Source organism: Falco biarmicus, chromosome Z, assembly GCF_023638135.1.
Source record: "Falco biarmicus isolate bFalBia1 chromosome Z, bFalBia1.pri, whole genome shotgun sequence".
Taxonomy (NCBI): domain Eukaryota; kingdom Metazoa; phylum Chordata; class Aves; order Falconiformes; family Falconidae; genus Falco; species Falco biarmicus.
The window spans coordinates 4,221,051-4,365,229 of record NC_079311.1 but is presented as its reverse complement, the minus strand read 5'-3'; the positions used below and the strand labels follow the sequence as shown (position 1 = coordinate 4,365,229).

The window sequence follows — 144,179 nt, the reverse complement described above, 5'->3', positions numbered from 1 at the left end:
ACATCCATTTTTTTTCCTAATGAAAAGCCCGCTGCTCCAGATTCTGGAGAGAAGCTTGCAGATATGAAGTCAGTGCAAACACAGAGCCTCTGCACAAAGACTTCAAAACCAGAAGGCAAACACAAATAACCCCAAATAGTTACATATATTTTCCAGCCACTCCTGTGATTATGGGACTCAGATCCTGGATGTCCTGGGATCAGCAGTATTGCTGTTGCAGGCTAGGTCTGAACCCCACACCTCGGACCCACTCCCATATGACTAACCCTATTTGTTCTTTTACCTGAACTATGTATTTTCCCTCTGATTTCCAGCATTTAAAGATGTGCTGCAGCGAGGACAAAACTCAAAGGTAGAATTATGTTCACTATGACTCTTCTGCCATGCAATTACCCACGCGATTAACAAAGTAACTCACATCAGGGGTAGCTGGAGTGGATGCTGCAGGGCTTGTGAGATGAGGAAAGAGAGTATGAGAATAACTGTTAAAATAATTTGAGAAAGAGCAAAAATAGGGAGCCTCATTTTACATCCCTGCATTAAACTACGAGAAACTCAAAAGGCTGAAAGGAGAAGTGGCACGGCCAAAGGGGATCACAAGCAGCAAGAGACACCAAAGCTCTGGCAGGCACTTCTGCTAATTCTGCCAAAGCTACAAAATGGTCAGCGAGTTAACTCTCCTCCTTTTGCTGACTACACATGGGGACAGAGTGCCTTGAGAGGAGCAACAGCAACAGAAGCACATCAAAACCAGATTACCTTTGATTTTTTCAGGATTTGTGTCTATGATTCAGCCTATCTAAGCAAGGTAGAGAATCACTTCTGTACAGTGGGTTATTCAGGTTCAGTTTATTGTGTCCACACAACCTCCCTGTGCAGTCAGTGGTAACTGCAGGTGCTCATCACCCTGCATGATCCATTCAAAATTAGTGACCCTTCTCCTGAGAGGAGATATCCTCACAGGAGCCAAGACTAAGATATTACTTGATAAGGAGGAAGAGATTTTCACATTTTCCTTTTTAGGTTCTTTATGAAGAAGGGTTTCCCTCCTAAGACCACTGAATCTTTGTTATCACTCGTCCCTCCAAGAAGTAACTTATTTTAAAGTGTCGCAATGTTTTTAATGATCCTATGAGAAAACAGTATATTGGCCAGAAATATTGAAATATATACTCTCACCATCAAAAAACCCACATTTACCTCTGCCAAAGCTGACTCCACACTTAAGGTGATATGGGCATAGATCACCACAGTCCTGGCAAGCCCTAAAATCAAAGTGCAGGGTGGAAGCATGGACAGATGAGACCTCCTGACACAACCAGCATGGGAATAAACTGAAATAAATTTGTTACCTTGGGCTGCTGAAATGGAGCCATAGCAGACGTCTCGGGGACCAGGACATGCCGGCTGTCTGGGTCAATCTTCTTGGCAAAATTCAGCAGTGAATAGCCCAGCAACACTAAGGCCACCCAGCTGAGAACGTTTCTATCCAATCACCAAACCTCAATTTTTATTTTTTTTTTCACATTGCTGTTGTTATTAGTTGCACTATGGTAGCAGTGACGGTCACAGTGACAGATCTTGGCTTTGTGCTGAGCAAAGAACACCACCACCAAGGGAAAAATCTCTGCCTCAGAAGCGTGTACTGTAAGTCAGTGCAGGTCAGGGATACCACTTGGGCACGGAAAGGTAGTATTTATTTATACAAGGTCATTCTTTCTGTAGATACTGCCACAGTCATCTCAGCAGGCTATAGCTTGCGTATTGGGCCCATCAACTCCACCATTTCAGGGGGAACAGGGGCTGTAGCCACCAAGAAGCTGCTGAGATGAATTGCCAGTGCTGGCAATTTTATTTTTCCTTTGTTGATTTTGCACTGAGTGGTTGTCTTTTTCATGTCATCTCTTCGCCTGATGGGAAAACATGTCAGCTGGCAAACCTGCCCCTCCTCATCCTTTATCTTTCCACATATTTTGATAGCTTCACCACCTGCCACAATTTCTGACCTTGCACTAGCTCATTACTTCTACTAGAAGAGGATCTTTGCTCTGTTACCTTCACGTGGCATCCTTCACAAAGTCCTCACTCTGCGTTTGCATACTAGTATACTAACACTCCTTGGTTTTCCATAATCCCTATGAAATAATTTGTGTTGTGCAGCTCTTTGGCCTGCAAACTCTTCTTAACTTCTTGTCTAACATGAAACATAAGGAGGATGTTGAGCCTGCTTAGAGCTTCACACATCATTGCAGTAGCTGAGCAATGTACCATTCAAGCTCTTTTTATGTGCTCCGAGTGCTGAGGCTCTTCCACTCCTCGTATTCCACATTACAAAGTCAGACAGCGCTAGCACCGATTTGGTTAGTTTCACGTAGCTTCAGCAATTTGTTCAATGTTATTGCATGAAGCAAACAAAAAACTGAACAATATAATGAAGCTCATGTGCTATAAACAAGATGCGAATTTAGAATGGCCAAAAGGAAAATTTAATTTGGACAGCTAAATATCTGAGCTCGAACTCTGCTCTTTCTGCATATCCTCACTACTGAAGTTTGCGTGTTCAAATGTTATGCGAAGATGAAAGAATACAGAACTGAACAAAATCAAGGTTGATTTTCAAAGTCAAACAAATATTTGTGAAACAGTTGCCTACTATTTGTTCATCTCTATTAGCTGGCCAGTGATCAGTGATTCAAATCCTGAAAATGTTATTTTATCCCTTGGTTCTGATTCAGACTAGAGAACAAGCCACCTGTACATTTTTACATTACGTCTGTGTTGTGGCCAGGGTGAGAGCAGAAACTCAATAACCTGTTTCAAACGCCTTGATTTTTTTGGAAGGCTTTCAAGCCCTTCACAGAAGAACTGGTTTCCTGCTTCCACTTCACATGTGTCACATTGCTCAGCATCCTCAGATTTATGGAGACAGGAAAACATTGCTGCAAAGCTCATGTTCTGCTCTACTCTTCCGACCATCGCATTCTTTCCCACAGCCTCCTGCTCTTAGCTCCCCTTTTCAAACATCAGTTTTGCCTCCCCCTTTCAAAGCCCTGCGCAGGCTTGGGAAGTTGGAGCTCTCTGTCAGGTCATAAAGCTGCTTCCCTGTGTATCACAGAAACAAATTATTGTGCATTTTCTCCCATACTAGTCCTTAAGGCTTGCAAGGAGCTCCCAGCAGGATTTATATTCCCCCTTTCAGCAATGAGGTGGGTCGGGGGAATGGAACCCTTTGTACTGGGTGCCATTTAAAACAGCTGGGGATCCGCAGGCTGTAACTCATTGTTATGAAATGTAAAACAATCGGTTCCATAACTTTTTCATCCTTTTAAGAAAAAAGGTGCAACAGAGTCATTTGAAGCCATCTGAGATTTCCAGAGCAGGAGGCACTGGATGAGACCAAGGCTGTGAAGAGATCCTCCTGCCTTACTGAAACAGACCAGGTTCATGTTCTGCTTGTTAGGTGGGGTCCCCTTCCCATGCATCTACTGCAGATAGCAACCTTGGCTGAAAAGGGGAGAGGGATGCACCCCCATAACTACATATGCTATATCTATTTGGTTCAGGGATGTTAGGGTAAGATCCAAAGGATCCTTTGGGACTGATGAGCTTACGTATGTTCCTCATTACTCTTTAAGATTAGACATCTGATACTAAAGCCGTATAACGCTCATGCATGCAGCTTAGCTTTGACGGCTATTAGCTTCTGTGGTAGTTTACGGCTAGCTTCTTCAGATGTTTCTGAAAACCCCACAGACACCCACATCTACAGCCTGTAGGCACCTGAACACATTTGACAGTCTGGCTGAGTTTAACCAGCTCAGTGGCAGCTTTTGATGCCTGCATCTGGTATTTTACCACTTCTTATACATTGAAGAGCTGAGTAATTACTGCCAAGCATTCTTTTTTTAACAAGACAGCTCTTGCATCACAGGGCAGTATTAATCCTTCTGTCTCTTCTTCCCTTGACATACTTTACTATCTACAATTGAAAAGTCCAGTAAATAGTCAGACTTTGCTGAGGAAAATAAAAAAAAAAAAGTCTTGTTAAAGCAGAAGTGTTAAAAAAGGGGCAAATAAAACTGTGAGGATAATTACCTTGAACTGTTTTAACCCATTTTAAAAGGTAATAAATAGGGCTATTTACATGTATCCCCCAAGGATAGTCTTAATCTGCAGTGATGAAAGTTAGAACATAAACCAGTGCTGACAATATTATTATGATCATCTTAGGTACTTCGCTGCTTGCACTTAACTGCTTGTGGCATAACACATTTTTGGCATAAAACATCAAGTTCTTTGTTAGTGTCTTTCTTTCTTTTAGGATTTTTTTTTAATATAGTTTAAAGCTCAACTAAACATTTCTATAGATGAACTGTATCAGTGTACATCCACATAGCAATTTTCCCCAAAAAATCTCTTCCATGCAGAAGCTCTGCCTCCAGCACATACCTATTATCAACCTCAGCGAGCTGTCACATCAGTGCGGGTTTTCTTTCTCAGAATCCATCTGCTTTTTAGATGTCCCCCATTAAAAGAAAAAGCCTTTGCAGGCAAAACCATAATTCACCTTGGTCCACTTTGCAGATGCTTGGCACACAACAACACTGTTCTCAGGCAGCTAATCTACAAATAGTCTAATGGAGCACTTTTACGGGGCTGCTTCTAAAGAGCTGACAGTACTCTGGTGCTGCCAGCTGTTAAAGTGATGGATAAGACACATTATTTTAGCGCTCAAATATACTCATCGCAAAGGAGCCATGCACACGAGCGTGCCTGTGTTGACCCTGCTGTGCCAAAGCCAATGCTGAGCCAACACCCTGCGGCTCTCCAGCTGCGTCTCCCACTGTGACCCCTTGCCTTGGGAGAGGAAGGAAAAGCCTGCCTCTGCTCCACTCCTGCCTGTCCCCAGCATCGCCCCAAAGAGAAGGGCAGTGCCGTCACCCGCCGCACACGGGGAGGAGATGGACGCTGCCAGCCACGCCGCGGTTCAGAGGCTCAGAGCCCGCAGAACCAGGGGCAGCACGCACTCTCACTGCACGGACAGCGCTGACCTGCTCGGAGCCTGGGCCCTGACACATCAGCGTTACTCACGTTTTAAAGTCAACTGTAACATTTTAGTCTGGGCTAGGTGACAGTGGTCCTGGGAATAATTAAATTAGTTGCAGAGACTGTGGTCCCAACATGTAATTTCAAATGTGTCTCTGTGCAAACTACCTGCGGGCCACGATTTTAGGTACCACTGGGGATCCTCTGGGTGCAGTACCATTGGCTGTGTTTAGCGATCCTATAGTTATGTTCATCTAATTTTTGGTTCACCTACTCTGTGACTGAGCTGACAGTATTCTATCATGCATCAGCACTGAAGCATGACACCATTAATCTCACAGATGTGCCAGCATCACTCAGCCTATTTTCATAGCAAGTACTGTAAAAAAAATATTTCCACATAGTGTTTTAACCCACTCATTACCTGCAAAACCGACTGGGCAGCTGGGGCCACAGGGCTGCATTTTGCTGTGGCAGAGCACAGACCAGGCTCTCCATGCCACTTGCTGCACCACCAAAGGAGCTAAACCCAGACAATTGTGAAGTTTTTTTCCAAGAAACCTGAGGAATGTCACATACTGAATTTCTCCAAAAAAATGCTTTGAAAGGTGTCAGCCTCCCTGTTTCCGTTTTGTGTTTTGGGTCATGTCCCTGATGATAATATACATTGAAGTAATATAAGGGAACTTGGATGGATATATTCAAATGTTTATTGTGACATTTGGCATCTTTCAGTCAAAAGCAAGTTGAAATGGACAAACGATTAACATTAAAATGTAGTCAAGCAAGTTCAAGATAAACATAATAGCATGAAAAGCAGCAAGTAACAGCACAAAGCATTGTCTGTTCATGGGGATGAAATAGCACAGAAAGCAGGGAGAGAATAAATGAGATGCATATTAAATTAGTGTTACAATTATACTGTTAACAACGATGCACAGAGACACTTGCCTAATATCTGTCTAAATTTATTCTGTAGGCAAAAGTAGTCCTTCTCCCACAACACAAATGTAGACTAATTTGTGATACAAATGGTTGATTTTAATTTCTTACACACACAAATGTAAATCAATAGTGACTTCCTATAAATAAACAGTTATGTTAATGCAAACTGATAAAAGAACAGAAGCAAGATCTAGATTTTTTTAAATGTTTCACTATTTCACTATCACTATTATTTTTATCTATTTATCTGTTTATTACAAATGAACAGGAAGAAACTTGGATTGGGGACCTTGATTTTTTTACTCAAAACAAAGCAGAAGGCAAGTTTGCATATATGAAAGGTACAGAGTGGTGAAGGAGGTCTGCGACTGGACATGAGTGATATGACAACTCCAAAGTTCTCATAAATAGCATTGGGTCTTTTCTGTTATTTTTACCAGTGCTGGAGTTGCTGTACAAAAAAGCTGGGAATTCAGGCTTGATTGTCTATCTGCTGGATAGCCTGAGAAAGATGAGAAATAGGCACAACCCTCACAAAGTCAGATACCGGATCTCAGACTGCATCTTAGACAAGGATGGACTGATGGAGTAGTTCTGTTCTGGTACTGGAAGGCTGATCCCAACCCAGAATCCACATTTGTGCCAGTGAAGCTACATCTTGTGGACCCCTTGCCAACATGGTATCCCAATAAACTGTGAGCCCTGGCATTTCTCAGCAACCCCAGGCCAGCAAGGGCACACATGGGCAATCACAACCAGCTCAAGCATAGGCCAGTAATGACCAAAGATGTTACTGACCTATTCCTCTGCCCAGCATCACAACTGTGCAGGTCATTTCTGGAAGGTGCTTGTTGAATTTCTTCGTATCTCCATTGATGCTGAATTCACAGCCTCCTCATGCAGGCAGACCCAGCGCTTCAGTACTACCAGAATTTATTTTTTCTTAATGCCCAGTCTCATCTCTTCACTGCTGCAGCTTGAGATTACACTTTCCTATTCTTCCTCCCATAGACATGCAGAGGATGTTCCCTGCCACTCTGTAGCAGCTTTCACAAACCTGAAAACTGCTATATCCTCCTTCAGCCTTCCTGTGCAGATAATCCCACTTTGTTTCACCCTTTCCACAGGAGCCATGGTCTTGTAGACTTTGCTCATTTTCATTTTTCCCTTGAAACTCTCTGCAACTGGTCCTTATTTTTCCTGATGTATAGTGGTGAAGACTATGTTACTGCAGCTGAGACCTTAGTCATGAGCAGAAAAATAACTTCAGGGCTTTCCAGGCTGTGTTTCTGTTTATGCCTTCCACCAGCATTATCATTATGGCATGGGACCGTTGGCACGTTCAGCATGTGAAATAGAGCCAGCCCCTATAGCTTTTCTCCCATCGTATCTTGTACGTAATGAATTATGCCCACATGTAGTACCTAGTACATCTCCCCGTGAAGAGTATAAGGTCATGTCTATGATTTCCCAAGAGCTGCTGAAAGGTGCATATTGTTTCTGTACAGAATGCAGAAAGGCTCCTTTTTTTTTTTTTTTATAAGTCTCACATGTGATACCTTTTCCAGTGATGTCATATAGCTGTTCTTACAGAAGCTTGTGTCATAACTAGGTGGTGTTATCAAGAGTTTTATTTTACCTTGACTAGTTTTTCTTAACTATAAAAAATAGTTAAAATCTTCTTTACAAAGATTTTCATTACTGGGATAGCTAAGAAATGCTGAATTTACTGAATTGAATGATATAACTAAGCAGAAGTTCCTTAAAATGTATTATAGTGCTATAAAGAAAAGTGTATACCAAAAAATGTATACCTAAACATCCAGAACAAAGATTATATTATTCTTACATATTTTATTTATGTGCATTCCATTTATTTTATGGTATATTATAGAAATTGCAAAAATGAAAATTAAATTAACATTCTGAGTAACTTGACATAACTGAGTTTCAGTCGGTTCTTGCCATAACCCCAGCTGTAGTTATTTTAGATCCAAAAATCATCTGTTGTACTCAAGGCTTCCACATGCAATAAATTTTCTGTACTGGTAGCTAAAGAAAAAAAAGGTAAAAAAAAAAATATCTGAGGAAGAAAGTGTTTTATACCCTGGAAAATAAAACATGGCAGGTGCATGTGTGTGAACCCAGACTGGTGAGAGGGCAGTCTATTTTTATGGCAATCCTCTTTTTTTATGGCAATCCTGTGCTAAGGGCAATGTAGAATTTTAGTTGCTCCAAGAGAAGAAATAAGACTTCTATAATCCCTTATGGTTTGAAAAGTGCACCATACTCACATCTTTATGTCCAACAAGATGAAAGATGCTTCATTCACCTACGTGATCCACGCTTCCAACTATGCTGTTGTCACAGTGGTGTGAGATACCAGTACATGAAAAAACAGGTTTGGGTGCAAGGGACAAGAGTCCTAAGAAAATGACCTGGTGTATGCAGAGCCCATAACATCTGCAAAGGGAGATGTGGAGGTGGTGATCCTGATCTGAGCAGCTCCCACGGGGGTTTGAAGGGGTAAAAATTTTGCACAGTTGTACGTTGTCAATAGGATGTCTGTACAGTGTGCTTTTAAAAACGTGCTCTGTAAAAGTACAAACACAACACAAGCCACAGAGAAGAGACCACAGAAAGTGTTTGCACTATGATACTACACAGTTTCCAAAACCTCACCCCAAGTCTTTTCCAAAACACATTGCCACATGAGTGAGTATATTTTGCAACATACCTTCAGGCTACAAAACACAGACCTGGATTGGTGGGCCTTGAGGTGGGGCAAGACCTAAAGCCCAGGGGTCTGGATGGAGCCTAATTGGCTCATGGATTAATTTGAGCACCACTGTAAGTGTAATTGGCTGCTCATCTTAAGGAAGAGATGGTGGCTTAATGCTGTGCTGGAACTCTATGAAAACACTGGGTCTAAAAAATACTTGGAACTTACCAAGTTTTGCCACATTCCCTGGCAAAAGTAGGCAGGTAGGAAAGAAAAACGATATTCAAATAATGTGACTTTGTAAAAACTAATACAACCAGAACCCATCAAAGCAGAGGTGGGACCAGAAATGGACTTTTGTGCAGATACTTTCGTTGCTGGTGGACTTACTGTGAATGCTTCCCCACTACCATGCTACTGCACATTATGAAGTGAAAAGTGATCCTCTGGCAGATACCCAGAAGCTTCAAGGTATTGGGTCTTCTGATGTAGGAGAGACATCCATCTCCAGGTTCTGGCACTGAGGACTTCCCTCAGCTCATTCCCCTGAGGGAAAGGGACTCTGTGTCTGGTGTGACCAGGTGGGCTATGATGGGATGGAGCTATACCTGTACTGCTTCTTAAAGCAAAATGAATGCAGAGGGACAACTCTACTCTCTAAGAGTTTTTCAAAAGTTCAGTAACTTGTCCATTTTGTCTTGTGATCCAGGAATAACAGAAAAATATTCTGCCAATTGGCTAAGATACCAACCTCTGCAAAGCCCAGGACAGTGTTCCCAGTGAGGGTGACCAACACGTAGCTGATGCAAGGATGAGACCTCAGCTTGCAGGAGCAGTGGTAGAGGCAGCTCAGAGGTCTTCAAAATGGGACTAAATTTCTTTAAAATTTTATTAACTATTCTACCTATTTTTATTCATAATCTTCAGTGTTTGAGGACCTGCTGTTACTGCTGTTAGAGCTGGTTTTGCTCTCCTTGGGGCTGTCACAAACGTTTGCACCGAATTTGTGTAAGTGAAGTCCTACTGAAAGAACTCAACTTCTAAAAGTCAGATCTTTAAAAAGATCTTTGTTCTCTTTATAGTTTTAAAGAAAATTTGTTCTTCTCCCACACCGAAATGTATTCTTGAATCCTTTAGTAACAGCTGGAATACATGTGGTTGTTATATATATAGAGCACCGGCAGAACATTATCTTTAAGGGAATGGAAAACATGTTCCTTCCAAAAACTTTTGACACAAAAATATCTGCACAATTACCATTCTTTCCTGCATCAGCTGATTTAACGTTTAACAACGTTTAAACCTAACCATTCACACCATACTATTAAGTTTCTTAAAACACTGATCGAAAAAGACTTCAATAGCCCAGCAACATCCTTCAGGGGATATTGTAGGAACTTATGCTAAAACCATTTAGAGCATATCAAACTAATAGATACTCATAGGGCACATATCAAGCAAAACAAGGCATTTTTCTTACAAAACCCATCATTTTTGGCAATCGGAAACTCCCCTAGCAGAACGTAGCACATTGACCATGACGCAGTCGTTTAATACTTTGTAATCTTTGACATGGGGCATGGGGCAAATGTCCACCACTGAATTCCTAAGTGTAACGTTTCTGCTAGTCCGTACCATTCATCTCGTACTACTTTGCTGCACACACTGAATCTACCTCCAAAGTCTTAACTTAAACAAGTATCATAGAGCTGCTAGGTCAGCCCTGGGAGAATTTACACAGAATGTGTAACTAATACAGGCTTCAAAATAATGGGAAAAAAGTGTTACTGAGATGCAAGCTGTCTGCCCCTTTCTGACTCTAATTCTGGAGGGATGTTGTTGCAGGCAGTGTGGCTGCTCCAAATTTACATCATCATAAGAAAAATCAGAACAGAGCCCAAGATGCTTTGCAATAGCAGGTCCCAGTTTGAAAGACTGCAAACAGTATTCCATCTTCCAGACACGAAGATGACCAGAGGGCTGGAGCACCTCTCCTGTGCAGACAGGCTGAGAGAGCTGGGGTGGTTCAGCCTGGAGAAGAGAAGGCTCCAGGGAGACCTTACAGCACCTGCCAGCACCTAAAGGTGAAGCACCTAAAGGGAAGCTGGAGAGGGACTTTTTACCAGGGCATGTAGCGATAGGACAAGGGGGGGTGGCTTTACAATGAAAAAGTGTAGGTGTAGATGAGATATTAGGAAGAAATTCTTCCCTGTGAGGGTGGTGAGAGCAGCTGTGGGTGCCCCATCCCTGGCAGTGATCAAGGCCAGGCTGGATGGGGCTTGGAGCAACCTGGTCCAGTGGAAGGTGTCCCTGACCACAGCAGGGGGGTGGGAGCTAGGTGATTTTTAAGGTCCCTTCCAACCCAAACCATTCTATGATTCTATGATTTTGCTTTTACATGGCTTCAGCACTGAAGGAAACAATGCTTTTTACTTTTTTTTCATCCAGCTGAATCTTAGTGTGAAACTCAGAAGCTGATCTGATACTCTTCATAATTTGATTGGAGCACATTTTTTCCTACTTTAGCTTTTTTATCTATACTACAAATCAGTAATGAAAAAGAGATGACAATTACAACTGGTTTTGCCTATCAGTGGTCAGCAGCGTCTTCTGCACTGAATGAAAGACAATTATTCTCTATTAGAAAGAATATACCATTTAAACTGGGGCTGCAAGGTTCACATATGCTATTACACTAGAAAGCCAGGAACATTTTAAAATAAGTTCTTATTAAACATGGGGGTTATTATGCAAAGCACTGTTTTTCACAGTTTTAAGATGGGATATTCATGCAATTCACAGAACTGCACTTCTCCAGTGCAGTTTACAGATTGCCTTTTGCTCAATACTTTCTACAAAGAATTAAATGTGAAGAGCAGGTTGCAGCACCGCAAGTTCCCAAGCTCTCCCACACCCCAGGAATACCTCCCGGCTAAAATGTGATAAAGGATCCGCATTTCTTGCCTGAAGAACAGGTGCTGACAGAGGTGCTCAAGGAGGGCTTGTTGTGTCCCCTTCCTCATTAAACCCGTCACTCTTTGAATCTGCTGTGAAACCAGATGATATTTCACCAGATCTGTGTGAAACCTCACCCCTTTCCAGAGTGTGACCCAGGTGGTCCTTGTAGTACAACACCAGCTGCAGCCTGGCTCTCCAGGTGGATGAACACCCAGACCTTCAGACAGGGTTAGGCACTCAGAGCTCTTCAGTTGCAAACTTCCGAACTCTTTAAAGTCTGTTTTTTCCAAGGCTCAGTATTTTCTAAATGTGGGGTTCCTTCAGCGATGACTTTGTCTAGCCCTTTTGAGATGAGTAATTTTGAAAATCTTGTCTGGAGCATCCAGAGATCTGAATGTGTTGAACACCCTGCATGCCTACAATGGGAATGGGAAATGAGAGATCATTATTTTTTTGCTCCTCTCTTTAAATGAAATGGAGATGATATTTTCCATAGACACTGTCATAATCACTTGTGCTCAACAGATATTATTATGTATAATTAGAATAAAGCTGGTTCCTAATGACATCATGATGAATTCACTCCAAGATGCAGCTGTGTGGTATCTGAAGAAGTTAATAAAATGTGGCTAGAGGAAATAAATCCCACAGTAATTAAACAGTTCACCTCCATTCATTCATTCCCTCTTAGTGTGGCTAACAAGCATCTATTGAGGTTGATGAGAAAGTAAAGTACCAGTTAATTTAGCCATGTTTCACAATTCTATGCATTGCAATCTTTAAAAAAAATTGCATGGAAGTACCTGGCTGTGCAAGTCCCCCATAAATGACAGTCTGTCATGGAAAACTCCGTAGTTGAAATTTCTCCCTAAGCTGTTGCATCTGACCATTGTGTGGTTTCATCCCCATTAAAATAGGGCTGACATTTCACCACAAAACAAACTGTGCCTGAAACTGAGACTACTAAATTCTACAGTGCTATCAAGAAATCTACAGTGGCAATACCAAAGATGTGTAAAGAACAAAAAATAAAATCACGTTAAATGTGAGATGCATTCATTGTGGCATAGCTAACATTTTTAGGCTCCAAGAAGTACCTGACACATTGCTTTGTCAGGCTACAGCTTACCAGCCCGGGTTGGAATGTATTTGCAGCACCATACTGACAAATAGTTCTTACAAATTTTACTTTTTCAATGCCAAAATTTGCAGTATTCTTTTTCAACCTTAGGGGCATTTGCAAAACGAGTTGACTAGATCAAAGTCAGCAAAAATTCCTGTTCTTCAAAACTTCTCCTCGTTTTGGTAAAAGTGATCTGCAGCAGGCAGGTATTTTTCAACACACAGATTTCGTGTCAATCACTGATCTAAAACAGGGGGAATACTGCTAACCTGTCTTCGGGTAATAAAGGAAAAAGGAATGTCATGTCATTGCAGATTCTCAAAGAAAATGAAAAGAAGGTTGGGGCTTTCTGCCTTCTTAAATCATCCTCCTCTCATGGTAGCTCAGTGTGCAGTTTTTATTAATAATGTTCTCTAACAAGAAAGCCATATAAAATTTCATGGGATTCACAGTCTAGCGCAGACACCCTTCGTAACACATTGCTCTCAAAGATGCGTGCACAGCTCTCTATTTTAAAAAAGAGCTCAGCACATCACAATTGAGTGCAAACATTCAAAAAGATTCAGTTCCAATTTAATCCTCTAAAAGAGTGTCAGATTTTCAGAAGAGCTCAGTACCTACCAGCTCAGCTCCCATCGTCATATACACGGCTCACAGTTTCAAGAGACTTTAAAACATGCTGATCTCTTATGAAAATGTGGTTACTAATTTTGGCCCCTCACTGGGACAAGTTCTTCTGACAGTTGATACCCACCTGTTGGTGCTAAACTTTTTCTGAAAATATGGCCTTTTGTGGCTGAGTGGATATTAATTGAATAGAATCAAGAGAAAAAAAAAGAGGTTAAAAAAAAAAAAAGGTAAAAAACCCCACCCTCTTCTTAAAGAAAAATTAAACAAACCAACCAACTTCCATTGGCATTCCTGTTTTGAAGTATTTTCATTCAGAAGTGTTCTGAAGTCCTGAATTTAGGAAGAGAAGGACTTACCTCAGTAGCTACGGTCTTTTATTTGGGCTATGAGGATGCCAGGTCCCTGGCTGAAATGGTACCCTGCTTTCTGGTCAGCTCTGTTTTGGGGCTTCCTCAGGAGCTAAGAAGAAAATGTGCCATTTAATCTGACAGGTTTCACCTTCCCCATGCCAGACAGAACATCATGCAGGGCAAGAGGGAACTGAGGATTGTAACAGCCATTTTAAGTCAACAATATTTTTGAAAGCTTTTTGTTGAAATAATCTGAAAAATTTCCAAAGGGTAGAGTTACCTAGCAGATATTGAACTGGAGGTCTTTGTCCCATATTGAAGTCCCATCCATCACTGGCCTTTCAGCTTATCTTGAAGAAATAACTTGGTGAATCCATTTTCTATATTTTTTAAAAAAATATTACAGATAGTATACAGTATATAGTAAATTGTATATTATATATAGATAGCATATAAAGAGCTTCTAAAAAAGATTTCATCTACTGACAAGGTGATTTAGCTTTATTATACTTTCAAACCTTATTTAAAATCCAAGAGAAAATTTACAATCACTATTATGGGCATACATTACTAGTATCAATTTTCTTTTGCTCAAAGAGTGAAAGCACAAATATGGCACATGGAATCATAGAATGGCTTGGGTTGGAAGGGACCTTCAAAATCACCATGTTCCAACCCCCTGCCATGGGCAGGGACACCTTCCACTGGACCAGGTTGCTCCAAGCCCCATCCAGCCTGGCCTTGGACACTCTGGTAGAGGAATTGTAGAGGAATGAGGGCAGGCTAATTAACATCGGTAATATCCAGCTGTGGGCTGGCTTCAGGGGCGGTGGGTTGGCTGACCTGGGTAATGTGCAGCTGTGGCTGGTCCCTGCTAAGGAGTTAAATAGCTCTAAGGGGTGTGGAAGGGGAGGACTGGAGGAGAGAGAGGACTGGGTGAAGAGAGACCTGGAAGAAGCAGAGGGAGGAGAGCACCCCAGATGTAGGAGAGACAAGGAGAGGCCCTGGGAGAAGCAGGGGGCCTGGGTGAGGAGAGGCTGGCTGGAAGAGGAGCCCAGAGAAGGAAGAATCCAGATGCAGCAGAGGCAAGAAGCAGGTGGGCTGGCCTGAAGGGGATGAAGAAACAGCCCGGACAGTAGATGAACCTTTGAAACCTCGTGGGGGACGGGTGGCTGTGCCAGGGCAAGGTGTGGGAACTGCTTATTGGGGTGGTAAAGGCCTTGTTGCAGCTGGCTAGTTTGATAGTGCTGCAACATGCTCCTGGGGATGGGGCACTCACAGCTGCTCTGGGCTCCCAGTGTCTCACCACCCTTACTGGGAAGAATTTCTTCCTAATATCTAATGTACACCTACACTCTTTCAGGTTAAAGTTATTCCCCCTTGTCCTGTCACTATGCATCCTTGTAAAAAGTCCCTCTCCATCTTCCCTGTCAGACTGCTGACAGGTGCTGCAAGGTCACAGTTTGGACTTCTGTGGACTTGGGAATTTCTCTCCTTGGCCAAACAAGCTAGCTGTGCTGGGAGAGCAGCACACCACAGTGAGTCAGGAATTTTAAGTGGAAGGGTGGGATGTTTGGGTAGCATCCCTATCAGCAGGTACTGCCACATGATGCTCTGGAAAGCTTCATTTTAGGTAGCCAGTTAACATGGGGGAAGGGAGGTGGATAAGCAGTACATACTTGAAAAGTGATTTTCTTTTTTCTAATAAAACAAGCTTCTTTGATTATCACAAGTTGAGGACAAGAAAAGTACTTGTGCTAAGGAAATACTATAATAGCAAATTGTAAAAGTTACAAGACTGAACTGTACTTAATATGGGAAACATTTTACAAAGTTGAAAAAAACTAAAGGCTACCAGAGATGATTACAAGTGTATATTCTTACTGTAGTTACTTGCATTTTACAGATTTCTAAGTCTGACATGCATGCACATAGGTGTGAACATTGATGCACCCATGCACACACAAACACAAATGCACCACACAGAACTCACACAATCACTTCTACCATGCCAGACTGTTCTGATTCCTTGCCAGGCATCCCTGAATTAATACATTACAGATGTTCTTCCCTGTATTGCAAATTTTATTACTGTCGTGTTCATCAGCCATCACAACTCTGAACTCTTGAAATCTGTGAAAATAAGATCCTGATAATATATTTATGGGTTTTATACTCATCCTCTAATAAGCGTACTGCCCAATTACAAGAGCAACAGTATTGCAATTGCTAGAAACGGGAGAAGATTTGACTTTGTAATAAAGATTTGCTAGTCTATGTAATCAAATATAACTCCTAGTAAATAAAATTCATTTAACATGTATACATATATACATACATATTCCTGGATGTGTCTGTAACAGAAAAAAAAAATTGAAACAATTTTCTATTCAGTTATTCTTTTTAAGCTCAAGGATACTTAGAGTATGGTTATTTTAGGTAGGGAATAAGGAAAAAGGCATTTCCCCCCACTATGTTATATAGTTAATTCAACAAAAAGACCAGTAAAACACTATTGTTTTGAAATGTGACCTGGTGATGCTGAAGTGTTACCTATTTTATGCTATCAGCTTCCTTTAAAAGCCCATAATTTTGAAAGTAGCATGTTTTTATATTATGTCTAAAAATCAGTGTTAATAGATGTACACGTTTTAAGTCTTGACAGATCTACTGTGATTACCAAACCTGACTTCCTCTGTGTAACAGGTCACACAAACTCGACTATTACTTACTACATTGACCCATAATTTCTAGTAGAATGATAGCATGTATTTTAGAAAGATAAACAGTCTTATTTTCATTATTTCCAAAGGTGGAGAACCCATCTCATCCCTAGAGAAGCTGTTTCATTGATCATGAAGTGATAAATATTTTTGCCTTATAATTGAACGTTTTTTACTTTCGGCTTCTGACTACTGTATTGTGCTATCATGGTGCAATTAATCTGTGTATGGTGAATAATTGTACCTACTTCCAGGTGCAATTAGCTCCTGGAATTACCTAAATTATGTAAAAACTACATGAGAATGTTGTTTCCAGGTTCAGTTAATAGTGCATATTTCTGTTTCTCTCAAATCATTTTGAATAATGACTTCTCCAACTCTTTTAATAACATAGTAGCCAAATGGGGGATCCCTCAAGTTTTACGCTACTGAAACCTCTTCCCCCCCCCCCCCCCCCCCCCCCCCCCCCGGTTTAGAGTGATGACACTGTCTGAATTGATTGCTGTCTGATATTCCTGAAATACGTTGCTGAAATCAAACCTAAAGTTTTCTACTAGAATGCAAATGAATCTGATGGCACCTTTCATATAACAATCTGAAGCCGAAGACCTCTCCTTTATTAGAAAATTGGATCAGGTTAGGACATGAATTCTAGGAGTTACATTTACTAAGAGGTTGCTAAAATAATTTTGTCATTCACATAGAAATAGACTGTCCCTTAATATCATAGCAGGTTTTGGGTAAACCCCATAGGGAGAACCTTACTAAAGCCAGATTTGCAGCTAACTGACACAGTGTCCCCAGTGCATGTTCTATCCTGACCTAATTTTCTAGAAGAGACAAACCTTGAAAGGGGTTAATTTGAAGTATCGATTAGAGAAGCATCTTCATCTGCAATTTCCCTGGCTTATTAGGTTGTGTGGTTGAATTTGAAAAGCACTGAGTATTTTTTTCAAAGCATATTGTTGATGGCAAACAGGTGTAGTAGGCTTTTCATTGTTGCAGCTTTTTGCTTTTATTTCACAGTTATGCTCTCCATAGGCCTTATCCCTATGTTAAAGTTACAGACTAAAAGGTCTGAGAACCAGCAAAGACTAAAGGCTGTGAAGCACCGCCAAGATCTTTCAAAGGTGATTCAAAATGATGGGGACGTTTACAGTGCAAAAAGAAGCTTAGCCCGGGCAGAAGCATCCCTGGATTGCACAGTCAGGGACCCCCATCCTGCAGGGTCTCCCAGCTGTGCCCTTTTATATCCAGAAATTGGACTATAGTTCATATGCATGCATGTGTGTATATATATATATTTACATGTATCTATCATAGTACAAGTGTAAAGGCCCTGTAAGCATGGATATGCAAACACTTCTATATGGAGCACAGCATAGTCTAAGAGAGATGGCTTTCAAAGCAAACGCCTCCTCCAAGATGTAATGAACCACCCCCCACCACACCACCTGACATTAACAGTGTTACTGGCTTAAGGGATACGGTATTTACTCCAAAACCAAGAGTGGCTGAGTTGGTAATCTTGCTCTGGTTTACGTCTTTGCAACTGTTCTTCCAAATCCTCGTTTTTAAAGCAGGAATCCACTCTAATATGTTGGCAATTAAATGCAAGCTTCCTGGTTTGGAGTACTTGGAAAAGTTCCACAGGCTAAATGTAAAAGTTTGGCTTATTTTTTAAATTATCTTTGGGATTATTGTGATAATAAGGGAAACCAGGAAAGGAAAATTTTTAACCAGGACTAGACCTGGATAACGTGTCTTCAAATAGTAAGTTCCCTGTTTTTACTAGACAAAACATCACTGGAAATGTATATGATTCAAATATGCTCCAAGAAAATGTTATCACAATATCAAAAAAATTCTCTTTCCAAGAATTTCACACATTAAGTCATGTTATTATCAACATAATCTAAAAGTGTAGTGCCTGATCCAAACCTATTGAACTGTACAGTACCAAATCCACACTGCTGCATTTGGGTTTTTGTGAAGTGTAACATTATGAAAGAACATCCAAACAATTTCTATTATGAAATGAAATTTGACAAAAATAATTGCTCTCGATCCCTGAAAAATCACCCATAAGTGAGTAAGATTCAGAAACAAGTGCAAACAACGTTTTCTCATCAAGATATATTTGCATGTGCTTTATTTCATAAGATCTCATTTATTTTTCCCTAAGAATAAAGTAAATACAAATCTATATTTCATGCTTTGAAACTCTTCTGGAATAAGGATGACTGAGTTGCTCAAAATAGTGGGATCTATCCAATTAAGAATAAATTTCACGACGCTAGAAAAACTCCTTCCCTTACCCTTCTAAATCATAGCTGTTGAGAAGCAGAGAAAAGTAGTAATACCATTTTATAGAAATCCTTTTTTTTACAATGTGATTTTTTTTTTCTCATTACTGTTGGAACATGTTCATAGTACTACTGGGCGATAATTTCATATTTAAACTTTACTGTCAAACAGCTTTTTAAAAAAAGTTAGAAATACTTGCAAAAGTCTAATGCCAACCCTGCAGTGACTCCATGGAGCTGCAGTAGAAATGCATCCAAATTACTGTGTTTATTTAAGTCCACAATATGTACAAGACTTTCAGCTTTTTCACATTGATCACCTCTTAACTGTTCACTAAGTTAGGAGTGAACATATCTGTTCTAGTCATTTGAACTAGTTTAAGGTTTTGACTTTCAAAATCAGTTGTAATGCATAGTAACAGATCACAATCACCTTACGAGAATAGTTTGCAACAGGGCATGCATGAAACACAGAATATGTGCCCTCCTAACTCTGAAATGCTTGAAGAAAAGATAAAAAAAATCCAGAATATTTTTAAAGAAAGAAAAATTGTTGGAACTCCAAAGCAGTTTTCTTGTGTTTGCTGAATACATGGACATAATTCCTTGATAGCAGATGACAGTACTCTTTCATGGTTTCAGTCATGAATGGTTTTGCTGTTTCGGTGGTATATGTCCCTGTCTATGTGTGTGGCAGAACGCATGCTGTGGAAGAAGGGATGGAGAGCACTTGACTTTCTCAGAGGGAAAGACTACAGTCAAGCAACTCCCTGTGAGAGACAGCAGGGCAAAATCCCTGGACATGTGCTCTTTCTGTTCTCAGTTACACTAGCAATTACCCATCCTACAAAATTTTGTTATTAGAAACATAATATTATCTGCATTTTTAATTTTTTTTATTATATTCACCCCATAGCAATATAGCATGGACATCACAGCAGGCGTTAGAGAAGTTCTGTTGCTCCCTTGCCATCATCACACGCTGAGAGCCTAAATTTCTAACCAGTTTGATTGATATAAACCAGGAGTAATTCCAAAACAATAAATGGAATAACATGGATGTAAATCCAGCTCAAATGTAAGAAAAATCCAGCTCTGATGCCTGAGAGGCACTTACAGATATGTGGAAAATTCATCACTGAATGGAGGCACACACAGGACCAAAAATGAGTTGTGGGAATGTGATGAGTTACCAGGTGCTGGTTGAACTACCATCACTAATCAGGCGTGTGTCCTTTGCCCACTCTAATTATGAGGTAATTAAGCCACAGCACAAGAGATTCAGTTGTATTTAATGTGCATCGTAATGCTTTTTTAATGAACGTATCTGTTTCTCAGAAATAAGTGCAAAGAAGATATTTTCATACAAGATGAGGGATTTAAGAGTTTTTTCAACATTGTATTTCATCAATTTGACTATGAAATTCTTTCCACCTTACTGCATGACTGGCACAACAACTATTCACATTAATGTTCTTGTAAGCGAGTAGGGATGGAGTGCAGCTACAATGAAGGTGGTTTTGGATGGGCAAAGAATTATATTCAGCAAATAGCTACCCATGTATTCCTGTCAAAGTAGGAATATGAAACCAGTGAGATCCTGCAAATTGCTGCCCAGGGTTGGATAGCATTTGATTTTTAATGTTCATTAAGGACTTGGTGGACAGAATACAAGGTATACCTAATTAATCTTCAGACAATGGCTAACTGAGAGGTACGGCTAGTTCATTGCAGACAGGGTTAGAATGCAACATTACCTTAATGAATTGGACACATGGCAGGAAAGCACAGGATGTTCTTCAACATATGCAAGTGCAAGTTATTGTCCTCAGGAGGGAGCAACCAGGCACATGCTGCACCAAGAAGGGAGAACAGACCAGGTGAAGGATGCAGTAATGTACAGGGGCAAGGCTCAACAGCCATGCAGGGCACAGCACCAACCCCTCATCAATATGTGCTCCACTTGGTGCTGACAGCATCACCAGCAGGAAAACAACCAATGGGGAGCCTGAGCAGGACCTAAGAAAATTGGTATCATTACTACGAAAAAAGAAAGTGCAGCTGAGGAGGAACCACCTGCAACACTACAGAGGATACCCAAGGTATGATGCTCGTCTGGGGACCCCTGTGGCTTTTTTTTTTAGCTGGCCACCAGGAAGTTTTCCCTTTTCCCCCTCTCTTTCCCTCTTAATATTTCTTTTTCTTCTATTTCTCCCAAAATAACTTCAACTATTATTCAACATATGCCTCCAGCTAGGGACCCTCCTAATAAATCTTCATGAGTGAACTTACCTCCGTACTTTTCATGCAACATGGGACGTGGCTGCTGGACGCTACCAGCTGAATGTGAGTCAGCACAGGCAATACAGGCAAAAGCAACAGGGTGACAGGTAAACAGAGGTATGGCCTATACTGTACAAATCGATGAACTTAAGGGCTTTTGGCAGTACTGGTGTGACCTCACTTGCAGGTGGTTTTTGATTTTACACTCTGATCCCAAAGGAAGATGTGGACCAATCTGAGGAAATTCATGCAAAGCAATAAGCAGTAATGTCAAAACACAAGAGGAAAGGATGGCAAAACCCCAGGTTTTTTTGGTACAGAAGTGATTCCTTCATCGGTTTAAGCTGAAGTAATTCACCACTGCTGCCAAAACTGTCCTTGTTCCCAAGTCTGGCCCCTCAGCTGCGGCACCAGAATTTGTGTGGATCTTCAGCCTACTAGCTGCATTTTATTCCTTAAACTTAGTTTTGGTTAAAGCATTCAGCCCCTGAGTTTGAGAGAGGATAGGGAGATGTGGCTTTTGGTGGTAGAAAGCTGGAGGCAGCTCTTTCAGCAGAAGAGCAGAGGAGATCACCCTCAATCACTTGTGAGATCTCATCCTAGGAAAAGGCAACAAAGAAGAACATGATAAAGGACTTCAAATATGCAAGAGCTGTTAAAGAAAGGCTGGGAACAGTACCTCTATGTCTGAACAAGGATAATTCAGTGTTAGAAAAAAACTCTTAAACAGCAAGAGCGATGAAACCCTGAAACAGGTTTATTTGGGATGTTTTGGAGTTTTGATCTTTAGAGACTTTTATGAATGCTTAAGATGAGCTTGTATCATAATCAGCATAGGTATAGTCATTCCTGCTCACGGAAAAGGGATAGACTTCTGGCAGTCCCTTTCAGCCTTTGGTTTTGCAGATTAACTGAGATAAACCAACAGGAATTTCTCACCACATATGGTTCCTCCCTCCCTTGGTCACATGAGTCCTCAAATGCCTCCTCCCGGGCCGTGTGATGTGCTATGCCATGTGTCCTGGTTTCAGCTGGGATGGAGTTAATTATCTTCCTGGGAGCTTGTGGGGAGCTGTGTTTTGGCCTTGGTGTGAGACTTTTCCTCAGCAAAAAGGCTGGGGGGGCACAAGGGACTGGGAAGGGGCACAGCCAGGACAGCTGACCCCAACTAGCCAGAGCGGTGTTCCATACCGTGGGACGTCATGCCCCCCATATGTACCTGGGGGCGGCCGGGGCGGGCAGGGCGCTGCTCGGGGACCGGCCGGGCATCGTCGCGGGGGGTGGTGAGCAACTGCCTTGTGCACCGCGCGCTCCTTTCCTCCTTTCCCGCGGGATGTTATTCTTTCCCTTCCCCTTTTCTCTCTGTTATCATCATCATTGTTATTATTGTTCTTTCACGTTTATTCTGTTTCAACTATTAAATTGTTCTTATCTCAACCCTCGAGTTTTACATTCCTTTCCAACTCCCCTCCCCATCCCTTGGGGTGAGGGGGGGGGTGGTGAGCGAGTGATCCGTGGCACTTAATGACCGACCAGGGTTAAACCACAACACCACGCCTTACAAATTCCCATCCAGGTAAACTGCAAGGTCTTAAAAAGGGCAGCCCCTGTACCCAAACGCTAGTTGCTCCTTGTACATACAAAGAAAGAGGAGAACCACCCTCTATGTACCCCAGTCAGCACATCTGGTAGCAGGCGGCTACTCTGAGAAAAAGTACTTGAAAGGATGTTTGCTCAACATTGTACCGATGAGATACCTACTCCAGAGGCAGAAGGACCTTTATAAACTGCTTCAAGTTTATAAACTTATGCTTGAAGTATAAATTTCTTCAAGGAGCAGGGAATAATTCAGGCAGTAAAACAAGCAGTGGAGCACCTCTTTCCTCGTTCTATTTTTAAACAAAATACTAGTGGTGTCAGATCCTGCCTTTGTTTTGTTTCTGTCCAAAGCAACTCTTGAAACTTCAATAAAGTGACAGTCTTAAGTACCTTGCTGAAATATGAATGCAGATGGATCAGAGGTCTATGTCTTGATTCATGTTTTCTGTTCTTACAGAAGGGAAATGAGACAGCCAAAGATGTTGGCTAACCGTCTCACAAAAAGAATAATCCTAAAAATAAGACTTTACTGAATATTTTGCAAAATGTGGCTACCAACACAAAGCATATTATTAAAATCATGGGATTTACTGGCCCTCAGTGGTTACTGCTGAAGGCAAAGAATAAAAGAATAATCTTCCACTGAATTTGAGGAAGATCTGCACTCTATAATTTTTATGATAATTACATGTTTCAAATGCAGAAAATCCACCTGGCAAACAAGGCTGATCTTTTTTTAAAGGTCACCAAAGTCATTAGACATATAAGCCTGGAAAAGTCTGATTAAAGCTAATAATGAATATTAAAGTGCAGATTTAGCCATATTCTAACAAACTCATGGGGTCTTCTAGAGTCATCACTGGCTTTTTGTTACATTTCTTTCAGCCTGACAACCTCAAATCCTACCAAAAAACTCAACCATGATTTTTGACTGTTGTATAGAGCTGATTGTTATAGATAACTAGCTGCTGACAGGAGAAGCAGTGACAGGCCTATCAGGGCTGCATGCTGAAGAGCATCTCATCCTTCAAATATTCCTTCCCATGCTGCTGGCCAGTGTCTCCAGGCTGGACACATGGTGACAGTGGAGAAAAAAAAGTTGCGCTTTTTTTCACTGTGTAGTAAATGAACTAAGAAGGACTGTTTTCCTAAGGACATGTGCCCTGTCTCTCCTAATTTTTTCCTGCTGCTTATCCACCTCCCACTCCTATCCCCTATTTGCCATGCTTGATGGCATATGCTGTGATTATGTGTGTGCTTGGTGGATCAGCCAGCGTGCGCATGCTGATTGACTAGCTGGCTGTTGCCTCTTGGAAAGGACAAGGATCAGAGTTATAACTGCCTTTGCATCACCAGGGAGCACTAATTTAGGCTTGATTTTTCCACCCTGCCTCGGTTTGTTGGCTACCGCCAGCAAAAGGATGGCCAAGTTCTTCAGGTCTCCACTTTTCTCACGACTGTATACAGGTCCCTTTCCATGACTAGCTGCCAGCTCTTCACAGCATTCACAAGAAATTAATATCTCTGAGCCTTCTGGATGGCTGTCAAAAGTGGCTAAAATTTTAAGAATTATTTAGTGAAAACAAACAAACAGGTAGTGCGATGAGATATGTATAACTTTCCCAAAGGTCAGGATGGTAGTATGTGTACAACAGCACTTACGTGCAAAATCAATGCTCAAAATACAGGATAAAACATGATTTTTGGTGACTTCATACATTACCATCTGTCAAATGAGTCACAGAAACCAGCCGGGTGCACCCTGTCCCAACTGTGAAAATAAAGCTTGGTAACTAAAACCTCAGCACGGTTCTGCAAACCTGTACCTTTGCAAATTTGGGTCTGAGTTCTCCACCGTCTTCATTCAAGCACATACAGGTTTCTTCCATTTTGACATGCAGAATTGTTTCAATGCAAAGTGATTTTTGGAGAATAACCTAGCTTTTCAGACCTGCCATATGATTTTGCACTCTTGAATTGATGTTTGATATGTGGCACAGTGAGCCTCATCCAACTTTCAGAGGCAATGAGAGACTTTAGCCTTACCTAAAGGAAATTAAAAAAATCCCCAAATTACCTTGATGCACAAAAGAAACACAATAAATATGTTAATTTCCTTAAAGCATTGCTTTGAAAGGTTTATCCTTTACTCCCTTCCAACAGGTAATTTATTTAACTGCAAGTCTCCTAATAGTAAACCATCACATCTTTTGGAACATTCGCCAACGCAACTCCTCTGGACTGCTAACAGCATGGGAGCACACAACGGTAGGATAACAGCAACAAGATCTGAAATACGTAAATGCCGCAGGCTAGCAAAAGTACAATAACAAGGACTGAAATAAGATTATAATAAGCACAGTGAAATATAGCCTAGCTTATGGGCTGGTGGTTTTATTCCCATAATGCTAATCTGAGACTCTGAAGTCTAGAAAAACTCTAATGGTCCTTTAATGCCCATCATGCAAAGTTTGAGATGGAATATGTTGTGTTTATTGCAATTAAACCACCCTTCATTCTCCACTACCTTACACCTCACCTAATCACTTCCAGTGTGGTGTGAGATGATGGTGGAGCAGACTGCCAGAATTCTCCTTCGCCATATACCTTGCACAACTGGTGGTGATTACACAAGGTGCTCAGAAGGAAAGTACTAGGCTGTCAGCTTCTCAGATACCTCTTCTTTCTTGTTTCTTAATGTCCATCATCACCCCAATATTGTCAAATTCCCCTTAACACAAGATGGTAGCCCCAAAAGTACCATGCTGCTTCGGTCCTCACTCGGCAGCAGCCAGGACCTCCCACTGCCTTGCAGAAACCTGCTGCATACTTGGCTTGTTTGAACTTCTACCAAACAAACCTGACCTTAGTGCTCCACCAAAAAAGCTGGTGATTCTACAGATTCCCAGGTGACCAGCAAAAACCCTACCATTGCCATAATCCTAATGGTCAGAAATGATAGATTTTAATGTTTTAATCAGGAAACTGATGTAAGAGGGAAAGAAGTTCTTTTGTTCGCATAAGCTGGTAAGATTTTGTTGGCTTAGTTAATAAGCTTTATTTTCTATCAGGATAGCTTTACCTGCATTGTTATGCCCACAAAATGCTTTTGACTGAAGACTTGTTCAGATAAACGAATTTTATTCTAGCTTCTGAAGAATTTAGGAGCTACCTTCTTGAAATATTGTCCACCTCACACCCACTGAGGAAAGGAATTGCATTTTTGTAGAAGGCGAGTCAGTAATCAGGTGGAAATGTCTTTTAGAATGGGAGGGCTGGCAGTCAGTATGGTGCAAGTATTGGCAAAGCAGGTGGAGCCACCAGCCAATGGCCCGACACAACAGCTTCTGGCCTAGCAACATGCCTGGAAAGTACCATTCATTTTTTGATAACATTTTACATGTGATGCATAAAATGCTTCATGACTGCATTCACCAACTTAATTTTTTCAAGCAAAGGGCAAGAAGCTGCCAGCACTGAGTCCTGGTAGTCTGTCTAGAAATGGAATGTCAGAAGAAACACGTGCATTTTCAGCCCAAGTCCTCTTTCAATTAATTTACATGGAAATGGGCTGGAGGAAAGGATGCAGAAAAACGAGCAAGTAAGAAAAGGCATTAATAGTAAGAGCAGGCAGAGAAACACCTTTATCTTCAAAAGCTGGGGCTAAATTTGTAGGCAGGAAGAAAGTTTAAAGTATTTGGCAGCACAAGGAGAGGTTTCAGAGAAGGGACAGCTCATTGGTCTTGCATGGTGAACACCAAGAGCATCTTAGATGTCCAGGACATCTGCCACAAAAAGATAAAACGTAAAGAAAATGCATTTCTCTTCCCATTCTTGCATAAAGTGTGGGGAAATAGGATAGAAATATTGGAAAACATAGTACACAGATTTAACATATACCTTTGCAGCTTTCTGCTTGGATGATGATATTAAAGGCCTTCATAATCAACGAATTTCACTTCTGCTGAGGAAAAGAGGGAGCCTGAGCACACCAGCAGCTTTTTAAGGATGTGCAAACAGCAGACAAATTAGTGAGTCATTAAGGAGATGATCCTGATGTTTTGAAAGGGTACTTCCCAAGCTGTGCTACCTGTCTGCCCGAATGATGACGGCTTCTGCTTCACATTTTCTATCAGGATCAGATGTAGTTTGTTTATAACCTAAAGTTCTGGTATTACATTGGGCAGGACCTGCAGGAACGAAGCAGGTTACAAACCTCCCATGTCTTAGTCCCACTTCATGCTCTTTGCTAATCTCTGGCTGGAGACCCTAAACTATCAGATTTATGTGCTGAGATTTCCAATGGCCCAGAACAACTGTAAAACTTCATTTCAAACTCTATCTTTTCTGCAGATTAGCTGCTGTCTTTTTTTTTTTTTTTTTTTTAATGTAAAACCTGCAATTGCTTTTGTGTAATGAGGCTTCTTTTTCCCACAGCAGTCCTAGACAACAAGGGCACCACCTGAAAACTAATAGGCTAAATAATAATGTGAAGTGGTTGCAGCTTTCTCTTTATCATATGAATAGAAGCAGCACTGGTCACAGTAGGCAGGGCCTTAACAGGAGGACATAAAGGACATACATTCATATACTGCTTTGTGTCAGTGTGCTACAAGCTATGCAGAGAAAGAATGTGAATAATTGCATCAGATGTGTCAAAACAACAGCAAGCGCGGGAATGGTGCAGATTAGTCAGAGCTTCTCTGCCATAGCTCCCAGGCAAACAGGGGAAATGAGCATGTTTTTAAGGGAATGGTCTTCTGTAGCTGAATAAATTTTAAAGCCAAAAGGAACTCCCTTATCATCATCTCTTTATGGGAAATTACATTCAGATCAAGAACATGTTTATGCAGTAGAACACAGCCAGCAGAGAGAATGCTAACTTAATCTGTTGATTCAGATTACAGCAGTCACGAAAATGGGTCAAAGTGGGCTTCAGCCAATGTAGCTGGGAAATAAAATCTTGGGAATTGTGGATCAATATTCTCCTGGTTATCACTATGTTATGCCTTTGTTACCGTGTGTGCCTTCATTTTTTAACTTAAAGTAGTACAACTGAACTACCACTGGCTACATTTTCAGCTTTGTTTTGCTGCATTGCATTAATTTTTCAAATTAATACTGACAAGGTCAGGCTCCATCAAGGAAAGTGCTTGTCATCTCCTCACATTGGCACAAGGACAGATGGAATCCATGGAGGTGTCTGGAACAAATACATCCCATCCACAACAAGAGGTAAAAAAGGTATAAGCTTTCTCCTGTGATGTAGCCCAAAGGCTGTCACAAGCCCGCTCCAGACCTAAAGACCTAAAGAAGCACTTTGGCTTGTCTACGAGTACAATGAAACCCCTATGTCTATTTGGCCATACAGGTATTCTGACAATAGATGGAAATCTGATGTACAGATGACATGCAAGATTCAGACATTCTAAACAAAATAAATAGTTCTCCAAATCAATTTACATTTGCATATTGTGAACACTGGAAGGGAGCCCAGTCTTCTGTTGGATCTCTGTTTCTTAAATTACACAAATGGATTTATGTTTCAGATCTAAATGCTAATCCCCACCCCCCCACCCCCCCCAAAAAAAAAAAAAAAAAAAAAAAAAGCAGAGAGAGAGAAATAATGCAAATCCAAATTGTACTTTCCTGGACATGTGGGTTCTGGGATAGTTCTGTTAAGTTTAATGCTTCTGAGGATTTTTCTTGTACCTTCACCTCCACCCTTGTCAGTGTTTTCTCAGGGTAACTGATCTCCTAGGATTGCAATGGGTTTTAGCTACTTTCCTCATAAGGTTCTTAAGATATTGTGTGCATCTTTCAACCTAAAAAAAAGTTTTTTGGGATTTGGAAACCCATCCACAATTTCTTTCTAAAGCAGCAGTAGCAAGTGTCAGGAAATCAAACTGATATTTGATATCCATCCCTAGGCATACACATGGCAACGATGAACCAACCAAGATATACTGGCTCCCACATTTGGGCTCTGAAAGGCTTTACAAAATACAGTTTATTTACAGAGAAACATCCAAAGAAATATCCCCAGGAATGACAGCTTTTTCCACTAAAGTTTCCTTGACAACTAATCAAGATGTTATGAAATCAAAAACTATGAAAGAAGAGAAAAACTTGGAACCTCAGAAAGCTGAGGCAACTAGGGGTTAGTTGAATTAATTTTTGGAATTGTAATTGCATGTTTAATGGATAAACCTGTAAGGATATCCCCTCTTGGATGCAGACCTAACTCCTCAAGTACTTAGGTTTTGGTTAGGAAGACAAGGAGAGCAAAGGCGGGGTGTGTGTGTGTGTGTGTGTGTGTGTGTGTGTGTGTAAATTTGTAGGATGTCACATCATTTCAGACAAATACAACAGTGAATCAGCAGAAAAATTTTGTAGCTTTTCAATAAATCTAAGGGCATACAATCAGCAAAGATAAAAAGCATATAGCTCCATTAAAGTCAGCTTCACCAAGTGGATTCACAGCAGCTAAAAATCTGTCTCCCAGCATTGTGAAAAACAGATACAGAAGTTTGATGGCTATTATAGTATACTGTAATATGTAAACATGGGTGATTTTTTTTCCCCAATAGGAAAGAAATGCATTTTTTCTTATAGCACATGAGAACAGATAGCAGAGTCAACGTTGAAAATGACTGCGATACCATCCCTGCTGGTCAGGAAAATCTCCTAATCAGATTAGGCAAATGCTTGCCGTGAGAGTTTTGACTAAGGATTGCATCAGGACTTAAAGACAGCCCCAGAAGACCAAAATTTGACTTGATATGGATCAATTTCAAAATATTAATGTTTTGGTTCACTTCCAGTAAGAAAAGGAGTCTTATAAAGATAATAATAATCAAGATCCAGTTCTGCCCAAGCTGCAACAGAGTAAAAGGCCTAGGTGGCTGTAGCAGCTACTGCTCTATAACTAAACACATTTTATCTCCTACTACTTACCTCAAAAATAAATTTAAAAAAAATACAAGGAAAAAATGGCAGGGAGATAGATTAAGGAGCATCAGGGTGGCCAAACATCTTGATTTCTTCAGACATCACAGAATCTTTCATTAAGATTTACATCATGATGCTGACTTAAAGCATCATGCTTTGCTGGCAAAGCAGTTTTTTCATAGCAGAAGAAAGAGCTAGCACTCTCTGGCTGGGTCAGGTAACCTTTCTCACGCTGACAGCAGGTAATGGAGTCCTCCTCATGAGTGACCAAGGGATGTGTCTTCTTCGATAGCTTTGAAGTAGAGCGTTTTTCATGTGATCACTCTGTTGCTGCTTACCATCGAACAAGCAGTACATTGATTTTACCCCTTTTCCTTCACAAAACAGGCAACATAAAACAGCAACATAGTAAAAAACTGCTCATACTGACAGCAATGCTTTCAAGCTGAACTTCAAAAGACACCTCAGAAATTGTAATGTAGTACTTGAGCAGCTCATCTTCCAATTGAAAATGATAATGTTGAACAGTACCTGAAGCAAGACATCAGACCAGAATTTCTGGGATAAAGACTTCGCTGAATTTCATCCAGATAACCATTTGGCTTGATTTAAGGTGCATGAAAGGCATGCATGTGTGCATGCACGCCTATAAAACAGATGCCATCATTTCTCCTGATCTCAAAATTTTAGTAATTATAGGAAGTCAAACTATCTACAAGAAAAAGTGGAGAAAAACTGAAAAATGAAGACCATCACACGTCCCCCATGGTGAATTACCATGATGAAATGGCTGCATGTCAGCACTGAATCATTGGCAAAATTTACTGAGGACTTTATAGAAACTTCTTACATCTCTGGTGCCTTCATGGTATAAACCAGACTCAGGATTAGCATTCAACATTTGTGATTTAACTTTCCTTCTGTGTTAGTGATTAAAGAGTTCTACTGAGTGGGATTGTGACCAGTATCCTCATGAGAAGACCTTTCTGAGCAGAAGATTTTGCAACAGCACGGGTTTTCCCAGCCTCTGGAAGCTTGGATGCATCTTGTTCTGCTGCACAGAAACTGCTTCCATGCTGGCCCACTGTCCTGCACCCCAAGACACACAACAGAGAGCTGTTCAGCATTCAGGTCTGCTCCAGACCCAAGAGCCCCCCAGCCTTGGCACTACTCGTAATGGTGTGAAAACACTTTCCCACCAGAACAATGTGCCAACAGCGGAAATAATTGCACAGATGCTGAAATGACTGACTAGTCTACTGGATACTACTAGACTGTTGAATAGTCTACTCAAAAAGGAAGGGACCACAAGAACGGTAATTATAGAAGATGAGGGAAAACAGTTTCAGGTACTCAACATCAAAATGAGATGTTTTATTTTTTGTTCTATGACTGATCGTCTCTTGACAGGATGGAGTTGAGGCACAACAGACCAGTGTCAGGTGTACAAAAGGGTAGATGTGATGAGGATGATGTTATGACCCACTTCTGATGGGAATGAACTCTTTTTGTAGGATGTTGAGCACTTCTTAAGTCATCAGGGCTAAAAGTGTTTTGCACACTACAGTTGCTGAATAGTAGACAAGAAAAGATGTTTTTAAAGGAAAACTGTCTTGCTACTGTACTGTGCCATACATTTTGTATGACAGAGGGGTAAGTTTATATTAAAGTCTTATTCTCAGCAATCACTGAGAAAGGCAACTGCTCCCTACATCAGGGCTTGACCTAGTGACACAGCAGCATCTATAAATTTGTGGTGTCTCCATACTTCATCAGTTCCTTTTTCTGTTTTCTTGATGATCATTTTTATCCACCACCTAGTCTTCTTCAGTGCACTGTAAGTGCAACATTCGTTTCTGCATCTCAGCGGTTTGTTTCAGCTCTGATGCACATCACCAGTTTCCATGGCAGGTGTCTCACAGCCACCCTGGATAACCCAATTTGGTCACTTTTGATAACCATGATTTGGCCAGGCACTTGCAGTTCACTGCTTAACTAGGATCCAGGTGCCCTTTTAGGTGTTTCTTTTAGGATTGGAGTTGTGTTTGCACTTAGATATGCTGGTTTCCAACTTTGGGAAGCTTGTCCGCAGGCTCAGACATTTCTGCTGGCTCCAGCAGCGCCCTTCTCATTTGCTCCCACTGAGGAACTGCCTTGAGAACCTCTCAGTTGTTTGATGGGCACTACATCTTTCCAAATAAATTATTATTCAAGTAACGTCCTCAGTTAATCAAGTATTCTTCTTAATGGAGACAAAGGGCCATCTGCCAGGGCATCTTGATTAGGATTTCACTGTATTAAATTTACAGTAGTTGTGGGAAGATCAGAGCTACGCGAACCAAAACAAGTTTTCTTCTTTCTCTTTTTATGTTTAGAATTATTCAATGCACAGGAATTGCCCTCCCTTGCTCCTCAGCCAGGGAAAAAAAAACCCCAAAACCCAAACAAAATGAAATCCCCAGCACCCTCCAAATCCTCCAACTTAACAACTTAACTTTCCCTCTTTCCCCCAAGTTTATTCACAACCAAATCTCATCAAAAGCTGATCTAGTGCAGGGTTCACTAAAAAGAGGGCCTGAGTTTGTGAATGCAAGAGAAAATGATCTGAATTTTTGATTTCTAATGAACCATGCAATCTGGTAGCTTCACTGGCTTGGAATTTCTTTTGGGACATTTGCATGTTTCTGGAAAAAAGCTCCTCTTCTGTGGTGATTAGCAACATGAAAGGTACTTTAAATTTTAGCAGCTGTGTAAATAGTTTTTATGGTCATTTGTGTATGTGTTTATGGCAGAACTGATGGTATCAAAGAATCAAAACAAAACCCTGCACTAGAATTTTGCAGAGAAAAAAAAAGAAGCCCTTCCTTTTAAGTATCTTGAAGTGTTTATTAGCAACACTTTGGAATTGATTTTCAAAACAGCAAAACACGGGAGCACATACAGAAAACATACTTAAGCCAGCATTTGCCTTGCAGACTGGCAGTCCTTGGAGATAGGGGGGCCCTTCCCACCAGCCGCCCTTGTGCAGGGAGCTCACCGCCCCTTGCACAATTGGGCACCGTGCAGGTGGAAAACAGCCACGGCCACCCCCTTCTCATGCACCTCTGTGGCCCTGAGGACACATGGAAGAGCGGGGTCTGCAATTTGCCTTGCCTTAAAGTGGATTATTTTCTATGATTCTATAATTCATTCCTCAATAATTGTGCTGATTCATTAATTCATTTTTGTCTCGGTCAGGTCGGGAGTAAGAAAAATAAAGTTTTGCTCAGGTAACCTAGCAGAAACAAGCCGTCATGCACCTGAAATACTAACTGCTTGGCAAGGTCCAGCTGTTGTTAAAAAAAAAAAAAAGACACTTCAGCATTAAAAAAAAAAAAAAAAAAAAGACACCAGCATTGTGTTTTGGTTGCTTAGATGTGATGTACTATCGGCAGCTAAAACCAATTCGTTTGCAGAATGATTAATATAAGCAGCAGATGGTGAAATGACAGTATCCTCAGCTATTAAAAATACTAATCAAAGCTAACTGTGAGAACTTGTACATGACCTAATTATCTACAGCACCAGTTAAACACCTTGTCAAATTGTTTGCTATAGTAACCTCGGATACTTCCCTATAATATTGACAGAAATCAGAATAGTTCTTTTCATTTACAGATATAAAAAATTCTAAAAAAACCCTTTGTTGTTTGGATAACACTGAAGGATGACTACAGGTACATTGTCAGGCTGGCATACTGAACATTTTTTTTCAGGAAAAATACTATTTATTTTCATGAATGAGCTTAAAGAAATTGGAAAATTACTGGTCACCTCAGCAGCACCAGGACCCCCAGCCTTTTAATAAACAATAGTTGTTTTGTGGGGAGAGGAAAAGAAAAAAACTAATTTTTTTCCTGCATAAACATAATTACATGACTAAGACATTCCTAAAATAAAAGTAAATTCTTTGTGCATCTTGGTTAATCAACATTGTGTCTTTGTCCTCTATTAAGAATACATGTGACAAGGATAACCTATATGCTGTAACAGCATTAACTGACCCAGAAGAAAAAGATGAATTTACATTTTAGAAGCCATTTCATTCTCCTGAAAAAAAACCTAAAATACTATAAAGTAAAACCTCTTTATTTTAACTTCTGTGTGTCAAGATATTTCAACTTCTTCAGGTGTTCCTCAGCATTACCTTGTTAATTTAATTGGGAAACTTTAAGAAAACTGATGGTTTATTTATTTATAGCTAGTGCTCACGTTTATACAAACAGGGAAAAAATCCAGCAGTATCCTTTAAAAAAGAAATCACAGATCTGAATGAATCTACAAAAGAGCAATCACAGACCTTTTAATGTATTTTTCCCAGGGAAAAGAAAAAAAAATTAAAAAAAAAAAACCAAGGGACAATAATCACAGGCAAAACGATGCAGTACAATTGCCTTGAAAAGGCTACAAATATTTCTCACAAAATAAATATTGTCCATTCCTGTCAGCCTTTTCAACCTCTTTTGTGTTCCTAGAAATTGCCAGTAATGAAAACAGAGCAGAGCCAATCAAATTGTTGTATACACTACTGCACTGTGGGAGCTGGAAGCCCTGCATTTAAAATAAGTCTTATGCATTATTCATAGACTATGTATGTTTATGTAAATTACTGAAGGCGGAAGTGTATACTAAAGTAGAATAAGAGGGAAAACAGTGATGTTAAAAATACCCTTCTTAAACTGTACCTTAGCAGGATATATCTATATATATCTATCTATATCGATATCGATATCGATATATATGTCCCTTCTACCCCTCCTAGTTAAAAATAGAGTGCAATCAGATGCCATATTCTATATGAAAAGCAAATACACTTTCTTCTAGAACAGACATGTTTTTCAACATTTATATTGGAGCAAGTATGTAAATACAAAACAATGTGAGCCGTTCAGTCATTCAGAAAGGCACTGGGGAGATTTGGTAGTCCTACCTTTAGGGAAGCGACATATTTAAAACTATGGGAGAGAGATTTGCTGGAACAGTCACCTGAAAACTTACAAGAATAGAAAAAAAATCTTAAACTTACTCTTTCCAACAAAACCGGAGCATTTCTAGGTCAAGGCTTCTCTTTCCACCCATTTAACTAACTCTTACCAAGGCACATATACCATCTTCCGAATGGAAGAGTTTCAGAGAACATCACAATCATTACACACACACAGACAAGTGCTAAAATGCTGATTTCATTCAGGCATTATGAGTGACAAGAGGAGGAGGAAGAGGAGGAGGAGAAGAAGGAGGAGCAGCATTTATATAAAAGAAGTGTATACCTCTAGGTCGACTCTGCAGCCCTCTGCCGTTGAGCAGCACACATAGCTGGGTTCATAATCTGCATGCAGAATGTTAGTAACTTCCTTCTAATGTGTTTAAATTTTGCATTATATTATCTCAAAAGCATAAATCATACATATATGCTTATGTTATACATTTTATACAACATTAATTAATATAACACATAATATATGAATGGTGCATCATGTGTAATCATTCTACTTTTCATTCTTTATATAAAACTGCTGATTGACCTAAGCTTGGCGCATAACTTACTGCGTGACAACAGCTGCATAATTACCGATTTAGTGTGAGCAGGAAATTGTTTTCCTGATCTGTATTGAAATTTTTCCATAACGCATTATAACAAAAGCAACACCTTTTGGAATACTGCAGGTTTACAGCTTGCACCTCAAATAATCCATGTTCCTTTAAAAACATGGGTATTTTGAGTAAATTCTGAGGTATCCCACACAAACAAAAGGAAGAACCAGGGGAAACTTTGGGTTAAGGTGATTGACAGGAAAGAAGGGTTTTGAAACACGTTTTTCCACTCTACCACAGTGCTGAATTTTGAGCCATTAATACCAGGACTGTAACATAAAAATAGCTCAGAATAGCCATTGCTGTGCTGGTTTTAGGGTGTGAAACATACTGTGGGAGGCAGTTGAACCCATAATCCTGCAGGGACAAGCAACGCTCAGTGAATAACACTTCTGACACTAAATACCTCCCTCCAGAACACTGTTCCATACCTTATTTTTCTTACACATACAGATACAGAACTTCTCCATCACCATCTTCCTACATGTGTAGTACAGAGACCATTTGATAATGCCCATAATGAAACATGTAGGCAGATTTGGGTGGTTGTATCTGAGCAACCTTGCCATGAATGTCAAAAGTCCCTTAGGGCAAGGAGCTGAGTAGCTATATTACCATGTCAATTCTCATCTCTCAGAGCAGTAGTGAGAAACATTCAATGCCATGAAGTCTGAGAATACCACACTGTAATTAGTTTTTGCTGTTAATAAGCAGGATCCACTCAAAAGACTCTTGCAGAGAAGATCCTTCTGCCTTCAGACCTCCCTGAAAAGACTCTGAGTCTTCAAGGAATGCGTTGTATCAAACAAGCCTGGCAATCTCAGACACCAACTGTTTGACATGGGCATCACACAATATTTCAGTGATGTAGTACTCAACATCTCTGATGCTGTGGAGTGGAAGGGTTGGCTACAGACTTTGCTTGCTATTTCATGCACATATACACAGGCACCCGCACACATATATCAAATCTATCTATAGCCAATAAATCTGTATTGTCAGAAAGATTAACATATAAGCCTTTCTGATAATGTTGTGACTGTGAAAGGACCAAGAGAGATACTGTTGAGTAAAGACACAGAAACACACTGTGCCATTTTAGAAATCTACACACATATTTAATCCACTGCTAAGGCTGAACAAAGGAAAAGAAACACAGTAAAAGTTTTGTTTTGACTAGAGTGTGCATTGATATTCTTGGGAAAAAATTATCAGTATAACCCTTAAGAGGCTTAAAATCCAGGCTGATATCCTGGAGTCTTTCAGCATGTTCTTTTTTCTTACTCAGGCAATTTAGTTAGTGGTTGTGTTTTCTTGTATGTTTCTGAAAACAACTTCTTCAGCAGCAAGTTTAGCATACTCGTGGTTCAAGAAGGGCAACTCCCAGTCTTCAGGCATAAGACTGTCCCTAGCTCTGACTGTCATAGCTGAAAAGCACTATGACCAGCCAAATTAAAAAGACAATTTCTGTTCTTTGGGAAAGGTCTTGTTGGTATCCAACATGTAGCTCTGGAGGGCTGAAACAGCTGACGACAAAGCAGAGACTTTCAAAGTAATGGTATTTAGTACAGAAACACTTTAACATGCACTGTGTAATGGTCCTCTTTCAGTTTATGTTGATTATAGTTACAGTGAATACACTTCAGAGCCAGACACCCAACGGGATGGTTATTGGTGCAAGGCAGACTGCCTGGGGCTGTACGCAGCCCAACAATTCTACACTCAAATGACCTCCATACTCACTAGAGGATGATGGAAGCTGAAAGTATGTGGGCAGGTAATGTGTGCACTATTTCACACCCTCATTTTCAAAAAGTTTGTGGAAGTGCCAGTCTTGGGTGTTCTATTCAGACTCCTCTAAGATACGCCTTCAGTGCAGAATGACTGTGGAGTCTCCAGCGCTGCTCCTTCAGGTGCCCAGATAGGGAGGCAAAGCAATGTGCTGAAAAAATACAAGCACTAGTCAGTGGGGGAGCACTTGGCAGCTGTCACCCAAGACTCTCGATGACTCAGTGAGCTCAAACAAAAAGGATTCCACCTTTGACATCTTCTGTATATAGATATAATCCAAATTAAGCACTTGCATTATAACTTGAGATAAAGGTGTGGTCAGTGAACACTTGGTAAAACACCAGCTGACAAATGGATTTGGGCTCATATTCCAAGCCCTTCCACAAGACTTGGGAGGGTTAGATCCAGATACTGTAGCTTAGTCAAAATTGGAGGGTGTAGGTAGGTCAAACCACATGTGCAATGGCATTATAACAGTGTATTCCACTTGCTACACAGTCATTGAGTGAATGAGTAATAAATCAATGCAAAGGCATTTCTAACATGAAGATAAAAATGCCGAAAATCATCAAGGTGATTACAGAATGTTTGTGGGACTTTTGTTTATGAAAACCTATCTCTCAAATGTGTACTAAGCTGTAATGTAAAAATGGAATAAAAATTGGAATCACAAATGCCAGCAATTATTCTGCAAAGTGTGCTTCTCATTGGCATGAAGCTGCCGCTGATTTACAAACAGCGTGGTTGGAAACGAAGCAATGTGATGCACAGGACTTCACAAGCATCAGACAACCCTGCTACAAATTTTACTAGCTCAAATAAATACTGCCACTTGTAGATCAAAGGGAGCATTGCAACTCTTACGTGTTCACTGTAAAAATAAAAATACTTGGTTTTCTTTAATGGGATTAGGACTAGGAACATCAAGATCACAAGACAGTAGTTTCCTGAAGAAACTAAAGGAGCATCCTTTTAAGTTCATTACAGGAAGAAATCTATACTTTCAATCAGACTGCCAGGATTTTATGGAATGAGAAATGCAGTGAAAGGATAAAAGTCTTTAGGGACTTGATACTCTGCGCAAACAACATGTACATTAAGCCTATTTTGTTATTTAAACAACAGTAACACAATAACAGCCTCTGCCTGCACTGAAACACTGTGAATAAATTATTTCCATGTCTTTGAACAAAAATGTCCTCTTTGAAACCTGCTGATATGTTTATACAAAACACTGGCTATTTCAAATCATGGTTTAGAAAAGTGGTTAAGTATCCTTGGATGCTGTAACACCAGTCCTGTATCAACAATAAAAAGATATCAAATTTACCTCCCAAAATATCAAGAGTAGACTCATTATCACAGTAGACTCATTACTCTATGATTTCTAAGGTAATTTCCAGGGAGATGAATTAAACAGACAAAATGGCAGTGTGATCCTGGATTCCATGGGCACAGAAGTCTGAGATGTAACATGTTGCTTTGGCACTGGATGCTAGATGATATTTATTGCTCCATATGTGATAGCAAACAAGTGGTATCATGATTTGGTATTAGTATTAATATCTGTAACTGAGACGACAGAGATCCCTAATTCTGCTTCTAGCAGTAGTCAAGAAGGATGGGAGAACCATGATCCCAAAACAAATTTAAAAATTACTTCTAGATTTTGCCAGTGCCAAATCTTCCTAATTTCCCAAGTAAATGAGTCAGGTCCACTCTGCTACTAAATATTCATCGTCTCATGATGTATCAACAAGCACAAAAGCAGTAAGGATGGAGTGAGAAGAGTGCTTGTGGTCCTTTGAGGAGGAAGGACAAATGTGGCAAGCATGACCAAGCCCTTCTGGCTGCTACCACCATTGCTGCTGCTGCTGCTGCTGAAAGAGGGGCGATTTAGGCAATGGTGTAAGCTAGGAGCCTGGCAAAAATTAGGTAACACAGTTGTTTTCAGCCTGAGGATCCCAACAGCACTTCAGGCACACAGGCTTTTTGCTCCAGGATAAAGTCAACATAATTGTGATGACTAAAATTAGTCCTCCTGGATTATTCAGTCTAATACCTGCTTCGCAGTTCCATGTTTCAGGGATTAATTCTGAATACAGAGATGGAAATGTGAAGCATCTACCACACCTCTGTATCAAATAATGTTACTCCTTACAGTATCTCCTGAATATTACTAATTGATTAATATGCACATAACTCTGCATTGAGGAGGGATGACCAATAACACTGGAGTCTCATTTTTCAACAGGTAGAAAGTAGCCCTGTGCTTTCATGTCACACATGTCTGTTTTCATTTGGCAATAAAGAACAGCAGCTACGATGAAAGTAGCCTCTCAGGCCATAAACACAATTCAGACAGTGTGACTTCTACCCAAGCGGAAATAAACTCTTCCCTTTCCTTGTTTTATGACTTTTGAAGGGTGTTTGTTTGTTTTCAAACAGTGTCTTAATAGAGAAGTGACACTGATTAACAATATCAATACTCCTGACTCCATCCACTCCAAATGACAGCACCAGCATGGACTGGTGGGGATGAAAGGAAGCCAGTGCATGTTAAATTGTGCAACTGCAAAAAACAAAAACAAAAACAAAAACAAAAACAAAACAAAAAAAAATGACAAAGAGGGGATTTAGTTGAACTCTGCTGCATGTTGGTGTCCAGTGCCGTTCAAGATGCTGCAGGTTACCCTGGCTATCTTCAGTTTGATGCTCTGAAACAATGCAGGTCTCCCATAGGTGCCATGTTCCATCCACTATTCCTGACATATTGGCCACCCAACGCAACCCAAATGTGGCTGGAGACCCACGCAGCAGTCAGAGCAGGGACACAACCCAGCAGGTGGGGGTTGGGAAAGCCTTCTTGTCCCTGGATGGGACAGAGGTACTTCTGAGATCTCCTCTTCAAGGGAACACATGGACAAAATCCAGTGCTTTATAGCAAAGAAAATGTAGGGAAATCTGTATAGTTTGGACAGTCCAGGATTAGTTACTGCAGTCCATGGTGTTGTAGAAATGCTCCTGGAAAGGGTTGCAAGCATGGCTAAACTGAGCATATTTTATGAAAAGAAAGTGCCTGTAGCATACTAATTACCAGAACATTTATATCAGCAGCTATATCATTCATTAAAAAATGCAGAATGATAATATGACAGCAGAAAACACAGTAGATTTGTATCAGGTTTATAGTTTACTTATATAGAACTTAAATTCCATTAAGTTTTGTTTTACTCACAGACCAGGTAGAATATAAATACCATAATAAAACCATTGCAAAACACAGGTTTTTAAAATCTTCCATGCTAGATATCTATATGTAATAAACAAACCAGCTCTTTCACATTTTTCTTTTGAAAATATCATAAAAAGAGCAAAAGACAGGAGAATTGCAAACAAGTGAGAAAACGTGAAGAGGAATCTTCTGAATATCTGTGAATAAGCTCCAGCATATTTTGTAATGTAAGTGCCTGCTAGGCTGTTCCTGCTGATTTTCAATAACACACAGCGGGGCTGGAATCTCCTCGGGTCTCTAACAGCTCAGATTTCTGCAGCGAGTCCATTTTGGAAAGTCAGTCCCTCTTTCAGAAAATCTTATCTCACTGCTCTGCAAATGCACTAAAAGCATTGCAGAAGGGCAGGATACAGAGAGAATACTGCCAAGGCTACAGAGTTATTCAGGTTGGAAAAGACCCCTAAGATCACCGAGTCCAGCTGTGAACCTAACACTGCCAAGTGCCCCACAAAGTCTGAAATAATCATTCCAAAGTGCTTTTCCAACACAATAAAAGGAGTGCACAATTTATGAAATTCCAGTGAGGGACAAACTCACTCATATGCCAATTTACCAATAACCCATACCCCAAATCACAAGTATCTTCCCATTAGAAAAGAAACAACACCAAGACATTGTTTTGCAAGATGATATAACTTGATTCAAAGCGGCGGGGGGGGGGAGTAGTTTTATTACTTCCATCTCAGGTATCTACATTTTTTTTTCCATTTTCTTCCTGCTTTTGTAATTAATACATCTGCTGAATAACTTCCATCCCCCCAGCTGCCTAAAAATGCTGTGTCTGGTTTTCACCTACAATAGCAAAGCATGATGCTACCATGACATCAGAATGAGTGCTGGTGCAGTAGCAATGGCACACCTTGTGTTACAAGAAGACTGGCCTTACAGTTTCCTCCTTCTTCCAATGAAGACATCCTTTGAGACTGCAAATTGATGTTTGATGCAGAGCCAACAGAATGCATTACACCCGTTTTGTAAGAGACTGCAAATTGATGTTTGATGCAGAACCAACAGAATGCATTACACCCGTTGTAAGACCACTTACAATAGGAGTGTCAGAAAGTAATCCTGACGGAAACCAGAAATCCAGGATCAATCTAGAGGAAGGGGAGACATGAGGATTTCCTCATACCTGGGAGAAAAATATGCAAATTTAGTTTACATCTAAGCCTCCCAAAAGCTTCAGGCATCCGTTCAGGCAACAGTGTGGACAAGCAGTTGTGAGTCAGTGGTCTTTTTAAGGACTGTTTTTTTTACAGATTATAGATTATTTCTGCAGGCCTTTCACTAAATGTGTGATGAGGGCACATTAGGCAGAGTATAGTATATACAGCAGTACACAATAGAAGACTAGAAAAATCTGACAGGCTAATATATTTGTAAATAAATTTTATTCATTTTTATGCATTTTTAAAAATGCATAAGAAATACCACATTCTTCACATGTGCTATACACTATCACATGCTTAGTATTGGAAGGGGAAGTCTATGTACCCAGAGCAGACAGGTAGAAATAAAAAAGGGCTTAGAAAAGAGAACGTCAAATAGATGCTGAATACAGAGAAAGAAAATAAAATCAAAGCAACCCTTCTTGCCAGAGTCACTGTATCTGTGCAAAGGGAGGCAAAAAAAAGCCCATCATCCCTCATAGAGAAGACCCACATTAAAAAAAAAAACAAACAACAAAACAAACCACAAAACAACGAAAAACCCAACAGAGTAAAAAGATAATAGTAGTGACTTTGCCTCTTTCAAGATCTCATCTTAAAAGGTAGGTGTGATCCCAACAGAAACCTTACTGATTTGTTTCTTTCTAATGATCATGCTTTGAAGAAAGAAAAGCTCTTTATGAGCAGTATCCTGTAAATTTTTGCCACCATACTGTGTTTACTTCCATCTTCTCTGAAATTTCGTATCTCAACCACAATTTTTGTCTCCAGTTGACAAAAATCACAGCAAACAAACAAAAAAAATACCCAATGCTTAAGTAATGAAAAGTAAATTTCAGCTAGAAAGTTATTTCCCCTACTTTCAGATATTCTCTTTCCCCAATCCCCTGTGCCAAACCAGCTGGGCAGATGAATTCAGGGTTATAATTAAAACTGTTCAACAGCTTTGGCTATGAAATCACTCTCATGGCTCCAGAATACAATACTAACCCTTGGCTTTACTGATCTGCATGTACCAGCAGCAGACCTATCTGTAGCTAGTGCATCCTGCGGGGAGTAGAGACCTCACAGCAACAGGCACTGATAGCCTTTTAAGTCCTTCCAAAACCTACTTTTCAGAAGACAGGGTGTGACAGCAATGAAAACCCATTTGGCTTCCATGTGCTCTCAACAGATTACATGTACATGTCCTTACAGACACAGAAACCTTCCTTCCAGAAGAAACATCTGGGAAGAAAGGTAAGTGGCATAAAGATTTAGGTTGGATACCTTAAAAAAACCCACCCTTATTTTAGAGCATTCTACCTTTTTCTTCTTTTCTTAACTCTTTTTTATTGCAAATATTTCTTTAATCTTGCATATTGCATCCTGGATAAAGTTTTCCAGAGATCATAAGTTGCAGAAGGAGGTTCCTAAGACACAAGCGATGAGTGCCACCTACCTACATACAGTACCATCACCTTTCTTTCTCTTCAAAGGCAAAAACTACTAGCTGTTGCTTTTCATTTTTTCTGCCTGCTGAGTTGTAGACTGTACGATAGAGAGCGGTTGTAGAACATTCAACGAAATCAAAAAGGAGAAAATACCCATGGAAGTTCCAGGGTTGCAGAGAGTTTTATATTACATACTAGCATTAACCTTTGTACAGTAAAACTGTCTCCCAGGCTTTCGAGGGGAGTGTACTCCTTTATTTGTAAAATTTGCACACAGGTCATAACAATATTCATTTTAAAATAACAGGCAAAGCAAATTCATTGAACAGTAAAAGGTTTTGCAAGTATTATTCTTGAAATCGATGTCTTAATGTGCACGCATTGAAAGAAAAAATGTGATTTACTTCTTTGACCATCCAGCGGCTCCTGCGTTGCCAGGGATGAGGCGCTGGACAGACCTGCACCTGAGGAGTACCGTGTGCCTCCTTCCCGAACCACAGAAGCACCAAAGAATAATTCAGTGCTGGGAAGAGTTGGGTTACCTCTGCTTGTGCTCTGGCTAGCCTAAATATCGTCTACATGATTCCTTACAACTATACGAAGAGAAACAAAACTACCTGGATGAAACGCAAAAATTCAGTGGCCAAAAAGCAGCAGAAGGCACGAGAATGAAATTGTGGCTTAAAATCTACCTGTCTGCTTAGTTGCCAGGCTTGGGTTTTGGATAGATCCTAATGTCGCCACCCTACAGCAGCTCCCTGGGTGGGATTTATGCTCAAGGCCACAAGAAATGTGCCAGCACAGGACACTAATTCTGCATTGTTATCTAATACTAAAGAAGTGTAAGTGACTTGTGGAAAATATGTGAAAATGCTAAAAAGCGCTGCTATAAAATCTTAGGAAAATAAAAAACACAGCACCACCACTAAAACTTTTTCTTGGTATCAATGAATGACCTTAAAAGGCATTTTTTAATTTAGTAATTGTTCTTTCCTTCCAGCAGCCTTGGCAATAAAGCTTATTACCAAGAAAAAAATAATAACTGAAAAAAAATAACCCTATCACAGTGCATATACCTACATAGTGGTCATGATACCTGCTGTGCCCAAAATGTTCTTAGTGTCTAAGGGTCAGTCATGAGGATCAGTTAGTTGTGTGTCTGAAAGACCAAAATTGCGCAGCTGGAGGTTTGTATGAAGTGTTTTTGAGAACAGCAAAAACATGATCCTCTATATGAAAAATGCAGAAAGAAATCAGAAGAGTAAGAACTGAAATCCAATTTTTCATGACTTAAGTATCTCAGTTACGTATATTTATCACCTCAGCTGAATCGTACATATTCCTTGCATGTTATAGGAAAGCAAAGTGGGAAAGACATGTTATTGTTGAACATGGAAAGAATGACTTTTGAACTAACTAGAGAGTACAGTGAATTGAGTAATCCATTCTTTTACATGCCATTTTTTTCTAGCTATATAAGGTCTCTCAAGGTCAGATGTGGGTTTTATCTAAATGATGGGGTTATACATCAGCATTTTCACATGATGTGACTTGACAGAATCTCCTTCCTCACCTACATCTCCTGATCCCACAACAAGTGTACATGTTATCAAATAGTCTGTAAAACTGCTGAGACACAACCCCCTACCTTCCTACTGTATTTTTTCCTGCTGTAGTATTGTCCTTAAACAGCTGCACCATCCTACTTTTATGCCCATTGTGTACAGACTTAGCCTCCAGAAAGGAAGGACCCTCATACACAAAGCTGGATCTCAAAGCAAGGTATTTACAACCCTAGGTTTTCGCAGCAGGAGTCCCAGTGATGTCCCAGAATTTTTTTAGGATGAGAGCTTTTCTGGGCAGGGACCACCTTCATTTTGTGTGCCCAGTACCAAGCGCAACTATAGCCTTCAATAAAAATTAATTACTGTTACTAAACACAGTTCAGAGCAATACTGAATACCTCACTGCCTGTCCTTGCTTTTATAGTTTGCTACACTTGAATTATCTTAGTTCAGTGCATTTTGTGTGGCAGCTTTACTCTACTGAAATGTGTGTTCCTACAGAATAGTAATACATGACTTACAAACATTAAAATATACATTTTTAGTAGCTTGGCCCTAATTTTAAGCAGCAATTCAAAATCAGCTCTGGCAAACAGACAAAACCAGAAATACAGGAAATACAAGGTTACTCATTATCACTGTTGTCATATACATTAAAAAATGTGCGTCTATTAATAATAGGTTATTGTTAAGCTCTCTGCCATGAGATGCACAGTCTCATTTAGCTCTGCCTGCTAAGAAAATACCATAGAATGTCACTCATGTAAAACCTCAGGACAAATACATCAGCCAGAAACCGATCAAACTCAGTCGCAGAAATTGTAATGCTTCCTGTGGCCTTGGTCAGGCACACATTTTGCAGTCACTGACTACCTATTAAAAAAATTTAGATCTCTTTGTGTAAGCTACAAAACCACCATGGAGTGTCTATATTCTTTTACTTAAACATCCTTCTCAGACTAGTTTTTATTTGGTGCTACTTTGTAGGAATAATTAAGAATTTCTGCATTTCCACACCTCCCCTCAACAAAGGATATTTACCCCAACATATTTATACAGATAATCAGGGTAGAATTGCATTTTACCATTTCTACACTTAGCAGGAATGCTATCATTGGTTAGTTTTTAGAGGTTTACATTGGGTTTTGTTCCTTATCTGTAACATATACCTTTATTTCCCTATCATTTATGTCACTTTATTTTGTTTAGCAAATACTGAAATGTTTGTGTCATTCCCTTTTGTTCTGTTTCTTTACTTATGTTATGGAGCAAGTATCTATTGGTTAAACACTGAATTGAGTTTAAGTTCAATCCTTGAAACATCTACCCATTTTTAATGAGCTTGGGTAAGCCATCCAATGATAATTTCTTAGTGCTTAGTTCTTACATGTAATACAGAAGGTTGTAACAGATCCCAGTTTTACTGCAATGTTCTGAGGATAAATTCATGAATACTTGTTTCTCAGCTGTTGTTTCAGCTGGGCATCCATAGGGACAGTCACTGTAAATACCAAATGCAATAGCAAATGACCTGGCAATTACACTGTTGACGTTTTAATTGTTTGTGAGTCATGACCTTGTAAAAAAAAAAAAAAAAATCTTAGTAATTGCTAAACCTATATTATCATGTATTTTTAGAAAGACGTTACTCTACAGGAAGCTTTCTCTTAGTAGGGAAGCAAGCCAGGTTTCGACAACCTAGATCTCATGGCTAGCATGATCTCATGCAGATGCAAATCCATTTTTCCTGTCCACTGAAATTTCTTCAGATTTCCTCATTCTACACAAAGTCAAATACAAGCTTGAGATGGGAAAGGAACTGAAAGCCGTTTAGGTATGGCCCCAAATCTAAATGACTCTTGAGTTTTCAGTAAGACCGATGAGATCTAGCATAAGAAAAAGACAGGAAAGTAGCTAATATGCCTAGGGTAGACATAAATCTAAAATACCTTTACATGCTAAAATATGCATCCATCTCTTTCCCCACAGAACTGGTCAGTATACAGAAGTTAAAGTTCAGTTGAAAGGATTTTTTGAATGAATCTATTGAGACAAGGACAGAAACCTGAGACTTCCAGATACAAGGACAAAAAGGCTAGCACAGATACTTATGAAATTATGTGTGCATAATAAGTGGGATATAAGATCAAATGCAACATAAGATTATGTAATATATATTTTTGTGAACTAACCTCTTTCCTTAATAATCAATTACTCAGACAAAGGAATTGCAGTGGATCTCATTTCAGTATGAAATTCCAGAGAAGCATCTTTCTCAGTAAAGCATTTGGTATGATATCAAATGGGAGCTTCAAATGGTAAGGATGAGGATTAATACCAACAGAGTTAATGAACAATAGATTAGTAAAAAAAAGGGTGTCATAAAGGAACTTATTAGTGGACTTCCTTAGGGCTGATATTTTCTAATATTTCCATTAGTGATCTTGTCACAAAAAAATCAGAGCATGTCAAGCACACTTGATAAGGATGCAGGTTTAGAGCTTGAAGAGGGATGTTCACATCATTCAGCATAAGAATCAGAGTGATTTAACATCCCTTCATAGACAATGGGGGGAATCAAGAGAGGATTTTTAAAAAGATGGTCCAGAATGGGATTCCACCTTACATGTTCTTTAACATCTCTTGGAAAGCAAGATTTGCCTGAGAAAATGAAGTCTCTTAACCTAGCACGTAAGCTGGATGACATTGCATCATTGAGATTGAAAAGGGTCAGAATGTCATACAGGAATAACCAGGTGACCCTGGGAGAGAGAATAAGAGGAAAAGGATGGCATTCAATACCTTGAAATACAAAGCCATGTGTCTAGCTGTTACCCAGAATTTGTGCCAGGAATTTTGAGTCCACATTGAAAATGACAAGAGGTGAAAGCACAGTCCAGGAACAACACTTGAGGCCTTTGTTGATCACCAGGTGACTGTGACACAATGAAACCATGACAAAACAAACAAACAAACAAGCAAACAAGACGAAACAAATCTACATACGTATCAGGAAAAGTTCTAGCATGGATAAGGAGGTGTTAATGCCCTTACCCAGAGCAATCATAAGGTGTTTACCAGAACATACAGTTCCAGTCAAAGGAAATTTTAACTGAGCTCAGTGAAAAGAATGTGTATTTGCATACACCTGAGAAACACAAAGTCTGTCTTATGGGACACCAAAAATGTTGAGCTTGACAAACTGTGGGCTAAGGGTGAGGAAGAAGATCCTCGCACTTTTTCTCCTCGTACTTTTCTGTTTAGTTCAGACAACTCCCTTCTTTACAAGGCTATCTGAATGTCCAGCTTTTCTTGTTTCTTTCTTTTAGACTCTTAAAGCAGACCATACTTTTTTATCGGAAGTGCCCCAAATGGGGAACAGGTCCAGCCTTGCCTATACTAGTCAGAGGGGAAAAATAACTTTAATAATGACATGCCCATTTGCAGCAGCCTGACATTGGTTCACATTCAGCTTTTCCAAGGGATAGCTATACTCACCAAAGGGGTAACTAGCCAGATGCTTTGCATCTTAGATTTGTGAAGCTGATCCTGCATAACCATATTTTGCACTTTCACAAAATTTTCTCAAAATCACTTTAAACCTAATCCTCTTTTCCAATGCACTTGCAGAGTGTCCCAGGCTGCAGTTTTCTGCAAATGTAGTATTTGTACACGTACTACGTCATCCACGTGAAATTCCTGGAGCATACAAGATGCAGAACAGACGTTATGGAAGCCTACTCAACCCCACTGAGGTGTTATTACTTTTTTTGATCACAAATCATCATTGTGATAATTGAAATAATGTCTTTGTTCCTGGTTTAACAATAAACCAGGAGTGAACACAGTCAATTCCAAGTGGCGAGCTGCTTTCCCGCACATCACAAGGAATCCCTATCCCACATGTTAGGGCATATGTTCTAGAACAAATAGGACAACTAATTCGACACCGTCTTTTCTGAACATATGGAATCTGTTAGATGTTTTTGTAGAAATAATGCTGAAACTGTTGAGTATTTAATGTCAGGAAGAAAAGAATACTTAAGAAACTAACATCCACTGTATCAGAATGCTGTGCTAGCAACTCAAGGCCATTCAAACATGGAAAGTCACAGCCAACTTATCTCTTTCTCCAAAGCCAAAAGAAAATTTTAAGTCCTCTTGGGAAACATTTGTACTTCTAATAATGTTTCTTCTCAATCAGTCTGTTGGAAAGGTAAGGACTTCTTTCCCATGAAAAGTCTAGTTTGAGGAGTATTTATTCCATAATATTCACTGCAACCTGAGTGTTCTCAGGCTGTGTCAGGGTCCAGGCTGCTGAAGCCCTCTGCTCTGCTTGCCCCTGCAATCCCTACTCCTCTTTGTTCACAAAGAAAAGCTTGGCAGTACAAAAGGTGACAGCAAACATGAGGAGCACAGTGAAATTTCAAGATTTGCAAAGGCATGTCCATAAGGCAGGCACCCCATCTCTGCATTCCAAGCCCACTTCCAGCATGGAAGTTGCTTCTGAGTAACAAGAAGGAAGATTGATACCATTTCTTGCAACCTCCTATGTTCTCAGGTCAGTTGTTATGAGGTCACGAAACCTTATATGTGCAGCTGGTAGTTATTTAGCCCTCAGAAAATTGCTTCCCAATGGGCTTAATTTAACTGTATTTTGACGGAAGGGACAGAACAGTACTTTATATATGAGGTTTCATATCATCCAATTCACCTGAAAATTTTGGTGCCTCTATTTCTCAAATCCCTCCTTCATTTTCTTTGTATCTTTACAAAGAAGCTACAAAAGCATTTCCTAGCCTTCATGAGATTCCCTGATGTTATAGTTATTTCAGGCACTTTAGTTTAACAGGGAATCCATTCCTTCATTTCAGCATATCCTACAAACAAGAAAGAAGAAAATGTTTCCTTGCCAAATTTAATGCAATAAAGAAGTTAAATGGAAGAAAAAAACAGCTAAACCCATTTATACAACACTTAACTCTGTGAAGAGCTACTTTCTTAAGTCCAGTAAAAAACAACTTTCAGAATGTTACAGATGATAAGGTGTACAGGAAATGCTGGCTTGGCAATGCAGACAACATGGTGCACCATCCATTGCTCAGAATGTTGTTCTCTCTTCTAGCACTGTGAACAAGCCAAACAGGGAGAACATCACACTTAAAATATACTTACAGCAAAGATGGGGAATAGGAAAAGTTATTTGATCCCTGGTATTTCACAGACCAGACCACGAGCTGCTGGTGTGAGCAAATCTCTTCATTTTTTGTTGTGAATTTTACAAATCTTATTTTCTAGTCCCCTTTCTCCATCTTCAGTAGGGAAAAAAAAAACAACAAACAAACCCAACAAAAACCCACCAAAACAGATGGTTGATAAGTGTGTTATATCCAATGAAGGGGTGGTGTAGAAAGACAGTCATTTCACCTCCTCTCTTCCTTGCATGCCCTTTAATAAAGGAACGTGAGAGGAGGAGGAAGGAGAGAGCAAGGCAAGTAAACAAGTAACACAGCACATTTCTAAAAGTAGTACAGAAAATGGGAATCTTTACTACCCAGTCTTTCAAGTAACTATGCAGGACAGGTCAGGCTTTGTCTCTCAGTAAAGTATTCTAGGTAAGATGAGCTAGAAAACCACAAGTATGGAAAAATAATTTAGAGTTTATTTTCATTCATGAAGACAGCCATGAATAAACATTATGCAGTTCCTACACATCATACAGATGATATGGGTAATAAGGAACAATGTAAATGGAGTAAATATCACAAAATATAAAATACAAACTGCCAAACTCTATTAACTGTATGTATGTAAGAAAGGAGTTTCAGTTCTCCTAGGTTCACTGTTGGCATTGAGAAGTTTCTCATCTCTATGTAATTTTATTTCATTTATTTAAAGATATAAAGAATTGCATTCCTCTACAATAATTGCTCCTGGTCACATCACTGTCATGATCTCTGGAAGAGATAACAAAGTCTCAACCTTGTCTCCTCAGTCCAATTTGTCTCAACAATATTATAAAAGCATAGGAAAAAGAAAACTTCTTACTAATAATATTAAGGTCTAAGAGCCATTTGTCAATTTTCAGATTCTTCAGGCTCCTGTGACTTGCTGTAATTCCATCAGGTACTTAAGATTCAGAATCAGATGCATAGCATCCAACTCTGCTATCTGTGACATTTAGATCAGAGGGCAAAAACTCACATGATGAACGCAGAAGTAGTTTTTCTTCCATGTGGCCATTGTTGCCAGGGTAACTACATCCTCTGAAATCCTTGCAGGCAGCACATCTGTCTGGCTTCCCACTACCACTGGCTTAACAAGAGGCAACACCACAACATGGCACAAGCATGGGGAAAAGGATGAGATTGGCACACCGCACTTCCAGATACGTGGTGCTCACGGGTTAAGGCTTCTTAGAACGCCATGGCTAAAAGCACATAAAGTAATCACATAAGTAATCTTATTATCAGTATTTTTAAGCCTTAGAAAGAGAGCTCATGGATCTCTGCAGGCTGTACCTACAGGGTCAACAGAACTGACAGATCTTTACTAAAAGCAACCTATCTTTATCCTTTCCAATCACTGTGCAATACCATAGCAAATTTTATATATACATATATGTAACAACATAGAAATAAGGTCACAGAAAGAACTCCAGCAGCAAATAACCCTGAAATTTAGGGGAGTTCACATCAAATCTCACCTTTGCAATAACTTTTTTCCTTTATGTTAAAGTGAACCAAAACCCCAAGTCTGAGCACTACCTTCTGGTACAATTCAGGTCTGGACCTGGATCTTGTGTTGTAGCTCAGTTTTCTTTACAAAAGCAGTATCTGCCTGTGCTACCTAAACACCAAATCGCTGACCCAAACACTATCTTGGCTTTACATGATCGTAAACCTTAAACAGTGTTTGAAATGCTGAAAAACCTAAACCAGAGTTGTTCAACACACATCACCTAGGCTGGAAGTTGCCTAACTTGTCCTGTGTTTTGTGGCCTCTGAGACATTTGCTTTTTCTGCAAGGTCTAAGTGCTCTCACTTTTAAATTAGGTTTCAAGCACACTTGGTTGCAAAGAAATCTTTGCAAATATGCCACAAGAGAGCTTTCTGAATATGAAGGCAGTTCCAGTGAATGACCTGGAAGTCAACATCCTTTTTTTCTTCTTCACTTCAGGATACCACCAGTCCAGAAATCCAGTGATGATTTTTCAGTATCAGTATCAATAATTTGATTATATTCACATGAGGTGACATATTGGGAGTGAAGTGGGTGGTAAGAATTGAGTTGACAAGAAATTAAAAAGAATGGTCAAGAACATCAAGGCAAGGTCAGGAAGGAGAAGGGAGAAATAGGAAAGGAAAAGCAAGAAACAAGGGTGGAAGCCACAGAACTTTCTCTGTGAATAATTTAGGACATGCCAGTGAAGAATGGCAAAAATAACCACTCTCCTCTGTAAAAGCTGGCTTCGGCTCTTGGTCTTCAGGCAAATCTTCCACTGACTTCAACAGATACCCTGCACAGTACCAAAAGGAGCATGCAATTCTGATTGCCCGGAAGGAATTCAGCCCTCAGTGCTGAATGAGCATGATGCCCTTAATTTAAGGATAGCCAAACATCTCTGCCTCAGCATATTTAAGTTTTGCCTCCCTGATTTGTGATTTCTTTTAGACCATACACTTAATGTGCTTTTGAAGTTGTATATTATTAAATGCAAAAGGTTTTCCTTACTATTTTAAAATGTAAAGGTCAGGAATTCCAAACTGTTGTTTCTAGTCCTTTTTCACTCACATGAAGTATGCTTTTGCTGCGAATCCTAAGGTTTATGTCCCTGTATTGCATATTCAATATATTATAGGTATATACGTACATCTTTTTGTACTCATTTGAATGACCAGTACATTTTGCTAATACTGAATAGCACTCATTTGACAAAATAATCTCACTGATATCAGTGACACCAAATAAAAAATAAAGTATTACTTAGTATAAGCAAGAAAGGTAAGAATCTGATTTTAATTAGTTTCAGAATTAGGACAATTGTGACTCAAGCACTGCAAAGTGAAGTCCCTATGGTATTATATTTATATATTGAACAAAATGAGGACTAAACCATAGTATTTCAAACATTAGATTTTGGACTACTGACAAATTCTCAGTGGCATTAATTATAGCAAATATTAAAAACATGTGGTAATACCTTGATGTGTTTTCCCCTCTAAGGCTTTTAAAGCTCTCCAGGGCCATCAACACCATCAACTCTTTCTTTGAATGTAATCACCACTATGTTTTCAGGCTGGTTAGTATCTGGAATTAGGCATAATAACAACAACAACAACAATTATAATACTAATAATTAGTTATCCTTATACTCAGCTGAATTATGGGAAAAATGAACTATAGCTCTCTAAACTTACTAGGATTTGGGCCTTTGATCTGAATGAAAACAGAACTAGCAGCCCTTGGATTCAAAAAAACTGAGGTACCTGTAAAAAACCTGTGATGAGGAAATGACATTCAGTGACAACAGCCTGAAAATTTCTGTATCTGAAGACAATTTTCCTTGTCAGTTGCTTCCCAAAATTCCAATTCTTCCACAATATAAATATTTAAATAAACTATTTTCAAAAACTTAGGCCAATAATTTTATCATTAACTCACAGGCTTGCTTTTTTTTCACGACTCACATACATAATCCTTAATAAATTTTTCTGTATTAATTGGTGAAATGCAGGTCCTCTGCGCTCCTCCATAGTTTTAGAATACATGTGACATAGATTTTCCCTCATTTTTCCTATCTTTGGTTTATTACTGTGAAAGCACAGAATAGTAAGTACTGTTTGTATGTCCTTCAGAGTACCTAGAGTAACAGCATAGTTCTTTAACATTCAGAGGCCATTGTACAGGACTTTTAATTTAAAGTTGTTAAAAAGAAAACCAAAGAAGGTTATTAGCATCAGCATTAACAGGAATATGGGAAAACTGAAGATAAATGACATGCCCCATGTAATATGGTGATTCAGCAAAACCGGTCCTCGTTCCTAATTCCTAATTACTGGTCTGTCTGAAAGTACCTCAGGAAACTTTAATTTTTCCTTCATGTAAGCTGACAGGAACATAATTCTGGATAACTTTTCAGGTTTAAGTTTCACTGCTTCTCATGGTGTTGCACATATGGTATGCTTTGAACGGAGAAACTAAATTTTAGGCAAAGAAACCGAGACGAAGGTCACAGCTAAAGGGTTGCTACTTCGGAACTTTCCCCACACTCAAAGGAGCCCAGCTATTGATTGGTGACACTTACAAAGGATAGCCTCCACCTAGCAGGCAATTAGTTTCTATCATGGGCATTAATGGGCAAACCTCTACACACCCACTGGTCAGGACTAAATTAATTAATGGACAGACACTGCCTGACTGTACATCTAAGCCCCCACAGTATATCAGATATGGCTGCATTGAAGGCTTGTGGAGGGACCTGTGGAAAATGGGATAGGCATCGCCTTACAGAGAACTGCAGCATCCGCTCTCCACAGCTTCTGGATATCACTGTGTGGTGGGTTGCCCACCACAGCTGCTCCACCCCTGCCCTCCTCAGCTGGGCAGGGCAGAGAAAATACAATGAAAGGCTCATGGGTCAAGATCAGGACAGGGAGATCGCTCAGCAATTACTGTCACAGGCTAACCAGACTTGACTCATGAAAATTAATTTATTACCAATGAAATAGAGTAAGATAATAAGAAATAAAACCAGACCTCAAAACCACCTTCCCCCACACCTCACTTCTTCCCGGGCCAACTTCTTCCCTGAATTCTCTCCGTCCTCCCACCCAGTGGCGCAGGACAGGGAATGGGGCTGCAGTCAGTCCATCACACGCTGTCTCTGCCGCCCCTCCCCCTCACTCTCTTCCCCTCCTCCATCGTGGGGGATCTGCTCCAGGTGGGGACCTCCCTGGGCGGGGGCACAGCCTGCCTGGCAGAGGGCTTCCCACGGGCTGCCAGGGGGTCTCTGCTCCGGCGCCGGGAGCCCCTCCGGCCTCCCTTGCCCTGCCCGGGGGGCTGCAGGGCCACTGCCCTCGCAGGGTCTCACTCCTCTCTCCAGCTGCTGTTGTACAGCAGATTTTTTCCCCTTCTTAAACACATTATCCCAAAGGTGCTACCACCATTGCTGAGGGACTTGGCCTTGGCCAGCAGTGTGTCCGTGTTGGAACCAGCTGGCATGGGCTCCATCAGTCACGGGAGAAGCGTCTAGCAGCTTCCCAAAGAAGCCACCCTTGTAGCCCTCACCCCCTACCAAAACCTTGCCACACAAACCCCATACACACTGTTTCTCTCTCCTGCATCACCATAAAAAGGAACTACCTTTAGAACAGCTTTTAAAAGCTCATACTGATGAGGATGGCGTGGTTTTAAAAAAACATGATGGTTTTAAAAACTCATCCACATGGTGATGCGCTTTGTAAAAAATTAATATGGGACTTTCCCTATGGCTACAGATACTCAAACTCTTTTAGAAGACTCTATGGTAATGATCTTTGTACATGCATTATGTAAATAAAGCTTACAACTGAATTGAAGGGCTGTGTTCACAATCCCCTTCCTCCCATATTTTTTTAAAAGGACACTACCAACAACAAGTTGAAAGGTTTTCTGAATTTATTTTGAAGACTAAACTCTACAGGGCAAGCCACTGGGCTTTAGGTGTCTTTCTGTTCTTAGGTGGTGTATGTAGTGCTTGTCAGCCCTGCTCAGTCACCTTTAGCTGTTCCAACAGATCTAGGTTCTCTGTATCACCCAACACAGAAAAAAAGAACATTTACAGCAGCTATGGCCATCATAAAAACATTGCAGAACTTAGGTTTGCTCAGGCTAGTAGGGGCGCCAATCTGAAGGACACCTTGGACTAAGCTGAACAAGGCTGCGCACCTTGATGATGCTTCCTTTGTACAAAAACCTTCCCTATCGTCCCAAAAAGAAATACGTTTGTGTTGCCTCCTGTTAAGGCCGTATCTACCATAACAACAATACCAATAACAGCATAGCTACATGTGAATCCAATAGCAATGAAGATTGGAAAAATGTGCAGTGGCTGGTTGCAAGACCCTTATGCTCTACGTGAGACAATGTGTTACAAAGAGACAGTAAGAACCCAGCTGGCTCACACTGAAGACAATGGGAGCTTTATTCTGAATGTAAATAGTGGGCTACTCACTTATTTCTGGTACGTAACAAGGGCAGAACATTTTTGTGATTCTGGAAAGCTACCAGCTGTTTTTATATGAGAGTCCCATGTCATAAGGCTCATCCAACCTCATCTCCCTTCTGGCAAAAAAGGACATCACAGACAAAAATTCCTGGCAGACTTGGCTGGTGAGCATGAACCTCCCTAGAGAACCGGTGGCGTAGGGAGCCATTGGAAAATCTTGCAGGTGAAAACGTGATTGAACTCAGCCCATGGCTGCTTGGAAGGGTGAAAGCTCCCAGGAACCAGAAGCAAGAGGCCAGAGGAAGAGATACTGTCCTAGGGATGCCAGTGTGTCTTGTATTGACCTCAGGATTACCATTGGTTGCCTTCCTAAATTTCCTCCCACAGAAGTCAGTGCTTCTCCTTGCCATACAACTGAGTTCTGAGCCTTGGGGAAACCTGTTCCTCAAAGGGGAAGCACTGCGAGAGCTCTTTGGGTCTCTTACTATATAAAGCAAATACATATATTTGCTCAACAAGTTCTATCATACTGATGAGCCTACCCTAACATCAAACCACAGCACGCTCCCCAGGCAAGCATCATCAGAACCTTTACCTCCCATCACACACTTCTCACCAGAATTGTCCTCATGGGAACTCCTGCCTTTCGAAAAATGGATGTAGGAGAAACTTTGTTCTTAAAGCTGACTGCAGCCCCACTCAGACACTTACATTGGGAGGAATACCTCTGTGGCACATGTTAATACAAGCAGGTAAATTATGCTTTGTTTATAATATGTAGGTGGTGGACATTATTCAGACTTTCAGGTAATTTTTTCTGAGAAATCGCCAAGCACATTCTCAAATGCCTAGGCAATTGGATAACATTTATTATCTCACAAGGTTTCCTCTGTTATCTCACTACTTGCATAACTCTGAACAAATATCCCTGCACATGATGTTTGAAACCGGAATAAAAGGTAGACTGCAAGTGTTTACATTTGCCTGAATAGAGTAACCAATTACTCATACAGCTACTTAGGAAAATTCAGACCGTATCTCCAATTTCATGGCTGCCTATGGATACTTTGCCCAACACAGTTTCATCATTAAATTACTGTGTTTTAAAACTTTAGACTTCAGTTTCCCAAAAAAATTTTAATTGTCATGGTTATCTTTCTGATTTTAGTAACAAATTATTTTATACCTACTCTGCCCTTTACTAGTGTATTCTATACCATTCTTTTCAGATTTTGTTGCACAAAAACCACACTACATAATTTCTACTTTTCATTAACTTCTTCAATTGTGAATTGAGTATATTAAAATTGTGTTGTAGGTAAAAAGGTTGTGAAAAGTGCTACAGTCAAACCACAGCACTAGAAACAGTAAATTCTTGGTTTTGTACATGGCTTGGTGAATGGACTTGCCAAAAGTTCGGCTGAGTATTTTATGATTACATTTTCAAATGTGTTACGTAAATCTGCCTTTCTCCACTTCCAGCCTAAATTTTAGAATCACTTATAATGCAGGATACCTGCTAAAGTCAATGTAGAACTAAAATCAATAAAAGCAATAGTTGTTGGGTACCCTTAAAACTTAAAAACATACCCCTTTGAAGTACAAATTCTGAAAAGTGAAAGATTTAAAATCAGTGGAGATTAAAAAAAATAATCTGCTTTATCCTCTTTACTGCACTTTTCCTTTTCAGAAATTGTTATTCCTATTCTTACATCTTTTACACTAACAGTGATGATGTGAAATGGCATATGCTGGTTATTTTGATTGCTCGATTACTATGATTGTCTAATTTGCTATGGAAGTGTTATGATTAGATGCACAATAAAAAGGTGTACCTGTTTTGGTATTTTTGGTACCTATGGTTCTTGAAAATGAGATTTGTTCTGATTTCAAAATAGAGATGTTCAATTGCTGTAATTTAAGGCAAAGAAGACTATGTAGACAATAAAATAATCTCCTATGTAGTTTCCAAAAAGGACTTTTGACATTTCAGACCACAAGAAACCATTTTAACTACCAACCCTGTGAACATCCACATGTGCTTAACATACGTGTCTCACATACTTCAAATACAAATGCAGTAATGTCTAAAATTTGGTTGCTAAAGCACATAGGCTATGAAATGCTGCTTCCATAACTTGATTGGGTATTATATGGGGGAATAAAACATGGATTATTTGGGGGATCAAGAGACTATTGAAGAAGCAAAGGGAGAAGTATGAACCTGCAGGTTTATGTAGCTAAAACTGAAAAAGTGAATGTTGCTATTCTGCAAAAGCTTATTACATGCTTTTTGCCATGGTTCTTATTATTCCTTAAGGAACTTTTCAGATAGACTTGAATTTTTAATTTCTAATCTCAGCTCTAGATCATCCTATCTGTACGCGCTGTGTCTGGCTGGGGTGAAGTTCACTTTCCTCACAGCAGCCCGTATGACACTGTGTTTTGCATTTACAACTAAAAGTGTCGGTACTCATCAGTGTCTTGGCTCATGCTGGGTAGTGCTCTCAGAGCATCTGGGCTGTCTCTCCTTCCCCTCAGCCCCGTCCTCCCCCTCAATGCTGTTCTGCACCTGGAGGGAGCAGGGTAGAGAGAGACAGGTCAGGGTTCTTTCTGCATCTCCACAGGAAAGGTACAACCATTAACAGCTTAATAAAATAGCTATTTTATATAAGATAGAGGAAAAAAAAAAGAGTATGCAAATAGTGATTAAATCTTAATGTCTCTTCAGCCACTGGGAACCCTGAGTTTGTGCAGCTTTGGACAGATCCTAGACGGATTCTCCTGCAGCATGCTGTGCAGATTCTGTGTGTGGAGAGGTTCCTCCTCCCTCCCACACCGTGGTGCCTCTCTATTTTGTGTAACAGTCACAATCTTCTCCTGATGGGCTGGGGTGTTATCTCTGTCATTAACACCCAGCAGTGCACAGCATGGGCCAGCTCAGGGTACTCCAGCAGACTCCTATGCAGTGGCTACTCATGCTAACATAAAGGATTTCAAGCCTTTTGTACAACACCCAGTGGAGCAGACATGGCCTGTCCAGTATTACCAGCTCCTCAAATACAACATCTTCTGCAAGACTCCCGGTACACCCTCTGCAGTCAGTAGGCTGCCAATGGGAAGGGTGAGAAAATTAATTTTTTTGCTTTATTCCTATGTGCAGCTTTTGCTTTTGCTGTTAATCTGTCATTATTTAAATCCATGAGCCTTCTTGCCTTCCTTTTATTTTCTCTCCATCTTGCAAGAGGATAGTGAGTGGCTGTGTGGCCATTCGGCTGTTAGCTGGACTCAACCCGCACTGTAGCAAGAGCAGAATGTGTGGCCAAAACCATAGTAATTTTGTAACTCATTTTTTAACTTTCTCTTTTAAACAATAGTGAAAAAAATCCTAAGACATAAGAACGGCAAAAGGTTTGTAAGGCAAGACCAGTGTAAAGAAAGTTCTGACGAGTGGGTGTGTACAGTCTAGGAAAATAAAGTGAATAGAAACTCAAGTGTCAATACCCAAATGTTAATGCCATTGGCCTCCCTATATAAAAGAAGCTGAATAGCTACCAAAAAGTAAAGCAGCAACAGGGAAAATATGCAAGGTACTGGAGAGAACCATACAATCGATGAAGCTATGGGACAAGCTACCGCGGACAAGTTGTTAAATCACCTTCACAGAGATGTTAATGGAAACCACGTATCAGCTTACGGGATATGGTTAACAATAATGAAATCAACCCTGACATGAGATAGCAGTACAGACTAGACGAACTGCTAGAGGATTATTTCTTCTCACATGTTTCTTTGAAGACTCACCAAGATTGATTTCATTTGCTGTAATATCAAGGATTCCTTTTTTTTCTAACAGTATTATTATTTGATGTTGATAAATTGCATGGTTTCATAGCTTTGTGGATAGGAACTGAACAGTGAATTTCTTTTTTGATGTCAGCATGCTGCATGCTATTTGTAAAAAGCTTGAAAAAATGCGAAGCTGCATATTACAGCCACGCATTATTGTAACAGGATGAAGTAGGACCACTGTGAGCTATAACCTCTGCACCATCCATGGGCACACGAGGCCAAGGCACTCCCCAGAAGGTCATTACAGACACACAGTGTAAGAGGAGCAGATGTTTTGTCTTTGCTGGCACTATGGTGCTAGGGTTTCTGGCTCTTCATGCCACGCAGAGCTTGCAACAAGTCCTCTTGCAATTACCACAAGAAAAAGTATTCCTCACTGTCAGGGCTTACTGCACTCTAACATAATCCACCAAGTAAGTGCCCCCTCTGGGCCTGATCCCAGTTCCCTCACTTGTACAAGCGTTTTTTATTCCATTAAAAGATCCAATGACAGAACAGTAGTAGACTGCTGTTGGTTTTGTGAGGTGCTTCGCAAGCTGCCCCAGCGCCACCCAGAAGTATCTCGCTCTGCCCCATCCCCGCTGTTCCCTGCCCCCAAGGCCGGCCGGGGCCTTTCCCGTCCCCTCCCGCAGCGCCCGCTCCCTTCAGCCCGGCCCACCACAGCGCCCCGCAGCCTGCGGCAGCGCCAGCGCCTCACCCCTTCCCGCCACGCCCCGCGCGCTGCCGTAAAGCGGGCTGCCGTAAAACAGGCTGCCGTAAAACGCGGACGACGGAGAGTTGTTGCCACCGCCGCTGCCAGGATCACCACCATGTACCACAGCAGCACGCAGTGGCGGCACTGGACCTTCCGCAGCGAGGAGGAGCTGGCGCGGTGCCGGGCGGAGGCCAACCGCAAGTTTCGCAGCAAAGCGGTGGCGAGCGGGAAGGTGCGGGGCGGGGGGGTGCGGCCTCCTCTCGGCCGGCGCTGCCCGCGCCGCTGAGGGAAGGACCTGGCGGGGGAGCGGCGTTGCGGCGTTGCCGGGGCGCAGCCTCTGTGTCAGCCGCGGTTTTGGTCCCCTCAAGGTCCAGCAGACCGACCCTGCCCTGCTGGAGCCCCACGAGGAGCTGGCGATATGCAAGTACTACGAAAAGAGGTTGCTGGACTTCTGCGCCGTCTTCAAGCCTGCCATGCCCAGATCGGTGGTGGTAAGCGGCGGGGCCTGCGCTGGGTGGCCGCCCTCCCCTCACGGCCTGCGGCCTGGGGACTAGCGGGGCTGCAGGCAGTGCACACACCCCCCTCCCCAGCCCCTGCCCTCCGTGTCTCAGGTTTCTTAGCTTGCGCATTGCTTAGCTTGTTCTTGAGAGCACGGATATCTCTCGTTTTCCAGTGCTGTATTTCATGCTGCTTTTTATGCCTTTCGGTCACCTGGGCAGTGTGCAGCTGTTTCAAAACCAGACTTACTTCTCGACTTCATTAGGCATCTGTGGATGACTCGCAATTGCTTGCTCTCCTCTCCCCACGAGTCGCGACTGCTTGCTTTCCTCTCCTTTAAGCAAAGAGTAGAAACAAACGTAATGATGTTTGGATTGACGATAAAATAAAATGATCTCACTGCAGCTAAAGGAGGTATTCTCAAAGTTGGGCGGTGATCCAGTTGTTTCTCCAGCATTGGTGCTTGCCTGACCACAAAGCAAACTGGTTCAAGAACTGGCAGTAAACTAACCCACAAAGGGGGGAAAAAAAAAATAATTGTTGAACCTACTTACCTTGAACACAGACGAGTGCATTTCAGAAGAGGAAGGACAGCAACCAAACAGCTAAAGCAGGGAATTGTGCTTTTGTCACCTAGCTGTTAAGATGTATAATCTGTATCATCCCCAATCAGTTCTCACTTCTTCTGGCAGGTGCGGCATATGACTGAGGTGAAGAGCGTCTTGTGTGAAGATGTGTTTGAAACATAGCAGTAGGCTGCCATTACATGCTCTGTGGAGCCAGACCTTAAATTTCCTAAGTGGCCCTTGTAGAGTATGTGTGCTGGATCAGTCTCACCAAGTAATGGTTTTAGAAGACATGCTTTCATGCCGATAGCGTTCAGATCAGCTTGGAAATCTAGCATTGACTGCAGTACCTCTACACTCAGAGAGAAGCATAAATGTTAAATATATTGGGAATTTTACTGATCCAAAAGGTCAGATGGCTTGGCTGGGATGACTTGTGATTTTTCAGGGTAATTTTTTCAGTCTTTGGTTTTTAAATTTCTTTTAAATGTCAGATTTTTCTCCTGAAGATATTGTAGGCTTTTTGAGCATTGTCTTCCTAACTATGTCTAAATATGGAGGAAAAGATAACCAAGCTGCTAATTTTTAAGGCTCTTGCAGGCATCAGTGTATTAGACTTTGAATTAATTAATGACATGGGGACTGTGTACATCTTGGTGCCTTACTGTATCCTGTGTGTCTGTAGTGTGTGTTCAAACTTATCTGTTCTGTTTTGTGATTTTGTGATTTTATTTTTTCTTAATCTGTTCTTGCTTCTATACTTACTTTTCCATCCCTTTTTTTTTTTTTTAATTTAGGGAACAGCGTGCATGTATTTCAAACGCTTTTACCTCAATAACTCAGTGATGGAGTATCATCCTCGGATAATAATGTGAGTTATCAATGCATCTTGAGTTATTCTGTCAAGTGGAACATTGGAGATATAACCATTGTATCTGTAAAGACCAGAAAAAATGCGGAAGTAAATCTGAGAGCTTAAATATGAATAAAGAGGAAGTCTGGTCTCTTTCATTTTCCATTTGGAAGTTTGCTGTGTTCAGAACATGCTGTTTTTAAGATACAAACTTTGTGAACAGAACTGTTGATAAACAGATGGATGCTGCATATGTCAATTGTTTGCTTTTTCTCTAGGTTAACATGTGCATTTTTGGCCTGTAAAGTAGATGAATTTAATGTGTCCAGTGCACAGTTTGTTGGTAACCTCCGAGAAAGCCCTCCGGGCCAGGAAAAAGCTCTTGAACAAATACTGGAATATGAACTACTGCTTATTCAGCAACTGAACTTCCATCTTATCGTCCACAATCCATACAGGCCATTTGAGGGATTTCTAATCGATTTGAAGGTAGTGTTGTTTTATATGCTACATGGTCCGTATACTAACATGATGCAATTCTGTCATGGATTGTGTTACAAAAGTTTTATTTCCCTTCATATCTGTGATCTGGAAAGATCTACTTTCTAAAGTGACAAAGGAGATTGGTTTAGCTGTGGTCTTTAAGAGCTTTAGATTATTTTTGAAATAAGTAGATGGCCTGCCACTTTTTAGCTTTAATTGTTGAATTATGTGTTCTTAGCTTACAAACCAGAAGACAAAGAACAGCTGCTTACTTTCCTAAATACTTACTTTTTAGACTCGCTATCCAATGCTGGAGAATCCTGAAGTTTTGAGGAAAACAGCTGATGACTTCCTCAATCGAGTGGCTCTGACAGATGCGTATCTGCTTTTTGCTCCCTCACAGATAGCTCTCGCTGCCGTACTATCTAGTGGTTCAAGAGCAGGAATTAATATGGAAAGGTAGTTTTTCTTTTTTGTTATAGGTATGATTTAAACAGTTTTATTTGCCTCTTGTGTAAAACTATTTTGTTCTAGACATTCTGAACTAGTGAAAGTATTTATTGTTTGTTAACACTCTGGTATGTTCTTCAAGTATGTTTCAAAACTGAAGTGGTGCTGTTACTTATTTATTCTCCATTTTCAAGAAGCAGGCGATAAATGCAGTTAGTTGGTGTTTGGTGTCCAGTTTGGAGCCAATTCCAAAGATTGCTTTGGAAAAAGGGAAAAAAAAAAAAAGTCAAACTGATGACGTTGTCCTTATTAGAACAGCATAGGATTTTCAGACTCCTCTTGAAGATTAAAGTGAAGAAAGTAGAAATACAATAGAAACCGAGAGTATGGAATGCCTCAAGAATCACTTCAAGGGAAAAAAGTAGGATTTTGAAGTTTTCTAAGCTTACAGTGTGAAATGAAATTACACTGAATTGACAGCTACTAGGCATGTGGAAACTAAGTGCTCTGTTTGGCTGGTACAACTGTTCAGTTTCCATGGAAACAGACTAATGGTAAGGTGCTGTTTTAAATAGTCCCTTCTTCCTTTCTGTGTTCTAGCCACTGGTGTTTGCGAATGCATTATCAAATACTTCGATGTCATTGCTGAAACACATGGTTTGGTTTGGTTCTTTCTGAGGACAAACCATCTTTATTTTTTTTTCCTTCAGGAAGACAGCTGAGGTAGTTGCTCTAAGTAGCTGTATTCTGGAGTGTTTTAATTGCCTGATGCTCTGTGTGAGCATTTTTTATCTAGTGTCATGTCAGGCACAAGGGCTGATGTGAAAAGCAGAGTTCTTTTTACAGGAACTTTCCTTCCACCTACTCTAAATAAATCTCATATCTCTCTTGTTCTAAAAGAGCAAGTATGTGAGTATCCTTTACAAGGTTTGCTGACCTCTCAGAATAGTGTAAAAACATTCAGGTGCTTACTATAATTGAAACTTGTTGATCTCACTCCTGAATCTATATTCTGTACCACTTGTTGCCAACATTCAGAAAAGCATGCTTGTGAAAAGAACTAGAATAATTTGTAGATGGCATGTGAATCGAGGTATGCGAACCTTCTCTTTGCATACTCATGAAGAAGTCAAGTCTTTGCCACCTGTCTGCATCCTACTGCTACTATAAACTTGTCACCTGCTTTTTTTGCGTGACTTTGAGCTGCTGGACATGAGAGAATCTTGGGTCTTGTGGACCTGTGGGTAGGTGGACTTGCAGAGGTGCGGTGGAACATGGAAGGATTGGAAAACCTGTTGCTCCCATCATGTCAGTGTGTCTTAAACAAGTTAGAGCTTCAGGAAAAAAGACAGGTGCCACCGTACTCTGGCTCATAGGTGGCTGCAAATTAATCTTCAGTTCTGGTATCAGCACAAGGTTAAATAATAGTCTTAAGTTTAACTGTGCAAGAGCAGTGATGCTAACAGCAGCTGTCAGCTTCAGGGTGGCTGGTGTCTCACTGTGGGAGCTGCAGCTGATGCAGCTGTGTGAGTCTGTGCAGTAAGTTTGAACTTAACACATCATTTATCCTAAAGTGCACTTCCAGGGAAGGGATAAAACTTGGTGGTTGTGCATTATAGTAAGTATTGCTTTGTGTGTGTGTGGAGGTTTTTACCCACATGGTGTGTATATATATTTATGTTCTTAGTAAAAGGAAGTTTGAATCTCTGAAGGAAGAGGAAGGGACCCACAGACTCTTACAGGATGGTATTTAGGATTTGCTTTCAGCTGCCAAAAGAAGCAGTCTCATCTTGCAAGCTTTGCTGTCTTACCTGTCTGAAGACTACTCTTCTGCAGTATCTGCTTTTCCAGGAGTTACACTGTGTAATAGTGTGATGTTAGTATGACACTTCACAGAATCTTAAACTTAAGTTGGGCTAACTCAGTGAGGCTTACTCACAAATGTTTAATTCTGCAGTGTTGCAGAATTTGGTTCTTTATGTGGCTATGTACTTTATGTCACGTTCTTACAGAAGAAGAATGTTTCAAGTGACAGAGGTGCCTTTTTATGACTTGATAACACACAACCAAAATGTTACTTACAAAAGTCTAGTTAATGAAATGTGTATTATTTATTATTTACATCTGCTAGAACTTTATAATTAATGTTAGCTGCCACAATAATTAGGACACTTTTAGAACTTATTCTTCCATGTTTCTTTGTAGTTACTTAACAGAAAGTCTTATGCTGAAAGAGAACAGAACATCCTTAGCCAAGCTACTAGATGATGTGAAATGTAAGTAAACATTGGAAAAGTATGACAAACAGTATTTCTAAAGGAGGAAAAAGAGCTTTTTCCAAACAGCAAAAGCTTTATGCAGAAAGTGTGTTTTCGAGTACTTTTCTTCACCTCAGGGCATGCATAAGTAAGTAAAACATGGGCAGTAGAATGAACTACCTAGCATGTTGATGCAGTGGGAGAAAACATTGAGACTTTCCTGTGACAGGAACACATGAAATTAAAAGGCAAAGGGCCTGATGCTTCTCAGAACATAAGAGTTATAGTCAATTAAGTGCTAGGAGCTGACCCAAAAGTGAGAAATCTATTTTGGGAACTAGGTAATAGCTTTTGTAAGTCAGGGTGAAATGACTTTTCAGTCACTCTGCTGCGAAAATTACAGCTTCAGGCAAAAGCCTGCACAAAGCTACTTCTACCACCAGAGGGTACCTTCTCTAAGAGAAATGATTATGTTAAGCGATATGTCAGGATTTATACTTCACTTCTGTTTTGTAGCTCTGGAGATGTTTCAAAAGATGTTTAGTTTTCTTGTGTTAGAAATATATATATATATATAAATATAAAAAATTCTAGCATGGTTTAGTTAAGATAATGGGGGATGTAGTACACTGATTATTACCTTTTTTTAAATTAAATAAAAAGGCTGGAATATGAAATTTCCAGTAAGTAATCAGTTATTTAATGGTTTAAGCTAATGCATGCATTTAAAATGGGAGAGTGGTAGCATTAATATTGCAGTCTTTTGGCTAGTAGTGACTACACCATACAAGTCACCAGGGTCTACAAATTCAATTTAAATTGCATTGATTAAACTTAAGATGCTGTTCCCTTTCTCCTCCTGTTAACATATCCAGTCTTCAGGTTTCCATTGCTGAGATGCAAAAGGAATGCTGGGATAATTATTCTTCACTTGCATTATTCTGGAAAGTAGCTTTAGTCCAAAGGCCACTCTTTTTGTAAACATATGAAGGCTGGAAGGAAATTTTGAAGCATCTGTAAATGACTAGTTTTACAGAGAACTGGTGGTAGAGGAAAAACTCTTGTTTTTGCCAGGGTAGGTGTAAATTTAATTTGCATTTTTAACAAGACTTCAACCAATCTTCCCTTTTTTTAAGACTGAGCTACAATGCTGAATGCAAAAAATACCTGTGTATTTTGAACCTTGTTAGCAGAATAATACAAACTGTACAGTATTACAATTTACCTTGAGGAAATCCAGGATCAACAATGCTAACAACTTGTTTCAGTGTAGTGTTCTGTGCTCGGCTTCTGTGGTACCTTGTTATTTAGAATTAATTCTTGGATGTAAGTTGATACTTAAGTTTTAGAGACGTAATCTTTGAGCCTTTAAAGTTTTGAGTGCTATGTGGGTTGGGAAGTTTTGTAAGCAAGCAGTTTGGGAGGAGTTCATACTTTGAATGTCTAATGCTTCCTTTGACAAATAAAAGTATTTTACTTGGTAAGTTGTCTCAGCTGTTTGCAGTAGGTTGCATGTTGCTTTTGATTGCTTTCTAGTGTGTTTTGAGTCTGTTTGAAAACTAGATACAATGCTTTCAAACCTTTCAGAGGTGTGGACTTCAAAACTTAGATTTCTTTTTTTTTTTTTTTCTCTGTGTACCATTCTGATTTTTTTGGTGTAGGTTGTTGGCTTTTTTTTCCCCCCTGGTAGAAGCTGCTTGAAAATGTATACTGTGTTGCTGTTACAGTGAGGGAGGGCAGAGTAAACTGTTGGATCAAACTTAACTGTGAGGGATGAGCAGGAATGGTAGCTGTAGTACTGACTGATAGGCAAGTTTAGTTCACAGCTGTGGTGGGCTGGCCCTGGCAGTAGCCCAGGTGCCCGGTGCTGCTGCTCCATCCCTGCCCTCCTCGGCTGGGCAGGACAGGGACAATATAACCCCCGGGTTCCTTTGTTAGCAGCCACATTAGGGCAGGGCAGGGAGAGATAAACCCAAACCTTAAACACACCAATGTGCCGGCCTCCCTGGGCGGGGAGCACAGCCTGCCTGGCCCTGGGGGGCTGCCAGCAAGTCTCTGCTCCAGGCCGGGAGCCCATCTGGCCTGGCCCTGCCCTGCCCTGCTCTGCCCTGCCCTGCCCGGGGGGGCTGCAGGGCCACTGCTCTCACAGGGTCTCACTCCTCTCTCCAGCTGTTGTTGTACAGCAGATTTTTCCCCCCCTTCTTAACTATACTACCCCAGAGGCGCTACCACTGCTGCTGATGGGCTCAGCCCTGGCCAGCTGTGGGTCCATGTTGGAGCTGGCTGGCATTGCCTCCATCCGGCACGGGGAACCTTCTGGCAGCTTCTCACAGAAGCGACCCCTGTAGCCCCGCCACTACCAAAACCCTGCCATGCAAACATGATACAAGGTAGAGCTGAAAATATTTAATGTGCTTAGAGCTGTGTTGTTGCCACTGCAGGCATGAAAAATCTCATAAAGAAATATGAACTACCAAGGCCTGAAGAGGTTGCTGTTCTGAAACAGAAATTAGAGAAGTGCCACAGCTCGGAGCTTTCACTTAATACAAACCCGTAAGTAGGTACTCAGTCTTTGATGTGTTCAACTTCTGCCTTTTTTATTGCTGTAGAAACACTAATTTCCTCTGATCTGTATGAGTGATTGAAAACGAAAACATCCAAATGTACCTACAATGATGTCTGTTCACATGCTTCCTTTGTGAGTGTCTGGTGGAAGCTGAGGACCGAGACTCAAGGCAGAGCTTTCAATAATATGTAAATACATTCTTTTGTGCTGATTTGCACTGCAAGCTGTAATACTGATGATTTTGTAACAAGAGAGCTGGAATCCTGGGTGAGGTTCTAAGGTCTGGCCACTTGATGTCATATGTAATGAGAACCAAGAGCTTTAAATTCACAATTAAAAGAATTGTGTAAAGGGTTAATGTTTTCATAAGGCTTGGCTGGATGGCAGAGGACTTCCTGATTTTTATTTTCTGCCCTTTTCACTTTAGTGTACCCACTGTGATCTTCTAGCAAGCTGCTTGTTGAGGCTTCAGCGTGGCACATGTGTCCATAATCTAATCTTGTGGCTGAATAAGGAGATTCCGACTTCTGAAAATACCTAAACGTTTTACTTTGTTTCTGGTTGGGGTATAGGAAGAAGAGGAAAGGTTGTGAAGATGATGACCATGTCACGAAGAAATGCAGAACGGATGAGGTCAGTAAACCTATTGTACAAGTACTTGTGCTTTCCACTCCAACTGCCCAGACAAAGGGGACGCAGCTACTGAGACCAACTTCCTGCATCGTTAATTCTCTTTTTATGTATGGCTCAGACAGAATCTTCTTCAGCTTTTTAAAAAAATGAGCCAGAATTCATACTAGTGTGCACTTGGGAGTGTTCTTAAACAGTGCAGTCTTTTGTGAGGAGGGGGAAGAACACACAGACCATCCTTCCTGCTGTTTTCTGTGCTTTGAAAATCTTCTGACAAACCACAGATCAACCATAAAACAGCATCAAGCTTAGTACTCCAGCATGTGAAACTCCATGATGCCAGTGAGGGGAAATAGCTGTAGATTGATACTTGGAATATTGTGATGAAAGGAGGATTTGGAAGGCCAGAAACTTAACACTTGAGAAATCCTGGCTAGGTGGAAACTTGTTCCTCAGAACTGGATTAAATAAATGACTATGCTGAAATATACTCATGCAGGCTTTTTTCACGCAAGTTTTATGTGGTGGTTTTTCTGTCAGCCAGTGTTTCTGAAACTGTTTTCATTTACTTCATTTGGCTTCTTGCACAAAGCAGAAGTCAGCTGCTGGAGTAAACTTCTACTTCAGCCCATTTGCTAACAGGGCTTGCATAGATTACAGATGGGTAGCTAGTACTTCAGGTTGCAAGACCAAGTGGAGATGGGCAGAGGAGGGTGACTCAACAAATGAAAACGGCATTAAAGTAACCGTTCAGATCTAATCTGAACACCTTTGAGAGCTTTCATTTGTGGCATTGACTGGAAGTTGTAGAGAATACATTCTGGTGGAGGAAATAGCTTTGTGAAGAACCCTTTTTAACTGGACTTCTTTTGATATGAAGACATTGTACCATCCTGATGTAGTCTAAGACACTTTAAGTATGGCATTTAGAAAAACTTGTGAACAGCTGAAGAGAGTTGTCTGTCAAAATCTTAAAGTGCAGGATGTGTAGGGTTTTTTTTTATCATTCGAGGACTCTTGATATTAAAAATTGCTATAGTAGGTTGATGCTATAATGTCAAATTAGAATCTAAAAAATTGAGTAAGACTGTAATAAAATCAGAACTGAAAGTATATTCTAATGAAATGTGGAACCTCAGGCATATTTAATAACTATTCTAATGCTGTACAAACTTTGAGTAGTGTTTACTTCAAATGCCAGTCTCGGAAAGCATATTGAAACTGGCAGCTCTGTAAAGCTAGCACTTTAATAACTTTCCACTTTCTCACAAAATGACTTAGAGAACAGCTCCAACTAAGCTCTGGAGACTCCTTTCTTCCCTACCCCAGTTTAATTTGAAAGGGGTCTTATTCTAGTTACGCCACGGTTTGAGGCAGTTTTAATTTTTGCATTTTCAATTTCTATTTGCCATGCTGTTCCAAAGGAATGAACTGATTGGATAAATTCACACAGCGTACAGCATTTCAGGATAAACTCTTGCATGGTTTGAACAGCTCCTGAAACTCTGAACTCCCAAGGGTTTGTACTTGGGATATAAAATAGTTTGTATTAAAATACATTATATACATATATGAAAATTAATTTATGAATATATAATATAGAATGTATATATTATCATACTATATATTATTAAATATATAATTATATTGCATGTATATAAATTATATGTATTAAAAATATATTTATATAAAACAGTTTAATTTCTGAGTATTGCAGGCAATAGCAGATCTGAGCTAGCCAGGGCATAAAGGAGAAAGTGTGCCCAGCTTTTTGAAAGCTGATCGTATGTGAGTACTGCTCAAACCTTGAGACTTCAGTAATCCTGTAGTCAGCTGATACTAACAATATGTATATCTGTAAGTAATGAGGCTGTAGTATACAAGTGCACAGTCGGTTCTAATCTATTTGTAAGATTCTGTTTCTTGATCTAATGGTTTACAGCTGAAGTTGACATTGACAGCAAGGCCGTAACAGATACAGAGAGCTTATAAATTTGAAATGATAAAGAAACACACAGAGTAGTGGTTGAGTGAGGATGACTCAGCTGCCAAAGTGATGAAGCCATAAAAAGTGCAAGGTATTAGTAAAGGGTTGCAATATGGGCTTTTGTGGAAATCTGTGCATAATGAAGAATCATGTGCTAAACCTCAACCAGGTGCTGAAAAGAGGCTGCTGAGATGGCTGGGTCTCCATGACATGGATACCTAGCTTCAAGGTTAAAGGGCTTACTCATTACTAGTTAAGATATTTTTTTGTTCTATTCTTCTGTTCATGGAATACTTCTATTAGGTAGTAAATCCTGACCATAAAGAACATAGCTTTTTTTGGTGTGGGTTTGGCAGGGGAGGGTGGTGGTAAGCAGTGTGGCATGTTTCCAGAAGCAAAAAGTAGGGCTTGGTCCCAGGAGGCTTTCAATCCTGCATTCTGGGATTAGCTAAAATGAAATCTTCCCTTTGATACATTTACTTGATATTAAGCGATAACTGTTTTATTCAAGACACTGAGCATGCTGGATAATACTGCTTGGGAGTGGCACGCAAGAAACATTTTAAATGAACCCAGGAATCAAAACTTAATTGGAGTCTCACAACAGACTAAGGTGTGCTTAAACGAATTCCTTTACCTGTGCTGACGTTTAGCAGTGGAAGCAAGTCCAGATCATGGGGACTCTAAGGAAGGGAAATACCTTTACATGCTGATCAGCAGTTCTTGGCCATCTTAGGTCAGGCAAGTTATGAGAGTCTGAAGGGGAACATAACAAACGTGCATTCTGTCAAGTGATTCCTGCATAGGCCTTGCATGAGTTCTCATTTCTGGTTTGGGCCAGCCTTTTAAGTTAACCAGGAGTGACAGTTGCTACCTGGTTGTCAGAAGTGGAATGGAGTCTGCAGCATAAGGACGGTCAGGTGTCCTGGCAGAAGTGCTCACCTGTCAAGTAAAGTAAGGTGGACAAGCACTATCTTAAAAATCAGTTAAAAAAATAAATAAATAAAAATTTCAAGTAAGTCTGTTACCGACTTCTCCCATCTCTGAACCGTGTCTGCTATGTGTTGTGCAGATTCTCTTTAACTGGTGCTTGTAGTAGGAGTTACTGTGACAGCACGTGCGGTAGCACCGTGTGCCCACAGGTACATCTTGCCTGGCCCACCTTGTTGTAAAGCACACTCAGGTTTTTACACTGCTCAAGGCGTTGCTTTTTTCCCGTTAGGAGGAGTGGACTGATGATGAACTTGCAGAGTCAGTGTGACGTTGAAGAAAGATGGGATCCCACTGCTGCAGAAACTACTGTTCGGTGTCAAGTGTGAACCTGTCTGCCCCAGGTGCCTTACTGTGTGTGTCATGCGATATTTATTCTGTCACGTTGATCTTCCTAATAAAGCATTTGACTATGCTAAAATAATTATAGTTCCATTAAAGGTCAAGCATCATTAAGGAAATGTTTGCTTTAAGAAATCTGTCACTCAGGAAAGAGATTTGGTTCAGGAACATTTTTGAGCTGCAAGTGTAGGGTTACAGCATGGCGGTAGGTAGTGTCAAACTGGGCTTTTAGTGAACGGGATAAATGCAAGCAGGAGACAGATCTGCTCATGGCCCCGTACATGCTGTAGAGCAGGATGTGCTCCTCTCTTCCCAAGCTTGTCATCGAAGCAGCTAAGTGAATACAGCCTTGCCTGTAACACTGGGTGCGTTTGGGAAGCTCTTCCCAAGCGTACCGAGAGGCTGCAGCAACATATTTTACAATATGGAAAGCAGTAATCACACCTTCGTGACTTACTCTGCAGCTGTGATTTCAGATTAGGGTGCTGTGACTAACTTACCTGGCAGCAACGGAGAAGAGTACTTTTTACGTCTTCCCAAGTAGTTAGATGTCTTCCAAACCTAGAGCAAAGTCTCTTTCCTCTTCATAAACAGTTTTATAATATTAGTTCTACAGTACGCACACCTAAATGTAATTTTAGAAGTTTTGTGGTTTCGTTCTCATCAGTGCGTTTTGTATGTAATTGGAGAACAGATTTGTCAGGCGATTTACCCAAGTATTACCTACAGCCAGCTAAATTACCCAATAACCCACTGTAACCACTCTTGTTCTTGACAAATCCTTCTGTAGCAGGGTCAGCGGCTGACTAGTCAGGGAAGAAAAGCAGCTGTCACCATTTCACTCTGGAAAGCCTGACGCTTTCAAACACCACCTTCGTAACCAAGTGAAAGAAGTGTGACAACAGAGTGTAAGTTGTGTACTTAGGTTCTGACCTGGTTGGAAGCTGTAAGAGCATGCAGCAGTAGCTTGTCACACACAAAAAGGTTATAAGGTGGGACTGTGACTTGCATGACCTAGTGGTACACAGGGAACTAAACAGGGCAGAAAAAAAATTAATGACCTTTTCCGCTGAGATGCAGTTTAATATAGGCTTGACAGCACTAGTGCAGGCAGTGCTTTTAGGGGACAATCTAAAAAAGAAGTCAGTAGTACCAAGATCTTGCGAGCAGGTGTGTTGGCAGTAGGCTGTATGAGGCCTGCCTGCTCAGTGTAGCACTTGTGACACGTGGCAGCTCTCGATGCTACAGCACTGGGCACCCTCCTGCAAGAGAGAGACCAGGGCAGCGCAGCACAGACCCAAAGACAGAGTCTGTACGATCCAGCGTGACAGTGAATGGAAAAGAGCAGTTCTCAAAAGACAAGAGACACAGGTCAGTTGTTCTAATGGTGTAACAACTGTGTTTGTACTACATGGTTACTTAGTGATTCTTGTTAGTCTTGTCAGTGAATCACAGCATCTTTTACTTTTCATTAGATCGCTGCCTAGAAAAAGGGCAAATGGTGATGCTGAAATTCCCTCTGAATGAACTGCATGTTTTAGTTTTAATTTTGTTTAACAGTTTGTGGCTGTGCGTTGTCCCCTACTCTTTTTCTGCTTAAGCCATCAGTGACAGTCGAGATGGCTGCACCTGGCTGAAGGTGGACTCTGGAGAGAGGGGTAATGCCACAACAGGCAAGGGCCGTAAATCCTGCTCAGCCACTAAGGGCTAGCTGAGCGTGTGCTAGCCTGAGTACAGCTGGCATTTACTCCATAAACAGCGGACAGCCCAGGGCCCGTGAAGCTCTCCTGCCATGGCAGTGGGCTGCACACAGGATCTTCCCTTGAGTACGGATGCCTCTCAAGGTTACTTTTTGAGGTTGAGAAAATCCTTATCACATCAGATACTCCCAATTCACTTACCAGGTAAGAGCGCTGAAACTCTGAAATCTTAGCTCAGCGGTATAAAGGATTGATTGTGCATATGTAGTTCTTTAGACATAAATCACTGTCCAAGTCTGGGACTAAGTCTGGATCCAGCTGCACCTGAACTCCCCTCTGAGGACTGTAGAACACGGGGGTCCTCTCTGAGCCTCATGACTCAAGGAGAGGGACAGCCTTCTCTGTCCCTGTCCTCTACGTAGTAAATAATGAAGTGTACCTTGCCAACGAATCTTGTTAAGCCGCTGTCACATTTACCACTGAAATTTAACCCACTACTTTGTGAAGTATTGTACTACTTCTCTCTTACGAGTGAAATGCATCCCTCCCTCCATGACATTTTTCAGCATCTACCTTCTCACCCCATGAGAGATGCATACGAATAAAAGCACATGGACAAGGTAATGCTGTTCTGAGGATTCATCCTAAAAAAGTGACATTGCATGAACACTGCCAAGTATATCATGTGTGTAGACGCTGTGCAAAATTTCCACAGCGGCCAAAGTTAGCCAGTTTCCATTAAGAGTTGATCTGCATCTTGATTTATTTCAAAAACTTATAAAAATAATGTTTCAGCTAGACTTACAGTACACAAAAGACCAACCAATACCTATTTTATAAAATGGTTTAATGAATGCATGCATGTCTGATACAAGGATCAATAAATTTACTGAATTCAAATTATTTACTGTTGTAAACATTTTACAAAAGCATTGTGATTTATCTGGATATACAGTTCTTGATGGAAGAACTATTCAGACTGAATCAGTGGCACATCAAAAAATAAAGCTGACAAAGACCCACTCTGCGTATTCTCTTTCAACATGATTCCAGCAAGAGAAACAGCATGGTATAAAAAGTGTACAGTAAAGATTGTTCCTACCATAACATCAAATTCTGGAAACTGTAAATACAAGTTAAAGTTGTTGAAACAGTCAAAAGTCGTAATTATTGTAACCAGTCAGAAATTACAGTAAGAAACGTTATCCAGTTATATGTGGCTGTCAAAACAATACATTTCTTTTCATGTCGGTTGATCATTCTTTTCCAACAAGACAGCAAAACTTTGGCAATCAAGAGGTGCTGAAAGTAATTTTCAAAGTCCAAGACACAGTCACAGCATTTTCTTTGCGGAAGGTGAACTGTACACCAAGGCTCAGAGGTTGTGAAAACTGTTTCCAAGTGGAAAAAAGTGCAAATGTCCTGCACAGATAGCTTAAAAAGCTGCTGGTACAATCATTCACCAACAGAATCTTTGTTTTCTTTTTGCATAGTTCACACATCACTGGGAACGTGACAGGGTGTGCTATTTTTGGCAAGAGCAAGAAGAAAGTGATACTGGTGTGAGTCTCCAAGTTGGGCATGCTGGATCCATGCAGAATTCAGGTAGAGGGCTGCTACCTGATGTTGTTAGACACTGAATACTGATTTTGTTTTTGTTGAAGCAGTTCAGTAATAGCCAAAAGCTTCTTAAGAACATGCTGTAGAAAGGGGAGTCAGGAAAACCACACATTAGCTACTGGGAACAGAACAGTCTGGCTTGGGAAACATTTTCAGCATTAACCCATCAGACTGCTGTGAGGTAATTTAAATACATTGGGGGGGGTGGGGGGTGGGGGAAGGAAACAGCCAATTCCCTAGTCAATAAGATGCTGCCTTCAAAAGGGAATTCTAAAACAGCGTTACAAACTTTGCCTCTCTGCTCACGGATCTCTTTGCTTTGTAGCTGAACGTGGAGGTAAGGAAGCGTACTGCAAACAGGCTGCCGTGGTCTGCTAGAAAAGTTTGCTGTGGTTGTTTAGAAATACACTGCCAAATTATGAGACAGAAATGAGGTATCAACAGAAAGCTAACCAAAGTAAATTTAGTTCTCAACCGAAAAAACACCCAAGATCCTAAAACTAATGACCCAGAGTGCCTGTCAGGAGACAGTAACTTTGCACTTCTAGGCTTCCTCTAGAAACTCATCCGGAAACTTTAAAAAAAACTCTTTAGTTTTGTTGCATGAAGAAACAAAACTATGGACCAAGTATTTACCTTTACAGATAAACAACCTGGTGAAATGCACATATTTTAACATGCTCATCAGTCATACTGCTAGCCAGAAATACTACGAAAGAAGCCTGACACTGAGGAGTAACTCGAAGACATACTGCCTGCACCTGTGATTTGTCTGCTAACCCGTGTTGCTTACCTGCATTACACCTCGCTCATTACTGAGCGTCCGGAGCTCGTCCGAGTGTGCCACACATATCTCATGCAAGGCTGCCAGATCACGAGAAAGGTCAGTTCTAGAGTGCTCTGTAGTGTCTGGAAGCTCAGGAACATTCTTCAACAGAGAAGATGAGAGTGGATTTAGGATGCTGAGTACCCATGCATGCAGGAAGACAAATTGTACCTCTACAGCTCTGCCAACACAGTTGTTCCATACCAGTTTCTAGTCTTTCCAGCCAAGTCTCTGCAACTTTACTCTCCCCAGCTAAGTCTCCAGTCCATCTTTTTGTTACGAGTTATGCATTTCCTCCTCTCCACAAACATGCGTTTTATGAGCATACTGCAATCTCTGCTCCTGCTAGAAGGGTTCTTACTAGGAGATCTGGCATTGCTACACTACCATTCAGCTCACCAGAAAATTACTGCATAGACACTCATATGATCTGACTGGTGTCACGGAGACATGGTGGGATGGCTCCAGTGCCTGGAGAGCTGGAATGGAAGGATACAGGCTCTTTAGGAAGGACAGGCAGGGCAGACAAGGAGAGGGTGTCACCCGCTGTGTCAGTGACCAGCTGGAGTGCATGGAGCTCCGGCTGGGCAGGGATGAGGAGCCCGGCAAGAGCTCACGGGTCAGGATTACAGGGAGGGCAGGGACAGGTGACATTGCAGTGGGGGCCTGTTACAGGCCGCCTGACCAGGAAGGCCGAGCGGATGAAGCCCTCTATAGACAGATAGGAGCCACCCCATGCTCACAAGCCTTGGTCCTCACCAGGGACTTCAACCACCCTGACATCTCTTGAAGGGACAACACAGCAGGGCACAGGCAACCTGGGAGGTTCCTGGAATGAGTGACCAATCAATTCCTTCTCCAAGTGACAGAGGAACCAACAAGGCGAGGTGCCATGCTGGACTTTGGTCTGACCAACACTGAGGGGATGGTGGGGAACGTCAAGCTCAAGGGCAGCCTGGGCTGCAGTGACTGTGAAGTGGTGGAGTTGAAGACCCTTAGGGAAGTGAGGAGGGGGCAAGCTTGCTGCCCTGGCCTTCAGGAGAGCAGACAGTGGCTTCTTCAGGGGTCTGCTTGGTAGAGTGCCATGGGGTAGAGCCCTGGAGGGAAAAGGCACCCAAAACCCCCTGGAAAATATCCAAGGATCACCTCCTCCAAGCTCAGCAGCCATGCATCCCAAGAAAGAGGAAGTCAGGCAAAAATGCCAGGAGCCCTCCATGGATGGACAAGATGCTCCTGGACAAACTCACACACAAAAAGGAAGCCCATGGGGGTAGAAGCAAGGACAAGTAGCCTGGGAGGAATACAGAGAAATGTCCTGAGCAGCCAAGGATCAGGTTAGGAAAGCTAAAGCCCTCATAGAGTTAAATCTGGCCAGGAACGTCAAGGGCAACAAGAAAAGATTCCATATGTACACCAGAGATAACAGGAAGACGGGGAAAAGGTGGGCCCTCTTCCAAAGGGAACGGGAGACCTGGTTACCCAGGCCGCGGGGGAGGCTGAGGTTCTCCATGAGGGGTTTTTTGCCTCAGTTTTCACTGACAAGTGCTCCAGCCACACCGCCCAGGTCACAGAAGGCAAAGGCAGGGACTGGGAGAACAAAGAACCACCTGCTACAGGGGAAGATCAGGTCTGAGAGCATCTAAGGAACCTGAAGGGGCACACGTCCATGGGACCTGATGAGGTACATCTGCAGGTCCTGAGAGAAGTGGTGGATGAAGTGGCTAAGCCACTATGCGTCACGTTTGAGAAGCTGTGGCAATCCAGTGACATTCCCACTGACTGGAAGGGGGGAAACATAACCCCCCTTGTTAACAAGGCAAATAAGGAAGACCCGGGGAACTACAGGACAGTCAGTCTCAACTCTGTGCCCGGCAAAATCATGGAGCAGATCCTCCTGGAAACTGTGCAAAGGCACATGGAAAATAAGGAGGTGACTGGTGGCAGCCAGCATGGCTTCACTAAGGGCAAGTCGTGCCTGGTGAATTTGGTGGCATTCTGTGATGGGGTTACAGTGTCGACATATGAGGGAAGAGCAACTGCTGTCATCGACCTGGACTCATGCAGAGCATTTGACACTGTCCCACGTGACATCTTTGTCTCTGAACTGGAGAGACGTGGATTTGATGGAGGGACCGCTCCGTGGATAAGGAATTGGCTGGATGGTTGCACTCAAAGTGTTGTAGTCAATGGCTCAATGTCCCAACTGGAGACCGGTGACGAGTGGCGTTCCTCAGGGGTCCACACTGGGACCAGAGCTGTATAATGACTTTGTTGGCGACATGGACAGTGAGATTTAGAGCACCCGCAGCAAGTTTGCTGATGACACCAAGCCGTGTGGTGCGGCTGACAGGCTGAAGGGAAGGGATGCTGTCCAGAGGGACCTGGGCAGGCTTGAGAGGTGGGCGCGTGCGAACCTCGTGAAGTTCAGCAAGGCCAGGTGCAAGGTCCTGCACGTGGGTCGGGGCAGCCCCCAGTATCAATACAGGCTGGGCAGAGGATGGACTGAGAGCAGATCTGTAGAGAAGGACTTGGGCTGCTGGTGGATGAGAAGCTCAACACGGCCAGACAATGTGTTTGCAGCCCCAAAAGCCAGCTGTACCCCGGGCTGCCTCGAAAGCAGCATGGCCAGCAGGTCAAGGGGGGGATCCTCCCCCTCTGCTCCGCTCTCATGAGACCCCCCTGCAGTACCGCCTTCAGCTCCAGGCGCCCAACACAGGAAGGGCATGGGCCTGTTGGAGCGAGTCCAGAGGAGGGACACGAAGATGACCAGAGGGCTGGAGCACCTCTCCTGTGCAGACAGGCTGAGAGAGCTGGGGTGGTTCAGCCTGGAGAAGAGAAGGCTCCAGGGAGACCTTACAGCACCTGCCAGCACCTAAAGGTGAAGCACCTAAAGGGAAGCTGGAGAGGGACTTTTTACAAAGGCAAGCAGTGACAGGACAAGGGGGGATGGCTGTAATCAGAAATAGGGAGAGTTAGATGAGATATTAGGAAGAAATTCTCCCCTGTGAGGGCGGCGAGACGCTGGCCCAGGCTGCCCAGAGCAGCTGTGGGTGCCCCAGCCCTGGCAGGGCTCAAGGCCAGGCTGGACGGGGCTGGGAGCAGCCTGGGCTGGGGGGAGGGGGCCCTGCCCGGGGCAGGGGGGTGGGAACCAAAGGGTCTTTAAGGTCCCTTCAAACCCAAACCATTCTATGATGGTTCTAAGGTAACTTTCCCCTAAATGAGGGGGAACCATCCATTAGGTGCTTTTTTCCCAGTCTAAATGAGAGAACAGCAGCAACCAAAAATCAGCAAAATCTGTAACTATCAAGTAACTGGTCATAAACCAGTAATTCTGTCATTAGAACAGTAGATTAATCCAACAGTTATTTTCAAACCAACAGTCTTCAGAGTTCTCACACAAAATCTGTCATCTAAAGAAAACTGACATGCCCTAACACATGGAAGTTGCAACTTAACCAGAAAAAGGTAACATACGGCAACCTACCCAAATGCCACACTCAGTTTTATATCTTATCAAAATATTCTGAGATGTTTTCTAGGTCACTTTTGAGAGACCAATTCAGGAAGCTTAGCACTTTTTTTTATCTTGTTTTTTAAAATGCATTATTGGTTTAAAAATACACATATAACACAAGGACCTAATTCCTGTTATATCAATCATACACAAAACAGTTACAAAAATACAGCAAATGCAGTTCACTTTCAAACTGGAACATCTTGAACGCATGCAGTGACACATTTGGCAACACCTAACAAATTCAACCTGATATTTTTTAAAGCAAAAAAAATATTTCAATTTCTGGTCAAGACCGTATGACAAAGTACATATAAGAATTTTTTTTAAAACATATTTTTTAATATTTGTATTTTTTGCCAAAATTTCTGATCCTCACAGCTAGAAAATCTGATTGAGCCTCTCACATCTACAGAAGCACTAAATTAATGAACTGTAAGATGACATTTGATGGTTTTAATTTCATATGACAGGCCAGCAATCTGCAGTTTCTAAACATGCATTAGAAAAATTTATTCAGTTACAAGCATTTAAAATGGCATGGCAGCTGGTCCATTTTTGAGCTAGTGAATAAAAGTGTAAAGAATTTTCATTTATAATGTAGCTACATAACTTCCAGCAAAGATTTTTTTTTTTTTTAAACTGCTTACCCCAAGTTCATCCAAGAACATGATCATGCGATGTTTGTTGCTCTTGATGAATGGATTTACCCCTTCCATATACGGCTCCTAGTAATTTTTAAAAGCATTCATTAGAACAAATCATTGTCAAGATAACTTGTCTTGACTATACATTGTCAAGATATCTGAAATCAACACACTGTAGTCAAACAAATGACATTGCAAAACAAGTATGTCATCTGGAGTGATTTTATTTTTTCAAGCGAATTTCTCATCTCTGCTGTGCAGCCAGTCAAAAGAGTACAGAATTTGGCGGTACTTATATTCAGAAGAATTTCAGATTCAGAAATTTTCTTATACATGCGAACTGGCATGAATTTGCATTAAGATGGAATGTCTCTCAATACCTAGCTGCAATGAGCAAATGCTCTGCTTTCAAAGGCATGATCAGGAATAAGTGCCCTCATTCTTGTTACTTCATTACTGCTTACGTTCCAAGTTACGTGTGTCAAAGAACTAACTTTTATAATGCCAGGCTGAAGTCGCTTTCATTATGCTTAAGTCAACAGGTTTATTTTTCAACCATGTTTTGGCTTGGGAACTGAGACTTTACTGAAAGCTGGGGCTTTTTAGTGCTATATGTACGCTTGATTTACAACATTAATTACATCTAACAATATGAAAGTGAGTACAAATAGGAGAAGTGCTTTGAAGTGCCCTACCACAGAAAACACCCATCTAAGGAGTAAGTAAATGCAGGGTGAAAATAAGGGAGGGGGAAGAGTCAGAGGCTGGCAATTCTTCATTTATTTCAGTATCGGATATCTATACCACGCTGGGAATTTAGGCCTGAGTAGTCTCATGTCTGAAAGTTAATTACTATACATAGACAGAAAACGTTATGTGGAATGCATTTCACGGTTGTGTACACAAGCATACCAATTATTACTGAAAGGTGCCTCCCCTTTGACATCAAATAATCAATGGAAATGAAGAAAACAAAAAAAAAAGCTCCCATCATCTATTTAAGGCAGAGTATTTATCCCTCTGATTCTTTCCCATCACAGATTCCTGCTCTAGAAATTCTCATTTGTCTTTTTGATGAATATTTCAAAAGAAGGTGTGCCCGTTTTACCATCACAGACACTTTTGTTGTGGTGGGATGGCTGCCTGCCTTTCCTCTTCCACTTCTCCCCTCTAACACAGGAAATACTGGAGTATGACTGCTACCTTTGCTGCTGCAAACAGAAAAAAGAATGCTCCACATACTTCCACTGTTGCCTTTGGAACAAAAGCCTGCTGAGTTTGTGTTCTCATAGCATCAATGTATAGTTGCATCACACTCCGTAATACCTACTGGCATGACCATTTGTTCATCAATTATTTGAACAGACCACTTGAATCTGTTCCTACTACCAGATTCAAAACGTTTATGGGATGTACCAAGTTGTTAATGTGAGTTTCTAAATCACTTCCTCTCAAACTATTATGGCTCCTCTTCACAATTTGACCAGACTTTATACTACTGCTCTAGTTCAGATCAACACCCTGTTCAGCTCTAAATAAGGAGGACATACAAAACTGCCTCCTTCCTAATAAGGACAAACAGGTGATGTGTCAGGCTTTGCATGACAAAATAGCAACAGATTTTTGCATCTATTACACAGGAAGGAACACTGAAATGTACTGGAAGCATAGTTCTAGGCTGTTCTCTGTGTGTAAAATGATATTCACCTTAGCTCCAAATTCAACCAGATTTGCTAAATTCTGCACAGACTTGGCGACCAGCGTCAGTGTTCTTGCAGCAGTGGGGGAAGGAGAATCTGTCAGGAATGCAAAGCAGAGTTACTGGCCGTTCCATGTGAAACTAACAGCAGTCACCTGAAAGTAACGCTCTTCGTTATTTTTTCATGGAATAAAGTATTTTTAATGTTATAACACAATCATATGTGGAAGGTGTCACTTGGTGAAGTGAAACATGTTGCTTTAGTACTGTCCACAAAAACATATTAACATGAATGTCTGATTTTCTATAGTAGTTGCATACAGAAAAAAATATGCAAAATAAAGTGATGTTAGTAAGAATTAGGTAAAGAACCTTTTTCACAAAAATGAAACAATTTTGTTGAAAGGAGGATTACTTGTTGTTAGAATAAAAAAAATATTCACCTTATAAATAAATCACAAGTTTATCTTTTTCATTATTTGTGTACACCTCCACGTAAGTGGGCTCTGACAAGTTACACAAATTATACTTTGAGTTACTGGCATCAGAAAAACAGAGTAAACATTACACGAAATCATGGCTTGTATTTTCATGAAATTATAGTCACTTGCTGTAGTTAACATGACACTTAACACTTTACATTAACCACTTAGTTAAAACTTTTTCCAACAAGAGATACTACCCAGTAGCACCTTAAAAAATTCTTTTTCCCTCCAGTTACACTAAACAGCCTGGTTGAAAGTCAGGTTTGAGGTGTTCCAAAATTGACATGGTTATTATATAATCTCTAAACGTTCTAGTTCTTTGTAAGAATGCTATATGCTCTTCATTGTCTACCTGCATCTTTTCTTATTCTTTCTTCCCCTCCCCCTCCAAAATCCACTGAAAAGTAAGTTGTAATTTTTCTTGCATAGCTAGAGCTATGCAACTTATGTCAGTCGTTCATTGTATCTAGTGTTTGCCTCAATACAAGCCTTTGAAGCAGCAAAGCTGGAAAACATTACTAGCTTTGGAATCTGGAATTTTGGGTTAGGAGAACTGATTAAGGAAGTTAATTGTCTTAAAAAACTTCAAGTATGCTTGAAACAAAGGATTTCACTTTTGAAACAACGAGGTGTTTTTCCATCACAGTTGTTGAGGTGGTAGGATTGCTGCTGATACTGAGGCATACCTACACACACAGCCTTCAGAATACTTTTTTTCCCCTGTTATGCGAAGAAGGTACATTGGAAGCTTTGCTCCAAAAGGACTGCCTCATCCATTTATTTTTTAACAGCTCTAAAAGACCTATGTGCAGTCAGTAAGTTTACCTTACCAGCAGTCAAGAATATTAGCTGGACGTACATAAGCAGGACTTTTAACGGACATGCTTAAAAGAAAGGGGTTACTCAAATGCATAGGTAACTTTTTACACCTGCAGACACAGTGCAACCCATCAAAAGGTACCTAACTTGCAAATTACCTGAAGATAATAAAATCCTAAAGAATCACTGTGTACTAGGCCATGTTTCACAAATGCTTTCTCCAAAGCACGTATGGAAGTCATTACTGGGTGAGAGAGAGGAACTTGGATACAGCCCTTCTAATTTAGTACAGCCTAAAGAGAGACAATAGAAAACATGCTACTTTGTCTTTATTAAACACTGCCTATGAATAAAGAAAAAGCTATTCTGAATCAGATTTCTGATTTCTTCTATTTCCAAATCAGCATTTTACTTGGGGGTGTGGGGAATATCAAGAATCTGCTAGAGAGGGAAGGAGGAAGAGCAATGGCTACTGCAAACCAAGTGCCCTCTAGCTTGGGGTGATCTTTGCTGAGAAAAAACCCCCAGAAAACTAAGATGAAGTATAAAATTTGCAAATGTTTAAAACTAAGCAACTCAGATGTCCAAATATTTTAAGTTTAGTAATAGAATTTTCAGTAATTTACTTCTTTCCTTTCTTCCTCCCACAGAAGTTAACTTCAAAATGCCCACAAACAAACATTTCTAGGTGCTTAAGGCAACTGCCACGGGGTAACGCCTGCCCTCACCATTAAAGCTTCACAACAGGAAAGCCCCACACCATCAGCATGTCAGATGTGGTCCCTGGTGTGGGCCACCACCCCAGTCAACCCTACGAGCTGTTTGGGAGAACGCTGATACCAGCCAGCACTGAGCCACAGGCTGGCACAGCAGCTGTGCAATCCTGCTCTTGCAATGTTCCCTGCTGCTGTTTTAGTTAACTGCTATAGACACACTCTGCCAAAAGAACAGCAAAAAACAGGGTGGGACTTCATGAGGTGACAACATTCACTTCAGCAAGCCCATGGGAACTCTTCTATATATGGCCAATATATATATATATCAACCAAGATTGCCATCTCAGGTCTGCACAACCCACCCCTTCTAAATGCCACCCACCCTTCATCTTTAATATTCCTTATTTGAGATTGACTGTATTTAATGAGCTGAAGTCAAACCTTCTCCAAAGGCTGGGAGCTAAGCAGGATGTTCAAACAAGCCACATTTTCTAGGTGCGCACATGTATTCCAAGCTCTGTAGAAGTCTTGTTCATTTAAGAGATACCATTGAATTTCAGCCCTTAACTTCGGCATTGCATTGTATTCAAAGTGACATCTGAAGACCACACGCTTGCATTTTTCACACTGCTAGAATATATTCCACATTGCTAGCCTTCAACTCAAAATTTTGTTATTAAATACCACAGTGCAAGTTTTTCTGGACTTTAAAATTACATTGGAGATAACCACAACCTAGCCTTTGAGGGTGAAAAGCACACGTTGGCTGCCTTATGGAGAAGTCAGTCAAGTGATGTGGATAACATGCCTTTGGACACAGCGTTCATATTACAGTAACTTCAGGCCTACTACTGTATGAAGTATGAATTCAATCTGAAGCACATAGTCACCTGAGATGATATTAAACATCCTTGGGTTCAGGATAGCAGGACAAATCAGACGAAGAAAAACAAAGCCACTGAAATGAGAAGAAGATTGTGTTTTGTTCAATAAAATTGCAGAATTGGTGTAAAACTGTGTAGTCTTTAAGGATTCAAGTTAGTGTGGAATCTTTTTGAGACAGACATGAACCAACCAGCCTGCACTCTGTGAGTATGGTAACAACTTCAGAATATCATTCTGTGATCCTCAACTATGATAAAAGCTGAAAGAATAGGCATCTTGATTTCCCAGTTAAGGCGTACTGTTGAAACCATTTTGGAAGAACTTAATTGTAAAGTCACACCGAAGCAAATCTCAGACCACACTGGCCTCAAAAAGGAGCTGCCCCTGGTCTCTGACCTTCCAAATTTTTTTTCCATTGCCTGCTACTGCAAGACACCCATCCTGTAGCCACCTGTTTCCCCCAAACAATATAAGGAGCATAGGAGCGGGTGGGAAAGGCAACTTCTTTTTTGGCAGCAACACAGGCTTAGTTCAGCTTAAGCTGATCCATATCCTTATGACAGTACGCTGCAGTAGGATAGTAGTAAGGGATCTGCTACTTTCCTCCATGACATAACTGCTGACATCTAGAAAGCTGGAAAAAGCACTCTGCTTTGACTGCAGAACTAGGAACTCATTCAACAGAAACCCAGAATAGTCTTTAGTAGCATGAGAAAAATCTAACCTTCTGTTAATAGCAGAAGTAAGAAACATCCACCTCAAGTTAACCTCAATTCCAGCTAATTGCTATACAATGAGGTGACATATGGACCAACTAAAGTAATCTAAATCATCTTTATTTTTGTTCAGAGTGCTTCGATACAACCAGCAGAATGGTTTTCGTGACAGCAATACCAAAGCCTGACCACTTATCAAAAGGAAGAGGCCATTACCTCTTGTGTTGTTAATAATATATATTATTGGTTTTATATATATAAAAAATACATATATATTTACACGAGTTGATAAGTACACAGTGATGGTAATGTCTATATTACTCCAAAATGACATTCACAGTAGTGAGATTAACATACCTTTCATATGTCCGAGACACCTAATATATACTGGTTTAGATATTTATTACTTCTCCAATAACCATGAATTATTGGATGGTATGACACCACTTCTTGGACATACGTGAGGCTAAAATATTTTCTATGGTGTGAATTTAAGAGTATGAGGAAGTAGCCAATTTTGAAATCATGGCATATATACCAACTCCTCCTGTAAAACGCCCGAAGATGAAGGACAATTAGGTATTAATCTAGCATGGCCTTTGCTGATATAGAAGATCTGGTGCTTCTTATCCTGGTCAAGCCACCTAAATTAAGAATGAGTCTGTCTCCGTGGGGGTTTTACAACCAGAGAGAAATGGCAGCACGTTCTGACTGATACAGTAGGGAAGATATCAGGCATCTAAAACCCTGCCATCTGCCTCTGAATATTTATAATCACTCTTGGGCATTAAAAACTGCAAAAAAAAGATAACAATCATCACTGAAGGCTGTGAAGCTCTGTGCTTCGGAAAGAAATCACTACTAGCCACAGGTGAAGACTAACATCACAAGGCATCCAATATTCACAGCATCCAGTGGGGACTTCTGGAAAAGCCTGGATGCAAGCTGTGTCCGCTAAGGAAAGCCACACAGTTCTCTCTGGAGCTGGGGAGGAACAGACAGAGATGTGGTATTCACTGCTGAGCTCTACAGCCTTCCCGTGGTGTACAGCCCCTCATAGCGAGAGGGGCTCTGCAGCAAGCACAGCCTCCATTCGCAGGCAATGCCCCTGCATGGTACCGAGGATGACATAAGGCTCTGGTGTCACAATGACAAAGACAAGCCGAAGACAAATCCTCCTCTGAAAGACTCCCTCCGTGGGAGATTAACCCCAGGAGATCATGACTACCAGGCATCATAAAAAAAGGAAACATGTGGCCACATCTTTGTCAAAGATTTTTTGTCTGGCCCACACTGGCAATGGGCAGTGTTACAGGAAGAACTTGTGCACTGTGTTGGTTTAGGAATGTTCACTGGTGTTTTTGTGGCTGGTGCAAGTTCAGAGGAGCCAGTTTCAGTAACCTCCTGCAACGTTTTTAGAAGAGCTCCAAAATGTTTTGACATGACTGGGCTGGAGCAGAGAAATGAAACAAAACAGGGACAACACAGAATTATGTGTTTTTGGAAACCAACACAGTGTTGATTCAGAATGATCAGAACCAGCAGCCCAATACCAGTCACCAGGATGCCTTCTCACCGGCAACCAAGGAGTTTCTGGTTCCATCAGTTTCTGATGCAGAGAACTACATATCCCAATGCAGCCAGCACCTCAGTGAAACCTAACAGTCCAATTGTCTTTATGAAGAGGCATTAGACTCCTTACCATGTTGGGTCTGCATTTTAAAGGGCATCTTAAACCATGTAAGATTTCTCCAGCAATTGACACACTCACATAAGAGTCCCCGGATAAGGCACAGTCCTCCCAGTTGGCGTATGACAGGGAACATGATCTTCAGAGGTCAGTGTTCTCTACAGGTACCACAAGGGCAACTATTGCTTTGAGAGAAGTTTTGCTTTCCCAGCATGAAAAAGGAAATTGCTATTTCAAACTAGTTTGTAAAACTTGACAAAATGCAAGTAAATTCGAAGTTAAAACTATTAAGTACAGCTATACTGACCTCTATACTACACCATCTTATTCTGAGCAAGGCTCTAAGCACATGATGAAGAATCTAGCAGGCTCATAATCCTTAACTGGGATATCATGCCTCAGCATTGTAAATACCTTAAATACTGCAGTAACCTATGTAAATTCTATACAGTTTTGTCACTGGAAGAAACATAAACACACTGAAGTGAGTCTTTAACAAGACTTGAAAAGACTATTTTCAGAGTAAAGTGACAAGTAACTTACCTAACAACTCTGGTTCTCATGGTGGTATTAGCTGGCCACTTGTTTTGAACAGACTTCTGTAGGCACCCATAAATATACCTCAATGTCCTGCAAAAATAATGGCTAATTACTCATTCTATTGAACTTACAGAATCAAAAAGTCAGAAAGGATTTAGAAGAACCCCCTACTCGATACAGAATTATTATAAATTCTACATTTATAATTTAGACATAAGCTTTACATTAGCTTTAACTAAGAGTTAATTTATGAGTTAAGAAAGTAAATTTCTAAACTTCTATTAAAAAGTAAATTTATATGTGGCAAGGAAACATTCACTAATACACAATTCTATATGCAATGTAGTGATTATTCAGATGTGCATTAAGTGTTTTATAGCTCTTTAAGTAGTATTTCCTTTTTTTAAAAAAAGGCAATTTTGATGGTTTGATTTTATTATTTACTGTTTAGTTAAGAGGAGAAAAATAACTATTCTTTCCATATATGAGGGTTAGGTGTTTGAAAGTTAAGCAACCCACCAATAGTCCTCTCCCGTTAAAAAATGGGAGAATTATGGTGCATTTCAAAAAACGTTGAGAGCTGCATCATATATTTAAAAGGAGTGCGACTTTTAAAGCTAACCTTACCAGCACTAACACAAAAAACATTTGTGTACTCTGCCATCTCAAAATTGAGGTTATTTTATAATTAAAAAAACCAATGATACAGTGAAAAAAATCTGTTAGTACTATCCGTTTTTTATTAGATGGTTTCAAATCTGAGCTATGAAAGTAAGTTGTTATAGCAATTAAAAAAAGGGGGAAAAAATTTAACTGCTACATTTTCCTAGCAGACAGAAGCAATCATAGCACAGTGTCATTCTACTCCTACCCTCCTGTATTTTTAATATGCTGTTAATAATTCCACCCCTTTCTCAGAGAAGGAGGACTGGAAAGAATTTGTAACGAACTGAAACATATAAAATTGCCTGCTAACTAATACTGCCTTCTACCCTTTTGCGGAAATATAAGCTTGGTTATTTTTATTATTCTTCTTTCCCTGAGCTCTTGGGTCTAGTAACTTCTTCAAAGAAAGGCACGTGGGCTAGCCAGAGACTTTTGCAAAAAGCACTATTAATTCCTAAAAAGTGGGGTTTTTTTCCCATCTATATTCCTCTGTATGCATACAGCAACCGTAATACCCTAAATTATAACTGATTAGCCGAAGATGAACCAATAAGAACATCATTTTAAAGCGACAGGTAATTCATACAAATAGGAGTTTTCAAATACAAGTCTGAACAGAGAAGTGCAAACTTACGGAGGCAGTATCTCTGCAGCCATGAATATTTTCTCCACCAATTCTGAAAGTATACTGAGTAGATGCGCCAAATTAGTGTTTACATCTTCATTTTTTTCTAACTTTGAGGGATTTAACTACAACAAAAAGAGAAAAACATTAGGCTTCTCTTCCTAACTAGAACTACATATATAAATTCATAATACTACACAGCAAATACTACTGCAGAGTACATTAAATATTGTGCTGCTGTACAAGTATATTCTACAACTCACAAGCCTGTTTCAATGGCAAGTGAGGAAAAGTGAAGAAGCAACTGTTTTAAGTTCTAATAGGCTTGGCTTTTAACAGCTCAGATATTTACCACTATCCCATCTGCATGACCTTTTTGTCTCTCTCAATCCAAATTTCTGAGGACTCCCTATACTTTGCGCAGTTAAAATGAAAGAAAGAAGTTAGGAGGGTAATTTTAGAAACAGTTTCAGGATCAATAGCAATCGTTTAATATCAGGAATTTTTAAATTCAAACTGAAGTTCAGACATTGACCTCTACGGTATCTTGAGTTTACTAGAATTTACTGGTAAAAAAGCTAGTAAAAAAAAAAACCAGTAAAAAACCCCAGCCACTAGAGTTTACTTACTTAGGCTAGGACATGCAGTAACTCCTAAAGCACAGCCTACAATTGCTGAACAATAAATAGATAATTTAAAGAAACTTTAAATAAAAAACTTTAGAAGATCTAATATTAACATTGTTCAAAGCCAAAATAACAATAAAAAACCCTTCAATCAATTCAGTTCCTGTATTTCTTACATAAATTCATTTTAGTTCCGAGAGATTAATAAATACCTCTGAAGCAATTATTTCAGGCAAACATAAAACATACCAACCAGCAGGTAATTGTGTCAACAAACCAAAATGTTTAAAAACATAGTTCAAGGTTATCACCTCACAGGACTGCTTGCTCTCCATTATTTTTAATATAGAGTCTTTCAGTGCATGGTGAACAAAACTTGTTGCTGTGGCTTTCATATACTGCTCCATAAGTGTACTTGCTAAAGTGGTGGCACGAAACAAAGTAGTAGCTTCATCTGAAAAAAAAACAGTAAATTGAAAAGCTGAGAAAAGGAGACAACAAGAAGTGAAGAAAAATGTGCTGTATTTACACTTTGATATATGTTGTACCTAAAGGAGGACAAAACCAAAGATGGTGCTGGAGCCCCTTCCCCGCCACCTGCCCAGAGTTCCAGTAAACTTTAGTGTATTTTAGCGCAGTACCTTCCATGCTTATCTCCCTGTCATTTAGTGTTCGTAACAACAAGGACTCAAGCTTCTCATGAAGAAAAATCTTCAATAAAATACCAGCCAACAGTGTTCTATCCTGTCCACAAACATGTGATAAGGCATAGACCACATGAAGTTCTTTCTGAAGTATAAGCTGAAAGAAACAGAATTTTGAAATATTCAGAAGCTTCTCCTAACACATAAAAGCTCTGGAAAAACTGCTATCATACATCTGTAGTGATATGTGGACATAATTATAAATATTGCTTAACGATGTCAACCAGTGTTACTGAGATCTACCTCAAACAACCAACAAAACTAGTTTTTAACAGATATATCAAGGCAAGTTAAACAACGTCATACCTCTTTAAACTCATTGTACTCCTCTTCTGGCATGATCTTCTCCATAGAATATCGTGCTCGAACACGCAAAGATCCTGGCTCAATACCCTTTAATGGTACATGGGAACTGAGCTGAAACCACTCATCTGTTGCATGTCCTTTTTGTAATCGGCTTAATTGGCAACGCATAAACACTTAAGGAAAAAAAAGAGCATTGTTCAAGTATGTTATCTCCAGAAAAACGGTGCTACTATTGAATAAAAAGCATTATTTTTGGCACGTCATCTCGTTTCAGCGAAAGAGTATTAATAAGAATAACCAAGGGTTTTGCTATCAATGTATTGACAGATGATCTGTTCAATGGTTTAACAAACTCCGTAAACTGAAGAAATATAAAGCATTCTGTAAAGAACGCATATATACACATACAAAAATGCCACATGGATATTGACACAGTTTTCTTTGTAACACCCAAGCAGTGAGTAAAAAAGTGCTCCTCTGCAAATCCATGTAGCAGTCAGAGACTAGAAACAGATTAAGTGTTCAGAATTCACTGTCTTCTTTCCAGCCTTAGGCTGATAGCACCATCAGGCCTGCTCCTTGCCCACTTTGTTACTTCTTAATATTTATTATTACAGTGTTGCTATACTGCCAGATGTATTTATTTTATGCTGACTTCCAGGTTAAGGCTGTAACAGTTTATACACATTATGTAAAAATGTATTTCCAAGCAACTTGCTGCCTAGATAATGATGAAAGTCAACTCAAGGATGGCCAGATCATTAATTCACCTTTCAGTGGTGTGGGCACCTTGAAATTGTCAAGCAGCAACCTGGGCTGCAGCTGAAGCCTGGCCCAGCAGCTGTGCAGCAAGCTGCAGCAGTGGGAGCACAGGCCCATCTGCAGCAGGTGGACACACTCCTGAACAGAGTTATTTCACACAGAAAGGGCCCAGGCACTTGCAGACACAACACTGTGGCTGTGAAGCACCCACCGTGCTCCAAGAGGGGTCCATGGTTGCAGTTTCACATTTACTCTGCCAGTCGGGATCTTTCAAACACACACACTCCTTCCATGCCTCTCAGTGACATCTGCTTTTAAGTTCCTCATATTAAAAAACACCCCTAACACAGCAAAAGCAAGGGGTTTGGGTTTGGTTTTTTGGTGTTTTTGGTAGTTTTCTCCACATTTCTGCAAATATGCACCATACAGCATACTGCTTTGCATAAACTGTCAACAGTTCCAGTAGACTTCCCATTGCCCCAGTGTTGCGACACAGAGCAGAATATCATTTGATACTGGAATAGAAAAGCATCACATTTATAATGCTCACTTCAGGACATTTCTGTTGCCTATTTCATATTCCTTGGGGTTGATAAACTGCTATAAGCTAACACATTCAAATTAGTCATGTAGTGTGAATAACAACTCATTACCACCTGCTACTTGTCATCAGTGTGGATGGGAATATGTCTTCAGACCAGGTAATCAATTGACCTTCCCAGGATATTTCTCCCCAGCATTAAAGCTCCTGTACCCACAACTAAGCAATGTGTTTTGCTTATTTTGCTTGCACATGTAAGGCACCTTTATCTTAGAGAGAGAACTGATGAATGAAATTTAGAATCAAGAATAAACTGATGATTTAATTTTTCCTTGTACAGTCCAGTACAAGGACTGCAGAACAGTTGCTACCATAATTTATATTCAATAACTTCAAAGGAACAATATTTTTTTCCATTTAGCAGGTTACACTGAATTAGTAGCTACCTTCAGTAAGAGACCACTATAGTTGAAAAATACAGGATATTTACATTTTGCAATCTAGCACATTTTGAAAGAAAAATAAACATACAGAAACTAATCAAAACAATAGTTGCTTCTCTCTAGACACAGGTAAGAATTCTCTTGTCAATGACCTTGATCCAAAAAGAATCACAGTATTTTACATGATGAACATTAGCATACAAAATGTCAGACAGAGGTTTCTTAATGGTTTATTTGCTAAGGAAACTTTGTGCATAATCAAGATTATATTTTGACTGTTAGTAATTATAATATGGGAATCAAAGTGAAAAATGGTTCAAACTTAGCTTTGCTCCAGTTCTCAGACCGGAGATGAACCCGAATTTACTATGAAGCCTTTGTGTAACCCCGCCAGAACAAAACAGAGCCATCAAAAAACCCCTAATCAAATTGTTTAAGAATACAAAATATTTTAAATCTTGAGAAGGAAATTGTTAAATACATGGACATACGAAATCCTGCCTTTTGCAGCCCCAAGTCACTGCCATGTTAGTACAACCCATCCTCCTATAATAACAGCTATCAGTTCCAAAACCCAAGCCTTGGCACTACTGCAAGTAACTGTGCCTGAAAGGAACGACATCGGCTATTACTTTGCCATGTGCACCTGCCTGTATGAGGTGGCCGCCTCCATTATAAAAATGCTTCTTTTTTTAATATGAACTAATTTGAAATTGACCGACTATCATGGTGCAAAACCAAACCACAACTTCCACTCCAGTTCAACATTGTGTGGGGTATTGTCCCACAAGATTTACTAATTCAACTGTCTAAACATACCTAAGCACCCCAGTCTGCAGTAGCAGCAGGTGAAGTCTACTAATACATTCCAGGGCTTTATTTTTATCAAGCCATTTTATATGTATTTATTTGAATAAAACCTTATGCAATTCATAGTTGGAGAACCAAAAATCTAAACAGAATTGACAGTAAACTGTTTAGCGTAATTTCCACTATTGGAAATAGTTCGTAAAAACAACAATACTAAAATGATTATGGAATACTCATAATAGGCAAAGTTCAAAGACAAGGACTTGAAACGTCAGTGTATATTTTAAAATACTGGAAAAACAGCCTTCATGCCGATATTGTTTTGGTATTTAACCAGTGCTATGATGAAAGAGATAAAGCAGTGAGACCAATAACAGAGTTTTGGGCTTCAATCTGCACTACATAGCAGGAAAAGCAAGCAGAAAAGCTGACTTAACCCAACAGGGAAGATGAGTAATTCCAGCTTCACCTGACTCCCACTCCCCAGCAGTCCACATTTAACAGCTGTGGCTGAAAAGGAGGATGTCCAGGAAAGGAACCAATCCTCTTCTGAAGAATTCAAAAGGTATTGAGGTGATGCAGCACATAGGTATCCCTGCAATTCATACATTTCATAGGGCTGGGGCTGTGAGACATGTGTTCATTTGCCTTGACTTAGTCTAACCCTTATCGCAAAATGAAAGGACTGTTGGCTTATGCTGTAAGAGTGTACCTAATTGCAATCAAGAAACTCAGCCAGTCCTGCTCCTGACCTAGAAAAGGAAACCTTATGTCACCTCCTATCAGCTGGATGCATCTAGAGACAACACAACCTCCTTAAGCTGGACAGAGCGGAAGGAACTACAAAAACACTTTAAAAGAAGTTACTGAAGTACCTCATTCAAGAATTACCCTTTTAAAGATTCTTTTACTAACTAGAGCTTTGGTGTAGGATAGATAATGAGCTTTCCACATCAAGTGAATAAAAAGTGCAAGAACATGGTCATAACTGCAGTTAGAGCCTTCTTGTCTGTCAGAGGGAATGTATTGGGTTTTGCTCCTGCTACATAGGAAGTTTTCTAGTCAGAGGAAGGAGGAACAGGCTTGAAACTGAATTAGGTCCTGCAAGCGCATTCAAAATCAGTAGTAATTCCTCTACTTTGGTCAAAGTTTCCCTACCGATCAAAAAATACGGAAAATCAAGAAATTAGCACTGAGGTATAACGTAACAGGCCAGTAACACAATCTATGCAAACTGAAAACAACTGCAATAGATTCTAACTACTCTGACAGGCTTTGGAACAGTCAGCTCTAAACACAATGGAAAAGAAAAAAAAACCTTTGAATAAATTTGAAGGGGGCAGGGACGGTATCCTGCCCTGCAGGCAGCAAAGAGGCGGCAGAGGGCTGAAGTTGCTCCAGAACAAGTAACAGTGGGAAACAAGATGCCTTAAATATAAGGAAAAAAAAACTAAAAACACACTGTGTGGGAAGAGAACAAAATTAACAAATAGTAATAAAAAAATAATTTCAAGTTTTTTAAGTTTTTCTAAAAGCTATATTCTTCAAACCCTTTCTTTTCTAGAAAGCTGATAGATTTTACCAGCTTCCTGTTCATTTGCTGGAACAGAAACAAAACCACAGTTGAAGAAGCAGCTGTCTGGGTAACACGAGGAAAACAAATTCTTAAGAACTTCTGTAAAAGGCAGAAGAAACTATGGATCCTTTCCCATTCAAGGTGATACTGAGGTAACTTCAAGTTAAAGCCCAAGAGTGGTACAAGGAAAACAGAAAGATGAGATAAACCAGAAAGAAAACAAGGCAAATTTTGTCCAAAGACCTCCCAAGATTTATTTTTTAATTATTTCCTTTAAATAATTAAAGTACTACACCTTTCATCTTTCTCACTCAAAGCAACAAAAAACCAGCAATTCCATGCAATCAGACTTAAAACTCTGTGAAACTTAGTATTTTATAGAGCAGACTAATAATGACAGCTTCTCTTTCCTCCTGTTTTTTGGTAAGCACAGTCATAGTAGAATACAATGGCTATTCTAGAGCAGAGCTAAAAAAGCCATCAGATACAAAAGACTGGATTACTGTGCAATTTATCAGTAATAAATATGCAGGTTCTCATTGTAAAAACATTAATGGAAAGCCAGTACCAGACACCCAAAACACACAAACACAGCATTACGGTGAGCACAAACCCAGACTTAATTCTCTTGTGATAAGGTTTGACAAGAGTAATGAAAACCACACAAAGTATCCACTGCTGCAACATACAAGTACCTTTTACAGAAAAATACTTACATATATCTGGATCTTTACTTTTCTTTGTTTTGTTACTAAGACTTATCTCAAATCTATTAATATCAGATGAAAGATCACTAGGAGAAAAGACAGAAAGCCTCAGTTAATACTATATTTGTCTGGCATTTAAGCTTATTCTAAAATCATATCAATCCCGAGTTCCCATCATCAGCCAAAGGCACATTAACAAAGATATTTAGGTGTCTACAAAATATTCTGCCCATGCACAATTTGGCTGAAAAGTTGCTGCTGTATAAACACACATACTGTATTTTTAAAAAGCATATGCAAAATAGCACACAGTGTTAAGAATCTTGAATGCAATGCAACTTAGCAGTGAAATGCAGTAACTCAAGAAGATTAAGACTTACTCAAAGACAAACTCTTCTGACCACACAGGGTTCTGCCCTTCCCTGATGTGTGTTTTTGCTACCTGGACACTGTTCAGGTAGATGTTACAATACGGATTAGTAAAATGTTTTACTGGGAGTGTATGAGCTTCTTCTACATGCAAAATAAGACTGCTGACCTAAAAAAAAAAACAAACACAAAATTTACTTTTTGTTGCTAAAATAGAAATACAAAACACACAAATGAATTAATTTTTATTCTCAGTGCAGAGGCTTAATGTTAATATATGAACACTGAGTAAAACTAAAATTTCCTAGTAAGGAGAGCAAGGAACAGAAGTAATGCAACAACATTTTAAGAGGCACTAGTGACAGAGTAACTCAATTACTGAAAGCAAATGCCCCATGTTTTTAAGGCATCTTGTCAGCTTTTAAAATTATCTTTGAGGCATTAGAATTTGCAAATACTAACTTTTCTACACACAGAAAATTTTATTGATATCTAAGACTGGCACCTCAAATAAAAGGTTTTTAACAATTCCAAATACAATGGCGTATTTGGTACCTTACTAACAGATTAAGTAAAATTCCCTTGTGCAACACATTACAGTCTATTTTTTTATGCAGATGAGCATTTTCTTTGCATTTTGAAGTAAAAAATTATTTCAGATCATCACTTTTTCCTTTGCTTTTGCAGCTTGAAGCTCCCAATTCCACCTGCCACTTTATTTGTGAATGCACCTAATTTAGTTCATTTATTTAGAAGTATCGAAACATCTTTAATGTTTGCTACGGAACAATTGTGTCCTGAAAAACATCCCAATTAATTCCCTTTTCACCTGTCTGTTAAAACACCATGTTCTTAACATTCAAAAAGAACAGGAATTCTTGAAGTATTTCCCTTATTCTCCAATCATTACAGACTTAGTCATTTATGACTATCTATCCTCTACCTATGAGGAAATTCTGGCAAACACAGCACTTTCAACGGGCCAAGCAAAATTAAGCCACAAGCATGGTTCAGCATGTATTTGTTACTGAAAATAAGTATTAGTTGAATGAGTATTTTGTTTACACGTCATTTAAGTTTGTCAAATTTTTAAAGCTTCCTGTATGGCCTAAGTTTTAAAAAGCTAAGACAATCCAAATGCTGACTTCTTTACAACTTCACTCAAATGCAGTCAGAAAATAATACCTCGCAAAGCGCAAGCAGATTGCCTAAAGCCATTCTGGGTTTTATATATGTAGATGATACAACAAAGTGTGAGTCATTCTGGTTGGTTTTGCAAGGATACTGCATAACTCCAAAACGGAGAGTAAGTATATGCAGGATTTACTGCTGTTGAAAGGAGAATTCTAAGATTTATCAGTATCGTTTTGCAAAGAGTAGACAAAAAACTCCTCCATGTGCACCACCAACCCCATAATATCAGCTTCACCTGACGTAGACGTTTATTTGATGTTCCTGGACTGGTTTTTCTTAAACTGCAAAACATCTGCAGAGCTTTCATCCAGTCCTAAGAGAGAAGGACACACAACAGTGTAACAATACAAAGTCAGATACAGCATCTTTCAGTGGAAGAGACATATCTAAAAAAGAGTATCTGAAGTTTTCACTCTACCTTGGCAAAACTTAAGTTTTCTGTAATTCCAAAGTATGCAAGTTTCAATATTAAAGCAAAGTTCTTACTTTACTGTGCAAAAACCTAATAAAGGATTTACAAATCTGGATCATTTTCTCCTTTAGAAACAACAAGCATTACTAATGGATATGCAGTGTGACCTTTACCAATTTTCCAGTCTAGTAATATTACATGAAATTACAAATGGTATATAAAATGAAGCAAAACTTGTTTGCTTCTGACAAAATTACAGTTTACAAGCCAAACTGTTGTGGTGATTCTCTCCAGTACTTCTGCACCACAGTCACAATATTATGCACACCTCAAACAAAAACTAAAACATAAACAGAGAAATACAGCATATATCCAACACTCCCCACTTCGTCTGCTCACAAATGCATACAGCAGAGTGGATGGATAGATTCCATTATTATCAAGGAAACAAACAGGTTGTCTAACATCAAAGTGACTGTAGAACCTTGTGTGTATTTTTTTAAAAAACAAATATGCTGCTAAGAGGCCAACTCTCCAGGCCACTTCTGAAAAAGTCACTGAAGCATGAGACAGTTGCTAACAGAGGAACTTTGCAAAGGGCCTTTGCAAGGCGTAAGACATGTTATAGCCGCATGCTCTAGTTTTTGTCTCCCAACCACTGAATTTTGTGTAGTTCTTGCAAAGCGCAAAATTCAGGTTTTGACCAACAGTCTTCTTATATCTGTATCTCAAAGATCTGTCATTATTCTCAAAATAAAGTTTAACAATGTCATTAGAAAAACCACAACACTCTTTCCATCTTACCCTTCACAGTATCCTCCACATTTAAAAAATACAGGAACAGGTACTGCAGCTATTTTCAGCTAGACTACTTTGCAGCTCGGGTTTCAGCTTTCAAAACCTTCCACAGAAGGAAAAGCTTTCAACTATGCATCACTAAGTTTCAACAGCTTGTTTCCTTATTCTCAGGAGTAGCTATCAAAGAAACAAATGCCTCCTAAACACTCTAACAAAAATATTTCCTGGATGCTAAATACGCCTCTATACTCATAGCAGGAAAACCTTTCCCCTTAAATGCCAGAGCTTACAGCAGCAAGAATGAGCAATGTGTCACAGTAAGCACAGTGACACAAGCACGTAAGGCTACATTTTATATTTGCTTTTGTTTGGTACAAACCATAAAGACAACAGCAGGATGGCGCTGCTTTGGTATTTATGTACCACGTTATAAGAGGGTATTCATATAAAAAGAAAATTATTATTTTATGAAATGTTACAGAGTAAAGAAAGCGGAACTTTCTCAAAAGAGAAATATCTATAAACTTTCCTGGGCCAAAACCATACTCAAAAAAAAACCCCCCAAAAACCCCAAAACCAACAAAACCAATCACCCTGTATTCTGTATAAACACAGTGAACGCCTGTTAAGCAGATCAAAACCAAAAGCAGATTATACCAAATGTTCAGGGAACAAGCCAGGATATTGTCTTCTACACACTCTTAATTCTTTTAATTTGTAGAACACAAAAGACATTGCAGATGTGACAAAAATTAATGTACAGGAAGTAGTAAATGTGGAAATTAACATATAATTCTCAATTACTATTCAGCACACTGCTTCTCAAAGGCGGTACATTAGAAGTTGTGTGACAAATGCTACTACATCACTCTGATATCATCTCAGCAACTCTAATAAATCTGTATTAATTTAACAGGAAAATCTGTGGTTTCCTTTACATACAGCACAAACAGAATACCAAATTTATACAGCCTTCATGCTCTGGTGAATAGCAGTCTGTTATGAGTGCTCTAAACAGCTTTAATTCCATTCAAATGAAATCAAATGCAAAACTTCTGATACAACTGGTATATCTCAGAGCTGTGGACTTCCAGAGCTGTAAACTTAATAAATAAGGACATTTTTTATATGATATGCTCTCCTGCCAGTGAATGAATTTCAGAGTTTAGGCTCCTCTCCTACCATTCTCAATCAGCAAACATAACCACTAGAGATCTAGTAACTAAAGGGTACCAACTAAAAAGAGAAAACCTTACTTTTCATGTACAATCAGAGCGCAAGACTATGAACAACCACAAATTTATAGACAGTACAAATAACTGCAAAAGGCAGTTCAATACATTTTGGTCACTGGGCACACACACGTGCATTAGCATCTTCGTTCATACCAGGAATATGCCTTTAAAGGAAAACTCCCACTTACCATGCTCTGGTTTATAACATGGAAAAGTCCTGGCGAGTAAATTATTCTTCTGAATTGAACTAGGTCAAAAAAAAAAAAAGTTCTCCAGAAACATATAATGGAAAATAATAGACGTTCAGTCCATGGGACCTGCCTGGAACTCGTCCAAAGAACATCCAAGTGCAGTTAACACAGGATCTGCGTTCCCCTTAGAGATCTGCTACTACTTCATTATAACACCTACTAATGTAGAGATAGCCACTATTTGTGACACACTTGCTTCCCGTTTCAGAAGGGTAGTATCATTAAACATCACAAGACAAGAAACTACTTCTTACATTATATTTACCAACAAAAGCTCTCACCTGTGCTTGTTCTGGAGTTTCGCCTGCAAAGTAAAAGATGTAATGCTCTTCACTAAAGTGCTGAACTACTATCTGAAAACAGTTTGGCCTTAAAAATAAACAAAACAGAAAACGTCAGTTTAATTAATCTTTGTAATATTAACGGACACCTTCACTCATTGATCTGTCCCAAACCAAGTTTACACTGGACTTGCATTCCTGCTGTTTGTCTTTCACGAGCATTAAACATTGCATCAATTTTTGTTTGTATACATGTAGCATCGTCAGACACGGAAAGAGGAAGAACTCCAACTAGATTTCTCAGGTCCTTCAAAACTGCATTTTGGGTTGAATGTATTACATCATTTGAAGAAAACCACACTTCGCTCCAGCTAGTTCATTTCAGAATAATGATAAACTTTTAGAATGGTCTGTACCTGAACAGGCATGTATGCTGACTTACAGTCATGGCAAAAGAGCTATCTGGTAACGGCAGACTTGTCAATGAGGACCAGTCCTAGAGACTTTAGAAGCAGCAGAGGTTCAGCATTAGTTCCCAAGCAATTAATCATACATTAAGGATTTGTTCTTTCAGGAAACAATATTAACATAAGGAATCCCCTATCTGAACATTTCCCATGGCTCTTGCGACTAATAAAATGTGTACTGGATCACATAGTAATCACTGAATGTATGTGACACAAACTTCTAGAGCCTTAAATACAATTATTGTGTCTTTGCCATTTTGTGTACCTTCACTCATTTGCCAAGAAGTCAACAAAAAAAATAATATTTTGCTTTGTTAAATTACAAGCTATTTAAAGTGCACACTTTACTCATGACTTTCCAACACTGTGCTCAAGGAAGTTTCGCTGTCCCAAAACCAGCACCATGTGAAAGATCGTACTTCATTTGCAAAGGAGTTTCAGTCTTCAGTTCCCCCATCTATTTCACTGCCTGGAGAAATGCTGACACGGCACTCTGTGGCCGTGCTGCAGAAGGGTGGGGGAAAGCAGGAAGTAGCCAGGTCTGGGGCTAATTAAATCATTGCCACCAAAGAACCATGCAAAGCTACAGACTTCACTGTACTTCTGAGAAAGGCAGTTTTTACCAGCTAATTAAAATGCAGGAGGAACTGTCTCAGCTACAGTTCTTCAGTAACAGCTTCCAAAGCTGTGCAACCACGCAAGTCCTCCTACCCACCTTTAGTACCCACTTACTGTCCAACTACACTAACTCACAGCACAGTGCATTTAAAAGCTGTTTCTAGTTGCTGTTAATCAAAATGTTCCTTGTTTACAATATACGCTAAAGCTTCCTGCATAATTGCCAGCTTACATAAGGAATATTCCAGTAATTTTTTTCATTGCTGTTCCAGTACTCTATCTATGCTCCTCATTCTATTAGTTTAACTGATTATTTCAAAATTATTAAAAGAATCCCACAGATCAAACAAAAGCATCCATCTTTGCAGCTTAAGAAATGCCAGTAATGTTAAGCATTTGTCTTGAATTTTTTTCATAAAAAGTGGACTATCTGTAATTTTTTAATAAATATTAAGATCCATGAGATAACTGGAACTTCAATTCACTAACACTTGCAGGAGTATGTGTACTTATTTCTTCTATAAGACATTACAATACAGGACAGTGGAGGTTGTTTTTTTTTAACTACCAATGAACAAACATGTAAACTCTTTTCATGTTAATTACCAGTAATATCTGAAAGACTTCTGATTCTCAAATAATTTGCTGATAACTGCATCCCTTCCAGCTGGCATATTTTGAACATCAAAATATTACAGTAAATGAGATTTGATGTGAAAATTCTCTGAATACAGCAACTGTGCAAAACCAATTTCTGAGGATGTTAACTCATATGAACTAGTTTACTACTAAGTTGGTCTCATCTAACAAAGGTACTTGTTCTTAAACAGAAAAGCATTTACAGACTCCATCTAACCAAGTTATTTTTCAAATCCCTAACAAAAGAAAGTACATCTTTTGGAATTGACAAAATTCTTTATCTTGCCAATCCTTGGTTCAAAAGGATTAAGCCCCTCAGTTCATAATCTCTAATACCTGTAAAATGAAAGATGGAACAATTAATGCACTGAATATTCAAGAATGACAATGCAAAAAAGCTCAAACCATCATCGGTTCCTATTTCACAATAAAACTTTGATACTACAGTCTAAAATTTCTGACTGCAAGTTATGTACAGTTGCTAGCAATCGAGTTGCCATGGCTAAACAGATTACTATTCATCAGCTACATCTGTCTAAATATGCTTCTTGCGATTCACACCAACTACAGACTCTTGGTATGAACCAAGAGCCACAATGCAAGCCAGGCATTCACTAGTGACGTATTGCCGGTGTCTTGCACATGTCTCAAACCAGCAGCCAACTCTCCTGCTGCACGTATGAGAATTAAAAGCCAGTGTCCTACCTGCCAAACAAACTGTCATGTACTCCGTAGACAGAACACACACTAAGGTCTATTAGTCCTTTGGGTTTTGTGGCTCGTTTTTCACTTTCAAAATAAATAAGCTGGGCATCGTTTCCCTCTAATATAAAGTACAAGTTTTTCCATCTCTTTCCTTTACCTGTAGAAGAGTCAAGCAAAAAGTTACAATACTGTTTAAAAGAAAGTGTAAATTTTGTAAATGAAGAAAACAAAAGAGGGCAGTCAAGTTTTTGTGAAATTGCAAACAGAAGTACAATGTACAAGTAATCACACCTACGTTATAATATCAGTACACACACTCAATTTTATGCAACATGTGGCTAAAATCAGACCCTCTTCACAGATACAGGTAGAGTTGCAAACCGTTCTCTAAACATTTTCACAGATTTCAACAGGACTAAGCAAGTGCATATGAGCTGCCTGGACGGTGAGTTCCTGACAGTTTTAAGATTGTATCTAGACAGTTTGCAAATAACGATGCTGTGGATCCCATTTATTACGATTTTAAGTAAAAATTAGATTCTTGAGATAAGAAAGTTAATCCTAAACTCTGACCAATGTTTAACAGATTGCATACAGTATCTTAAAACAGCATGGCTGAAGAACAGAAATGGGATTAAGTTATATGCAAACTTCAACCACAGCCATGCCCCAAACACAACCATGTCTAAGAATCTAAGTGGTTCCACTTGTTCCAGAGAAAATGTTCTCTGAACTACAATGGATTAGGAACTTTCTGCAACTAATTAATGCATTTAGAAAAAGCTTTCAGCCTTAATTTTGTACTTTGATAATCTTAAATCCACCATGGGCCTCAATAAATGAGCACTGTTTTGAAGAGACAAATGTTAACATCCACTTCTTACACTCTGACTCCTAGACGGAAGAGTCATTTTACTGCATTTTTCCCATATGCAGCTACGTGCACCTCTCTGCACCTACTCAGTACTCCAGCCTGCACATTTAAAGTATCTCATTGTCTCTTCTAGCTAAAGGTTTTCAATTCATTCTCATTTGATTCCTCACTCTACACCTTCTCTCAGAATCTGACTTCTCAATAGAAGAGATACTTGCCCTGTTCTGTTCAGAGGGTCTACAGTTTTGGGTGGTTTAGGTTTTTTTAATGTCTCTTTTGTATTTGGCTATATGTAAAAATCAAATCTTCCTTCTCTCTTTTGGTCACTATCCAGATTACTATCTGTATCTTATGCTTCTAGTATGGTCTCTGTCATTTGCAGAAATTTTATTACTGAAAGTTTTTCTCCTTCCTCAGAACTTCGAAGACTTATTCAATGACAATTCCTTAGGGTTATATTGAGATGAGTCAAGCAGTCAGTGAATGCGGATTTATTATTCTAGTTCTCTCTAACCTACTCTGTTCAGCTAGAATTTAGTGAGTTCCATATTAAATAGAAACACTTTTTACGAACACATACTTCATTTAATGAGGTTGAATGCTACCTTTGACAAGGTTGCCTAGTTTTGGGCCATACTCTGATTTTTTTCAGAACAACTGCCAATCAACATTTTCACACTGCATGTAATTTTACATATTATGTTGTTCTATACATCTACTACTTAAGGAAAGACATCTTTCATACTCTTCACACACTTTTTAGATCCTTCAATTTTGTCCTTTCTAGTACTATTACTATACTAAACTTGCTAAGTATGCATGTTCAGCTTGGAGAAGGCTGAGGGATGACCTCATCAGAATCTACACCTTCCTCAAGGTGGGCAGTGGGGCAGAAACTACTGATGATCTCTCCCTGGTGACCAGCAACAGGACAGGAGGAAACGGAATGAAGCTGCGTTAGAGGAAGTTCAGGCTGGGTGTTAAGGAAAGGCGGCTGGCCACTGGAAGAGTCTCCCCAGGGAGGTGGTCACAGCACCAACCCTGTCAGAGTTTAAGGAGCTGCTGGATGACACGCTTTGTCATATGGTTTAGTTAGTCCTGCAAGGAGCACAAGTTGGACCCAAGGAGCCTTATGGATCCCTTCCAACATCACATATTCTATGATGCTATGTTCAATAGTTGATTTATTATTATTTTTAAAAAGATGTCATAAAAGTAAACATAACTCACTTTTTTTCAGAAGATAACCTTTTTTGACAATATTTTTATAAAAAGCATCCTTTGTTTTCCGACGAATTGTATTGTAGATTTCCTTTCCATCCACTGTATCATTAAGCACTTGTTCTTGGTGCTGGTAAATAAATAAGAAAAACATATTTTAAGCTCAGAAATTGCCATTAAAAATTACACACTATGAAGCTGCATCTATGATCATCATATTGATTGCCACCAAGTCACTACTCTTGTTCTCTCATGCATGTTAATAAAGCAACATAATTTTTCATATAATATTAAAATGTAATGTAACTATTTTCCTATTTCCAGAATTATGATAGCAGAAAAAAGATTTCAATACAGATCAACTTCTACAAAGTAACATTGTGTCTTTTTCATATTAAATAAAAAGCAGCATCTTTCAACGTGATTTCTGTTAAATTTATGCAAGTCTTTACAGATCTAGCTTCTAACTGTCTTCTACCAAAGCTTTTGGGATAAGTAATCATGGATAAGCTCTGAAGCAATAAGAACAGTGCAGATCACAATTAACACTGACTCAGTCAAAGTTGCACAGTCCCTCATTAATCTCATTAGAACTCACATGTCCTGAGTAGAACTCAAAACCAGAGAAGAAACCAGAAACAGGAAAGAGAAAAAGGATAAATTCACACAAAATTGTAGGAACTGGAAATGCAAAAAACAAATGAGCATGGCCAAAAACCAAGCCAAGTTTGACCTTACCGAGTAAGCTGATCAGCAAAAGTTCTTTAGCCGTAAGAAAATATGAAAAGCAAGACTGTCGAACAATGAGAACAGAGATGAAAAGCGACATATGAACTGGCTCACACTAAATATTTTTTTGCTGCCCATGTATCTACAAGAATTATGATTTTGAACATCATGAAAAAAGCAAGATGAAAAATACTTCAGTAAAACTAACAGGAATTACAGGATCTACAATGGAAGCAACACCCAGATGTTTACGAGTTCAAGATAATCTCCATAACATAGCTATGCGAGGGACAGTGCCCAAAACAACAGCTCCAGTGACAATTATTGTATAGTAGATTTTGTATTAGACCCAGGAAGTCAATCAGACTGACCCTAAAATTATTCAAGGCTTCTGAATTTCTTTTCCCTCAAAAACATAGAGCATGGTAGTATGTGGAAAGGAAGTAACACAAAGCTGAACAAAAATTGCACCACTGACCACTAAATCTTTAAGCAAAGATACTTACAAATATATGTGAATAATTTAAAAGAATCTGAAGTAGTCTCACATGGAAAATTAGTCAATGCAGAGAAGATTACTACTACAGGAACTGTAAGTGCATTGCAAAAACCAAAAATGAAGACAATTACTGCCATAATTCAAGAGGAATGATGGAGCAAAAGGAAAGTTATAGTGAAGATTTTCAAGGTGCAGTTTCAGGATTCATATTTGCTTTTTGACCCGACCACATTACAGAGCACGAGTTAACAGCAGCAAACAACTGGGAAGCACTGATGACACAACACAATTAGCAGTACAGGAAAGATCAGAGTAACAAGGTATAAGTCTACCAGTACAACATAAGTTACACCTGTTGACACTTACAGAGAACAGAAAATGAGAAACTTGAACAGCTCATTCATTCGCAGGACTGAGCTACGGTGTAATGTGGCTATGACAATACCCCTGTAGTACTGTGTTTTGGTTTTGTGACTAAAACAGCCTTGGTAACACACCAGTGGTTTTGCTCTTGCTGATCAGTGCTTGCACAGCCTCAAGACCTTCTCCACTTCCCCCTCTGCCCCCTCCTCTGCAAGATGGCTTGGGTGGACAAGATGCTGGCAGCAGACACAGCTGGGACAGCTGACACCAACTGATCAAAGGGATATTCCCTGCCACATCATGTAACCATCATTATCACCAATAAAACTGGGTGGGGAAGGGTGCCTTCCTAGGTGACCACTGCTCAAAGACTGGCTGGGCATCAGCCTGCTTGTGGGAGGTAGTGAGTGACTGCTTTTGCATCACCTCCATTACTCTTTCCTTTGCTTATTAAACTGTTCTTATTTCAACCCAGGAGGGTTTTTTTGCTCTTGTCCCCATCCTGCAGGAGATGGGATGAGCAACCAAAGATGTGGGTCCTTTGCTGCTCACCAGGGTCAACCCACCACAGAAAATGACACCTATTCTAGGATATTTCTGTCAAGTATTTTCCAGAGAGAAAGTGTAAAGTACCATGGCATGGGTAATTCCCTCTGACCTGGTCCACCACATTCAAGAAAGGCAAGCTCACATGAAAGTTGGTGGCAGCTTGAGAACATTACAAATGGACAGAATCAGCTTTGGTATGCTTAGCTCAGTGAGCTGACGAAGGGAGAATACAAGAAATGTTCTTGTATTAACACCACAGATCTCACAAAGGAGTATGAATTGACCGTAACACTTAAGGAGGAAATTAAGGGCAAATTTCTAACCATTGAAACAATAAAGTTTGGGAACAGAGGGGGAACCAAATATACATGAATGCTTTATGTTTATATATGCTATAAGTTTATGCAAAGGTGGATGATGTGGTGTGCTTATTACTGGTGGTCTCATAGGATGAGCTTCTGCTATGAAGGAAGAGCACTCCAGAAAAGCCCTGCGATCAGCCCTGAAGCTTTTCTGTGCATACAGGTTTCCTCTGGCAGCAGAAAAAGCGCAGACAGAGAAGACAGGAGGGCAGACTGGTTCCTCCTAAAATGGAACTAAGGCACAGCATGGTTGCGCATGAGACCAAAGCTAGGGGCACACAGCAGACGAGGAACACCCCCAGAGGACAGACGGAGCTTACCACATTTACTGTTTGACTATAAGCCAACCCTTGGTAACTGAATGCATTTGAGGATAAAACAAAAGAAACAAGATGAAAACATTAAAATTGGAGATGATGCTGTTTAACTACCGTTGGCATCTCTGCGGTAATTCATTCCTAAATTGATTTGATGATGATTAGGTCTGTGTCTTCAACCACAAATGCTCAGAGAAGAAATCTTACCTGCATTGGAACAGGATCTTTAAGGTAATATCCTTCAACAATCTGTTCTTTTCTATAGTGCTCAATGATGTCAGCGATACTGTTCCAATAAGAAAAGGAGGATTCAAACGTTAAACAGGTTAGTTTTTCCTCTGTTTGAGAATCTGCTTTTTCATACAACCACAGAAAACTTTCTCACAAAGTTTTAATAAAATCAAGTGTTAAACATCATAATCCCATTTGTAGCAATGAGAATTTACTAATATACTGAAGTCAAGAAAGTTCACAAAACTGTATTCAGAATGTATTAACTCTAAACTCCACAAAATATTTTAATTAGTTACTTAAAATGCCAGATGAGGACACCGCTTTTTCCACATTCAAGTAGCACATGTGCATTACCAGCTCTCCAACCAGGCTGAAAATTGCTATTTCATTGGTAATAACTTCCAAAGTCCTAGAGTAACTAGGGAAGGAGAATGGGAGAGAAACCACATGTGTGGAGCAATTTACTTCTAGGAGGACAGGAACAGAAAACAGAAAAGGTTTGCAGAAGAGCTTATACAGATTATACTTAGAAATCACTGAGCTATCCTGTTAAATTAAACACTCAAACAGTAGCACTCTACAGGGAAGCATTCATTCAGATCACCAGATTCAAAATATAACTGTGTTTGGAAGGCTCAGGAGAAAAGTAGTGACAGATTGAAGCTGAAATTCGAGGCATTAGAGTTGCTCTGACTTATCTTTGCAGGTACGAAAATTTACACTAATAAAGAACATCAAAACAAACATCAACAGAAATTAATCATTTGTATGCAAAATACCCACCTAAAAAAAAGAACTACTTTAGTAGAAAACAAAAATATACTGAGCTTATCTTCTCACTTCATGCACAGTTATCTGTGTGTGTACAGATAATCAACAAGGCATACAGCAATGAAATCTTTGACCTTACAATTGGATACAGTTGTGTCCAACACAGGAAAAACATCTAACACTGTAAAACCAGTTTCAAAACCCTACAAATAAAGCCATAGCAAGACACCTTTGTTCACTTTTCTCTCTCTCATTCTAAAAGCTATGAACTCATGTATGCATAAGGAAATAATCTTTCCACAACCATCTTTGTTTTTCAGATATGTAGAATAACATGTTCTCTTTTGGTACTACATAAATCAAATATTTATTTCAATTTTTACAGAGATGCAATCTGCATATGCCGTCTTCTGCATAAAAATTTAAACTTTGCCACGCTACAGAAAACAATGACTCAGTCATTCCATTCTGCATGTTGAATAGTTACTGCCAACATCTTGTAATAAGTAAAACAGCATTATATAATTTTTCTCACTCATCAAATCAAGAATACTTTGACTGTTGATGTCTCATCTCCTCCTTCATTGACTAAAAATGCCAGCAGAAGCTAGTTCCTCAATATAAGGAGCAGTTGCCTAGTTTCTTACAATTTTGTAAAACAGATTGAAGAATAAACTCAGTTGTATCTGAAAACTTGTTTTGTAGTTAAAGAGTCCCTGTCCTGGTAGGCTAGGACTTTATGCCTTGATGAAGCAACTGGGGGCTTGGCTCTGCAGCCCTCTCTTCCCACAAGTGAACTCAATTCGGATGGTCACTTGAATATACTGCCTTACCACTACCTCAGCTCAAATGCCTAAACAAACTGAATGTTGCAAAATGGAAGACACAAGGTATATCCGGACAGAATGTGAATCTGCAAATCATCGGTTATCTAACATGCATAGCTATCTAACATCAAGGATGAAACAGACTGACCACAAAGCTTATCTAGGGGACAGGAAAATGAATCACAGCCGCCTTCAATGTCTGACAGCAACAAAAATCCTGCTTACACAAAATGCATCAAGGAACGTATGTTAAAAAAAAAGTTAAACTGTTTGATATATGGAAATAAAGATGTATCTCAATACTACATTACATTCACTTCAGTAATTTAAAAATGCTTAGCACGGGGCTTGTTAAGTTCCTCAGGTCTCAGCTACTTGGATAATTTTAAAAGGATCTCACCACAATGAGCAGTATAATTTTTTTTTAACAGCTGAAGAGTGAATCAAGAGTTATTCCAACAGCTGATAATTCAAATAACAAAGAATCCGGAAGGCAGAACTAAGCAACATCATTCTATATACTGTTAAAATACGAAGATAAAGAATTAACATTAAACTCATGTTGTTTGGCCCATCTACTGGTTGAAACAAAATTATCTTCCAACTGCCTAGCAACTTTTTCAAATTGTGCTGTCTCTCAATTTCAAGATAATGTGAAAGCTTGTTGATTCCATAAACTATTGGGCCAAGGTTTCTTATCCTCTCCTTTGACATAGAATCACTAGAAATAAAGTAGAACCCCTCGATTTACAGGGTTTTTTGAATGCTACCTGTTACGTAAGTTGACTTTTGGAAAGAAGGCAGATAGAGAAAAGAAAAGAACAGCAGAATGGACTGGTATGCTTTTCCTATCATGTTTTAAAGTCAGAACTGAAACGTTAATAAATGCTATCTTACAGAAAAACACCGTGAGAACATACAGAAGTTATTCACAGAACGGTTGAGCACAGAGGACACTTCTGGAGACCACCTAGTCCGAGCCCTCAGCTCAAAGCAGGGTCAAAAATGGCTGGTTGCTCTGGCCCTTCATCAGCCACATCCTGAGCATCTCCAAGGATGGAGACGCCATACCTTCCTGGGTAACCTCTTCCAGTGTTCAATCACCCTCATAGTAAAAGCCAAGTGCACACCTCTGGACTGAAATCTCATGACACAGATACTGAATTCACGACTATACAAGGTCTGCCTGGGACAGAGTTGATTTCCTTCATAGCAGCCCATGCAGTGCTACATTTTAGATGTGTGACTGAAACCCTGCATCAGCAGCACACCACTATTTTGTCTGCGGCTGAGCCATACTTGCAGTGTTAAGGTTTTCCTTCTTCCCCACTCTGCTTCCCCTGCACCCACCCTGCAAGCAGGAGATGGGTGGGCAAGGAGCTGGGCGCAGACATGGCAGGACAGCTGGCCTGAACTGGCCAAAGGGATATTCCCTGCCACATGATGTCATGCTCAACAGTAACAGCTCAAGAAAAGGGGGAGGAAGAGGGGGTTGTGGAAAGGCCTATGGAGGGGTGAAAATAGTAAAAGCAAATATGACAAAGCTCATGGGCCAAGGTAACGACAATTTAATAAGTGAAGGGCAGGGGCTAGGCAGCACACCACTGATGCAAAAGCAATCAGTTACCACCTCTCACAGGAGACTGAGACCATCTCGCTGAGAGCCACCTTGGAAGACAAAACATCACCCTCCAGTTTTTATTGCTGAGCATGTCTCTTTGGTCAGTTTGGTTCTCTGGAATCCAGGGAAATCCTCAACACTGTGCAGGCAACACTGTGCAAACACCTCTCCGCAAAAGCCAAATGCTCTTGTGTCAATAACAAATGCTGTGTTATTGACACTGTTTTAGCTGTAAATCTGAATCATGGCACCATACTGGCTGCTGTAAATAAAACACAACTCCACCCCAACCAGACTTCATACAGCCACCAAGAAAGTTTCGCAAATTTTTCCATTAAAATGCAGAAAGGTGATTAATGGAGTAATTTGTTACCCACAGAATAAACAAAGATCGCGGAAGTTAAATGCTTCACTGAAGTCCATGGGAAAATACTCCTTCAATAGTCAAAATAATTCCTCCAATATGTGTGCAATACAGGTACTATGTATTTGGACCCTCAAGTGGACAACTATAAGACTAGAGGTAAGTTGCCTTGCAGAGCTGATACAAAAGAATGAAACAACAAAATATGACACACTTCAAACTCAGCCTGTTGGTCATACCCATCAACAGAAGTTTTAAAGTAATTTACATACAGAGTGGTGGAAGCACATGCAAAAGGAACAGGTTTGGTGGAAAAAATAAGTCATCCTACACGACATAGAGTATGAGATTCCTGAGTTGTACCCAGGACCTCCTTGCCCATGATCACCGAGAATAAACTCTTCTGCAATACATGCAGACATACTGTTGCTTATAGAGGTTATTGTGATTCCAGTCCCATTTCTGAGTATTCAAAATGTTGGCGAAATAAACCAAACTTCCTCCATTTTTTGTTCCTTTACTATTCTTCACCTTCTTACTTTTCTATGGAAAAATCTTGGTCTACAATTTATTGACACTATAACTGTAATCAATACTCTGCAACCAAAGAGCAGATTGCTTTCATTTTATCTTTTACCCCAATTACAATTTTAAAAACTGTAGAAAAACATTAAAAATACTACTTTGTACTACAAAGGACAATAATTTTAAAGATCCTAATTCTAGCAACAGATATCAAAGGAAATACCTTGAGAACATTTATGGAAACAGCTTAATATAAAAAAAGCTTACAGTTAATAGAAACTGTCAAATAAACCCATTTAAACAAGAAGCAGCACTTCTTAAATCTGAAATTTTCACCTCAAAGGCAAACACTTCATTTTTAGAGAAGCCACAAAGACAAAACTCTGCCACCAAAAAATGCTTATAAATAGTTTCATTATCTTGCATGAACTTCTGTTTTCTGTATCTCTGTTACGGATTCAGTGCCCTGTTTGTTGTTTTTCAGCCACTTCTGATTATTCCTTACAATTAAACCACATCAGTCTTCACATATTTAAAGATTTTTCTCTCACAGTGTCCCTGTTAAATGAACTATTTATTAAGAATTAAAAAGCCCACAAAGTCATTATTCCCTCTCTCCTGTTCCTCACTTACTGTCCTCTGCAGTAGATCTTATACAGAATTTGGGCAGTTTGCATCTTCATTTTCAGGCCTTATCTTCTGTTACATACTTCATTATGTGTTTGAACTTCTAGGACGTTTACCAGCCTGCAGCACATACTAAGTTGGACTGCATGTGAGCCTAGGAGTATAACAGTAACTCTCCAAAACATGCAACAAAAATGAAGCCTTTTAAAGCTTCATTTTAAATGCATATTCTCCTTCGCACTGAGGAAGATCTCAGGTACCATACAGTGGTACCAAAATATATATATAAAAAAAATCTAAAAGCAATTTGTCATAACTTAGCGCTATTTAAAGTTACAATCTTGTTTTCTATTCAACACCACACTCTTCAGATAAATGTTATTCATATACATACATGCCTCAAGTGAATCCAACGCTGCATTTTGAAATAATCTCAATAACATACTTTATATTAACTTTCTGAAGGTATACTATATAACGCTGTAAAACCACTTAGGAATAATCAGAGTTCCACTAATTTCCTAACTAATTTGACATCACCTAGAGTGGGGGCTCCTAACCTACCATCCTCCTAATAAGCCAGGTAACTAGAGAGTGGGCAAAAGAGCATTTACCTTCATGAAAGGCTGACAGGGCAGCTAGCCTGGTTTTCAATGAGGATGTCAGGAGGCCAGACTGACTAATGTAGCAGCTATTCAAGCAGCCTGAGTGCGGGATATGCACAGGCTCATAAGGGTCAAATTGTTAACCTCACACCATCATCCATTTGAAGTCATATGAAAATGTCCACTGAACGTCTTAGTTAGGAAACCTCCTCAACATTTTCTCAGACACACCAGCTGCTGGATCTCTACCCACTCAGAAACCAAGCTGGAAGTGAGACAAATTTTCTATTGGGATGAAGAATACCCTGGTTCTAGGTGAGCAAGTTTGGAAAAGTGCTGATTTTGTGAGGCAGGCAACGGCCTCCGTTAAAAGATGGGGCAAGTTTTCACAACTGAAGTCTTGCATCTACAACAACTCTAAAAACAAGATTATCAAGGATTAAGCCGTGTTGATAGCTTCTCCCACAAAAGGGGAAACATATCTCTTGCTATTTCTTATTATTTTTGCAGAAGTTACTGTATTTTTGTACAACTCACAGAACAAATGCATCCCAGGTTTGGTCATTCTAAATGAAGCCATCTGTACTCCTGACCCAAGTATCATGCACACATTACAACGCAATTTAATGACTTTTTCCAACATTGAAGGTATTTTTCCCTCTTTCTTGTAAATACCCATTTCTGTTATTCGAAAACCCTACTGAACGTCTTAGATCAAATTAACATTTTTATTTTCCCTTTTCAAATAGACAAGAATACAAATAGTAGCTTCCAAGACAACAGAGCATTCTCTTAATTACAGATCCACAATTTATCGATCCACATGATCCATGCTATCCACAATTAATAGTCTGGAGAAACTGCTTTGCTGAAGGACAACAAATACTTCAAAGACAACAAGCCACACTTAGGCTGCTGCAAGCTTTAAGAACTTGATCAGTTACAACTACTAAGCAACTTTGGGAAAATGTTTAGTATACCATTCAGAAAACTACAGTCTTAAAATCATAGCAGTAAACAGTTATCAGAAGCAAGTTACACAAATTCTTCTCGCATGTATAAAACATGCACAATTCCTTCTACCATCAAAACTTACCTATTATAGTATCTGCCTCCCATCATAAACTGATTGTTTGATGTTGGACATATTTTAAAACGCTGAATATTTTCACTGGTCCGAAAATAAAGTGAATAATCACCAGGTGTATTATCTGAAGGCCTCACCAGAAAACTGCACACCTGACCAACTGAAAAGATACCATAACAGCGTTACTTTTCTTAGCATTATATGTAAGACCTTATCAAATCTATTCCCACATAAATTAGCAAGAATTGCACACTTGAAGAAATACAAAGTCTATTAGGTAAGTTCCAACAGTTATCTCAAACTAGATAAACTAGTACTGAACTGCCGAAATTAATGCAAAATGGTTTAGCTGTAGCTGGCAACCTAGCCCCATCTTTGCCACTTCTTTACAACAGCATACAAAAAAAAAAAAAGTTTGACACGTTTTCAAAAATTCACAATTTCTTTTCTAGCATTTGAAGTATGCTGTTCAACAATATGGGTCACAAATCTTCATTTAAGGAAATATTTGTTCTCTTAAAGGGCTAAAAAAGCTTGTTACTATATTTTCCTTTAAGTATATAGAAGGATATTCTCCACAGCATCTTGATGAACGTATCTATCACTGAAATGATTTATTACACATTGATTAAAAAATTACTTCAACCAAAAATTATTAAAATGACTGTATTTGAGAACATACTCAATACTCATATTTTCTTCCAATGTAGTATTCTAACAAGTTAACAACCATAGGGGTTGGTCAGATTAAGACACTCATGTATGTTCACGCATAAAAGGAAGTTTTGCCACAGTTTAATATGAATAGGATCAGTTTGTGCCATTATATTACCACTGTATTTCAATCAGAAATACAAATACCTGTCATCAGCAAATTGTAAGCCTCTTGTTTGGAGATCTTCCCATGGAACCATCTTAACAAAGATGAAGAGAAAAATTAGAAAGCAAGACTACCAGCTCTCTTTTTTGGCTGTGGTGACATCCAAGGCTCTGGCACCTATGAATTGATCTTTATTTAAAAAGACCTAATACATATAGATGAGATAATCAATGATTATGCTACTTAATGATTCTGTTCCACCAACAGCACGAAAAACCTAACATCAACAGGTATACAAATACATTAATTTCAATAAAAATGTCCCAACAACTTGGAGTTGGTGTTCAAATACAACTGTGTTTAGAGATTAAAATAAATTGTCTAAATGGTAGATAATTTGACAGGCATTATTTAAAGTCAGTCTCCTACAGCAATTTACTAGAATCATGAAATCCAAAGCTCAAACAAGGAGGTTAAACGCTACGGAAAAACTCAAACTGAATTTTGCTGTGGAAGTAAAACCTAGCTTTGTTAGGCTATTGAATACTAACTGCTTTGATCTCACACCTTGTTCCTTCCCAGAGTCCTGTGTCAGAGTAGTGTCCTAAAAAAGTTCAGCAGCCTCTGTCCAGTCTCAGCCTGATACTTAGGACTATATACAGAACAGCTTGACACGCTACAACTAAATAGCTTGTTCTGTACCTTTAAAGTAAAGCTAAAAAGTATGGCCTTTTTATGTATCAGAAAAGAGCTCTACTTCTGACTTTCTTTCTATACTACCTTTAGAGTACAATTTCTGGCTGCTGGGATGTTCGAAGGAATCACTAGTCTCCCCAGGATCCTTTCGAGTGGCACAAATAACTGTGGACAGCTAGTATCAAAACTCCAAGCATCTGTTACAAACTACTTTGCAAATGAATAAATACAAAATCCTACATTTGAAGGCATACCGTTTGTCTAGCAGAACACTACCAAACAGTAAACAAACAACAAATACACCAGTGATTTTCTTTCTCCTATAAAGAAATACCTTCTCCACCCGTCAGCCTCTTGGACACCACACACTGGGCAACAGAGAACAGGCAGCAGGTGCAAATATGGCAAACAAACAGGACAGATGAAATAAGCTACTAGAAATTTTTTGGAACTTTCATTTGCCACTCATCATTACTACTAAAAATAATATATCAGCAGCTTGACATACCACTACATTGATTCTAAATTGTATTCAATATTTTAAAATTCTTAAGTATTTAAGCAAACAGAACAAATCTTGTAGTCCTCTGGTTTTCTCTTTAAAGCTTAGGAGTTCTTACATGAAGCTAACAGAGACAAGCTCTATCACACTCTGTTTTGTAATGGTACTTTGCTCTCTCTCCAGCATTTAGAGTTGCGCAGATCTGAAAAAAAGTTACCTCGAAAGCAAAAAATATCTTCAAGAAATACTCCATTGTGCATATTTTGGCTGAAAATTATCATACAGGCACTCATCTAAGGTTTCAACACTGCAAAACCCATTACAATAGGCATACCTCCTATCACAGGACTCTTTCATGTTAATTATCCATGTATCTTCAGCAGCTAGTACAGTCAAAAAGTCTCGAGATGAAAAAATAAATCTCTCTGGTTCACCTTCCCAAAAGCTGGGAAACCCCATACAAACAGTTATGATTGCTTTTAATAACAAAACAAAAATCCTTACATTTTGCCTTCATGTGGATCTTCTTCTCTTCCCTAATGAGAAAATTAACATATTAAGTGCATGACAAGAGTACAGCTCAGTTTTTTTAAAAAAATAAAACTTCATGGGTTAAGACCTTCTGTAGAAAAAACATTAAGTAGTCTGAGACATTTTTGAACTAAGGGGTTTATTGCAGCTCTATAAAAAGAAGTTTTCCTCTTTGTTTACTAAGTGGAAATTCAGCCAAAATATGTTATTTCAGAGGATTGCTTCTGTCATGTTTCAAGTCCTTCTTCAGAGGCAGTATCTTTTTAAAATCCCAGCTTTCCTAAGGTTAACTTCACCACTGATGTATTAGTCTACAGTTCAACAGTCTAGTACTGCCACTTCAATTTAGCACTGATATCCTGACAGATCTGTGAGGATCTGTAGGTAACATCTGCAGGTAACACTGCTATTAGCAAAACAGACGTACTCTGCAGGAAAACACTATCAAAAATATTTGGTAATACTGGACTCCAAAACAATGCTGAGCTTGTTGAATTATTTTTTTTTTTCCTTTTGAAGTATATTAAACCATCTGTTCCCCTAAAACAACTGAATTATCTGCAGGTCATCTCGTTAGATTCCTGAGCCCACACAAGCCCTTGTAGGTATAACTAACTCATCAATACATTCATAACAGTTCATCCTTAAGAGAAAGATCTACCACAAGGCAAAATTACATTCTGTACAGTTTGTGAACGTTTCATGGCAAATATAAAGACATGAAATTAAATGCGTAGCAGATTCTTCACCAGGACAGCTGAGTTTAGGAAACTGCCTAGTAAGTTTAGAGTACCATTCATTTGTACTTCTCTTTGGACAATATGTGAATAAGCACTTTTTTTGATACTGAATTAGGCTTAAAGGTTTGTTATACTATTTCAAAATTAGGAGATCCAATTACTAGGTTCAGAAAAGTACACAACTAGAAAACAGGCAACTAAATGTCATTAGTTTTGGTTTATTCCAATATTATTTTACCCCCAGAATGTTATTCATTTAAGAAATTACAATATAAAAATTACTTACCACTTCTTCTACCAGGTCTTCTACAATAAGACCTTGCTCATCTGTCCGGAGGTTTGTAACCCACATCCAGCCATCTTCCAATTCATTATGGACAATAAACATGTCTCCTTTAAGGAAACTGAATAGGATTACAGCAAGATTTAAATCAGGGATACAATTGTAATACAAAGTTTAATGAATACAATGAACTCTTAAGTAAAATTGCTGCAAAATATTTGAGAAAACCTGTTTGTGAAAAATGTATGAATAACACAAGCACATCATGTATAATTTTCCTCAGTTAAGTAGCTACTATCTAAGTATTTATGCTTTTAATTTACATTTAGCATCTAACACAGGGTTCATTTCTGTCAACTTTGAAGTGTGCTAAGGACATATAAAATAACACCACAACAATATTAAAAGATACTAATGTTCTTTTCTCAAGAGGGATCAAATACTAAACACAATTAAAATAACCAGAGATACCATTAATAGTCCATTAATTAATAATACCATTAATAGATGAAAAGAAAATAATACTCTTTTCATCAAAAACTAATCTCATATAATGAAAGCCTTATCTATTCTTTATGTTCCCACACACGAAGCCAAGTGTTACAAAGAGAGTACAGAACAGTTACCAGAGAAGCTATGCAATTTGCTACAAGAAAAGCATAAATAAGAAGCATTAACATGTCTAAGGGAGTTTGCTTTCTGGAAGGCTTGTAGAAGTTACTCCTTAAAGTGTTATCCCAAACTCAGGTCACATGAAAACCTTTCACTATAGCACAGCAAGACTTCTCAATCAAGTCTGATGATGTATCAGGGTACAGGAAATAGTAATAAAGTATTGAAGGTCATTAACTACTATTTGAGTCCAAAGCTACATAGCAAATTTCTATGACATTTCTCTCATTTAAGTATCAGACTAACAGAAAAGGCATTAACTCAAGCACAAAGCAAACAGCAAGAATTAAAGGACAAAACCCAGCAAACCATTATTGAAAACACAGAATAAATTCAGCTGCTAATGAACCTAAACCCTAAGAATGGGTGACATACAGCAAGAGCACCCTCCATCAGCTCTATCACGAAGAACTATAAATTATGGTGTATATATACACACATATATATACATACACATATGGACGGGGCTTGGAGCAACTTGGTCTAGTGGAAGGTGTTCCTGCCCATGGCAGGGGAGTTGGAACGAGGTGATCTTTGGGGTCCCTTCCAACCCAAACCGTTCTATCAACTCAGTAATTTTTTAAGATCTTAAAAAGTAAGAGGTATTACAAATTGAAAAGTATCATTTGTTCAATACAGACTCTTTCAAAAAAGGAGGTAGTAAGAGGGGAAGAGAGAAGCATTTTTGCTCCATTTTGTGGACAGAGAAGAGAACCTGGAAAAAATAGTCATCAAGTCTCCAAGCACAGGTAAGAAAATGAATACTAGAACATTATAAAGGCAAAGCTTTTTTACATTGCTCCTTTTTTCTTATTTCAAAGCAGGCATTAAATACACTGTTCTTCCATTTACGAGTAGTCCAGGCTCACATACTCTTTCTAGTGGTTAGAATTGGTTTGGCTTGAACTGTTTATCTGCCATTAGTTAGTTCTGTGGTAGTTAAGGGGAAAAAAGCCTAGCATATTCATTTCACACATTCACATGAGGCATTCTGCATTGAATTCTTCCATACACAGACTTACACTCTTGGGAGAAAAATGTTGGGCTTTATAAAACATACTCCCAAACTATACTACTAATTTTACTTCTATAAACTTAATGTAACTTGCCTTATACTTAATACAAACAAATATACTGAGAATAAAAATCTTATTGCTATTTCCACAAAAAACCCACCAAAAACCAAAGAAGCATCATCCTTTAACCTGTGTTAAGATGCAACTGGGCAGTATTTGCATAGGAATGCATACTTCAATCATCAGTATTTATAAATACTCTTGAAAATTTCACAACTGCTACTATTATTAAAACGTACCTTATTTCATCAGTTTCTGGCACTTTGGTGTAAGGTAGAATCGCTCGAACTCTCCTTCTGTCCTCCACAGGCTACAATTTAAGAAAAGTGAGCAAAGTTAGTACTTTCCCCTGTTCGCAGTGTAGAATTCTTCTCCCCAGTGTTATGCTATTCTGAGGCAAAGGGCTGGTAACAGTCATTTACATCTCCCTTGCCAGTTTTAAATTTTCAAAGATGAAAACCACGAAGAGCCAGAAAAACATAATTCATACAGTTAGCTACAAGAGCTCTCGCTTTGTTTCATCTCCTAGCATAACAGATAATGTATATTTATCATCTTCAAAATGAATTGCTAGTAAGATGATTCCCATAAAAATATACTTTTAAACTTTCTTCCATTTACAGTGGAAATTTCCAGAAGTTTAACATTCAGAAACATCATTATTTAGGCTTGGGATTTTGTTAGGGGTGGCAGAATTATGCAGTGTTTTGTTTCATTTTGATTACTTATATTGTTCTAAGGATGAGCATGTGAAAGAAGCCCCATTTTCAGAAACTTTGGTTATCTCCAGGATGCATATTTTGAAACTGTTGTTAGATAGGCAAAATATCACAAAACACTAAGCGTTACATTACAATGGTGCTCTTTACTAGCCAAGAACTGCACATTTTCTCGTTTATCTCTGTTTTGTAATTAGTATCCTACAAGTTAAACTATAACTAGCACACAATGTTTCCCACATTTTGCACACGTTAAATTAATCCATTGGTCAAATTCACTCTGGCAAGAAAATGACTAAGCATGCTATTTCCCTCTGTTCAAGCAAATCCTGAAATCATTTTCTACTATTCTGTGCCAGCAATGAACTGTAATGTGTAATGGCACTGTGCAGCATCCCACAGGAGCAGAGAGGGACAAGTACATATGGGTGTTGCGATCAGAGGTGCACTTCTGAGGTGAATTTCCCACTGCACTTTGGTTTATATCCCGGACCAATCTCAGAGTGCAGACCTGACTACTTTCCAATCACTCCAGCCTGGAGCCTTCCCCTTGCCCATCCACTGCCAGCAGGTAGCCAAGCTCCATGTGGCTAGTGTGGTGGCCACCAAAAGCAATCTCCCATCCCCAAAATCTGTCACTTCCTCAGCACTGTTTTATCCTGTTACAGTGTTATTTCTTACAGATGTAGATAGCTTAGGTAGCTATTATGAAGACTCCTCGTGGTTACAAATGCATACACTATAGAGACTGTAATGCTTTCACCATAGAATCAAAGCAGGGTATGAAGTTTCGACAAGACATACCTCACACAAAATTTTTTTAAAACATTCCCAGAGTACCTATTTAATGCAAAATACGGGCCATGCAATATTACATCTTTTGTTCTTATAAAAGCATATCTGTACTTAGAGAAATACACTAAGGGATGCAAAAAATACTTTCAAGCATCTCAATTTAAATCCACTCATCTGTCAAGAGAAAAGCACATCATAATTCTTCAGCAAACAACTTATTTTCTGTTAGGATAACATAGATCCAGTGAGATGTCAAATATAACCACACTTCTTTCACTCATGCCACTTCATTCAGCAACTGATGACATCCACCTGGCCTTGTGCAAAGCATTTGACACTGTCTCACATACCATTCTTCTCTCTAAACTGGAGACACACAGATTTGATGGATGGACTACTTGCATAAGGAATTGGCTGGATGGTTGCACTCAAAAGAGTTGCAGTTAAAGGCTCAACGTCCAGCTGCAGACCAGTAACAAGCGGGGTTCCGCAGGGGTTGGTACTGGGACTGGTGTGGTTTAACATCTTTGTTATGGACATGGACAGTGAGATTTAGAGCACCCGCAGCAAGTTTGCTGATGACACCAAGCCGTGTGGTGCGGCTGACAGGCTGAAGGGAAGGGATGCTGTCCAGAGGGACCTGGGCAGGCTTGAGAGGTGGGCGCGTGCGAACCTCGTGAAGTTCAGCAAGGCCAGGTGCAAGGTCCTGCACGTGGGTCGGGGCAGCCCCCAGTATCAGTACAGGCTGGGCAGAGGATGGACTGAGAGCAGATCTGTAGAGAAGGACTTGGGCTGCTGGTGGATGAGAAGCTCAACACGGCCAGACAATGTGTTTGCAGCCCCAAAAGCCAGCTGTACCCCGGGCTGCCTCGAAAGCAGCATGGCCAGCAGGTCAAGGGGGGGATCCTCCCCCTCTGCTCCGCTCTCATGAGACCCCCCTGCAGTACCGCCTTCAGCTCCAGGCGCCCAACACAGGAAGGGCATGGGCCTGTTGGAGCGAGTCCAGAGGAGGGACACGAAGATGACCAGAGGGCTGGAGCACCTCTCCTGTGCAGACAGGCTGAGAGAGCTGGGGTGGTTCAGCCTGGAGAAGAGAAGGCTCCAGGGAGACCTTACAGCACCTGCCAGCACCTAAAGGTGAAGCACCTAAAGGGAAGCTGGAGAGGGACTTTTTACCAGGGCAAGCAGTGACAGGACAAGGGGGGATGGCTGTAATCAGAAAGAGGGAGAGTTAGATGAGATATTAGGAAGAAATTCTCCCCTGTGAGGGCGGCGAGACGCTGGCCCAGGCTGCCCAGAGCAGCTGTGGGTGCCCCAGCCCTGGCAGCGCCCAGGGCCAGGCTGGACGGGGCTGGGAGCAGCCTGGGCTGGGGGGAGGGGGCCCTGCCCGGGGCAGGGGGGTGGGAACTAAAGGGTCTTTAAGGTCCCTTCAAACCTGAAACATTCTATGATTACTTACAATGCTATTACTACATTTGGAGATAGCTGCAACACCTGACATACAGCTTTCTCATTACACATTTTTATCACATAGCAATAATTATTTTTTTGTAATTATTACTTTGTATCAGTAAGAATGCATTTTTATATTCCTTATATTACAACATATGCTGAGCCTGTGCAGAACTACACGAAACTTTCTGCAATCCTTTTTGCAAAGAAAACTGCTGGTTAAAGTTACTAACATTCAAGTAAATGACATTTAAAAATTTTACTACTTGCCTCTGGAGGTGCTACTGGAAATAAGAGCTTTTCTCCTTTCAGCAAACAGGACACATGACTATAATAACCGATTAGGTCTGAGAGTGAAGCAAAACGACGTCCACCAATGTAATAGTCTCCACACATGGCAATAATCCTGTTAATAAAAATAAGAATCTTGATATAAAGAAAACTTTTTCTACTGAATTATTTATTGGCATTTTTTTAAGAAAAAGTAAATTAGAATAATGTTTAATTTTTAAAGCGGTATCTACATTCAGCAAAATGCAGTATTACAAGCTCTCTATAAATATGTAACTACATCTTAGCTAATGACATATTTCATTAAAAACTGCAGACATGTATTGCATGATACAGCAGTATTTTAAGACTCTAAAGGAAGTGCTGATTCACAAAAAAAGCAAGTTCATTTGTCAGAACTATGAAATGAAATTAAAACAGGAAAATGCAATTGTGGGTGTCCTGAAAAACTAAAATAATGCACTAACAGACACAACAGCATTATTACTTGTATCATCCAAGATATACACCTTTCATGACAGGCTTATATGAATTTAACAACCCCAACCATTTAATTGCCAAGAAACTTATCCTTCATCCCAAATGAAGACACTATTTATTGGTTTCTTCCAATTTTACTCTTTTTCTTTAGCAGGTCATTATTCTGATACATTCCTCCCAAAAAGTCTTCCTTCACAGTCATTTCTTCATACTAAATTATTTCTCCCAAACAGCGATGTAACATGCATACAAAGATCAATCCTCAGAGATTGAATTTTTTAAGCACACAGCACTGCAAGGGTAGCCAGTGAACAATTTTTTGTAAATAAGGTAAACAAACTTTAAGGACATAGGCTAAATCTTTTGGAATATTTTCTTTTAAGATTCCTTGGTAAATCATTTCATAGACATTAAGTTCTAAATGAAATTTAGTGTTTCCGATTATTACCTCAACAAGCTTAAATGAAACCTTTCCTCAGAACATTGAGCTAGCAAACACAGAAAGACTTTTGTAACCAAAGAAAATTCTGAAGGAGAAGATTAAAAGGTAAATATTTTCCTTCAAAGTTTTTGCATGACTGGCTCACCAAAAAAGGTAACACTTCAGTGAAAGAAGACTTCATTTTGACAGATTCATATGGTACAAATCAATGATATGCTGCATGAGCACATATGTCTGTATGGAGCTTTCAACAGGCACCAACAGAATTAAAAGAGCTTAAGAAACTTTCACCTAAAACACTGGGGTTTCAGTTGCACAGAAATCTAAGGAAAGTTTAATGCAAAAAATGAGGGACATCTTTAGCAATGAAGTTCCAGGCATTGCTGATAGGCTGCAACTGGCAAAGATCAAGCTTTGGTGGAAACAGCATTTCTACTTTGTGGAACATAGGAGACCTGTCCCTATATTTGCTTGGAATTTAGGGCTGCCATTCTTGAGGTTGACAATGTTCTCGAGTGTAACAGTTGCCTATATAATCACAAACAAAAATATGTATTTGGCAGTCAAAGAACGAAACTGTAAACATGTCCAGTCTCTGAAGAACAAACACTATTAACTTAAATTAATTCCCTCTGGTTATTTATCTCTATGTGTTCCATGGATCTCAGAATGAAAGATGCTTTAAGGTTTGAAAATATCGTAAGGACCTTTTCCTTAGCAAATCAGAAATCATTAGACTATTTTCTACCTGAGATGCCAGAAACACACTTATGCTAGGCATGAACCAATAGTCAATTGTCCGATACTGGCTTCAAAGGAGAAGTTATTAAAAATTGACCCAGGACTCTAAAACAGCACTGGAAACCCAAGTATTAGCACAATTTACTTGTCTGTTACTGCTACACAGTAGCCAGTTCCCAAACAAGTATCAGTATAGCTGAGAAGCTGAAATTGATAGCTCAGGTGGCAAGATGCAAACATGAGATACTATTTGTGTGCTATATTGTCTGCACTTAATTATGCCTTCATGTCAATGGGAGATCAGGACCTCTCAACCACATATCATCACACATCAGATGCAACCAAAAAGTCCCTACATTTGCAAACCATGCACGCAGTGGCTCATACGTTGGTATTCTGGATAACTCTCACTTTCAGAAGTTGAAGAATTTGCTTTGAATTTGTTTGTTGCTACCAAAACAACTGACATAGATATCATTTACTGCTGAAGAGACATTTGCTCTCCTATTTTGTAAAGATCAACATTACACTGCAGCACTCCACTTGCTGATTAACCTTCAAGCTCTTCTCAGAATACATCTGATTCAACATAAGAACAAATGAACTTACTGACGTACACAGTCTGGCAATGGTAAAATAATCCTAGTTATGACTTTGGATACAACTGTTTGTATTTAGAACAACTAATTCTAATACACGCTGAAAGCTGTTTCCAGCAAGCCTTCGGATTATTAAATACATTATCTCTTTGTTTCTTCTTAGTTTTTTGGGGTTTTTTGGGTTTTTTTGGTGTTGGTTTGTTTTTTGGTTTTGGGGGGTTTTTTTCTGGGGGGTGGGGGGCAGTGCCACTCAACATTAAGGATGCAACCACATATACTAGCACTTTAAGTATGTCCTGTGAGCTGCAATGGCTACTATGGAACAGACTCAAAACAATCTCCTTGACTGACCAATGAAACCTGCATGTTTCTTTAAGTCTATTCACAACCACTTTAGACAGGCTTCTCTATCCAGATGTTGTTGGTTTCCTCACATTTCTGTTCTTTAGCCTAGAAAGTAATTTTTAAGCAGCATATTTTAAAACAAACACAAGTAAAAAGCTGTACCATGCAAAAATAAAGTCAAAAATATTCAACTGTCAAACGATGATTGTTTTCTGTTTGTACTCTATTATGTTCTAAACTCCAAAATAAATAATTACAGTATTTTAAAATAAATCATTTAATTCTCACCTAAAATGATTGACATTTGTTTTACTAAGGAATGAAAGCACAAATGAACCTGGTCTCCGATCACTCTCTCGAATAAGGTAACTCCCAGGTTTTCCTGCTTGTCTAAGACGTTCTTCCGCAATTGTTCTGTCGAGTTTTCCATGATACCACCTGAAAGAAAGTAACAATGAGCATCCTTACAACTTAATGTTTTTGTTTATTCTCACAGAATAGATCTATGAGACTAACAAAAGCTTTCAGTCAAAACTGATGTAACTCCTAACCTTTGTTTCAGTTATCCCATCTTCACATGTTCAACCTCCCAGTTTACTTATTTCCAATAAACAGTATTTCTAAGACAGCATGATTTTTCTGCTTCTCCCAACAAACCACCTCCCCAGGGGACGGAAGGTCTATACGTATCATCAGCTTTTCTATCCTTCCTAGTTTGCCTATTTTAAACAAACAGAAACAGAGGTGAGTGATCTGACTCAGAAGACTGTTGGATTTTAAGCCCACATGAACTTCAGTTCTTGAGAAGTTAATTGTAACAACCTGCTTCTCAGCTGACACAGACTGCTGTAGCAAAGCCTGCACTGAATTGGAGTGACAGCAGCCACCAGACCACCATCCAACCCCAAAACATTCTTTCCTAATCACAATGGGTATCCCATCAATTAAAAACAATATGACAAAGGAACACTTCAGTCTAAAGTAAAGGTTAGACTGTTACCATTGAAGCATTCACTCACCTTACCTCTGTTTATTTACACAGCTTTTGTTAGAACACTCATTTTATTTCAAATGATCAAGTATTAGGTTTTAAAGGAAAAAAAGGCAGCAACAGAGTGCACCATTCAATAGAAAGCCAAGCATTGTTCTCATCACCTTCACAAAGCCACAGCATGTTCCAGAGCTACATGCTGTAACAATTCATTAGCTCTACACCCATCAACTAACTGTGCTTATTTCAACCTTTGATTTCTACACTTGAGAAAACATCAGCTCCCATACAGCCACTGTTTTAGACAATTTAAATCCTTTACCTCTTCACACCATTTGCCTTTTAGTTCTAATAGTTCACACATCTTGTAAGAGTCACAAAAATGCAATTTGGAAGAGATATGTAAATGACCGAGCGAATATATGCACACATACCAAAAATTACACAGATTACAGTTCAAAAAAAACCCCAAACAACCCAAAACCAGAAAGACCGGGCTGTTGATAAAATCTGAAGCATTTTAGACCAGAAGCTTTTCTTCTCTATGAACTAGAAGCAAAAGTTTTGAGAGCTTTTATCAGAATGAAAATCAGACTAAACTGATAAACATGTATACCAGCAGAAGCAGCACCAGCACAGATACTGTTTACCCTGGCAAAGCCGTGTGCTTGCTAGTATAGCTCTCCTTTGCTTCTCTTCCTCATCCTGATCAAAACAAGTTAAACCAGAAAAAGCCCTGTTATGTCTGTACAACATACAGCACTTTTAGCAAGATCCTGTCTCATCCCATTCCAGAGCAAGGCAGCCTCACAGACAGAAACTTGCTGCTTAAACATGGCATGCAAAAAAAGAGTATCACGCTACCCCTACCAGGATAATCCTTTAGGAAGTGAAACAAAATCAAGATCGTCTATTTTGACATACCTAGGATGAAATATCCTGCTTGTGAGTGTGCACAGCATGGCTGAAACCCGAGTTCGTTCATTCCCAGCACATGTCACAACTGGGCTTTGCTGTTATGGACAGGCCGACTTTGACAAAGTAAGAAACTCCCCAGAGACCCAAGAAACTTTCCTAATGAAGAAATTCTTTGAAACCAACATTCCATGAAGCCTATTTTAAACTAACAATAGGTTCACTAAGCTTTTATTTGTTCCTATTTATCACCCACTTGAGAAAAATAATCTTAACTCTATTGAGAGACACACTGCATTGCAATGCCAAACTCAAAATGGGGAAGGTCAGAGTGTTAATAAGAATGCAAATTACTGAGAAAAAAATACACTAGGAAAACAAAAATACCCAATTACTTGCAAACAAACCATTCAACTTTTCTGTTAAGGGATCAGGATTTCTTGCAATAACAACACAAACTTTGGTGCTTCAGTTTTAAGACCACAAGCTTTGAACAAAGAGGACACCCTCTGTGCCAGTGACAGCGAAATATTCGTGTGCGTGTGTGTACAGACATATATATATACACACAGACACACACATATCCCACATATTGGAGATCACTTCCTTAAATGCTGAACAAGCTATAGCTATATTCTCACCCATTCAAGAGTTTCATATCAAGCCTAATTGAAGACGTATATTACCTGGTAAAGTATAAACAGGGTTAAAAATTATTTGCTCTACCATTTCAGAAAAGATTTGTTTTCTGAAACAAAAGTATCTAGTTAACTTCAAAGTGCAATTAAATTCAGTGTCACTGAGCACATACTTGAAATATTAACAGCTGATAGAAAATAATACTGAGTTTTACAGCTTACTATGCACTAGTGCCATGCACAGTTACTCTGTATCACTAGATACAGAAATAAGTATCAACACCGAATTTAACTACCAACCGACAGGAAGATACAAATGGCAGCAAAGCAGTCAATATTGGGCAATGACAGCAGAAAACAGCTCAAGTAGTATCCTCAGGAAGCCCCTGCAGATAGTACGCATCTTTAAAAAACAGGATACACACTTAATTAAGTACAAGCTCTAAGACATCATCAGAGTATGCAAAATGCTTGTCGAGAAATAACTGTGCTTTTCCAGAGAGCAGTTTGGTAACTAGACCAAACTTTTTCAAGCACTATTTCAAACATTGGAACCACTTTTTTCAAGCAATATACAGTATAACACTGTTGAAGGACTTCATTGTTAGAAGTGCACATCTTATATTTCATCCAGCTATCACCTGGTCTCACTATTATAAGAAGATACACTTGTGTCATCATCTTCAAGTAGTTTGACAGCAAATAGTAAAGACTACTTTACAAAAATGCTGTACTCAGTCTGATTTAAGGATGTCAAGTGCACAATTAAGAAGTGGCATTATTTAAAAAAAAAAAATACTTCTGTTGAAAGGTTGTGGGATTTTTTTTCCTTTGAAATACATCCATATAGATCTATGATGTGAATACTGGGTAATATACTGAGCACAAATTCATACGGGTTATGTTAAGATCTCTTACGCTGTATTATCATTTATAAAGGAAGATCTATCCAACGTTATCCAAAGAAAAGTGCAACAGGAACAACTAAACTACAGAACCTGCCCTACTCATCATAATTTCATCAGAGAATAAAGAATGCGGAATACTGAAGGACAGGACCAGGCTATCATCAATTCTGAAATAAAATAAATCCCAGATCTTCTGGCTTTAACCCTCAGTCAGGTATTTCTATGATGCCCGAGTCTGGCGTTTCTGAAAAAGTGTATCAGAAGAAACCACCTCTCTCTCTTCAGAAGCTGTGCACCATTTCAAGTTTTATAGGTCAAGGTAACAACTTCAGCATTTTGCAGGCGTAACAGATGCAAGTTTAATGTGGTCACAGTCAGAAGCAATGCTTAACCAGACCTCTTGATTTACATCAAATACAGTGTCTGAACACACATAAAAGGGAGTCCTACCTACAGTGCACTACGAGTCTCATGAAAGGAGTTAAGCTTTGGATAGGAAGGTATGAAATAAAAAAGCCTGCCTAGCTGCTTGTAAATATAAAATTGTCCCTGTGGCTGTGACTTAACAAATGCATGCACTCAAAACCATAACTCGCTACCACTTAGATACATATCCTCTATCATTGCCAAAGACAATATCCTTATCATTTCTCATCAGTCACCTCTGCTTGCTTGCCTAGTCAGACCTAGGAACACTTCTGTATTTATAACATTAACTTTGCAACTTTTTAAAATGCAGACAATCCACCATTTTCACAGTGTTTTGAGCAAACATAATTAAATGACATTCTGAATCAGTGCTAGTGCCCTGACAATACAATAGCTATTATGAAATGCATTAAAAGAGAAGATGCAAGTATCCTTGCAACAGAATGTTATGGAGTAGTTAAACAAATGTCTTACCAGCTATAGATCACAATTTAGGTGGTTGGTTCCATGACCACCCATTTAACTGCTGTAACAAACTTGTAAAACGGCTCTTTATTTTGCTTCTAAGAGAATACCAATAATAGAGTTCTATGTTTCACAAAGCAGTCAGAAGCTACACAAGAATATTATCTCATCTGCCAGTTTAAATCAAAACCACGTTCAAAACTCCAACCCTATGGTATCACAATCTTAATTACAGCAAACAGCAGAACGCAGACACAGTAACACCACAAACAGCTCATACATCCACACAAGTGACATACAGCTGTGCAGAAGAATGGTCCCCTACACTACAGCCACAGCCACGTCATGTGGCTGACAGCCATAAGCCAAGTCATAAAACTCATTAAATGAGTTGCAGTGCAGTTAGAGCTGCTACCTCTGGCCTGCAAGCAAGAGCGCCTTGATTTTCCTTGGCTCCATGGAAGATGCTGCGTACCAGACATACAGTCACACCAGCCTCATCAGGCCTAGCCAGCAATTTCTACTGTGGGCAGGAACACAACTACGCTGCATCGCTTCAGCAAGCTCATGGTACAGTAACAGGACTTCTGGCCCCCAACGTGGGACACACCGCAAGGTCCATGCAAGGCACGGGCTGTTCACAAAGAGGTAGCAGATGGTGAATGTACCATCTGGAAGGAGGCAGCTGCTATTGTGTGTGTAAGCATGTCACATTGTTCAACCAAAACCTTTTATTTACATATTTCCTTTTTTCATGTGGGAAAAGCAAATATTACAAAGCTTTGTTGTTCTATAGAAGGATTCTGCTGGTACAGTATACTGCAGTTTTTACTTAGGAACACAGTAGGTTTGGGAGGAGGGAATGTAGGAGAAAGTACTGAAGGGGAGTAAAAGTGTTTCTCAGCAACCTAGAACAAAAATGTAGATGTTGATAATAGCTGCAGACCTCCCTATTTCCATCTAGAAAAAGCTATGGTGCACAGGAAAAAAAAAAAAAAAAAAAAAAAAAAGAGTCAAACGCCACATCCACTTCACTCAAAGCTCTTGTTAGCCATACTCTGCTGCTTCAACAAAACCCATAAAGCAAACAGAGAACTTCTAGGAGTCACGGTCAGTGCTCCCCTCCCATCAATTCAGTCACTGCCTTAGTACCTTTCACACATTACAGATTCGTGTTACCACCGCCTGAGACTATGTGAGCTCTGTTCCTATTAGAAGTGAAAGAGAGCAAAGCTGATTGTCTTGAACTGGGAAAATCCTCAATTTCAAAGGGCGCACAGAAATCTCAAGTACAGTTTCATGAACACAGAGGGGAAAAAAAAGCCACAACAAAGTATCCTGTTATTATTTGTTTCTTCTTAACCTGTTAACACCAACCAGCACCCCCCCAAGCTTTCCATCTAAAGACTTCTATTTCATTCAAGTTTCATTTCAGTCCTACAGTTTCTCTCAGCCTCAAAAGACATTCTTAGTTTTACCATTTTTATGCTGACTCTGCCTTTTAATACTTTATGCCCCATCTCTGTCAGATTTGTAAGGCTGCATTACTTCCTTCATGTACATTATTTGTAGAGATTAAATCAAGGTCAGTTTCACAGAGACTTCACTAAATTTAGATCCTTCTTCTGTCTTGTTAGTTACTGTTCAGTAGTTACCAATTTCTGACCACCTCCTTGCAGTTCTCCACATCACAAAACTTCCTGCCAGAAAAAGCTCTTTGCAAATATGTATCAACTATGATACTGGATGCACCTTTAAGATAATGAAACAAGAGCTGGAACAAACTTGAAGCCAAGTTAAGTGTTCTGCATCCAATGTGCATGAAATTGTTGTGTACTCTACTAGAAAAAGGGAAGGAGGGGGTTTTATTTCTTTTATATCCCTACTCCTTTTTCTAAGAGGCAGTACAATGCGTTTAAACACATCCAAGTAAGTGTAATGAAGAATAATTCTGCTTTTCTCATTCGACTGTTCCAAAACCCCTTACAAACAGCATGTGGAAAACTGAACCATGCTGCACTTCAAGAGTAGGAGCCAGCCAACTAATGTGGAAAGTCACTACCACAGGCACTCCTCAGTACACCAGCTGTGCCAACCTGTTAACTTTGGGACCTGCACACACCTCCAAAAAATGCTGTCAAAACACTTTCAGCAAAGTCTACACCAGCTCTGGCCTAGACCAAAACAGATCAGCCAAAAACCTCCTAACACCTTAACAAAAAGACTATGCAGAGATGAAAGAGCAAGATAAGCATACAGTCAAGAATGCATACATTTAAATAACTTCACTAAGGAAAGAAAGGTTCTAGAAGTTTCAATTGCTGTAACAAACAATGACATAAGCTTTAAAGGAGACAGAGATGTGACGACAGCATAATAGCCAACATAGCCAAAAGATTTCTTTCAATCCTACCTGATATACATTTACTGAAGAGTGCCTATCTCATTTTTGTGAGAACCACCAATAAGCAGGTGAAATACAGCTAAACTGGCTGAAAAATAGCTCTTGGAACAGCTTGCATTTTCTTACTGAAGGATCAGCTTAGGAAATGAATTCTGGAACTCATTAAAGTTTTTAGCAAGAAACTTCCCATTTTTAAATGCTGTCTACTTGTGCCCTCAGGGTCAAAAATAGGCTTTTTTCTGTTTGAACTAGAAAGTAACTACTACAGAAACAATGTTAATACTCCTACACAGATCAGCAGACACTCTTTGGCAATAATTAAGGCATTTCTAAGATGATATTCATCTTGTCTGCCATTAACCTCATTAAATGTAACATGGGCTCCCTCACCTTCCCCCCCTCCTCGCACCTCACCATCTCTAAGGATGCACAGATTTTTGTTTTGTGCTCCACTCTCACCTCCCCTTCAAGCTGGAATGCCTCTCTAGAGAGCTGCATCGCAGCCATGGATAAGTAACTGCTTCTGTAACAACAAACCGTGACAGTTATACACTAGAAATCAAAGATGGGTACAATGCTTGAATTAAAAGATGTCCAGTACTTCCCACATGCACTAGGAACAATTCACATCACGCTGTTGGATTTGTTGTGTGAGAACTGTGTGGACAACTAAGAAAAAAAACCTGTTTCTAGTCTTGAATATAGAACAAGACAACTGCTACAGAGGTTCGGTAATATCCTGCTTTTGGAGGAATAAAGATATTTCTCCAGCATCCCTTTTATTGCAAAGGAGTAGAAAGAACAAAAAAAATAAAAAAAATCTCTTCCCAGATGCTTAGAAAGCACAAAAATCTATGCAAGCAAAAATCTGAGGAAAAGGTGTTTTTGAACTCAGTAATGCCAGCAATTCCTTAATCTTCCACATTAAGCAAGTATTCAAGGTTGAATCCTGTAATGTCTCCAGTGTTACTCTACTAATAGATGGCAATATAAAAAATGGAATGGATTTATGGTTACTCTTAAATTTGATATATAGAAAAAGATGATGCAATTTATTTATAATAACCATACAAAACCCAATGAGTAAGACACAGACAGAATATCCTTTTGTGCATCTCCTACTTGCAGGTGAACACTTACATACATACATGCAATTTTACAGAAAGCAAGAGGTGGACTTAAAATCATAAGTTAAAAAAAAAAAAGACCAAAATTTTAGAAAAACCTCTTACACAAATCTACACAGAATTGCCATGTTATTCCAACCTTTGATAAGGTTGGCTAAACATAGGTGGTTTCTGGAAACCACTCCAGAAAAGAAACCAGTGTACTCTACAAGGGGAATTTCCTAGAAGAAACCTTTGCCCAAATATCTCTGAGTAGATATTAATAAGAAAATAATCTGCCCACCCCTGCTGAACTAATGACAGTAATTCTTAACAGAACACTGTAATGTTTTAAATGTAGTTACATACTCAACTTCTTCAAATATAATTACACACAGCTAACATCTCAACACTAACATTACCTGGCAAGATACATACTGGATGGGTGGTCCACAAGGCAGGGAGGAAACTGGCCCACAGCTGCATTTGGAGTGTGGTGATCAGTGGTTTGTTACTCAGGCTGGCAGCCTCTCACAAACGGGGTCCCCCAGGGACCAATACTGGACCCCATGCTGTTCCACATCTTCATAAATGAGCTGGATGATGGGATTGAAAACTCCCCCACAAGATTGTTTACACCAAGTTGGGTGGCAAGGTGGACACGTCAGAAGGGTGAGCCATCTTACAGAGGGACCTCAGCAGGCTGGAAGAGTGGGCTAGCAAGAGCAGTACGAATTTTAACAGTTAAGACAAGTGCAAGGTCCTGCACCTGGGGTGACCAAAGAGCCTAGTCCCGGCTGGGTGGAATCTGTGTGGGGCTGGGGAGCAGCCCTGCTGAGAGGGACCTGGGAGCCCCAGCAAGATGAACCCGAATCAGCAGCATGTTGCTGCAGCAAGGGAGGCAAATCGGACCCTGGGCTGCATCCACAGGGGCGCTGCTACCAGAGACAGAGACATGATCATCCCACTCTACCCAGCTGTCAGGCTGTGCACGGAGTACAGTGTCCAGTTCTGCTCCCCACAATTCAAGAAAGGTGCAGACAGACTGGAAAGGAACCAGAGGATGGCCATGAGATGATCAAAGGGCTGGAGAACCTCCCCTGTGAGAAAAGATTGAGTTAGGCGTCTTCTCCCTGAAGAAGAGAGGGCTCAGGGGGACCTCATCATGGTATTGCAGTAGTTAAATGCTTTTTACAGCAACATCACTCACTGGAACAGCCTCCTCAGTGACAGAGAAAACCTCACTGGAGGTTTCCAAGATGCGATTGAACAGGCTGCTAGATAATCTCCACTGCACTCCCTTTCCCAACAAAAGGTCGGGCCAGATGATCTTCCAACGTCCCTCCCAACCTGGACTATTTTATGGTTCTATGATTCTGTATATTCCAACCCCGATGAAACTGTATACTTATGAAAGACCAATTAGCACTTGAGATTAACAAGTATTACTACTTCAGTTTAACAAAAAAGGAAACCCTAACAAAAGTAATTGATTTGGTATGAAGTTGGCCTGAGAAGCAGCTGAAAATACCCAAATTTGAAGATAAAGATGACTTTTTTATGTACTGATCATCATAACAGTCAGACTGCTAACATACAAGAACACTGGCTGGGTAAAATGAGCATCCTGGAGACCTCGACAGTCTGTTCCTGAAATACGACTGCAGCATTTAGCAACACTGGTTTACATACATTGTAATAAAAATATTTCTTAGAAGGAAAAGATAGATCTCTAAAGCAAAATCACTAAATATTTAAACAGCACTGTTAGCTACTTTAAAAATTTTCCTTTTTGTTAAAAAGGCAAATTCTTGAGCTTTTCCAGCAGAAATTATATCTGCCTACATAGAAAATAATGAAACATCCTGTTTACCAACCTAAGAATTTCTTGTACCTTCCTTCAGTCTTCCCTATTGGCTACTGTCTCTGATGTTATTCCTGCCTACCTCAAGTAACAATTTCCAGCAAATAGGTCCCGCAACACACTGATCCTCAACTATAAACAGTATGTTTATACATATACAGATTCATTTAAGCTGGAAGTGAACAACGGGGATCATCTAAGTTCAGCCTTCCCCCTGCCGCCCCACTCAAGCAGGGTCAGCTACAGCTGGCTGCTAAGGGCCATGCTCAGTTGGGTAATGAACATCTCCAATGATGGAGAGTCCTCAACCGCTCCAGGCAATATTGTCACTGTTCCACACACACACACCCCACCATAAAAAAGGCGTCTTTTTTTTTCATGTAGAATTTCAAGTTTTTTAGTTTGCTTCCATTGCCTCTTGCCCTGTCACTGGGCATCACTGAGCATAGCCTGACTCCCTGATTTTCATTCCCTCCCATTAGGTATTTATACATATAGACAAGACCCACCCGAGCCTCCTCTTCTCCACGCCGAATAGTCCCAGCTGTCTCAGCTGCCCCTTGTCCGACAGATGGTCCAGACCCTTCTTCATCTTGGTGGCCCTGCACCGGGCCCACTTCAGCAAGTCCATGTCTCTCTTGTGCTGGCGAGTCCAGCAATGGACACAGCACCCCAGATGTATCTGACCAGTGCTGAGCTGAGGGGAAGGACCACCTCCCTCGAGCTGCTGGCAATGCTCCTCCCAGTGCAGCCCAAGACGCTGTTAGCCTTCTTTGCCATGAGGGCGTATTGCTGGCTCTGTCCGGTAGGATGCCCAGAGTTGCTTTCCAGCTGCTCAGCCCCCAGCAGGCGCTTGGGGTTACTCCTCCCCTGTGCCAGAGCTTTGAATTTCCATTGTTGAACTTCACAAGATCCCTTGCAGTCCAGTTCTCCAGCCTGTCCAGGTCACTCCGGATGGCAGCACAGCCACCTGGTGTTTTAGCCACTCCTCTCAATCTTGCATTGTCTGTGAACTTGGGAAGGGTGCACTCTGTCCCAGCATCCAGGTCGTTAATCAAAATGTTAAACAGTACTGGCTGGCCCCTGGGTACACCCTGAGGAACACCACCAGCGACTTGCCTCCACCTGGACTTTGTGCTGCTGATCACCACCCTCTAGGCCTGGCCGTTCAGCTGGTTTTCAGTCTGCCTCGCTGTCCATTTATCTAAACTGTACGCTGTCAGCTTGTCTATGAGAAGGCTATGGGAGACTGTGTCAAAAGCCTTACTAAAATTGAGGTAAACTCTCCCCCTTTCTTCCTGAGCCAATGACCTCACTGCAGAAGGCTGTCAGGCTGGTTAAGCACAATTTCCCCCTCATAAATCCACGCTGATTACTCCCCATCACCTTCAACACAAAATACAATTTAAAGATAGACTCATGTAAAACTGAAATGTCTTCTGCTCTGGAGCGATAAAGCAGGTATTTTACATAAAAATAAAAAAGTACTAAAGACTGCCTGCATAAAAGTACATAAAACGGGACAAGCATATAAAACTTGTCAAGCACATTTTATTGGTACTGACCATACTCTGGAGGAACACAGAGGAATGAATAATTGTTTTACTGCAATACTTATATGCAGCACAAAGACAATGTTAAAACAATATGCCTTCTCTTCCCTCCTACTGTGCCTACCAGTGAGGCAAATACCATTATTTTGGGGGTGGGGGTGTTAAAGGAGAAAAAGATATGTGAGAAACTGGAAAAGTACTATAAGGAGCCCTAGAAATATATGGCTGGATCAACAGATGGGGTCCTACACTGAAGAGACCCATGTCTTCACTGGCAAACTTAGTGTTTCTCCTCACTCCCTGGCCACAAACATTACAAGAAAAGGTGAAGGAAGTATGGCACAGTTTCATGCTTCTCAATAGGGCAGGCCAGTAGACGAAGTGCTTAAATCCCACACTGAAGTTCTGGGAGTCAATATACAACACAAAGTAAAAACTAGATAAAGTGCAGGTCAAGAGACTCTATTCACTGTTTAAACAAAATGACATCATCTGATGTTAACTAGAAATATTGACTGAACTACTGAAAAGTCCTCCTCAAACTTTTTCTGGCATCAAATGCTGTTCCACTTCTGGTTTTCTTCAACTGAAGCTTTCATTTATATATGTACCTAACACAGTCCGTTTACTTACTGCTTCGCTTCCCATATATGGTTAGGTATGATTTTGCTCTGCTACTTTTAACCATTCGATTAAGAACAGCACTTCTACCACCACCCATTCGGCCACAACTAAAATCAGATTTACATTCAGGTCTATGTTGTCCAGTACACTACCCATCAGCTATAGAAAAACAAGGTGTTCATCTTCCACAGAGAACAGGAATTAATAATAAAATCCATTATCTAAAAAAGAAAAGTCTCCCTGCTAACCATATTAACTGCTGAACAGAAAAGAAACTGCCTATTTTAAAATCAAGTCACATTACATTTAATTTTTTGTTTATATAGTACCTAACTGAACATGCCAATATTATTTCCCCTCAGTTTTCAGTGCAACAGATCCATTCAACAGTATGGAAAAGGGCCTTCAGCCATTATTCAAACTGAAAAAATTCCTTTTCATGAGTAAGTGAAATAATTGCTGCAGAACCCCGGACCTACCACCTCTGACAGTCACATGAAGAAACTTCACATTACATTCAGGTAGGAAAATGTTCTACTTTCATGCAATCCATGCTTATTTAATATTTCTCTACCTATCTCTTTATCTTCAGCTCTTTTCTCACTATTACATTGCCTCAACAGGCATCGAGAGTGACTGTAAGAATATATCTGCTTTGGGTAAGATCTATTTCAACCAGACAGTATTTTGACAGCCTATTTGGGTTTGTATGGTTCATAGCTTTTGATTTCAACTTTTGATTTTGATTTCCATTTCAAACTGATAAACACGCTCAAAAAACACCATATGAAAATGACAGTTTTGCTGGAATATATTGGAACTGCTTCTGCCACCTTAATGCAATACTAGGATCAATAATAAATGTCTCAAATATGATTTTTAATCAAATACATAAACAACTGAACTATTCCACATCCAGCTGGTTACAACCAAGTTAAACAGCATTCATTCATTAAATTTGAAGCCATTTCCTTACACTGTTTCAGCCCCTGTCAGCAAGCTTTGCAAATGGGGTAGAAAGCACAGAAAAAAATGACCAACACAAACACAGGGTTGCCCACTTTATTCTCTAGCATCCTGTGCCTCCCACCTAGCATTAAGCTACTATATAAACATGCTACTGCTGTGCTCCTGAAAAACCACACACACACACACAGAACAGACAAGCCTTAAGTCAGTTTCACTCCAGATCAAAGACAAAAACGCACCCTACCCGGAGATTTTGAGTTTTTGAATACAGAGAACCTGATACATGCTAACAATCACCTCCCACTGCTAGAAAGTTAAAGAAAACAGGCTATGAGAAGACAAGTTCCCCTCTTCCTTAGGTATGTGGAAAAGAAAAGAGGAAATAAAGTGTATTAGGTGCTTGCTAGCTAAGACGAACACATCCTGACTACCCTGAGCAAACTATATTTACAGCATCCTGATGGGAAGTGCAGAACTTGCATCTGCTTCACTTCCCATCTCTTCAGGTTAGTTACTGTGAAAGCCACAATGTTAACTATGCATTATTTCAAAACTTATTCATGTTTAAAACACACACACACACACACAAAAAGGTGTTTGTCTGCAACATCTTTATGGCCTAACACTTGCAAACCGGGAACTCACTAATTTTTTGTTTTGTGTTTGTTCTGGGGTTTTTTTAATTGGCAAAACAAGTTAGGAGACAAAAAAGTGATAAAGTGTCTAAGTTTACGCAGAAAGCTTCATCTTATTCTATACTTAAAAGCCTAATCTGACATTGGAGTATGAACTTGGAAACACTTGCAGCAACTTTTACCAGATATTTGTCTGGAGTCAGTAACCAACCATTCCGTAAATCCTGAAATGTGATGCATGTCCATGGGAAGGCAAAGAAGCCTAGTGAGTCGTTACTATTACGAAAGAAATAATTCCTTTTCATTCTTATACAGGAGAATAGTAAATTTCTATCACATAAAGCAAGGCCCGAAGTGACAAGCACTCTCAATTTCTGATGTACACGTAATATACTACAAGCAATTAAGACAAAGAAAGAAAACCATTTGACAGAGTTGTGGAATTACCCATCAAGCCAACCCTGCATGCCTCCTATAAAAAATGAATGAATTAGGAGGAAGTGGGAAAGGGTGGAGCTGGCAGTGATATTTAAACAAATGGAACAGCAGTTTTGTAATCACATTCAACTGGATAAATTTAATCACAAATTTAAATTAGAAGTTCAATTATTGCTCTTATATACTTATATTGGACCTTTCCTTATGTAAGATGATAGATAATATTGATCTTTGGTTTTGGTAATAAATCAAGAGTTCAACTCCGCAGAAGCAGATGGTATGACTGCAAAGAAAGGGCACTTCCAGAATAAAACAGCAGGACTGAAAGGATACAATTTACTACCGACATATGGCCAATGTAAATGACTTAATTGAAATGGTAAAAACCGATGCTGTATAAAATGAGAAACAAAAGGGGAAAAGGCTTCTAATTATTTTAACCAGCCATATTAATTCTTTCTTTTATGTTAAAGTCACACACCAAGGATAAAATTACAAAGAAAAAGCTTAAGTATAGAGAGGTAAGAACTTCCAAATCAGTTTTTTAAACGTATTTTATTTCTTGGATGTTTCTGTATTAAAGAATCTCCGAGAGAAGAACATTTAACTACAGAGCTACGCCCTGGTCCTACAAAAACTTTGATGTTCCCTTTGTTTGAATCAGGTAAGTAACCTTGTCAACCAAAACAAAATCAGGGCCTCTGCAGTCTTCCCTTGCATGTACTCCTTGGTACTCCTTGTCAGAAATCTAACATCTTCCTTCATGAAAAGTTAACCATCACCCTTGCACGTGACTTACAAAACAATGTTCTGACTGTAAAATCCACTCAGAATTTAGGTATGGTAGAAATTAGACAGCATGAAACAGGTAATTATTCACAAGTAAGTACCCCACTTTCCAAAAATACTTCTTACAAAGCTTGCTTTCTGGCTTTTTCCTCAGTTCTCTGAGCAACTCAGCCAGGTCTCAGCAGAAGCAGCAGTCTGATCTTTCAGAGAGAAAATCAGAAGAGCAGAATTCTGTACCTCACTGGCTTGGCATGCAACACTGAAGGAGTAGCTTCTCTTTTATGTGCTTCTATTTCCCTCCTTATCCTTTGTCAAACCTGCCTAATCCTATTTCTAGCTCATTAGGAAATTCTGCAAGTTTAAGACCATTCAAACACTGCCTTCACAAAACAAGGCCTTAACATTTACAAATTTCCACAAGTCCAGAAATTGAAAGAATAAAGGATTACTAGGAAACCTGTCAAGGTTAGAGAGATTAATTTAAAAGAAATCCTATAATGTTACATTTTATGTCCTCCTTACAATGGCAGTTGCTCCTGAAACCTTGGAAGCAGTGAAGCGAAATAGCACAGAAGGGAACTCTGTGACAGTGGAATTATGAGAGAATGTAAAAAAGAACCCAAATTCAGATGGGTTTTCAGATTAACTTTCTGACCTATCTCTTGAATACATCTGCCACCCTGTACCTCAAAACCCTAAATTATTGACTATACTCACTGTAACTTTAGAAACAACGTATTTCTAGATAGCGATGAAACCAATCAAAGCCTTTGAAGCAATTTGGTTTTTGGGAGAATACATTTACATGCTTGAGGACTATTTTCTGTTCTCATACAAGCTTGAGAGCGCTTTACGTAAACTGCAGGCTTTAAGGCTGTTTAGAGTACTCACTAAGTACATGAACTCTATATAACATTATCTGATCTTATATTTCACACAATATAAACACAGAACTGGTGTGCCTCTAGTGTAGGATTCTTTCTATTACCAAGCACTGCAGGAATCACGATTAGCCTAATGGATGGATAAGAGTAATAAAACCTAACAGTAGGTTTACAGATTTTGGGGGTTCCCCCCCCCCCTTGGTTGAGCAGCAAAGCAGTTAGACTTTATTTATAAAGATTGCCTCTCTGCTAACACTTTAAAATACAGGACTGATTTTTAATTCATTTTAAAGCCATGTTTCAGCTGCCTGAATTGAAGAAAAAGCCAAACACGTGTGCATCACTTTAGCTATGTTTGGGTATGGAATGGAAAAGCGAAGTATTACTGTGTTTTCTTTAGTATAAAGCAATGCAATGGAGAATGATGACATGGGATGGGAATTATGCCGTGGACAGCATTTTTGTTAGGTTTTATTCGAAAAAAAAAAAAAAAAATTGCTCTTCTAAGACAGAAGACGACAGCGCTACCGGAGATTGGAAAAGTCTCCCCAACAGGTAGTTAAACCACAACCGGAATAGCTCACTCTTCCTGGCAGCCTGCAGTATCGCTACGAAAACTTGTAAAAAACTAACCCGGCTGGTCCCCAGGAGCCGACCCCGGTACCACCTTCCACGGCGGGCAGCTTGGCTTGGCGCCCCCGCGGCCGGTGCCCGCCGCCCCCCCGGCCCCCCTCCCCCCGCACAGGGCAGGGCTGCCCGGCGGCCGCCGAGGGGGCTGCCCCCGGCCCCGCAGCGGGGCTCCCGGCGCGGGCGCTCTCCGGCGGAGCAGCCTTCCTGCTGGAGCGGAACCGGGTGGGGCGGGGGGGCGCAAAACTTCTGCGGGACTTCCACGGGAGCTCGCACACGCGCCTCGCCGGGGTGAGGCGGGGGCGCGGCGGCCCCGCTCCGCGGAGGCTGCGGGGGTGCGTGGGGGGGGAGCGGCCGGGTGTGGCGGGCCCCGCGGGGCGGCGGCTACTCACTGGTTGGTGGGGGGCGCGTTGAGCGGGATGGCCACCTCCTCCTCTTCGTACTCCGGCCCATCCAGCGAGTCGCCTTCGTCCACAGTCCCCAGCCCCCCGGACGAGGGGGGCGGCGGCGGCGGCGGCGGCAGCGGGGGGAAGGCGGCGGTACCGGAATCGGCGGCCCGGGCCGCCTCCGGTCCCTGCCCCGGGCCGGCCGCCGTGGCGGCGGCGGCCACCGGGGAGGCAGGCCCCGCGCCCAGCTCCAGGTGCCCCAGCACCGAGCACAATGCCGGGCCGCCCGGGGGGCCGGCGCCCAGGCTACCAGAACCGGCCGGGAAGGGGCCCTGCGGCCCCGGCCCCTTAGCCCGGCACACGGCGGGGTGGTGTCCCGGTTCCGCGCCGGCCGCGGCTCCCGCCGTCCCGGCTGAGGTAACCGAACCGCCCTCCTCACCTCCGGCCTCGGCCGCCATCATGTTGAGCCTCGCCCCCCTCCCCCCCCCGCCGGCCCCCCTCCGCCGGCCGCCGCCGCACGCCGGGGAGGTGGCGACAAAGGGGCCCCAGTCCCCCCCCACCCCCCCCGCCCCGCCCCGCCCCGCCCCGGCGGGGAGCGGAGCCGGGACGCGGGCAAAACTTCCCCGGCGGAGACGGGCTGGGAACAATAGCCGGCTGGGCGGGGGCTGGGCGCGCAGGGCAGCTCCGCAGGGCCCCGCCGCGGCTGCCTCGGCCCCCGCCGGCCGCCAGGGGAGCGGCTCCCGCGGCCCCGCGCTCTCACCCCGCCTCCCGCCGGCCGGCCCGGGAGCGCGCGGCAGCCAGACGGAGCGCGCCCCACCGCGCCTGCGCGCCGCAACCCCCCCGCCCCGCACGCGTGCGCGGGTGGGCGGCGGGGAGGGGAGGGGGGGCGTGAGGGACACCCCCCTCGGCCCGCGGGGGCGGGGGGAGGGGGAGAGAAATAAGAAGTGCGGCCACGCGGCGCGGGCGGCAGGTGCTGCGCGGACGTAGGGGGGGGGGGGCGGGCGGGCGCGCGCCCCGGCCGTGAGGAGGGGCTGTGCGGGGGCGCCCCGGCCGTGAGGAGGGGCTGTGCGGGGACGGTGCTGCGCTCCCCGGCCGATTGAGGGGGTGGGCGGCTGGTGCCCACCCTACGCCTCAGGTGGGGCCTTCCCGGAGCGGGACTCGGTGGGGTGACCCCCTACCCCCGCCCCGGCACGACCACCCCGCTCCGGGCCTGGGGGCAGCAACCCGCAGGGTGGGGAGGGGTCCCACCGCCTCTGGGCCTGGCGTGCCCGGCTGCGGGCCGGGGTCGGTTTTCTCCCAGTAGCCGGCTTGAAAAGGACCCTTTCCTTTACGTGTTACTGCAGAAACGGGGTATTACAGCCATCGGAATAAAAAGTCGTGTCCTACACTCTGCTAGGTACCCTTTATCTTGTAAGAGTTGCGCCTCCATTGCTACTAAAAAGGTATCTGCTCCTTCCTGAATTTGTACTTTTTTTCCTGAATTTGCATTTTTTTTCCCCTCTTCTTACTGAAGCCACAAGCGCTCACACCCCCAAGCCTATCCTCATCATTGATAATTTTGCAAACTTCAGTGGGTTTCCTTGGCACAGCAGCTTCACCTTGCACATTAAGTACCTCAGTCATCAAGAAGACACCCTGTGACAAACATTACCAGGCTATACAACATGTAGGTAGCTTTTCTTTCTTTTTTCTTTTTTTTTTTTTTCTCTTCTTCCCCCGGTGTTAGAAGGGCTGACAAATAGCAGCACGTTGACACTTGCATGTCTCTCAAGAGTTCTCAGAAGGCATCTAAACATTCAGGTTTTCAAAGCTTTGCGTTACCCAAAAGTATTAAGTGAATTTTTCCTGAGGCCACTAAAACAAACTACTACTCCCACTTTCACAGCTCTCCAGCCAACCTCTTTTCATCTGCTGAAACAAAGTTTCATATCTTGCCTTCTAAAGGCAAAATTTGCTTCCAGTTACACCACTAAGATCTGTGGAATTATGCTGGGTTTGTGCCCAGTGGCAGTGAAAGGAGGAGCTAGCTCTAGCCCTGGGTTTACGGCATTGTAACACATTCATTCGGTGCCATTTTTCTGTTTAAGAAATCGTAGTTTCAACAGAAATCTCTTCCAGCTTTGATTTTTGCATTACCACGTTTCAGTATTATAATTTCAAATAATGTTGTAGCCAGCTGCCTGTGTGGGCTTCTATTGACTGCTGTTTGCTTTCCTTCATGGATTTATAAATACAATGATTTTAACACAGCCTTGCTGCTGCTGTAGTAGTGATATGCCTAAATATAGCAATGCAGTGTAAA

At 40.3% G+C, this 144,179-nt stretch overlaps 2 protein-coding genes across 4 annotated transcripts; one reads left to right on the top strand and one right to left on the bottom strand.

The window, feature by feature from the left end:
* Window positions 1–60,332: 60,332 nt before the first annotated feature.
* CCNH (cyclin H) lies at window positions 60,333–71,983 on the top strand. Of its 3 annotated transcripts, none has more exons than XR_008819363.1 (9): window positions 60,333–60,510; window positions 60,647–60,769; window positions 62,140–62,213; window positions 62,474–62,684; window positions 62,974–63,137; window positions 65,334–65,404; window positions 67,828–67,943; window positions 68,525–68,585; window positions 71,792–71,983. XR_008819363.1 is itself a non-coding variant. In XM_056324097.1 (9 exons), the coding sequence occupies exons 1-9, from the start codon at window positions 60,394–60,396 to the stop codon at window positions 71,828–71,830; spliced, it is 864 nt and encodes a 287-aa protein (XP_056180072.1). In that variant the 5' UTR covers window positions 60,333–60,393; the 3' UTR covers window positions 71,831–71,983. The 3 variants fall into 3 exon arrangements, 2 of the variants coding, with proteins under 2 accessions (XP_056180072.1, XP_056180071.1); XM_056324097.1 differs by having other exon boundaries at window positions 63,082–63,137; window positions 67,828–67,939; XM_056324096.1 differs by having other exon boundaries at window positions 67,828–67,939.
* A 2,448-nt stretch (window positions 71,984–74,431) lies between these two features.
* RASA1 (RAS p21 protein activator 1) lies at window positions 74,432–142,373 on the bottom strand. Its single transcript, XM_056324095.1, has 25 exons — window positions 141,884–142,373; window positions 125,541–125,690; window positions 122,625–122,760; window positions 119,628–119,698; window positions 117,644–117,761; window positions 116,591–116,622; window positions 114,930–114,982; window positions 114,078–114,228; window positions 107,615–107,693; window positions 104,598–104,718; window positions 102,494–102,650; window positions 100,065–100,152; window positions 97,323–97,400; window positions 95,905–96,062; window positions 95,534–95,610; window positions 90,686–90,858; window positions 90,317–90,476; window positions 89,987–90,129; window positions 89,059–89,174; window positions 87,762–87,848; window positions 84,818–84,885; window positions 81,916–82,004; window positions 80,212–80,289; window positions 76,015–76,149; window positions 74,432–75,301 (listed from the first exon to the last, which is right to left on the bottom strand). Exons 1-25 carry the CDS (start codon window positions 142,336–142,338, stop codon window positions 75,218–75,220), a joined length of 3,057 nt encoding a protein of 1,018 aa, XP_056180070.1. The 5' UTR covers window positions 142,339–142,373; the 3' UTR covers window positions 74,432–75,217.
* Window positions 142,374–144,179: the final 1,806 nt, after the last annotated feature.

Excerpts from the sequence above, each read along its gene's own strand:
- CCNH (XM_056324096.1), top strand. The coding sequence starts at position 60,394 with ATGTACCACAGCAGCACGCAGTGGCGGCACTGGACCTTCCGCAGCGAG. Across the intron at positions 60,511-60,646 it reads AAGCGGTGGCGAGCGGGAAG|GTCCAGCAGACCGACCCTGC; the intron begins GTGCGGGGCGGG and ends GGTCCCCTCAAG. Across the intron at positions 60,770-62,139 it reads CCATGCCCAGATCGGTGGTG|GGAACAGCGTGCATGTATTT; the intron begins GTAAGCGGCGGG and ends TTTTTAATTTAG.
- RASA1 (XM_056324095.1), bottom strand. The coding sequence starts at position 142,338 with ATGATGGCGGCCGAGGCCGGAGGTGAGGAGGGCGGTTCGGTTACCTCA. Across the intron at positions 89,175-89,986 it reads AGAGCAAGCAGTCCTGTGAG|TTAAATCCCTCAAAGTTAGA; the intron begins GTGATAACCTTG and ends TTTTTGTTGTAG. Across the intron at positions 82,005-84,817 it reads GATGTTTAATATCATCTCAG|ATTCTCCTTCCCCCACTGCT; the intron begins GTGACTATGTGC and ends CATTCCTGACAG.